Raw genomic sequence first — 141121 nt, forward strand, 5'->3', positions numbered from 1 at the left:
CGGGAGCACTGATTTTAATGACGATTAAAGTGAAAAAAAAAGTGAAATATTCCTTTAAATATCGTGCCTGGGGGGTGTCTGTAGTATGCCTGTGAAGTGCCACGTGTTTCCCGTGTTTAGAACAGTCCCTGCACAAAATGACATTTAACGGAAATAACGTCATTTAAAGCTGCTTGCGGTTTTAATGTTATATCTGGTTCCTGTAATATGGTTGAAAATCATTGAGAAAAATGGCATGGGGGGCGTGGCCTGAACCAGCATGGTGTAGGGAGTGTTTGAAGGGAGCTCCGCTTGCCTAAACTCCGTTCTAACTCATCCTGGGGACTACAACATTCCTATTTTGCCTCACCTTGTGTGCGATCTGCGGGGGAACATGTCACCGCCGAAGAGGGCGACTGATTCGGCTGCCAAGCTGGCCAAATACCGTCACAGTGAGGCGGGAGGCCTAGAAGAACATGGCGCCGGCGCGCCTCCCGCGGAAGGTTCGGCGGCTGCCGATACTGCCCGAGTACTGGAAGCCATCTCCGACTGTAAGAGCACCCTGACCTGCAAGATCGAAGAGGTGAAGGTCGACGTCTCCCTGATCCGCCAAGACATGCAGAAGCTTAGAGACCGCGTCGCGGAAACGGAGAAAAATGGCATGGGTAGCCCTCCCTGCCCATTACCAGCCCCTTTGGGTCTTGTACGCATATTAAGGGGAACCCCGTACCCACATTAAAAAAAGGAAATACGTGTGGCCCCTAGGCCCTATATACTCAGAACAGCAGTATACAGGCGGTGCAAACAAGACAGGGACTGTGTAGGTTTGTTGTGTTAAGTTGAATCTGTTTGTAATTTTCAACCGATACATTTTTAAAGTGTAGCTCCAGTCAAAAAAACTATTTTTAAGCTTTTTGGAAAACATAGGGAAGGGTTATCACCCCTGTATAATTTGTTTTGCCGTCCGTCTTTTTCAGAGCATGCAGACAGCACGCACAATCTCCTATCGCTGACTGCAAGCTCTATTTAAAACTAGCAAGATAGTTAGCTATATAGGTGGATATAGCGGTGTATACTGCGTTCAGAGCACGCAGACAGCACGCACAATCTCCTAACACTGACTGAAAGCTCTATTTAAAACGAGCAAGATATTTAGCTATATAGGTGGATATTTTTTTAATGGTTATCTGCTACCGAACATACACATTTTTCATTACAAATCAAATATCAGTTAACATACACTTTGCAATTTAACAGATAATAAACTATACAAACAAAAGGGAAAAAACAACTTACATGTCATCTTCCCCCTCCTCCTCCCCAGAAGAAAAATGTATAAGTAGAGCATCACCCCTACTGCTAGGCCCTTCTGGTGGCCCAGGATCCACCTCAGGTAACGGGGCCCTTTTTTTCTTCTTCTTCCCCTGCTTTTTCCTAATCGTGACCCAAGCCACTTCACCTTCCTCATCCGATACTTCTTTTGGGCGTTTCTGAGCCCCCTTAACCGAGACTTCCATCTCCTCCTCCCCAGACCTGTCATCCCCAGCCGAAGAATCGGATGAGGAGACAGTGACCAGACGTCTGCCCGGCCTACATCTCCGAGGAAGGGGAGTGGGAGCAGTAACCTGGGAAACAGAACCCTGTGCCCCCCCCCTTATCCAAAAAGGGAGGCCCAACTACCTCCACCTGACCAATATCTGGACCGGGCACCTGAACTTCAGTGACAGGGGCCTGGGCAACATCTGCATGCCGTACCCCCTTTTCTCTTTGAGGGACCCTACTTGCCTTTTGGGTTCGAGGTGCACCCTGTGGCTCCGCCGTAGGAGCGCTTCCCTGCCTTTCCCCTCCAGAACTCTGCCCAGCAGGAGGAGGTGCACTATCCCCTCCTGGCCCACCACCTGCTGCAGCTTCACCCCTGTAGGCTCTGGGGCATCTGCTAAAGGGATGCCCCATTTGACCGCAAAGGTTGCAGCAGATCAACCCACACGTGTCACCTGAGTGTCCAAACTTATTGCACTTAGTGCAGCGCACAACTGTGCAATCTGCACTCATGTGGGTTGGACACCCACACCTGAAACACCTACGGGGCTGGCCTGGGTAGAACACCAGGATTCTATCTCGTCCCAGGAAAGCACTTCCTGGGACATGTGCAACCGTGTTGCCAGATCTTCTCAAACGAATCCTGGTGTTCCATGCTCCAGTCCATACCCCACGCTCGTCTAAGCATTTATTTAGAGGACACTGCAACTGGCCGTGTCTCCCCAGCCAAGTTGCTATGTCCTCCGGGGGCAGGCTCTCGTTCCTTACTAACACCGTCAGGTTTTTAATCTCCTCCTGCCTACTCAAAGGAATCAGGCGGAACCCTTTCCAGGGATCAGCCCCTTTAACCAACCCAAAAGCGGTTATAAAACGCTCCATAGTCACAGCGTTGGTGAAACTGACATCAAAGTCAGGGGTGCCAGCTGGGTGGATCACAGCAAATAGCTCAGCCACCCTGAACCCCAACGCCAGGACCATGTCAACCACTTGGCCCCTCGTGGGGCACTGACCTTCACCCTCCCATCTCAGCTGGACCACATTCCTACGCTTGCGCTCCGGACCACCTGTCCCCCTAGACCAAGTACTGGCCCCAGGGGTCTGACCAGCCGGGGGTACCCGAAAGTTACTGGCCCCAAACTGGTGGTACAGGTGGTCCAGAGGCACACTGGACCCAGCCACATTGGCGTAGGAACGCCTTTCACCAAGTGCCGTCAGCAACTTTACCTCCGGTGTCCCCCTTAGTACGGGTCCCGGAGGAGGAGCCTCTGCCACAGACACTGGGGGTACAACATGAGAAGCAGCCCCCCCACTCACGGCATGGGAAGTCACACTCCCCACATCGTTTACCCCAGCCTGAACTTTAGGATAGGTCTCATCCTCAGAGCTATAAAGCAAAGCCTCCCAGGCTTCCTGCCACTCCACCTCCATATGGGCCCCGCAGGAATCCACTGACACTTGGCTCGGCCCTGATTGAGAACCCTCCAAGCCGCGAATGAACGTCATTGCAGGGTTCTCACCATCAAGCTCGCCCATTGGGCAGTCACCCCAGGCCGTAGCTTGTTCTGGCACTATACAATTAGACATTTCAACATTACTGTTACTGTTACTGTTTACACTCTCTTGACCAGAAAGCAGACCGGAAGTCCTTTGAAAACGACCCTCGGGGTCAACTTCCGGACCCGCCACCGTCACTTCAGGCCGCGGGCTATTCTCGCCATGAACCAGCTCGCGCACCGGAAGTGCGTCATCACCCCTTCCCGCGCTACTATTGGCCTCGCGGTCAGTAGCACCACCCCTCCTCCCGCGGGAAGACGGCGTTCTCTTATTCACGGCCGCCATTCCCGAACTGTCAGATGCCATGCCGCCGGCCGACACTGCACCGCTGCCCACAGCGGCAGCCAAGCTGGCTTGACTCTCATATACCCTAGTCCCCTTACCCTGAGACCGGCTTGCAGCAGTGGCAGCCGACAACGCAACTGACGGCGTGCCCTGCTTGCAACCACCGGCTGGGATCACTGGGGACTGTACAGGTAAGTCCATTTTTCCTTTGCTTACTATCCTAGCAAGCTGCACCACTGGTATCTTCTTAACAACACTCCTGTCTTTAATGTCCTTTTGCTGCCTCCTTCCCACTTCACCGGGGTCTAACCTGCCCTCTGGGGACACAGCCTCATTCATAGGCTGGCAACCCTTAGGCTTACCTGACCCCTCTGCAGGATTAGTGGAGTTAGCAGGGCTAGCAGTCTTTTCACCAGGAATGCTCTTCACATTTTCAGCCTTCACAGCACTCTCTCTCTCCAAAACTGTTTCTTTACACACCGCTGGCTTTCTTTCCACCACAGTCTTTCCCTCTGGTTTGTCACTGGCCACCTTTCTTTCCACCGCACTTTCCTTTTCTTCATGGCTGGCTTCCACAGAGGGACCCGCCATTTCCTCCTCCTGCGTTGTGTTCGGGGCTGGATACAGTCTACGGCGTCTCCCTGCCTGGGTCCCCTCGTCACACGCAATTCTCATCACTTTGTCCACGTTAGATAGAAAGTCTTTCTCACCAGAAGCACTGTCAATCAGGTTGGATAACAGCTCACCCAATATGTTGCACTGCTTCTTCAATCCGTCTATCACCGTTTTATACTCCTGTCTCTTTACAACGCCTGATCTGTCTCTCCGGTTCCTTAGCTCCGCCAGCACCTTCATTTTCTCGCAGTAGCTGCGGGAAGCCTTTACAATTAAGCTTTTAGCTTTCTTTCTTCTGTCTGCAGATTTCTCCACATCCTCTCCTGGCTGTCTCAGAGACCAATCTGCAAGATCCAGCTGGTTCTCCAAAAACAACCTCTCCTCCTTGACGAGCTCCAGGAGCTTAGGGGCTCCACGTCCTTCATTAGGCTGAGAAACAGGCACCTGGCCTGGGCTGACTGAAGTCATCAGCTCCCTCTCTTTCTCCACCACTCTGGAAGTCCTCAGAGATCAGAGCACGCAGCCAGCACGCACAATCTCCTAACACTGACTGAAAGCTCTATTTAAAACGAGCAAGATATTTAGCTATATAGGTGGATATAGCGGTGTATACTGCGTTCAGAGCACGCAGACAGCATGCACAATCTCCTAAAACGAGCAAGATATTTAGCTATATAGGTGGATATAGCGGTGTATACTGCGTTCAGAGCACACAGACAGCATGCACAATCTCCTAACACTGACTGAAAGCTCTATTTAAAACGAGCAAGATATTTAGCTATATAGGTGGATATAGCAGTGTATACTGCGTTCAGAGCACGCAGACAGCACGCACAATCTCCTAACACTGACTGAAAGCTCTATTTAAAACGAGCAAGATATTTAGCTATATAGGTGGATATAGCAGTGTATACTGCGTTCAGAGCACGCAGACAGCACGCACAATCTCCTAACACTGACTGACAGCTCTATTATAAAAGATAGATATATCGCTACATATATAGGTGAATATAGTGGTGTATACTGCGGTCAGGGCACGCAGACAACAACCACTGCAGAAGAGCAAGAACGAAAAATCGGCCGATAACGATCGGCGTATACTGTGTTGAAGGTACACAGAACACCCACTAACTGCTACAGATGCCAACACACTACACAAGGCCGCCGCGCTGGCGGCCTTATATAGTGTGGGGTGTGTACTACACAGCCTGAGCTATGATTGGCCACAGGCATCCTGCCTGTGGCCAATCATGGCTCTCCTCGCTGCCGGCGCTGTGATTGGCCAAGCATGTGGGGGTCACAGTGCATGCTTGACCAATCATGAGCCAGCAATGCACTGCGCCATCGCAGTGCATTGTGGGCCGTGAGCGCCACACGAATTTGGTGCGAACGGCCCATACGTTTGGAATTCGCCGAACGGGCAAACAGCCGATGTTCGAGTCGAACGTATGTTCGACTCGAACACGAAGCTCATCCCTAGTGATAGGTTACAAAGCCTCCAGCAGCACTGAAGGTGCGTTTCAAAAGAACGCTGGATGCAGGACAGGCCAGTAACTCAACTGCATACTGTGCAAGCTCTGGCCAGTGATCCATCCTCAAGACCCAGTAAGCCAGAGGATTTTCGGTGGGAAAGGTGTCCAAGTTTGACCTTGCCCCTAGGTATTCCGGCATCATGTAAATCAGCTGGCAATGGTTGCTGGAACCGATCATACCTTGGGGCTGCGGACTAAAAAATTGTCTGAACGCATCGGTCAGACAGCCACCTTCTCCACCGCTCCTTCTGTGACTGACCAAAGCCTCAGCAACACGTTGTCCAGGACCAGGAGTTTGTAACCTCCCAGTCCCTGGGAACGCGTTGCACAGACCTTTCTGCAAGGCCTCCCAGAGATGTCTCATCCTCTGCTCCCTATGCAATGGCAAGATAAGGTCTGCAACCTTACCCTTGTACCATGGATCAAGGAGAGTGGTCAGTCAGTAATGGTCCCTCTCCTTGATCTGAAGAATACGAGGATGCTTCCGCAGGCTTTGCAGGATCAGGGAGGCCATGCAGCATAGGTTAGCTGAGGCATTCAGTCCGGAGTCCTCTGAGTTACTAAGGACAACATGATTCACAGCCACCTCCTCCAAGCCACATACAAGTCCACGTGTTTCTTGGGACTGTAAATCATTTTATTTATGACACATTGCAATAAACCTATGAGTGTTTTTTGACCTGCACCATTTGGATCCCCTCTGTTCCTTTTTTATATCTCAACCTGAGCATTGGAGGACAAGTCCCCGAGCAGACGAAAAAGCCGTTTGTGAGCGGAAAATGAGGGCCCTTGCCTACGGCGTGGCTCCTTAACCTTCCTGGCCTGTGGGAGTAGGGTACTCTTACCACCTGTGGCATTTTTAATAATGTCATCTAATGAGGCTCCAAAGAGCCGGTTACCAAGGAAGGGAAGATCTGTCAGGGCTTTTTTAGATGCCTGGTCAGCAGACCAGCATTTTAGCCAAATCAGCGCCTCAGCACCACTGCTGACACTGAAGCCCTGGATAACAGAGGGAGAGTATCCAGGGCCACATCACAAATGTACTTCAGGCCTTGCACTAATTGATCTGCTAGATCCACGCAGACAGGAGAAGCCTGTTCTCCCAATTTGCGGTGCAAAAGTTTTGCCCACTCAGTTAGTGTCTGAGACACAAGTGCGGATGCCAGTACTGGTAGCATAGTTGACCCCACAACTGTGAACAAGTAACGAGCCACTGCCTCTGCATTCCTGTCCGTGGGATCCTTAAAGGCAGGAGTCCTCTCTACTGGGATCGTGGTTACTTTGTTTAACCTGGATACTGGGGATCCACGACTGGAGGAGCCGACCACTTTTTGAGAAGGCTCTCCTCAAAGGGGTAACGCACCGCCATGTATTTGGGGACCGAAAAGGCCCGTTGCGGTCAACCCCATTCCTTGTAAATTAACTTATCGAATTAAGTCAGATACGGGAACACCTTAGGTGTACGTGCTGGCTTACGGAACCCAAAAGGGACCGCTACATCAGCAGAGGGATCTGCTGGCTCCTGAATTTTCAGGGTATCACGCAAAGCTGTGATAAGTGCTCCAACAAGCGCTTTGTTGTGCACAGACCCACACAGGGACTCATCCTCACTGTACGTTCGGTCCTGGCGAGCGTCCTCTGAAACGACAGAGCAGGGGTCTCCAACCTCAGCAGGGCCTGAGTCTGCGTCAGAGCTCTCCCCGGAGGACGGGGGTGGGTGCCGTTTTTTACCACCTTTGCGCCCATGCACCGCCTCTATCTTGGCAATGAACGAATTGAGGACCGTCGACAAAGCGGCCAGAGGCACTGCACAGTCGAATCGGTTGCAATTTCCTGGATTTCGGGGGAAGAAACGCCAGTTTCTGAAGCCATGCTGACCCTACCCTGTCTGCCACCTGTTGGGGACTTAGGACAGTGATGGTCCCACCCTCCTAACTGCTGCTGGCTGAGGGGCTCTTTCCCGCAGGACTCACCACCCTGATGGGATTCTGCGCCGTCCAGCTGAGAGTGCCTGTGTCAGCTCCCCGATGCATAGGAGACCACACCGCGCTGTGCAGAGCTGCTCTGAATGGCGCTGAAACAGAAAAAACATGTTCAGGCTTCAAGAAAATGGCCACCGAGCACCCAGCATAAAGGGCATAATCACAGGGAAAATGGCAGCCGACCTACAGGAAAATGGACACAGAGCATGCTGCTCCCTTGTCACACCAAAAATGGCCGCTAAGCACTGTATACCATGAGAGACAGTGAAAAAAAAGGCAGAGAAATGGCAGTGAAACAGCGCTACAGCGATCAAAAGACACAGCCTCCAGGGAGAGACCTACACACATCCAGGGCACAGCCAGTCAGAGCAGACCCCCCCAGGTGAGAGCCCCCCTGGAGAGCCCCTGTCTATGGCACACATACACCGCTCAGCAACCCATGCAGAATCCCCCACAGGGAAGGGGGAGGGAAGATAGGGACAGGGAGAGAAGAGAGGGAGGTGAGGGACCCCCGAATCGACCTCCCAGGGAATGCCAAGCTGCTCAGCCCCACCAGGGCAGGGAGAGCTGTACTTATCCGTCCCGAAGAGCTGGGGGACATTCCATCACAGACCCACTCTCCAATCAGTATGGGGTGGCTGCTGGCCCGGCACACTGTGACCCAGACATCAGTAGCCCGGTCATATGTGTGCCCTGGAGCATTTACGCTCACCAACCGCCCCTGGAGCTGGGGCATGTCGTGGCCGACCCAGTGCGGAGCTCTGGTCTGCACATGCTCGCTGGCCAGGCTGGGGAGACTACAAGGATAAGAGTATCCAGCCTGTCACCCAGCCGGCTGTTGATAGCAGATCACATGATCTTTAATCTTGCGCAAAAAGCAAAGCTTCTGCAGAATAATCCACGGACTGATGGGCCCGCATGGTTCCTAGGTCCTTCTCCTTCACTAGGCAGAAACTGAAGCTGCAATAGCAGACTGAGGGGTTGTTACCTAAGGGACTGCCCCTTGGGCGGAACTAGAAAGTTCTAGTTTTATTATCAAATGTTAACATGTTATGCCTAGTCCTGTCATGAAGGTGGCGTAACAACCCAATGGTCTAAGAAAGGAGCTGTGTCAGTTGGTGAACGTAAGAGAATTTTTTTTTAGCATACACTATAGGATTGTAACAGACCTGGGAAACCTTTGGGCACTCCAAAGAGAATAGTAATGCAGCGCGCATAGTGCCCCCTTGCGCATATTGTGTCCGGGTTTCAGGCGGACTGAAACCCAGATACATGATTCAAAACCCAAACCTGGACAGGTGGTAACCCTAGTGTTAGGCCTAACCATTGAAAGGAATTGTACACCTTGAAGACAGACATCTCAAGGCTCCCGGAAGGTGCGGGAGACTCCTGAATTTCTGCAGCAGCTCCCGCACACCCGCAAGATTCTCCCAATCCCCCGGGAATGATTGAATCAGCTGTGATCATGATCTCCTTTGTATAGATTTTTAGCTGACAGCTGCTTCTCCTTCTCTCCCTCCCATGGCTGATGGCTTAAAAGCTATACAGGGAGATTGGTGATAGCAGCTGTCCCTCCAGCCGTACCTATCATCCCCAGCTGCTCTGTGTACTCTTCCTCGTCCCCCTCAGTGTCCTCCGCCCCCCTCGTCTCCTTTCCTCTCCCGCTAGCTGTGGGGGGGGAACTAGTAATAGTGAGATCGCTCCTGTGTCCTGTAATTACTGAGCAGAGTAAACTGTGTTTACTCTGCTCAGTCTATGAATGGACAGGAGCCTCTGTCTGGTGTTCATTCATTCATCTTTAGTGCTGAGAAAGGGACTGGGGAATCTGTGTCCTCAGTCCCCTTGTCTGTCTCAAAGTGGAGATGTCAGGGGTCTTTTTAGAACCGACATCTCACTAAAGCCCCCCAAAAAATCTAAAACATTTTAAAAAAAATTCTAAAAAATGAAAAAGTGTAAAAAGATAAAATAAACTACTGACACCTCTCCCCTGCCCTACCAACATTGACCACTGCCCCAACCCCCTCCCTCCAAAAAGCATTGTGAAAAAAAATTAAAAACAATGAAATTGTAAAAGAATCAATTATTAAAAATAAAAAAATTACTGACGTCGTCCACTGGCACCCACCCCCAACCACTTCAGAAGCACTGTGAAAAGATACCTCCCGAATGAGACGGGAGGCCAGTAGATCCACATTTGGTGTTCCCCACTTCAGGCACAGCAGCTTGACTGTCTCCGGATGCAATGCCCATTCTCCTGGGTCCAGCATCTGTCGACTCAGATAGTCCGCCTGACAGTTTCTTCACCCCCGGGATGTAAATGGCCGACAGGGCCGGTACGTGTCGCTCTGCCCACCGAAGTATGTGAGCGACCTCCTGAGCAGCGACTGAGCTTCTTGTTCCCCCTTGGTAATTTACGAACGCCACAGCCATGGCGTTGTCCGACTGTATCCTGATCGGACGCCCTTGAAGACTCACCGACCATGTTTGTCCCATTTTAACAAAATCTCCTTCTGCAGCACTCTGGTGTGGAACTAGGCGTAGGGTACTGCCTCGAAGGAGGCTACCATGAGTCCCAGTACTCGCATGCAAACCCGGAGCGACGACCACTTGCAGTTCATCAGTAGTTTGACCGCGGATCTGAGAGTCTGCAATTTGTCTGAAGGGAGAAAAACTAGGTACTCCAGACGCTGGGTCGGTACAATCACCGACTTCTTTAGGTTCAACAGCTACCCAAATTCTTGCAGGGTCTGCATGGTGATTGCCCTATCCTCTAATTCTGAGGCGAAAGGTGCTCTCAGGAGGAGATCGTCTAGGTAACCCACAATCGCGATCCCACGTTGTCTCAGCAACGCCAATACTGGAGCCAGAACATTGGTAAAGACTCGGGGGGCTGATGCCAGACCAAAAGGGAAGAGCAACAAATTGGTAATGGGCTTCCCCGACTGCAAAACGCAGAATCTTTTGATGCCGAAGGCATATGGGTATGTGCAGGTACGCATCCTGGATGTCTAAGGACGCCAGGGAGTCCCCTCCTTGATGGAGCACAGCGACTACCGAGCGAACTGATTCCATTCTGAACCTCTGCACTTTTACAAGGTGATTGAGGGCTTTCAAGTCCAAGATCAGACATACCCCTTCTTTCTTGGGAACCACAAACAGATTTGAGTAGAATCCCTGGAAGCGTTTCGATTCCGGAACTGGTACAATCACCCCGCAACTCAGCAAACGCCCCCAACAGGGCCTCCCGGCGAACCAGGGATACTGGTATGCTGGAGGGGAAGAATCTGTTTGGCGGCCAAGAGAGAAACTCTATCTTGTAGCCTGTGGAAATCAGATCGCAGACCCATTGGTCGGATAACCGGGAGGACCACCGGGCTGCAAACTCCCGAAGACGACCCCCCCACCGAGACATGGGTGGGGGCAAACCTTCATGCGGTAGCACTTTTATTTGCAGGTTTGTTAGGGTTGCGGTTCCAGGCACGTTTTTTGACCGTCCGTGGGCATCCTGTTGGGCTGGGGACGTTTCGTCGAAGCTCCAGGCGGACGAAAAAGCTGCTTGTGAGCGGAAAAAGAGGGCCCTTGCCTACGGCGTGGCTCCTTAGCTTTCCTGGATTCAAAAATCATCCAACGAGGCTCCAAACAATAATGTCATCCAACGAGGCTCCAAACAGCCGGTCGCCAAGGAAAGGAAGGTCCGCCAGGGCTTTTTTGGGTGCCTGGTCAGCAGACCAGCATTTTAGCCAAATCAGGCGCCTCAGCACCACAGCTGAAACTGAAGCCCTGGATAACAGAGGGAGAGTATCCATGGCCGCGTCACAGACATACTTAAGGCCTTGCACTAGTTGGTCTGCAAGTTCCATGCAGACAGGGGAGGCTGGTTGCTCTCCCAATTCACGGTGCAAAAATTTCGCCCACTCAGTCAGTGTCTGCGTTGTGCGGCACCAGTGCGGATGCCAGTACAGGTCGCACGGCTGACCCCACGACTGTGAACAAGGAACGAGCCTCCGCCTCGGCCTTCCTGTCCGTGGGATCCTTGAATACAGGAGTCCCCTCTACCGGGATCGTGGTTACTATATTTAACCTGGATACTGGGGGGATCCACGACCGGAGGAGCCGACCATTTCTCGAGAAGGCTTTCCTCAAAGGGGTAACGCACCGCCATGTATTTGGGGACCGAAAAGGTCCATTGTGGGCGACCCCATTCCTTGTCTATGAACTTGTCAAAATAAGTCAGATACGAGAATACCCTAGGTGAACATGCTGGCTTGCGGGACCCAAAAGGAACCGGTACATCATCAGATGGATCCGCTGGCTCCTGAATCTTCAGGGTATCATGCACAGCTGTGATAAGTGCTCCAACAAGCGATTTGTCACGCACGGACCTGGACGGGGACTCATCCTCACTGTCCGAACGGTCCTGGTTAGCTGCGTCATCTGAGAAGACAGAGCAGGGGCCACCGGCCTCAGCAGGACCCGAGTCTGCATCAGAGCTCTCCCCAGAGGACGAGGGGGGGGGACAAGGGCCGCTTTTTAGCACCTTTTTTCCCCACACACCGTCTCTATCTTGGCAATGAACAAATTGAGGACCACCGTCAGGAGTTCTGCGCTGTTTTACAGCAGTGCCTGTAGATCCCTAGCGCTCCCAGATGCAGAGGGACCAAAGCTGTGTCGGTGGCAGTCCCTCAGCAGTATCGGTGAACGATCGCTGAGCAATCTGAAACACGTGTCCAGATTACACAGAAAGCCTCCCAGCGCTCTGTGATGACAAAACAGGAAGCTGAGGGCATAGGAGCTGCTGCTAGAGCACAAAAAAACGTGGTCCACCTTCAAGAAAATGGCTGCCAGTGTTGTGAATAGGGAATCACTGGGAAAATGGCCGCCTGAAGCCCAGAAGCATGCTGTCCCTTGCCCACACTGAAAATGCCCACCAGCCAGCGCCATGAGAGGCAAAAAGAAAACATGTGGCAGACACAGCGCTGCACCAACACAGGGGCAAACCTCACAGGCACCCTCCGGGATTAAAGCACACAGGACCCAGGCACCCCCAGACAGCCAGAACCCAGGTGAGAGCCCAGGTCGCACACACACCGCTCAGTACATGTACAGCCCCCCCCGTGAGGGGGGAAAGGAGGGGAGTTAGGGACAGGGGAGAGAAGAGAGGGGGGTGAGGGGGCCCCTGAATTGACCTCCCAGGGAATGCCCAGCTGCCCCCCTACAGAAGCCCCCTTCACATCAGAGTCCCCTACAGAAGCCCCCTTCACATTAGTCCCAATCAGCAGCCCTCTTCACATCAGAGTGTCCTCCCTCTCCTCCCCCTCCCACATGTACTCACAGTTTTGAAAGAAGCTTCTCGTTCCTCTCTCCAGTCATGTGATAACAAGTGATATGGGAGAGAGGAAGGAAAGTCTGCTGCTATCTCCCCCTGCAGGCTGGAGGGAGCATAACGTCTAATGCTCTCTCCAGCAAGTGACGGAGCTGCTCCTCCTGACAGGAGTGAAATCGCGATTACGCACTGTCAGAGAGGACTGGCTCCAGGACTGCACCAGACTGGCCTACTGAGCCATTCAGGCCACGAGAATCTCCCGGGAGTCCTGATGGCCAGTCCATGCCTGGCCACCTCCGAACGGAGGGGGAGACGAGCGGGGCTTCGATCCCCCGCATTGCTGGACCCTGGGACAGGTAAGTGTCCGATTATTAAAAGTCAGCAGCTGCAGTATTTGTAGCTGTTGACTTTTCATTTTATTTTTTAAGATGGGAACACCACTTCCTAGTGTAAAATAATTTTTGTGCCCCCTAATATTTATATTTTAATGTACCCCACCCCCAGGAGTGCCACCTGTACACAGCAGTAGGGCCGATGTGCAATAGGACCTGCTGGCATTGTCCGCCAAGTGCATGCGCAGTAGGGGCTGCTCGCTGAGATCTAGCACTGTGCCTGGCCGGTACATGCGCAGGAGTCTTTGAAACTGTGCTCAACCAGTGCATGCACTGTTGCATAGTACAGTGCTTTGCAAGCCAAACACAGTAATATGCATGCATTGGCCAGGCACAGTGACAATAGCACCCTACTGCACATGCTCTGTCTGGAGACAGTGGCAGCATGCCTCACCGTACACAGCGCCAGAGCACTGAAAGGCAGCAGCCCCTACTAAGTATGCGCCATCCGGGCACAGTGCCAGAGCACCATAAGGCCGCTCATGTGTCCCACGGGCAAGGCACTGGGTGGTGAGAGTTCCCATGTTGGCGTGTCACTAGAAAGGCACTGGAGACGAAGGAAACACCCATTAAGCAAAAACTCAACAGGAATGAGAAAGCAGTCCTTGCGATAACACATTGGGGGTAATTTACCGAAAACTGGAAAGTACAAAATCTGGTGCAACTCTGCATAGAAACCAATCAGCTTCCAGGATTATTTGTCAAAGCTTAAAGAGGAGTTCGGCCGAAGAAAAAAAAAATTGAACGTCAGCAGCTACAAAAAGTGTAGCTGCTGACTTTTAATATTCAAACATTAACCTGTCCTAGGGACCAGCGATGCTGGCACACGAAGCCCCGCTCCTCTCCCCCTGCTGTCCATGGCAACGGGAGTCTTAGTGTGGGCATGTGAGAGCCGCGCTGTGAATGGCCGGGCAATCTTCTAAGATCTGTGACGTGTCCCAGAAGATTTCAGGGAGGGAGGGAGGAGAGGTGAACTTCCTTCCGGGGCCGTGGAGCCCCAGGAGATAGTGGGGGCTGGATGCCTCTAAGGAAAGAGGCTTACCAGACAGGTTGAACCCAGCTAGGCTTATGCCTGATGGGTCAATCAACCTTTTGGTGTAACACACCCAAGGAAAGGTACAGCAACCACGACTTCCAATATAGACCAATTTGGTAGGGATCCATTAAAGTAGTGACATCAATAGGTATCCACCATAGGTATAATGACCGAAATTCATAAGCAGTTCCTCTAAATATGACATATGGCAAAAGGAGAAAAATGGGGCCACATAGTGTGATTCCGTTTTAATTTGACCAATGCATTCGGGATATCACCACTCTCTGTATACCTTTATCCCTTGGCCTTACCTTTACCTCTTCACACCCCCTTTTTACCCCTGTTACCTTTCCCCCCCCCCCCCAATAAATAGGCCACACTGGAGTTTGGAGTATAAATGGCCATAGCAGCCTTTTATTAACAACTCTTCAACCAAGAACTTTAACTTTATTAAATATATATAAACACTATTTATCGACGGCAATTTTAAACTCCCAGTCATTTGGTCTTTGACGGTACCATGTTCCACCTTTAAACTTGACACTCTCCACCAGTACACTGCAGGACAACAACCTTTCCCGCAGTGCCACCAAATCCCGTATTCCAGCCTACCCTTCCACTGGGATACACCAAAAGGGGGCACATGCCACCTATGAGCCCCCCCACACTTCCATCATCTCAGTTTCCTTGCCCCATCAAAGACCAAAAGACGCCGCTGTTACAGCTGCTATGACGACCCGCATCACCGATCCCTAAAAGAAAAAGCAAAACACAGACAACAAGAAAGACAACACACACATAAATACAATTATGCCCAACTAAACCAAAAAAGGGGCAGGTGGGTGGGCAACTCCGCACTCGCTCTGCTCCACGCTTGCCGGTTAACCCCTCCCCTTACTTTTATAAGACTCCACCCCCTTCCATTCATTTCTTTACTCTGCTCCTCCCCTGTCTTTCCCTATCTCATTAACCCACTACGCTCCTTCACCCTAGCCTTAGTCATGCCCGGCCCCCCACCTAGCCTTCAGCTTGTTTTCCGGGCCTCCCTGAACAAGCTGAAGTTAGAAGCTGATTGGCTACCATGCACAGCTGCGCCAGATTCTGAGTGCACCAGTTTTAGTAAATCTACCCCATTGCACGCCATGTATGGGCAATGAGGGTTGGAGCTCTGTGTTGTTTTCTACACATAATGATGTTCACTTTTTTCTCTTATTTTATTGAAGTGCATTGCAAAAAAACAACATCCTGTGTATTATTGCCCGGGCCTCATGATTGGTCAGCTAGGTTCCAGAATTTTATCGTGGGATGCAGGCTGTGGTTTTCCAAAACTCCAACCTTTAGGAGATCCTGATGGGGCCGGCTTGTAATCTGGGGAGCCAATGGTGCCTGGTGTACTGTATTCCACACCTCCCAACTTTTTGAGATGGGAATGAGGGACACCTATCAGCAAAAGTATCTAGGCATAGGACACACCCACTGTCACACCCCCTTAAAGGAGAATAACACAAAAAAAGAGATTAGTTAAACACAACAGTAATTTTTTTTTTTTTTACCACTACTATTCCTTTATACTGGCTTTTGAAATTTACAAATGCAGAAATTAGGAAATTGGATGAAAGAGAAAAAGTATATTTTATATACAACTATATTGATCAGACCAAAATGAGGGACAAATGAGGAGGAAAAAAGGACAGAGAGACATTGTGACAAAGCAGGGACAGTCCCTCGAAATCAGGGGCAGTTGGGAGCTATGGTATTCTATTGTAACAGATGATTATTTAGGATGGTTACAGAGGCTTGTGTGATTGTATGGGGTCCATAGGGAGGCGAGTTCTAGATGGGGAATCCTGCTAGTCGCTGTTGGGCAGCACTTAGGCGTTCAATTCGGTCCTTTAACCACTTGCCGACCGCCTCACGCCGATGTACGTCGGCAGAATGGCACGGGCAGGCATAAGCACGTACATGTACGTGATTTGCCTCCCGCGGGTCGGGGGCCCGATCGGGCCCCCGCCCGGTGCCTGCGGCGGTCGGTTTTCGTTCGGGAGCGATCCCGGACGAGGGGACGGCCATTCATTCATGGCCACCCCCTCGCGATCGCTCCCGACGAATGGAAATCCCCGGTGACATCACTTCCTCTCCTGTAATGTAAACACAGGAGAGGAAGTGATGTATTCTCTCCTCCGTGTCGGTATTTTTCGTTCCGACACGGAGGAGAGCGGATCAGTGAGTTGCACCAACACATCCCACACACAGTAGAACATGCCAGGCACACTCACACCCCCCCTTTACCCCCCGATCACCCCCCCAATTACCCCTGCCCCCCCAGTCACAGTGACACCAATGTCATTTTTTTTTTTTTTTTTTTTTTTTTTGCATTGGTGTCATTTGTGACTGTAATAACTGTTAGGGCAGTTAGGGTTAGCCCCCTTTAGTTCTAATGTACCCCCCTAACCCCCCCAATAAAGGTTTAACCCCGTGATCACCCCCCGTCGCCAGTGTCACTAAGGCTGGGTTCACATTGCAGCGGTTTATGAGAACGAATGTGATTCGCACCGCACTGCAGTGCAAATCACATCCGATCTCTGTGCGATTCGAGTTCAGCCATTCGCCGCACCCGCCGCACCCGCCACACCCGCCGCACCCGCCGCAAATTCGCACGGGACCCTTTTTTTGGCCCGCAGCAGAATCGGATCGCATGGGTGTTCACACCATGCGATCCGAGTTTGCAGATCGCACTGCGATATGCGAACTGATCTGGGGGTGTCAGTAACATTTCACTGACACTCCCAGCAGTTCGCATAGGGCAGTGTGAACTGCCGCCGGGAGGCATGCGATGCGGGAACCCGCCGCGGATTCGCGGCGTTTCCGCATCGCTCCAGTGTGAACCCAGCCTAATAAGCGATCATTTTTCTGATCGCCGTATTAGTGTCACAGGTGACGCTAGTTAGGCAGGTAGGTATTTAGGTTCGCCGCAGCTTTTTATAGCGCTAGGGACCCCCATATACTACCGCATAAAGCCCCCTGATTGCCCCCTAGTTAACCCTTTCACCAGTGATCACCATATAACTGTTACAGGTGACGCTGGTTGGTTAGTTATTTTTTTATAGTTTCAGGGCACCCGCCATTTATTACCTAATAAAGGTTTAACCCCCTGATCACCCGGCAGGTGTCATTTGTGACTAATAACTGTTAGGGCAGTTAGGGTTAGCCCCCTTTAGTTCTAAGGTACCCCCCTAACCCCCCCAATAAAGGTTTAACCCCGTGATCACCCCCCGTCGCCAGTGTCACTAAGGCTGGGTTCACATTGCAGCGGTTTATGAGAACGGATGTGATTCGCACCGCACTGCAGTGCAAATCACATCCGATCTCTGTGCGATTCGAGTTCAGCTATACAGATAGTATGGCTGAATTCGTGTCGCACCCGCCGCACCCGCCGCAAACTCGCACGGGACCCTTTTTTTGGTCCGCAGCAGAATCGGATCGCATGGGTGTTCACACCATGCGATCCAAGTTTGCAGATCGCACTGCGATATGCGAACTGATCTGGGGGTGTCATTAACATTTCACTGACACTCCCAGCAGTTCGCATAGGGCAGTGTGAACTGCCGCCGGGAGGCATGCGATGCGGGAACCCGCCGCGCATTCGTGGCGTTCCCGCATCGCTCCAGTGTGAACCCAGCCTAATAAGCGATCGTTTTTCTGATCGCTGTATTAGTGTCACAGGTGACGCTAGTTAGGCAGGTAGGTATTTAGGTTCGCCGCAGCTTTTTATAGCGCCAGGGACCCCCATATACTACCGCATAAAGCCCCCTGATTGCCCCCTAGTTAACCCTTTCACCAGTGATCACCATATAACTGTTACAGGTGACGCTGGTTGGTTAGTTATTTTTTTATAGTTTCAGGGCACCCGCCATTTATTACCTAGTCTCACTAGTGTACCCCTAAATTTAGGGGTGTCTACTTTCTAAAATGGGGTCATTTGGGGGGGGGGGTTTGTGCCATCTTGGCATTTTATGGCCTTCAAAACTGTAACGCCCTTAGAAAGCCTGAAGGCGGTGCTTGGTTTTTGGGGCCCCGTACGCGGCTAGGCTCCCAAAAAGTCCCACATATGTGGTATCCCCGTACTCAGGAGAAGCAGCAGAATTTATTTTGGGGTGTCATTTCACATATGCCCATGGCATGCGTGAGCAATATATCATTTAGTGACAACTTTGTGAAAAAAAAAAAAAGTTTGTAATTTTCCCGCAACTTGTGGCAAAATATAAAATATTCCATGGACTCAACATGCCTCTCAGCAAATAGCTTGGGGTGTCTACTTTCTAAAATGGGGTCATTTGTGGGGGTTTTGTGCCATCTTGGCATTTTATGGCCTTCAAAACTGTAATAGGTAGTGAGAAGTGAACTCAAAAAATTACGCCCTTAGAAAGCCTGAAGGCGGTGCTTGGTTTTCGGGGCCCCGTACGCGGCTAGGCTCCCAAAAAGTCCCACATATGTGGTATCCCCGTACTCAGGAGAAGCAGCAGAATTTATTTTGGGGTGTCATTTCACATATGCCCATGGCATGCATGAGCAATATATCATTTAGTGACAACTTTGTGAAAAAAAAAAAAAAAAAAAAAAAGTTTGTAATTTTCCCGCAACTTGTGGCAAAATATAAAATATTCCATGGACTCAACATGCCTCTCAGCAAATAGCTTGGGGTGTCTACTTTCTAAAATGGGGTCATTTGTGGGGGTTTTGTGCCATCTTGGCATTTTATGGCCTTCAAAACTGTAATAGGTAGTGAGGCGTGAAATCAAAAATTTACGCCCTTAGAAAGCCTGAAGGCGGTGCTTGGTTTTCGGGGCCCTGTACGCGGCTAGGCTCCCAAAAAGTCCCACATATGTGGTATCCCCGTACTCAGGAGAAGCAGCAGAATTTATTTTGGGGTGTCATTTCACATACGCCCATAGCATGTGTGAGCAATATATCATTTAGTGACAACTTTGTGTAAAAAAAAAAAAAAAATTTTTTTTTTGTCATTATTCAATCGCTTGAGGCAAAAAAATAAAATATTCAATGGGCTCAACATGCCTCTTATCAATTTCCTTAGGGGGTCTACTTTCCAAAATGGGGTCATTTGGGGGGGTTTTGTACTGCCCTGTCATTTTAGCACCTCAAGAAATGAGATAGGCAGTCGTAAACTAAAAGCTGCGTAAATTCCAGAAAACGTACCTTAGTTTGTAGATGTGACAACTTTTGCGCAAACCAATAAATATACAATTATTGACTTTTTTTTACCAAAGACATGTGGCTGAATACATTTTGGCCTAAATGTATGACTAAAATTGAGTTTATTGGATTTTTCTAATAACAAAAAGTAGAAAATATCATTTTTTTTCAAAATTTGCGGTCTTTTTACGTTTATATCGCAAAAAATAAAAATCGCAGAGGCAATCAAATACCATCAAAAGAAAGCTCTATTTGTGGGAAGAAAAGGACGCAAATTTTGTTTGGGTACAACATTGCATGACCGCGCAATTACCAGTTAAAGCAGCGCAGTGCCAAAGTGTAAAAAGACCTCTGGTCATTTACCAGCAAAATGGTCCGGTCTGAAAGTGGTTAAGGTCTTCCTCTCTCTGCTCATATCCTGCTTCTCCTCTAGGAGCACAGCTAAATTCTCTTTATCCTGGATCAGCTCCATCATCTGAGACTCAAGCTGTCTAGCAAACTCGAACAAGACGTAGTACTGAATAATAAGAGGGATTTGATTGGCCAGGCGAGTCGTTGCATTCTAGGTGAAAGAAAATGATTGAGACGTTAGAGCATGGATGAAGAATTGGTACTTTAGGCAGATGTCAGCCCTCTTAAAGTGTGTCTTCACTTGGTAGTCCTTTCAATAACATACTTCCTGTCTTACGGTGACAACACTCTACTGAACCTATAGAGGAGGAAGGTTGTCACCCTAACACAGGACTACAGGACAATTATCCTTCTACCCATTTACATAACATAGGGTGGAGATGTTCTGTAGTTTAGAGGTGAAGTGAGTAGGGATGATAAAGCTGCTTGAAATAACATTGCAGAGAGCACAAGACCATACAAGATAAGTTGATTTCTGGCGGAATCAACAGATATTTTTTTTTTTTGCACATTGAACACATAAAGAGAATGCATTCAATGGTATATTTGAAGTCATTGTAAATAACCACGTTGTAAAACAACACATTCAGTTTAAAATAGAAATTAAGGCAAAACATTTGTGTATAGAAATAAACAAAAATTCTAAATATCCTTTTTTTATAAGTGATCAAGTTCCCTCTGTTCTCAGCTCCATAATAGCTGGGGGGGAGGAGAGGCAGCAGTACACTGAGCTTCCCAGTGAATAGCTGTGCAGGGGAGGTGTGTCAGGACAGGTCTGATCATTGGAGGAGAACATACTGAGTTCCCAGCATAGCTAGAGAACTGGCCATGGTGTTCTCCAGATTAGTGTGGTCAGTTTTTAAAAGGAAAGAAGAGGGAATGGCAGGAACACCAGAGACACAAAGGAAGCAATACAAAGAAAACAGGATACTTTTTCATACAAGTACATGGTACAGCAGACACATATCAGGAATATGAAATATTGGGTTTACATATTCTTTAAAGTAGACCTTCACCCATGTACAGTGCCTTGAAAAGGTATTCATACCCCTTGAAATGTTTCACATTTTCTCATTTACAACCAAAAATGTAAATATATTTTATTGGTATTTTATGTGATAGATCAACACAAAGTAACACATAAGGCCCCTTTCCGTGTGAAAGGGGCCTAATTGTGAAGTGGAGGGAAAACGATAAATGGTTTTCAAAATGTTTTACGAATTAACATCTGAAAAGTGTTTTGTGTATTTGTATTCAGCCACCTTTACTCTGATACCCCTAACTAAAATCTAGTGGATTCAATTGCCTTCAGAAATCACCCAATTAGTAAATAGAGTCCAGCTGTGTGTAATTTAATCTCTGTGTAGTACTAACCCCCAAAGGAGCTGCTTGTTTTGTTGTGTTTACCGTTACCTTATTCACCTCGATTTGTGTCTAGGGGTTTCCCGTGGTAGATGGCCCAGAAACCTTAGAGTCTGACAATAAATCCGCTTAAAGGGATTTTTATTTGCAAAAAACAGTTAATGAACAGTCTCTCAGTAAAGGATCAGAGGGTTAGGAGAAAAGTCCAGGTACTCTTATTGTCAATAATAAAGAGCTTTCTTACTTTGACTAAATCCAGAGAATAGCCATTCACAGCTGGATGTTCACTGTAGTTGGATAGTCCCTCTCACACAAGGCCTAGCAGCCAACAAGGTGCTTAAGTCAGGAACAAGTCTCTGCCACAGACTTTGTTATCGAACATGACCAAGGAAACTTGAATACTTGTAGAACACTTGTGTGGTACCAGTATCTTGCAGCCGATTCGGTGATACCGCATGAGATAGGATTCACTGAGGTCCTCCAGCTTTACCAGGCTCTTGCTAAGAAGACAACCCGTGCGTGGCCTTCTTCTGAAGAGTCCTCCCCAGGATAATTAAAAAGTTGCTGGGCCTCTCCACAACCTGAGACGGCACCGGACCACCTCCGAATCCTTTCCTTAGTTTCCTTGCCTCGGGCTAGCCAGCCCCGAGACATAAAGTTGGGTGGATCCGTACCCTAGGCCATAGCCTTCCTGGGGGCTGGTCAGGAGGACCAGGACCATGGAGTCAGAACATGCTTCTGGACCGGAACCGTGACATCCGCATCTTAAGTACCCTCTCCCAGAAAGCACAGCAGGAGTGACCACTCCCACTGGGCTGGCTCCGAGAGAAAGTAACCCTAAAGCACCATGCCTGCCAGAAGAGACAGTGCTCCCTATGGCCAGGCCGAACACCCTTTAGTCCAGTCAGACTGATGCTGAGGTAAAAATTTAGACTAATTATACCCAAACCAAACTGCAGTTCAGGTGAAACGTTAAATTTCAAAACACATTGCTCATGCTCTTTAGGATCCGGCACTACATCAGTATAAATACAGATGTTCTGGTTTGTTAGAGAACATTGGTGGACAAACAGCCTCACACCAGAAACACACCAGACAGGTCAGGGATAAAGTTGTGGAGAAGTATAAAGCAGGGTTAGATTATAAAAAAAAATATCCCAAGCTTTGAACATCTCATGGAGCTCTGTTCAATCCATCAACTGAAAATGGAAAGAGTATGGCACAACTACAAACATGGCTGTCCACCTAAACTGACAGGCCGGGCAAGGAGAGCAATCATCAGAGAAGCGACCAAGAGGTCCATGGCAACTCTGGAGGGGCTGCAGAGATCCACAGCTCAGGTGGGAGAATCTGTCCACAGGACAACTATTAGTCGTGCTCTCCACAAATCTGACCTTTACAGAAGAGAGGCAAGAAGAAAGCTTTTGTTGAAAGAAAGCCACAAGAAGTCCCGTTTGCAGTTTGCGAGAAGCCATGTGAGGGACACAGAAAACACATGTAGGAAGGTGCTCTGGTCAGATGAGACTTTTTGGCCTGAAAGCTAAATTCTATGTGTGGAGGAAAACTAAAACTGCACATCACTCTGAACACACAATCCCCACCGTGAAACATGGTGGTGGCAGCATCATGTTGTGGGGATGGTTTTCTTCAGAAGGGACAGGGAAGCTGGTCAGAGTTGATGGGAAGATGGATGGAGCCAAATACAGGACAATCTGAGAAGAAAACCTGTTAGAGTCTGCAAAAGACTTGAGACTGGGGTGGAGGTTCACCTTCCAGCAGGACACCGACCCTAAACATACAGCCATAGCTACAATGGAATGATTTAGATCAAAGCATATTCATGTGCTAGAATGGCCCAGGCAAAGTCCAGACCTAAATTCAATTGAGAATCTGTGGCAAGACTAGGAAATTGCTGTTTACAGACGTTCTCCATCCAATCTGATAGAGCTTGAGATATTTTGCAAAGAAGAATGTGCAAAAATTTCACTCTCTAGATGTGCAAAGCTGTTAGAGACATCCCCAAAAAGACTTGCAGATGTAATTGTAGTGAAAGTATTGATCAGGGGGGCTGAATACTAAGGTCCTCTAACAAACCTCTGAGGACTTCACAGAACAGCTGTATTCATACTGAGATTAAATTACACACAGGTGGACTAGGGGTATGAATACTTTTTCAAGGCAGTACATATGGCTTCCTTTCCTCTCCCTCCTCCCTGCAAAGTTTGATTATTTTAAACAATATATACCGCTTTTTATTTTTCCACTTTTCACTTTCCTGCATCTGCGTATATCTCACGCATGCACAATCATGCCACAGATCAATAGGAACTGGCAGAGCTATGTAGCACATCTGTGCAAACCCCCCCCCCCATATGCACAGAACACAGCAGGTCTATGCCAGTCTATAGGAGCAGCAAGTGTCTTTGCTTGTAGAGAGGTCCTGCAGTCCAGGCAGATATCAGCAGCGTGTCTGCACATGTATGGGGAATCAGTCCCAAATGACGGCATTGGATTAGATCAATCAAGAAGAATTAGAAAGGCTGCATTATTAATGCAGCTCTGTATTATTAGTACATGATTAAAGTGGAGCCCTACCCAAAAGGGGAAGCTCTGCTCCTCTACTTCCTTTACCCCCTCCACTGCCACAATTGCCACCTTTGGTGGGGTAGTGGGTGTCTGTTTTATACAGGTACCCGCTCCTACTTCCGGTTCACTTCACCGTCGCAAAGTGAGCCAGAAGTTTGGTTCCCTCCACCTTCTCCCAGCAGCCGGTCAATTCATAAGGCGCAGTGCGATTCGCACATGCGCATTAGGAAACCAGCTGTGAAGGGAATCAGCTCGGGTGAGGACACCGCTGGATGCTTGGACAGGTATGTGCCCTAATAGTGAAAGTCGGCAGCTACAGTGTTTGTAGCATGCTTACTTTTAATTTTTAGGGGTTGGGGGGCCAGAACTTCTCTTTAAAGTTTTAAACTCAAAAAAAGGTATCGGCGCTAATACAACCTCAATAAAAGTCCATAAATAAACGTGGTATATCCCACACCATGCAATAAAGTTGATTTACTAAAACTGGTGCAGATCTGCATGATAACCAATCAGCTTCCAGGTTTTAATGTCAAAGCTTAATTGAACAAACTGAAGTTAGAAGCTGATTGGTTTCTATGCACAGCTGTACTAGATTCTGTGTGCTCCAGTTTTAGTAAATCACTGCCTTTGTATTGGGGGGGGGGGGTTATTTACTAAACTACAAGTGCAGTCGCTGGAGATCCGAGGAGGACATGCAAGGAAATTAAAAAATAGCACTTTAGCTTGCACATGATTGGATGACAAAATCAGCAGAACTTCCCCTCATTTCAGAGCTTCCCCTCAGATTTAGAGCGACTGCACTTCTAAGTGCACTTGTAGTGCACAGTGGATTTGCCTTTAGTAAATCAACCCCATAGGCTATTATTGGAAGGTCTGATGGTGAGAGTGTGATCGATTTGGATGGGCCATCAAATTTCCCAAAGCGCTTATTGACCTTTATTCATTTAGAGGTCACTGGAGCGATGGTGAGTGGGCACTTCTCACAGTGGTGGTGGTATTTGGTTCTTTATTGGAAGATCACCCCTCAGAAATTAAGAGGATCACATTATATAGTGTGGGATATAACACATTTATGGGCTTTTTGAGTTGATTTCAATGTAAGGAGGTTATTTACTAAAGGCAAATTCACTCTGCACTACAAGTGCACTCGGAAGTGCAGTCATTGTAGATCTGAGGAGGACATGCAAGGAAAATAAAAAACAGCATTTTTGCTTGGACATGATTGGATAATAAAATCAGCAGAGCTTCCCCTCATTTCATATCTACCCCTCACATCTACAGCGACTGCACTTCCAAGTACACTTGCAGTGCAGAATGGATTTGCCTTTAGTAAATCAAACTCAAGGTGTTGAGGTTGTATTAGCACCAATTCCTTTTTTGGGTTTAAAGTTATACAGTGGAACCTTGGTTTATGAGTAACGCGGTTAACAAGCCTTTTGAAAGACTAGCAACTTTTTTTTTTAAATCCTGACTTGGTTTGAGAGTGTTGTCTCGCATAATGAGCAGGATTCAACCCAATGGGGTGCGCAGTACCGCATTTGGCCAGAGGTGCGGGGGAGCTGGTGACACTTGGATAGGTTTGGAGCCGTTCGGAAATACTCTGAATCACTCGGAAATACTCCATTCCCAAGCCTTTCTGAGGGGTTCCGAGTTCAGCCGAGCTGTCCCTGAGTATTTTCAAGGCTCTCCGGTACCCCCTCACCTCTGGCCACATGCGGTATTGCATGCAATAGAAGTCAACGTGGAACAAATTATCTTAGTTTCCATTGACTTCTATGGGGAAACTCACTTTGATATGCGAGTGCTTTGGATTACAAGTATTCTCCTGGAACAGATTATTCTTGTAATCCAAGGTTCCACTGTAATAGTATTTTAATATAAGGAAGGTTTACTTCACAAGGGAGCAGGTGCCTTTTTATGTTTCTTATCAAAAAAGTTATGTATTTTTTACTGCAAGCAGGGTAAATGATTGAATTTAATATGGTAGTAGCCGCTTGTAATCCCCTGTACAGCACAGCTCAGACTGTTCTTCTCTATGCAATGCAGGCAGATCATGGCTGATGGAGATGGACCAGCAGAGGGCTGTACATAGCTTCCTGAAAACATCACAGCACCTGACTTTAGTACTCCTCTCGCAAGCTCTCATCCCTGATGCAGATAGTGGGCTGGCACTTGGAAGGAGTTATGCAAATATTAAAATGCCTTTCTTGGTGGATGTGAGGCTGGAGGAATGCATTTCCATTTGCCCTAGATAACGCTGACATGTGATACTGAGCCTCCATGATTAAAAGAAGTGAAAGCCAATGGGGGGAAGAGGGCGGGCCAGAGACAATAAGGCTGGTAAGGAAAGGCCTAGATGATGCTGGAAAATGAGGCGGGCTCTATCTGAGATGCTGCAGCTCTACTTGACCTAATGAAACAGCATATAATCTTAAAGTCCATCAATATCTTCAGTGTCCTGCACGATCAAGTCCAGTAATCGAGTCCCAACCACAAGAAGACAATCAAAATGGCCCCAGGCTCTAAGGAAGAGGGGATCTCAAATTGCATTAGCCATTTTAAATGTCTTCTTGTGGTTGGGACTCGCACGGTGGGCTTGATCATGCAGGACACTGAAGATATTGATGGGCTTTAAGATTTTATGCTGTTTGTGAGTATAATACATCTATTTTATTACTTCAATAAATTGTATCACAAAGTTAATGCGCAAGGCTGGTGCAAGCTCTGTTCTTGTCTTATAATTGCAATTGTGGCTGGTTCAAAAGGACCTTTACCATGCACAAAAGACTCACCTTGAAATATGCCTGGATGTGGAAGGACATTTCATCAACTGATAACTCCAACATGTTGGGTTGTACAACCGGTTGCACCTGAGCTGGTTGGAGAGAAAAAAACTGTCTGGTCTGTGCTACAGATTGTACCTTTGCTAGTTGGAGAAAAGAAAACTGTCTGGGCTGTGCTTCAGGTTGCGCCTTAGCTGGTTGAAGTAAAGAAGACTGGCCGTGCTGTGCTTCAGGTTGAAATTTGGCTGGTTTGAGAAAAGAAAACTGGCCAAGCTGTGCTTCAGATTGCACCTTAGCTGGTTGAAGAAAAGAAAACTGACCGGGCCGTGCTTCAAGTTGGGACTTAGCTGGTTGACGTAAAGAAAACTGGCCGGTCTGTGCTGCAGGTTGCTCCTTAGCTGGTTGGAGAAAAGAAAACTGGTCGTGCTGTGCTTTAGGTTGAACTTTGGCTGGTTGGAGAAAAGAAAACGGGCTGGGCTGTGCTTCAGGTTGCGCCTTAGCTGGTTGGAGAAAAGAAAACTGGCAGGGCTGTGTTTTAGGCTGAACATTAGCTGGTTGAAGAAAAGAAAACGGGCTGGGCTGTGCTTCAGGTTGAATCTTTGCTGGTTGGAGAAAAGAAAACGGTCCGAGCTCTGCTTCAGGTTGCACCTTAGCTTGTTGGAGAGAAGAAAACTGTCCGGGCTGTGCTTCAGGTTGCACCTTAGCTTGTGGGAGAGAAGAAAACTGTCCGGGCTGTGCTTCAGGTTGCACCTTAGCTTGTGGGAGAGAAGAAAACTGTCCGGGCTGTGCTTCAGGTTGCACCTTAGCTTGTGGGAGAGAAGAAAACTGTCTGGGTTGTGCTTCAGGTTGCACCTTAGCTGGTTGGAGAGAAGAAAACTGTCCGGGCTGTGCTTCAGGTTGTACCTTAGCTTGTTGGAGAGAAGAAAACTGGCCGAGCTGTGCTTCAGATTGCACCTTAGCTGGTTGACGTAAAGAAAACTGGCCGGTCTGTGCTGCAGGTTGCTCCTTAGCTGGTTGGAGAAAAGAAAACTGGCCGGTCTGTGCTGCAGGTTGCTCCTTAGCTGGTTGGAGAAAAGAAAACTGGTCGTGCTGTGCTTCAGGTTGAACTTTGGCTGGTTGGAGAAAAGAAAACTGGCTGGGCTGTGCTTCAGGTTGCGCCTTAGCTGGTTGGAGAAAAGAAAACTGTCTGGGCTGTGTTTTAGGCTGAACCTTAGCTGGTTGAAGAAAAGCAAACTGGCTGGGCTGTGCTTCAGGTTGAACCTTTGCTGGTTGGAGAGAAGAAAACTGTCCGGGCTGTGCTTCAGATTGCACCTTAGCTGGTTGACGTAAAGAAAACTGGCCGGTCTGTGCTGCAGGTTGCTCCTTAGCTGGTTGGAGAAAAGAAAACTGGCCGGTCTGTGCTTTAGGTTGAACTTTGGCTGGTTGGAGAAAAGAAAACTGGCTGGGCTGTGCTTCAGGTTGCACCTTAGCTTGTTGGAGAGAAGAAAACTGGCCGGGCTGTGCTTCAGATTGCACCTTAGCTGGTTGACGTAAAGAAAACTGGCCGGTCTGTGCTGCAGGTTGCTCCTTAGCTGGTTGGAGAAAAGAAAACTGGCCGGTCTGTGCTTTAGGTTGAACTTTGGCTGGTTGGAGAAAAGAAAACTGGCTGGGCTGTGCTTCAGGTTGCACCTTAGCTTGTTGGAGAGAAGAAAACTGGCCGGGCCGTGCTTCAGGTTGGACCTTAGCTGGTTGACCAAAAGAAACCTGCCTGGGCTGCACTACAGGTTGCACCTGAACTGATAAAGAAAACTGGTTGGAAACTTTGGCCTGATTTACTACCAAACACGGCTTTGTGGCCTCTACTCGGGCCTCCTTCAAGGATTCACCATAAAGGCTATCCTGACAATAAATCATTTTCTCTAATGTGAACTGAGTCCGGATTCCTTTTTCTGCCTCCTTCTGCTGCATGTTACAGATATTCTCAATGTTAGCCTTGAGCAAGCAAAAAAAAGCAAAAAAAAAAAGATTAACCCGCAAAAAATAAACATATTCTAAAAGCAGTACAGTTAAAACGAAAAGTACAATATGGAAATACATACACAACACACAAGCTACCTACACTGGGCTTTTTTCATCCTGTTTGTTGCCCATATAAGTCTATATACTTTATAGTCACACAGTAAAAGTATGGGAATACAAAATATGTATTGAAGTTCTAAAAAAGTCTGGGACTGGGTATCTGTGGAGGCATGAAGGTTCTGCAGGGGGTGAGGGGACTCTGCAGCAGACTTGCTGGCCCTGTAGTGAATGCGGTTTCTGAAGGGAACTATGAGCAACTGTTGGGATGGGGTCTCTGGCAGAGGCTGGGGGTCTCTCCAGGAGTCTGGGGAAGCATTGGAGAATGGAGGGTACTGCGGGGGGCTGAGGCACTGTGGAAGGTTAGGTGATCTGCATATACCTGGTGGAGGCCAGGTAGAAGGGAGGCTGAATGATACACATGGTACTAGAATGTGTTATAATGAGATTGATGACTGATGTCTCAACTAACGCATGAAAAGAGACTTTGAATTTTTTTTTTTTTTACTAAAAAGAAAAAAAGGGACTTATTTAAAAGTTGCCTTATGAACAAGTATTATTAATCACAAGTAATTATATTAGCAATCGTTTCTATTGCATTATTATTACATTGTATGGGGCAATTATATACATACTTAATTGATTAATCTCACATATTTTGGTTTATGTACTTTTATAATATCCCACATATATTCATTATATATTGTTTGATTGTGCTCATTGAAACATATTCATAATATTTCAAACATGCTACTCTCATATTAATAGTATATATATATATTAATATGTTTCAATGAGCACAATCAAACAATATATATAATTTTACGTGTATTTTCACTCTTATTCATAATATTTCAAACATGCTACTCTCATATTAATAGTATATATATATATATATATATATATATATATATATATATATATATATATATATATATATATATATATATATATATATATTAATAAGAGTGAAAATACACTTAAAATAGTAATTGTATTGCGAAACCATTTACTTCACTACCAAGGAATTTGGAGGAAAAATAATTGCATTGGTCAAACCTACTTAAAAGCAATATATTCTACCTAGAAGTATAACATATACTGACAGATAACAGTCCATCCTATTATATTTATGGTTTTGTTTAAGGCTCAGATCAAAGGTTATTTGAAGTGATATCTTGACATTTTAAGGAACGTTCCAAAATCATTTTTAATCCAACACTGCTCCATTTAGGCAGCTGTGTAGATGGGTCCAATACTGCCCCCTAGGCAGTTATGCCATGGTTACATAGTAAATAATACGTTATTTGAAGGCATTGATTACATGGAAAACAAATCCATGCCAGTTTTTTTTGAGGGATAAGAGTGTGGAGTAATAATGAGCAGGAGGAATGGCAAAATCAAAGGAGGAAGAGAAGGGAATTTTAGATTTTTGGTAAAGTATACATTTCTTTTGGTCTGTAGACAATTAACTGAGACATACATATAGTTGAATTATTTACAGGCATACCCCACTTTTAAGTACACAATGGGATTTATTTACTAAAGCTGGAAAGTGCAAAATCAGGCTCACGTCTGCCTAGAAACCAATGAGCTTCCAGGTTTTATTACCAAAGCTTAATTGAACAAGCCAAGGTTAGACGCTCATTGGCTCCTATGCAGAAGTGAGCCTGATTTTGCACTTTCCAGCTTTAGTAAATAAACCACATTTTGGACTTAAAAGTGGGGTATGCCTGTAGTTTTGTAGTACAAGATATGAATTTGTGATAATTCTAACTGCAGTATGAATTGTTGCTTTTTCAATTCATCAAGAGGGACTCACAGAGGGACTCACATATGTGGATTAGAGGTCGACCGATATATCGGCCGATATTTGCCGTTTTTTAAATAATCGGCATCGGCCGATTTTGCTGATAAAAAGCCGATTTATAACTACAGCGGGACTTTGAAATGACTTCTGTAAGAAGTCAGTGTGAGTTGCTGAGTCGTCATAGCAACACTTTCCTCCTCTCTGGGCAGGCTGCCAAGAAAAGAACTAAATGATACAATGTTTACACTTGAATGAATGAAGTCATCTCTGTGTGTAGAAGTTCTCAGTTTAACCATTTAAAGACTAAATCTTTTCTGACACCTGTTGCTTACAAGTAAAAATCCTGTATTTTCTGCCAGAAAATCACTTAGACCCCCCAAAAATTATATATATTTTTTTAGCAGAGATCCTAGGGAATAAAATAGCGGTTGTTGCAATATTTTATGTCACACGGCATTTGCACAGAGGTCTTTCAAATGCATTTTTTTGGGAAAAAAATACACTATTTAAAAATAAAATAAAAACAGTAAAGTTAGCCCATTTTTTTTTTTTCGGCCAAAAGTTTTGACTACCTGTTTTTATTTAATACATAGTTTTTTTTTTTTATCTAAATCATACATACAAGTAAACTGATTGGAGGTTTGTTTTGTTTAATAAATGCTTAAATGTAAGAAATTTTCTGTATCACTTATGAAGGCTGCTTTCACACTGGAGCGTTGATGTTAAAACGCAAGTTTTAGCGGCTCTTTACCATCATTTTAGCTGTGCTATTTGGCTGCTAGTGGGGCACATATAACCCAGCTAGCGGCCAAGGAAGAGGTTAAATGCGCCCATGAAGCACTGCTGCCAAATCGCATTGCATGCGCTTCGGCAGTGGTGCCCATTCATATCAATGGGCAGGAGTGGTGGAGGAGCGGTATACACCACTCCAAACGTGCTGCTTGCAGGACTTTTTTTTAAGATCCTGCCAGCGCATCGCCTCAGTGTGAAAGCACTCTGTCTTTCACACAGACTGCAGGGGAGCCATTTTGCAGGCACTTTACAGGCGCTATTTTTAGCCCAAAAGCGCCTGAAAAACGCCCCAATGGGAAAGGTGTGTTAGATCAAGGGGGATTAAAAAAATAATAATATTAAATAAAAAAGGAAAAAAATAAATAAATAAATAAAATAAAATCGGCCTAACATATCGGCCCAAAAAAATCGGCATCATATATCGGCTATCGGCCGCCATGATTTCTAAATATCGGCATCGGCATTGGCCAGAGAAAAACCCATATCGGTCGACCTCTAATGTGGATCATCTCACTGAAGCCGAGTCCGTTTATAGTCAATGGTTTAGTAACAATGTTTTAGTTAAAACAATTTATTGGAAATTATCTTTACCTAAAATCTAAGTCTGGTTAAAATCACCAGATCCATATATGGTATAACAAATTTGTTCATGTGCCGTTAAAATAATCTGAGCTTGTAAATGTCTGTTGTTTGAGAAAGGTCACATGTCAAAATCAACACCTTGTTGTCACATTCTGCTGAGCCACTAAGAAGCCATTAATCACTCCTAAAGAAATTACTCAGTTTTGTTACATTGATATTTTTAAATAAGATCCTGTGGTTATTTCTCATCACCTGTACCATCCACATTATTGAAATGTTGATCCATATTTCTTGTTTGTCACCCATTATATTTTGATATTATTTGTGCACATTTGTGAGTTCTAGTAAAAAAAAAAAAAAAAAAAAACATATATATATATATATATATATATATATATATATATATAAATTAATGTATATGTGCACATACTTTTGTAATCCTTTCGTCTTCAGGTTAGCGAGAATAAACGAGTTTGAGCATTTGTTTATTTATGGAAATAAGTGGGAATCTCTGTAATTATATCATTATATCCTTGCTTATTTTCATAAATATAAAACTCTTTTATATTTCAGTATAAACATTCTGACAATCATCATCAGCCACCCAATGGGTACCCTCAGGTCACACCAGGTCTGAAAGAAGAGAAGAATGTGTCAGTGGTTGTTGTGGGGAGCTCACGCCTTTAATTGCTAAAAGCGAGCACACCCAAGGTAGGTGTGCCATAATGTGCAAGTATGCCCAATGTTCAGGGCAAAACTTTTAACTTTTTATATACCCCCAGGCCTATTTAGTCTAAAACAGGGTTTCTCAACCAGGGTCCCATGGAACTCTAGGGTTTTTCCAGAGGTTACTAGGGGTTACTTGAGCAGTAAAAGTTTTCTGCCTCTCAGATAGGTTCCCACTGACACCATTGATCTTTTTAGCTGTGTAAGGGGGGGGATTCTTCCCAATGACCACAAGTGTAAGGAGCATTCTTCCCACTGACCATCGTACTAATGTATCATAAGTTGTAGATTTAGTCACTTTTAGCATAGGTTTCCTGAGACCGGCAAGTTATTTCAAGGGCTGTGTTGAAAAGGTTGAGAAAGGCTGGTCTAGACAATCAACCAACGTAGTCTGCATTGTGTAAGTCAGATAATGCTCCCCATACAGAATTATTTAGTTTTCTCCAGCTCCAACACTGGATAGCTTATCTGCAGTGTTCCTCCTTTTATCCATTCGAAACAACCACTTTCAAACACATCTGTCTACATTCCCCGGGCTCTCCGGGCCTTATCCCCACTCTCTATGCATCTTTGAATGGCCGATCAACTTTCACGTTGCTTTCCTATGTGTCCCAGTGGAAATGAGATCTGGGTACTGAGATCAACCCAGTGTATTGGAGCAAGGCCTAGTCTTCTGTAGCTAAATGTTTCTTCAATACTGCCATCATGGAAGCAGCGTACAAAGTGCTGTTGCGGGGGTACTGGGTTCCAGCTCGTACTGCCCATGCCAACCCAGCCTCTAGTGATTGCTGTTTCCGGGGATGTGGCCATCGCGGGGATGTTATACATACTCGGCGGACCTGCCCGCAATTTGCGTGATTCAGGTCCTGAGTCTTTGGCTTTTTGTACTCTCTGTTCCATTTGAATGTGGGAAAAAAGGCTACGTTTGCACTGTTGCATTGACCTATCCCGGGTTTATTCGCTCGTCAGCAAAGATTTGCAATCTATTTCTTTATAGCAGCTAAAAGGACGATCGCTCAGGCAAGGAAGAAACCTATAACTCCTTTTCAGGAAATGAAAAACCATTTGACGGCCATGATGGGCAATGAACAAATGTCTAGTTTTCTTAACAACACTCATGCTAAGTACTTTAAAGTCTGGGAGCCATAGTTGACATATGTCTTCCCTGAACTCCCCCTGATTAGTGTGGGTGAAATGCTGACTGGTATCCTAAATTATCCCAGGTGCCCTTATCCTCCTTTCTCCTCTTTAATCCATCTCTACTTTCCTCTGTTGACTTTTCCCACTATTTTCTTCTCTCTCTTTCTGGGGCCCTTAGCCATCTTTAGTTATCAAAGAATGGGCAGTACTATTTCAATACTGAGCTATTACATATCTGTCCTGGTTACTCTTGCACGCTATGGGGTTAACCCCATATATACGTATGTTGCACTCAGGTTTCCCGTGAGTGTTTAGATAGGAGGTTTCCCTCCGCTGTTTATGTTGTACGTTCCATGTTTTCCATGTGCCAGTCCTAATCCCTGCATGGGCAGCCTAGATGCCTCTGACATTATTGTATGTTTCCAATTAAAGGTTTTTATTGCGTACAATGGACGAAGTAAGTCCAACAACATACATTTGTACATGTAAGAATAGGTTGAAGAACACACCAAAAAGAACGTGGCAGCATCTAATAAGGGCCTAGCAAATCGGTGGCTGTGAGCGTGGTTCCAACTCCTCTATGTTGGACTGTATATAGATACATCAATATATAACATTGTTATTGCCACAAGTCAGTGGCACCCAAACAATTTTTCAAACATGACGTAGAAAACACTTCATCTCGGACAGTAGAACACAGGAAAGGATAGGCAGATAATTATTGTATGTTTCAATGCTATATCTGCAATAAAAAATGACTGAACCAGAAAAAAGGCTGGTCTAAAGCATAACAAGCATAGCAGGAACAGTGCAGCAAACTAGCCATATTCTGTGGCGCAATGCCCACTTTTTTGGCCACATGTATTATATTTTTCTTCTCAAGGTATCCCTGCTACATATTTTGAACTGTTTTCTAGAGTGCAAGCTTTCTGGATTTTACCAATTCATGGCAAAGAGTCACTTATGTCACCCACCCCAGCAGCTTATTCTTAAATTTGAGTCACTCGCTGGATGCAGAAGAATATGCCTATTACTTCTCAGCAGTGGCGGTCCATCCATTAGGGGTGCCTGGGCGCCACCCCCTCTCTCACGCCACCCCCCTATATGCATAAAGGATAGATTCACGCATAGCAAGTAACTATCCATGGTCACTGTCGCCACCCCCTATTCATGCGTCCGACCCCTTTTGGGGCACCAGGCGCATGAATTACAGCGGCAGTATATTTTTTTGAAGCAGCTGATTAGAGCCAGAGGCTGGCCAAAAAGAGAAGACTCCTGATTGGCCACCGAGGAGTAGGGAGGAAACAGAAGCTGCCGCCGTGGAGAGGGAAGGGGAAGCCACTGGTGACGGAGAGCAGGATAATGGGAGGCCACCGCCAAGCAGGGTGAAGCCGCCGGTGATGGGGCAAGTACTACTGATTGACCAATGGGTTAGGGGTCGGTGGGGTGGCATACTGCTTGCCGCCCCCCCTCAAAACAATTTCCACCAGCCGTCACTACTTCCCATTATGGAGGAGCAGGTGACTCACTCCATGTGACCTACGTTAGCATTTATGCGTAAGCACGGGGCCTCTTTAACCACTTACCCACTGGGCACTTAAACCCCCTTCCTAACCAGACCAATTTTCAGCTTTCAGTGCTCTCACACTTTGAATGACAATTACTCAGCCATACAACACTGTACCCAAATGAAATGTTTGTTCTTTTTTTTTCACACAAATAGAGCTTTCTTATGGTGGTATTTAATCACCGCTGGGTTTTTTATTTTTTGCGCTATAAATCAAAAAACACTGAAAAATGCAGCAAAAAAATAAAAGATTTGTTTCTGTTAAAATTTATTGCAGAGTATTGGCGAGTATTGGCAGAGTATTGCATAGTGTTGGCAGAGTATTGCAGAGTATTGCTGCAGAGTACTGCAGAGTATGGCAGTACTGGTATGTTCCAGGGTGCACGCCGCAGGCGCCTGGGAGCACAATTCTGTGAGGACGTCCCACGGACGTCCACCCAGGATAAGCCGACCGCGCTGTAGCCATCTTTCAGCTATGGCTCGGTCAGCTGTGGTTAAAAAATAGTTTTTTGTTTCATTATTTATTTTATTTAAAAAAAAAACATTACACCGTATCTTTATTTTTTAAAATCTCTTTTATTGCTATCAGAAAGGATGAACAACATCCCTTGTGATGGGGGTGGGCCATGACAGGTCCTCTTTATGGAGAGATCTAGGGTCTCTAGTATACAATGAGGCATGATGCCAAACCTACTAAGTTGTGCTTTAACTTGTACATTTGTGCAGTGGAAAAATTTGTGCTGCAAGAAGGACAGAGACACAAGACCTACCTTGGCACTTCTGTAGAGATTGGGAAAGTGCAAAAAGTGCTTTGAAGCAATATTACTAAAGGATGATCGGATGAGCTCTAGAAAAAGTAAAACGCATAATTAGTGTTTGTAAGCATGGCAATTAGGCCACCAGCCATCCATTCATTACAAGTAGCTCTAAGTCTAATGCCGTGTACACACGACCAGACTTTTCGACGGACTAGGTCCTATGGTCTTCCCGACGGGCTTTCGGCTGAGTTCTGACAGACTTTCCGAATGAACGGACTTAGCCACACACAATCACATCAAAATCCGACGGATTTGAACGTGATGATGTACAACCGGACTAAAATAAGGAAGTTCATAGCCAGTAGCCAATAGGATTCGTTCTGTCGGACCTTTGTTGTCGAAAAGTCCCGTTGTGTGTACGCGGTATTAGTTTACACTTGCATCTAAACGGCCGCGCCTCCTAAAAGTGATCCGTCAATTCCAGGGTGTTTCTTGCACGTCCTCCTTTGCTTGAATGGATCGCGTTTGGCAGCAGTGATCATTTTTGCCCCAAGCATGAAGCAAAGTATGCAACCACGCCATGTGAACGCTGACATCTACTTGTGCAGGAGGAAGTGGGGTTGGAAGGTTCTAAAAACGAGGATATTTTCACCCCCTCCCCTCCAACTGCCTAATTAAGTCCTAAATGTTATTATGTAAATAATGTATCCTGGAGATGGCATTGCTAAACCCTGGTAGCTGGGGCCCAATCCCCTGCATCCTCTAAAGCAGGCATAGGCAAGCTGAGGCCCTCCAGCTGTTGCAGAACTACAAGTCCCATCATGCCTCTGGTAGTAATTGTAACTGCCAGCATTGCAATGCCTCATGGGAAATGTAGTTCCACAACAGCTGGAGGGCCTCAGGTTGCCTACCCCTGCTCTACAAAATACAAACCTGCCAACTTTTTGAGATGGGAATGAGGGACACCTATTAGCAAACATATGTAGGAATAGGACACACCCCCTACCACACCCCCTTAAAGGGGAATCATACAAAGATATTAGTTAAACCCACTTTTTTTTATACCACTGCTATTCCTTTATAGTGGGTTTTGAAATGTACAAATGCAGCAATTTAGAAATCAGATGAAAGGTTTAGCACTGGGAAACACTTTTTGAAAGATAAAAAGTGCATTTTATATACAACTATATAGATCAGACCAAAATGAGGGACAAATGAGGAGGAAAGAGGGACAGAGGGACATTGCTCCAAATCAGGGACAGTTGGGCTGTGCTCAGACCTGAAACCGCCAATTATATTTATCAGGCCTACCCAAAATGCAAGTCTTAGGGGTTGATTTACTAAAGGCAAATAGACTGTGTGCTTCACAAAGTGTAGTTGCTCTCTGCAAGGGCAGTTGCTCCAGAGTTTAGTAAATGAGCAGAAGCTTTGCTGACTTCCACCATCCAATCACATGTAAGCAAAAAATTCTGTTTTTTTATTCTCCTTGCATGTGATTGGGTAATATCTGCAAATTTAGGCTTCACTTAATTTACTAAGCTCTGGAACAACTGCACTTTTCAAAGTTCACAGCCTTTTTTTTAAATCAACCCCATAGTCTATGAACTGGAATCCATTCCATTGCTCTCAAATTCAGATCACAGCAGTGTGAACCTAGCATTATGGGTTTTTCCCTCCCCTAGCCTAAGACCGGGTAGTGAAAGGAGAAACAAGAGTTCATCTCTCTGTCACTCTGCTCTCTCCTTCGATCAGCATGTCGTTTGTAAGCACAACTGAGCACAACTGACTGGCTCTTTATGGTTGATTAATTAAAGGCAAATAAATTGTATACTTTACAAGTGCAGTTGTTCCGGAGCTTAGCAAATTAGCAGAAGCTCTGCTGACTTCCATCATCAAATCATGTGCAAGCAAAATTGCAGTTTTTTTCTTTTTTTTTGCATGTGATTGGATATTTTTTAAGTAAAGCTTTACCTCATTTACTTATTGCACTTTCAGAGTGCAACTGCACTTGCAAAGTGCACAGTCTATTTGACTTCAGTAAATCTACCCCTTGGTGTTGCTTTTCTCTCTCCTGATCTGCACTTTACTATATAGAGGATTGCAAGAAGCTGTCAGGACAAATTCAGGTACTGACACAAATGTTTAAAATAAAAAAAATTGAATGATGTGTAGTGCCGGCTCCTGAAGAGCACGCGCTATGTGTTTTTTTTATACTTAAAGTTCCTAAAACCACAGTTGGGTCAATTATGCCAAATTATGATTTCAGTACCAGTCTAGCTGGATTGCACTGTGTTCTGCTTGGCCACAGGTGGCGCTGTCACCATTAGCAAGTGTGAGAACGCAGTGTAGCTAGGCGCATTGAGTGCCATTCCTTCTCGGAAACCAGCCCAGAGTGTCATCTTGCTGTGCACTCTGGGAGAGGGTACTTAAGGTACTGACATCACGTGCTTCTGGGTTCCGGTCCAGAAGATCTTTCTGTCTGTTTGGTCCTGGTCCTCCTGACCAGCCCCCATGGCCCTCATGGCCTGGGGTGTGGATCCATCCAATTCCAAGTCTTGGGGCTGGCTAGCCCGAGGCAAAGTAAATGAAAGGAGGATTTAAGGGTTGTCCGGTGCCGTCTCATCTGTGGAGAGGCCCGGCAACTGGAGAAGCAACCAGGGGAGGACTCTTCGGGAGAAGGCCACGCATAAGGCTGGCTTCTCAGAAAGAGCCTGGAGGCTCAGTTGAAAGACACCAAGCGAATCTACACTCATACGGTATCGCCGGACCGGCTGCGAGATACTGGTACCGTATGTTAGCTCTCTAGGTTTATCTACATCCTTCAGTTACATCCAAGTCTGTGGCAGAGACTTCATTCACAAGTGTTCTACATCCAAGTCTGTGGCAGAGACTTTGTTCAAGTGTTCTATAGGCAAGTCTGTGGCAGAGACTTTGCTTTACTCAAACACTCTATCGGCTGCTAGGCCTAGTGAGAGGAGGTCTATCCGGTAGCTGTGAGAATCCAGTTGTGAACGGTAATTCTCTGGATTTCTATAGTGAGAGACTTCCTATCTTTATCAGTTCCAAGAGTGCCTGAACTTCCTACCTAACCCTCTACCCTTCATACAGAGACTTTTCTGTCTACTTGTTGTCCAATAAATATACTAAAAGTGGATCCAGTGTCAGTTTCTGCAGTGCTTTGGGCCATCTACCTCGGGAAAACCCCTAGAAGCATACGAGGTGGAGAAGGTAACGGTAAGCCCAACAAAACCAGCTGCTCCTTCGGGGGTCAGTGCTACAGATGTATTAGATGTAAGAGGAGTTCCAGTCTGTAAAAAATAAATAAATAAATAAAAGTCAGCAGCTACAAATACTGTAGCTGCTGACTTTTAATATAAGGGCACTTACCTGTCCAGGGATGTTGACACCCATAGTCGATTCGTCAATCAGTTTTGGTTCCAGCCGTTTTCTGGGACCTCTGTGTGTCCCAGAAGGCAGTGGGGGGGAAGGCACTGGAAATTATGTAGATCGCCTTGCGGTGATCCTACCAGGAAAAAAACAGGTACCCGCTAAACCCCCCCCCCCCCCAAAGTGCCAAATGTGGCAGTGGAGAGGAGGGTGCAAACAAGTAAAGCTTTCCCTTTTGGGTGGAGCTCTGTTTTGATGAGTACAGATGTAGCAAGGTCCCATGCCTCCTTCAGTGTAATCAGAACCTCCAGGGCCAGGGATAACTGACATCCTTCTATATATATAGTGGGTTGTGAGGCATGGTGGCTCCAAAGTAATTCAAGTTATTGGGCGCCAGACACTTCTTGAATGCAAAAGAGAGTTTATTTCTCTTAACAAACATTTTAAAGGAAGAGAGGGTTAGTGCCAGGACACCCTTAGGTAGTTGCAAGATTAATTGTCAGACTCTGAGACTTCAACAGGAGGACAGCCATGCAAGGAAAAGCATCCAGCAAGACGCTGCATCTACATGTGCAGGAATGCTGTCTTTAACAGTTCCTAACACAAAGCGTAACAGTTCTTTCACTTCCACTACAATCACTCCTTGTAGTTCTTTAGCTTACTGAGCTCCGGGCCTCTCACTAGACCCTCTGATTCACTGCCACTGAATCCCTTGAGCTCCTCCAATCTTTACAGTGGCATCTTACTCAAGCGTCACCCCTGCTTCTTTGCTGGGTCCTTAGCTTGGCACTCTAGATACCTCTCAAGCTTCACCCATGCTGGCCTGCTCATTCCCTGGCTTGACACACAAGGCTGCTCTGCAAGCATAACCTCTGCTGGCTGAGTCCCTGGCTTGATTCCCACTGAAGTTTCTCGATTCTTCACCGTCCCTGGTTGGTGAGAATACTGCTTTGGTACTTGCTTCAGTTACACACTGTGGTCCCTGGTAATAAGGCGGATAGTCCCTTACTGGCGGCATCTTCCCCTCTACCTCCGACCACGACAGGTTCTCCGGCCAGCAGAACCATCACTTCTGGTTGGACTGCAAGCCGCAATCCCAACCCTGCACTTGCTTCTGGATAGGCCTTCAGACAGCCTAGCAGCCAGATGTGCCCAGGATAGGCCTATTCTTTGGCCTAGCAGCCCAGGCAGTACAACACATCCATCTAGACAGCCACCCAGGTGGCACAGAACCCCCGATCACCTGACCCCACCCTCCACCCGAATATATAGGTTCTCCCAGCAGGCCAAGGGATTTAAGAAAACTCCTTGGCTATTGGCTGAGATACCATATATACCCACAATCTGACCTTGCATTGCCCTTCTCGTATCTAGTACCACCAAGTACCTGGCCACCTATTGGTAGAAAAGTGCAACAAGGCCAAACTTAGGGAGAATAGATCAATAGATCTCTAACAATCCACCAGGATAATTATTCCTGGCAAGAAAAATTTGTGAGGAGCAACCCTGCCTAAACTCCAGGGTGCTACACAGAGCTGGATTAATTTGTGTATTTTACATCTGCCTGGAGTTAAGTTTTAAAGGGCAATTCTTCAAAACCGGAGCATGCCCCTGGGTAATCAGGTTGGCAGATAATGAAATGAATACACAAAAGTTATGGTCTGCAGTCATCTGCATAGGACTTTGTACTCACCTGTGATTTCATTCAACTTTACGATTGCTGGATCTTCAAATTTCTGAATTTGCTTCCTTACGATATTTTCAAATGTTCTGAAGCTGATGATTCCAACCATCTCCCGGCCTCGATACTGATTCTCCCAGACATCAATGCCCTTCCTTATTTCCTTAGGGACTGAAATAACCAGGGACAGTTACTGAATTTTCAAGACCCAAGAAAGCTGAACTACAAAGCACACAGAGCCTTGTGCATGAGCAACGTGAATGGGGAAATGTCATCCACGGCAACCAATCAGGTTATTCCTATTATTTCCATAAGAATCTGGTCGCTTACTGATATAATATGGCAATTGGTTATATTGCTACTGCTTCAAAGTTGGCATAGTCTACAAAAATTTATAACCAGTTTGGGTTCAAAGATCCCAGGCTCACATTTATCAAGGGAGGAAAAGAGACAATGATATCCCAATAAAATAAATAAAATTGTTAGTGTAAATATTAAATATCCTTACCATTTTACCATCAGATGTAATCAATGGAATTCAGGTTAAATACATTTTATTAGAAAGAGCAATGATAGTTCTAACCTACTGCTGCCCAACCTATGGCTGAGCCCATTCAGCCCCTTGGCAATTACAGTGCAGCCCTCTGAAAGTGGTTGTAAACCCTTTACAACCACTTTAACCTACAGGAAGCCTAGATTAAGGTTTACCTGTAGGTGCTTGAAATATCTCCAAGACCTGTACGGTCTAGGAGATATTTGCAAATCGCCGTACGGCAATTTCTCCTGCGCATGCGCCGGAGTTAGAAAGGGCACGCTGTGCCATTTCTAGCTCGGGTCATGCCATTAAAGGCGACTCCCGTGAGCATGCGCGGGAGTGATGTCACGTGACTCCGGCCAGTCACAGAGCCAGAGTTTGTGGCCCCGGAAGGAAGAGGGGTGAAGAATGGACGCTTGCTACTAGCGAGGAAGACGGGGACATCACGGGCTTCTCCTGCAGGTAAGTGACACATAATGGGTTACTATGCGATGCATAGTAGTCCATTATGCTTTACCTTTGCAGGGAAACAAAGAGGAAGTAACACCCATCAGGGTTTACGTCCTCTTGAAGTGGAGTTTATTTACTAAAGGCAAAATCCAGAGCTTAGTAAATGAGCAGAATCTCTACTGTCTGCCATCATCCAATCATGTTCAAGAAAAAATGCCTTTAAAAAAAAAAAAAAAATTATATTCCTTGCATGTGATTGGGTATTCTTTGCAAAGCAAATCTTTTCCTTATTTACTAAGCTCTGGAGCAATTTTACTTTGTTACTTACAGTCTATTTGCCTTTAGTAAATCAACCTCAGTATCTCTGCTTTGTTGCTTATCCAAGTCCATTAAGGAGAAGTATTCTTTAGATTGGCTTCTAGTAGTTAAATGTCTTATTTTTTTTGCCCTCCATCCTTTTATTTATTTCTTCATTTTCGTTCCTATGATCATTTATAATGGACCATACTGATAGAAATATCAAATGTGCCTAATTCTTAAAGGGGAATCAAAAAATGTATTCTGGATTTGTAGAAAGCAGTTGTAATCGATGCTCTCCAGCAGTCTTATGTTACACTATGGAGGTAATTTACTAAAACTGGAGCGTGCAAAATCTGGGGCAGCTCTGCACAGAAACCAATCAGCTTCAAGATTTCATTGCAAAAGCTTAAATGAACAAGCTGAAGTTAGAAGCTGATTGGCCACCATGCACAGCTGAGCTAGACTCAGAGTGCTCCAGTTTTCGTAAATCTCCTCCCATGCTACCAAAAGTATTGGGACACCTGTCTTTACACACACACAAACTTTAATGGCATCCCAGTCTTAGTCTCTAGGGTTCATTATTGCGATGGCCCATCCTTTATGGCTATAACAGCTTCAAAATACTGTTTTCCGCCCCCCACAAAACAAATTCCACCGGCCGCCACTGATAATGCATATGGCAAAACGAAATTATTTACTTAAAGCGGCTGTATAGTCAATTGTATTACTTTTTATTACTTTTACCTACAGGTAAGCCTTATTATATTATAGAATAAAAAGATGATCTCCTAAACCTGTACGGTTTAGGAGATATTCCCCTCGAAATGAGCCGCCGACTTCAGCGGCGCATGCGCACCAGGGACTCTCAGCTGAAAGCCCGGCAGACTCCGGAGTTTGCCGGAAAGAAGCCTCCCGTGCGCACGTGCAGGAGTGACGACATCGCGGCTCCAGCCACTCACAGCGCTGGAGCCGCGATACCCGGAAGACACACCAAGGCAACATGTCAGCTCCCTCGGCGTGGACCAGGTGAGTTACCGACGCCTCGTTCTAAGGTAAGTATTTCATAATGAGCTAGTATGTGGTGCATACTAGCTCATTATGCCTTTTGCCTTACAGAAGTATAAAAAATTTTTTTTGGGGGGGGTATACAACTGCTTTAACAAATTAATCCGAAACGAAACATATTTTTTTCATCATGCACCTCTCTATTCCTGGTAGCCAAAGGGGGAAGCTAGGGTGCAAAAGGGAGATGAGTATGTGCATCTGTGCAGGACTACAGTTACGTAAAACTATTGCTTTGTTTTACATAGGCAAAGGCCTGGCTCGCTTTAAAGCATGATCTATATCTTGTTTCCCATCGTCCTGGTGCAGAACCTGTGTAAATCAGTGCGGCCACTTTTAGCATTACTCACATTGGTCGGCTGAACTGTTCAGATTTAGTTCCCAGAGATGAAAGCATTTTCGGATTTTGGTAAAAAGTTTCAGTTGTGCGTTGGCGACCTCCTCTTCCCCTCGAGTAGCTTTGCCAATTCCTTCAGCAAACTGCCTAATTTTCTGTTGGGGGCAACAGGAACAAATCACTTCAGACAAACTGCAATACATTGCTTTCTGTGGTTTTTATGATCTTCTGTATCAGAAACACAGTAATGGGTGAGACCAAGCTACGAGTTTTAAACGAAAACCTCAGTCTTAGGAAATGGAAACATTTTAAAAACAAAAAATGTTTGATCTGCATATTGATGAAATACAGTAAATACAATGTAATAGTAATGTTGTTACATTGTTTAGAACAGGGGTGCCCAACCAGTGGCCCGGGGACCACATATTGCCCACAGAGCCCTATGATGTGGCCTTCTGCTCTGGATAATCCGATGCTTTCTGTATAGACTCAGACGCGGAGTGATATGGACTGCGCTCTGAAAATGTAAGAGATGTGTCACCAGCGCAAAAAAATAAAATAAATTCTAATAAGTGACTTTATCTTACATTTAAATTTAACCTCCTCAATACAGGGCATTTTCACCCCCCTTCCTGCCCGAGTAATTTTTCTGCTTTCAACGCTGTCATACATTGAATGACAATTTTGCGCAGTCATGCTACACTGTACCCAGATGAAATTGTTATCATTTTGTCCCCACAAATAGAGCTTTCTTTTGGTGGTATTTGATCACCTCTGCGGTATTTATTTTTTGCGCTATAAGACAAAGAAGAGTGACAAGTTTGAAAAAAAAACAATATTTTTTACTTTTTGCTATAATAAATATCCAATTTTTTTTTTTTTTAAACAAATTTTTTCCACAGCTTAGGCCGATATGTATTCTACATATTTTTGGTAAATAAAAAAAATTGCAATAAGCGTATATTGATTGGTTTGCACAAAAGTTATAGCGCTTACAAAATAGAGGATAGTTTTATAGCACACGAGCTGTGGTGCCTCTCCAAGCCGAGAGCACACCCAGACACACTGAATCCTCCCTCAGTTACTGCGCCTCGGACCAGCAGGTTCCAAGACTCTGGAACAGACGGATCCCTACCCCAGACCAGGCGGGTCTATTAGGGGCATCTAACAGGAACATGTTGCGTGATGTCGAACACCCTGTGACCGGGACCCCTCACGGGGCTACCCCGGTCCTGGAAACAGAACAGACCACACGGGCCTTGCAAACTCCTCTCCCTCACCACGTGACCCACACCTCTTAAGTACCCCTTCCCAGAATCCCCAGCGGGCCCCGGCACTCCCACTGATTAGATCCGAGAAGGCTGATACCCAAAACATCCAACCAGGCCTGGTTCTGGCCTGTCATGTGCACCTCACTGTTCACATGACCAGGCAGAACTTCCAACACGGCCCAGCCAGACTGATGTTAAGGCCAACCTATGTAATTAACCCTCAGAACCCCTACTGTCCTGAGGCAAAAACTAAATTTACATGCGTATGACATTTTATCCAAAATGTCATTCGTTACACATCCCCCAGTCATTTAGATGATGTCCCCATAGTCTAGGTAACAACTGAGGCAAAAATCCTACACACAAAAAGTAAATGGTGCCTGAGTTCTTATATTGAGTACTGGGGGAAGGGAAAGAAAGGAAAACATGTTTGAACATTAACATTTATCACAATGACATTTTCAATGCTGTATGCATACCACCCAGCTAACTGTCTAAGCCCACCCAGACTCTGGTGAGCTTGACAGCTGATCTCGATGCATCCTGAAAGAAAAACATAATACCAAAGGCAACACTGTACACTATACACTCTGTTTTTGAAGGGCAAAATTCCATCATTGACACAACGGAATTTCCTCCTTCACAAGTATATGAAATATCTCTCTAACACGCTCTAATTGCTGGTGAAAGAAAAGTCTTTGCCTATTACCACTACTTTTCCGCCGACTCACGCCACCTAGTGGTCAGAGCCGCTGTAACTGCAAGTCCTTTAACAAATGAACACGGTGGGCTAAAAGCCTGAAGAACTTGACATACATCTTCTGGTAGACTACCTGTCTAACTACCCCAGAGTCTTTGCGGATTGCAGAAACATTGAAAAAAAATTAAAGACACGAGGAAACTCTTCTCTTCTTTCTGCAAAACTTCTCAAAAACTTGACTCAAGGAACAGTTCACCAATAGAACCTTGGGTCAGGTAGAGTTAGATCTTTCCCTTGAGCATCAACAGTAGTAATGAAATAAATGGCACTCTCTTTATCCGGTCTGCATATTATGACTTTGTCACTGTAGATGTGCCGACCGTAGCTCCAGTGTAACAAGTAGTGATGGCCGAACGGTTCGCCCGGCGGTCGTTTCGCGGCGAATTTCCGACATTCGCGGTCCGCACGTTCGAACGCCTTTTTCCGTCGTTCGCCGCGGCGGACTTACGTGTTTAATGTATACAAGAACTTTAACCTTTGGTGACACGTTTATCATGTGATACAGGACAGCCAATTGAGACATGACAGCACATGGACACTTGTACATTCCCCCTAACCTATAAATACACCCGATCCGGTGGCCATTTTACATTCTTTCTTCTGTTAAGATAGGGACAGGTTCCTGTGTGGAGTAGGGAGAGATAAACCACTAGCTATTTGGTACACAAAAGTTCTTTTCAGGACTGGTATAGGTGTTAGGTGTTGATAGGTTTGCTGTGCTGCTGATTCTTGCAGCAGCCTGAGTGTCTTTTGTTAGTTTAGAGAAAGGGAAAGGACGGTGTATGCTACAGGGACAGCCAGATTAGTCTTTCATCATCATCATCATCATCATCATCATTAGCTGTTACTATCAAGGTCCACAAAAGAGCTGTTCCAGTAACCACTAATCGTTCTCTTTTTTTGCCAATTTGTATAGGGACAGGAAGGAAGCAGTGTTGTCAGGCAGTGAGGGTAATTTTAAAGACTTGCTGTTATTATTAGTTCCACAAAGGTTCTTTTCAGGACTGGTATCAGTGGTACAGTAATAGGCTTGTACATGTATAATATTCTTTCTTCCAAATATAGAAAGGATATTATACTTGACTGCTGCCCTTCTGCTGCAGTCTGCTAAACATTCACAACTCACTTGTTCCACAAAAGTTCTTATAAGGACTGGTAACTTGGTATAGGGTGCTACGGTACATAGGCTTGAGTGCGGTACAGTCTGCTGTTCTGTAAGGACCGCTATCGGTCCACAATAGATAGGGTTGACGTGCACCACTGCTGACCGCTGCCCTATACTGCAGCAGTCCTTCAGCGGTATAGGGACTGACGTACAGTCTGCTAATCACTAACACACAACCTGCTTGTTCCACAAAAGTTCTTATAAGGACTGGTAACTTGGTATAGGGTGCTACGGTACATAGGCTTGAGTGCGGTACAGTCTGCTGTTCTGTAAGGACCGCTATCGGTCCACAATAGATAGGGTTGACGTGCACCACTGCTGACCGCTGCCCTATACTGCAGCAGTCCTTCAGCGGTATAGGGACTGACGTACAGTCTGCTAAACACTAATACACAACCTGCTTGGTCCACAAAAGTTCTTATAAGGACTGGTAACTTGGTATAGGGTGCTACGGTACATAGGCTTGAGTGCGGTACAGTCTGCTGTTCTGTAAGGACCGCTATCGGTCCACAATAGATAGGGTTGACGTGCACCACTGCTGACCGCTGCCCTATACTGCAGCAGTCCTTCAGCGGTATAGGGACTGACGTACAGTCTGCTAAACACTAATACACAACCTGCTTGGTCCACAAAAGTTCTTATAAGGACTGGTAACTTGGTATAGGGTGCTACGGTACATAGGCTTGAGTGCGGTACAGTCTGCTGTTCTGTAAGGACCGCTATCGGTCCACAATAGATAGGGTTGACGTGCACCACTGCTGACCGCTCACCTATACTGCAGCAGTCCTTCAGCGGTATAGGGACTGACGTACAGTCTGCTAATCACTAACACACAACCTGCTTGTTCCACAAAAGTTCTTATAAGGACTGGTAACTTGGTATAGGGTGCTACGGTACATAGGCTTGAGTGCGGTACAGTCTGCTGTTCTGTAAGGACCGCTATCGGTCCACAATAGATAGGGTTGACGTGCACCACTGCTGACCGCTGCCCTATACTGCAGCAGTCCTTCAGCGGTATAGGGACTGACGTACAGTCTGCTAATCACTAACACACAACCTGCTTGTTCCACAAAAGTTCTTATAAGGACTGGTAACTTGGTATAGGGTGCTACGGTACATAGGCTTGAGTGCGGTACAGTCTGCTGTTCTGTAAGGACCGCTATCGGTCCACAATAGATAGGGTTGACGTGCACCACTGCTGACCGCTGCCCTATACTGCAGCAGTCCTTCAGCGGTATAGGGACTGACGTACAGTCTGCTAAACACTAATACACAACCTGCTTGGTCCACAAAAGTTCTTATAAGGACTGGTAACTTGGTATAGGGTGCTACGGTACATAGGCTTGAGTGCGGTACAGTCTGCTGTTCTGTAAGGACCGCTATCGGTCCACAATAGATAGGGTTGACGTGCACCACTGCTGACCGCTCACCTATACTGCAGCAGTCCTTCAGCGGTATAGGGACTGACGTACAGTCTGCTAATCACTAACACACAACCTGCTTGTTCCACAAAAGTTCTTATAAGGACTGGTAACTTGGTATAGGGTGCTACGGTACATAGGCTTGAGTGCGGTACAGTCTGCTGTTCTGTAAGGACCGCTATCGGTCCACAATAGATAGGGTTGACGTGCACCACTGCTGACCGCTGCCCTATACTGCAGCAGTCCTTCAGCGGTATAGGGACTGACGTACAGTCTGCTAATCACTAACACACAACCTGCTTGTTCCACAAAAGTTCTTATAAGGACTGGTAACTTGGTATAGGGTGCTACGGTACATAGGCTTGAGTGCGGTACAGTCTGCTGTTCTGTAAGGACCGCTATCGGTCCACAATAGATAGGGTTGACGTGCACCACTGCTGACCGCTGCCCTATACTGCAGCAGTCCTTCAGCGGTATAGGGACTGACGTACAGTCTGCTAAACACTAATACACAACCTGCTTGGTCCACAAAAGTTCTTATAAGGACTGGTAACTTGGTATAGGGTGCTACGGTACATAGGCTTGAGTGCGGTACAGTCTGCTGTTCTGTAAGGACCGCTATCGGTCCACAATAGATAGGGTTGACGTGCACCACTGCTGACCGCTGCCCTATACTGCAGCAGTCCTTCAGCGGTATAGGGACTGACGTACAGTCTGCTAATCACTAACACACAACCTGCTTGTTCCACAAAAGTTCTTATAAGGACTGGTAACTTGGTATAGGGTGCTACGGTACATAGGCTTGAGTGCGGTACAGTCTGCTGTTCTGTAAGGACCGCTATCGGTCCACAATAGATAGGGTTGACGTGCACCACTGCTGACCGCTGCCCTATACTGCAGCAGTCCTTCAGCGGTATAGGGACTGACGTACAGTCTGCTAAACACTAATACACAACCTGCTTGGTCCACAAAAGTTCTTATAAGGACTGGTAACTTGGTATAGGGTGCTACGGTACATAGGCTTGAGTGCGGTACAGTCTGCTGTTCTGTAAGGACCGCTATCGGTCCACAATAGATAGGGTTGACGTGCACCACTGCTGACCGCTCACCTATACTGCAGCAGTCCTTCAGCGGTATAGGGACTGACGTACAGTCTGCTAATCACTAACACACAACCTGCTTGTTCCACAAAAGTTCTTATAAGGACTGGTAACTTGGTATAGGGTGCTACGGTACATAGGCTTGAGTGCGGTACAGTCTGCTGTTCTGTAAGGACCGCTATCGGTCCACAATAGATAGGGTTGACGTGCACCACTGCTGACCGCTCACCTATACTGCAGCAGTCCTTCAGCGGTATAGGGACTGACGTACAGTCTGCTAATCACTAACACACAACCTGCTTGTTCCACAAAAGTTCTTATAAGGACTGGTAACTTGGTATAGGGTGCTACGGTACATAGGCTTGAGTGCGGTACAGTCTGCTGTTCTGTAAGGACCGCTATCGGTCCACAATAGATAGGGTTGACGTGCACCACTGCTGACCGCTGCCCTATACTGCAGCAGTCCTTCAGCGGTATAGGGACTGACGTACAGTCTGCTAAACACTAATACACAACCTGCTTGGTCCACAAAAGTTCTTATAAGGACTGGTAACTTGGTATAGGGTGCTACGGTACATAGGCTTGAGTGCGGTACAGTCTGCTGTTCTGTAAGGACCGCTATCGGTCCACAATAGATAGGGTTGACGTGCACCACTGCTGACCGCTGCCCTATACTGCAGCAGTCCTTCAGCGGTATAGGGACTGACGTACAGTCTGCTAAACACTAATACACAACCTGCTTGGTCCACAAAAGTTCTTATAAGGACTGGTAACTTGGTATAGGGTGCTACGGTACATAGGCTTGAGTGCGGTACAGTCTGCTGTTCTGTAAGGACCGCTATAGGTCCACAATAGATAGGGTTGACGTGCACCACTGCTGACCGCTCACCTATACTGCAGCAGTCCTTCAGCGGTATAGGGACTAAGAGTTTTGTCACAGGGTCATTTAAAAAATGACATGCAGAGGAAGAGGCAGGCCCTTCCGCAGGGGTGGTAGGGGTAGGGCAGGAGCAACAGGCTTGAGCCAAAGTGGGAAGTTGCAGAAGGTGCGTTCAATTACTTTAAAGGATGCACCAGACTTGGTTGAGTGGCTCGCTCAGCCTTACTCTTCTGCACCCTCCTCATCCTCTCGATCTGCACCCTCTTCTTCACTCTCTGCTATGTGCACCCCCAAAGACACTACCACCAACAACACGACCACCACCACCACCACCACATACCTTCCGCTTGAGTCACTGGAATTATTTTCCGATCCATATCAAGAGGACATTTCTGATGCGCAGCCACTCTTGGTATTGGATCAGGAAGAGGAGGTAGCAACAAGCGCTACTCAGCAGTCTGACGCCAGTACCCAGATCAGCCCAAGGAGGAGGTTGGTCCCCGGTGTTGCTGCCTACTCCGAGATCTCTACTTATAGCGGTGGGGAAGGTGACGTTGATGATGACGTGTCTAGTGATGTCACGTGGGTGCCCACAAGAGAGGAAGAGGAGGGGAGTTCAGAGGGAGATATGGACCAGCAGATAGGGAGGAGAAGCAGCAATGACTTACATTGCACAGCAGGGACAAAGCAGACTGCAAATGTATCAGGAGCGAGTCATCGACCATGTACGGTCACATCTGGCGCTCCCAGGACACCGGCACATGGCTCCGCAGTGTGGGCTTTTTTTAACGTGTCCGCTGCTGACAATAGCGTTGCCATCTGCAATCTTTGCAGTCAACGCGTTAGTCGCGGTAAGCCCAATACTCACCTAGGGACGACCGCCTTAAGAAGGCACATGAGCAGCCATCACCGAGCCCAGTGGGAGCAACGGAACACACAAAGCCACACTGCAGGCTCTCACCGTCCAGCCTCGTCTTCTACTTCTCCTTCTCCTCTCTCCTCACAATTGTCCTCCACTCCACCTTCCATCACGCCAAGCTCACATTTTTCTGCAAAAAGGCAGGCTTCCGTGGGCCTAATGTTTGAGCGTAAAAAAATGATGACGCCGGATAACCCTCTTGCCCAACGGTTGGCGGCTGGCTTGTCAGAACTCATAGCCCGCCAACTACTGCCATATAAACTGGTGGACTCGGAGGCCTTTCGCAAATTTGTGGCCATTGGAACACCACAATGGAAGGTCCCAGGAAGGAAGTATTTCTCAGAGAAGGGCATCCCAGAGCTATATGGCCATGTTCAGCGGCAAGTGAATGTATCTCTGGCACACAGTGTCGGTGCCAAGATACATCTGACCACAGACACGTGGTCTAGCAAACACGGGCAGGGAAGGTATATCAGTTTTACTGCCCACTGGGTGAACCTTCTGACGGCCGTCAAGCATGTAACCCGTGGCACCCGTGTAGATTTGGTTTTACCGCCACGGATTGCATGCAGGCCTGACTCTTCTTCTCCTCCTCCTACTCCATCCTCCTCCCTCTCCTCCTCAGCTGCCTCCTCCTTTTCCGCTGCTAGCGTCTCTTCCACTGCACCGCCCAAGCTCCCCAGAACCTATTCCACATGCCAGGTGAGACGTTGCCATGCCGTGCTGCGTCTGTTGTGCCTGGAAGCAAAGAGCCACACTGGCCCGGCACTCCTTTCAGCTTTGCGTTCACAGGCAGATGAGTGGCTAACACCGCTCAATTTGACAGTTGGTAAAGTGGTGTGTGACAACGGTGCCAATCTGCTTAGCGCATTGAAACAGGGCAAAATCACGCACGTGCCGTGCATGGCACACGTCTTAAACTTGGTCGTGCAGCGATTCCTTGTCAAATACCCTGGGGTCCAGGACATCTTGCGGCAGGCAAGGAAAATCTCGGCCCATTTCAGAAGATCTTACACGGCCATGGCTCGCCTTGCTGACATTCAGCGGCGACACCATCTGCCGGTCAGACGTCTTATTTGCGATTGCCCGACGCGATGGAACTCAACCTTCTATATGCTTGATAGGCTGCTCCAGCAGAAACGTGCAGTTAACGTCTACCTGTATGAACTCTGCGAAAGAAACGGTTCTGGGGAGCTGGGTTTTTTTTCACCGCGCCAGTGGCTGCTCATGCGCGACACATGCAGACTTCTGCGGCCATTTGAGGAGATCACCAAACTGGTCAGTCGCAGCCATGGCGCCATCAGTGACATGGTACCTTATGCCTTCTTTCTGGAGCGTGCATTGCGTCGTGTCATTGATCAGGCTGTGGAGGAGCAGGAGCGGGAAGATGAGGAAGTCGCAATGCTGGATGAATTCCCAGGGGGGGCTACTCTATCTGAGACAAGTCAACAACAGGAGTCTGATGAGGAGTCAGAGGAGGATGGTGCCGGGGCGGATGAGCAGGAGCAAGAAGAGCATGCTTTAAACCTTTCTGGGATCCCTGTTGTGCGAGGATGGGGAGAGGAGAATGAAGAGGACGACATTATCCTGGATGATGAGCAGGAGCCAGGCCACCACACCGCTTCCACTTTAGTGCAAATGGGGGCCTTCATGCTCCAGTGTTTTAATAGGGACCCCCGTATAAAAAGCATGAGGGTCAAGGACCAGTACTGGGTGGCAACGTACTTAGACCCCCGGTACAAACACAAAATGGCGGAAATGTTACCGCCGTCGCAGAGGGCTGTCAGAATGCAGCACTTCCAGGCCTTGCTTCGAGAAATGCTGCATTCTGCTTTTGCGTGCGCTGGCAGAGGAGCAATTCCCACTCCCAGAGAAGGATTTGCGGGTACCAATCCAACAGCGCCTGCAAGAAGAGGCCGGTTTGAAGATGTGTTGGTGACTTCGGATATGAGGTCATTCTTTCAGCCGACCCATCGACAGGTGTCATCCGGATCCAGCATCAGGGAACGCCTAGACCGTCAGGTGTCCGACTACATTGGGTTAACGGCCGATGTGGACGCTCTGAGGAGTGATGAACCCCTAGACTACTGGGTGGGCAGGCTTGACCTCTGGCCAGAGCTTGCCCAATTTGCAATCGAACTGTTGGCTTGCCCCTCATCCAGTGTCCTGTCCGAAAGGACGTTCAGCGCAGCAGGGGGGATTGTGACCGATAAGCGTACTCGCCTAGCTCACCACAGTGTTAACTACCTCACATTTCTAAAAATGAATGAGGCATGGATCTCGGAGGAATTCAACACATGTGATCAGTAGACCATGTATATGTCTATAAACAATTTTTGGAATCAAGCACACAGACCTTCTTAATTCATTTGGCTCACTTCCCTGACCCAAAAAAGCACACCGTACTATATGCCCCTACCCTCCTCTTTGAAGAGGTTGAGCGGTGTCATATTTCTACTGGGGCTGCTTATTATGAGGGGTTCCCACCATCCCTGTGCTGTGCTGACTTCCTCCTGGGTGTTCTTATTATGAGGGGCTCCCACCATCCCTGTGCTGTGCTGACTTCCTCCTGGGGGTTCTTATTATGAGGGGATCACACCATCCCTGTGCTGTGCTGACTTCCTCCTGGGGCTGCTTACGGTGCTGCTGTCAGCGCTGTATGTCACGGAGCTGCTGTCAGCGCTGTATGTCACGGAGCTGCTGTCAGCGCTGTATGTCACGGAGCTGCTGTCAGCGCTGTATGTCACGGAGCTGCTGTCAGCGCTGTATGTCACGGAGCTGCTGTCAGCGCTGTATGTCACGGAGCTGCTGTCAGCGCTGTATGTCACGGAGCTGCTGTCAGCGCTGTATGTCACGGAGCTGCTGTCAGCGCTGTATGTCACGGAGCTGCTGTCAGCGCTGTATGTCACGGAGCTGCTGTCAGCGCTGTATGTCACGGAGCTGCTGTCAGCGCTGTATGTCACGGTGCTGCTGTCAGCGCTGTATGTCACGGAGCTGCTGTCAGCGCTGTATGTCACGGAGCTGCTGTCAGTGCTGTATGTCACGGAGCTGCTGTCAGCGCTGTATGTCACGGAGCTGCTGTCAGCGCTGTATGTCACGGAGCTGCTGTCAGCGCTGTATGTCACGGTGCTGCTGTCAGCGCTGTATGTCACGGAGCTGCTGTCAGCGCTGTATGTCACGGAGCTGCTGTCAGCGCTGTATGTCACGGAGCTGCTGTCAGCGCTGTATGTCACGGAGCTGCTGTCAGCGCTGTATGTCACGGAGCTGCTGTCAGCGCTGTATGTCACGGTGCTGATGTCAGTGCTCTGTATTACGGTGCTGCTGTCAGTGCTCTGTATCTCCTGCACCCTCTTGTTTGCCTACCCTGGTCCCTGACCTTCCCTCTCCTCCATTGCCTTCATTAGCTCCATAGTCCTGAATTGTCAGAACAATTTCCCAAATAAAAAAAAAATGCTTGTAGTTATCGATCCCAAATTCACCTCATACATGTATTATGCTATTGTCCAGGTGGTGGGACTACGTGCTACCCCCTAATAATTACCCCGTGGCCGCAAATTCGACCTAAAGGTTTGCGAAATTCGCCTCCCATTGAAGTCAATGGAGCCCGCGGCGAACGGTCGTTTTCGCGAACGTTTGTGTCCGTTCGCGTTTCGCGTTCGCGAAACGTCCCGTCGGAAGTTCGTCCATCACTAGTAACAAGCATCCTTGAAATCTGTCATAGAGCTCCGGTGAAAAGGCCTTTTTCCGGAGCGGCCTTGGTACCTTGAGGTAGTTCCAAACATCATCTTCGTACCAAGCCTCACGACTTTCCTCAATTACAGTCATGACATTCCTGGGGACATAGGGAAACTCCAACCCGTACTCGGCAGCCACCCTTTTGTGGAGAAGCCTCTGAGACCTTGCGAATTTTGCCAACACACAGAGAGCACACCCGGACACCTTGAATCCTCCCTCAGTTACTGTGACTTGGACCAGCCGGTTCCATGACTCAGGAACAGACGGATCCCTACCCCAGACCAGGCGGCTCTATTAGGGGCATCTAACAGGAACATGTTGCGGGATGTCGAACACCCCGTGACCGGGACCCCTCACGGGGCTACCCCGGTCCTGGAAACAGAATTGACCACACGGGCCTCACAAACTCCTCTCCCTCACCACGTGACCCACACTTCTTAAGTACCCCTTCCCAGACTCCCCAGCGGGCCCCGGCACTCACACTGATTGGTTTAGAGAAGGCTGATACCAAAAACATCCAACCCGGCCTGGTTCTGGCCTGTCATGTGCACCTCACTGTTCACATGACCAGGCAGAACTTTCAACACAGCCCAGCCAGACTGATGTTAAGGCCATCCTATGTAATTAGCACTCAGAACCCCTACTGTCCTGAGGCAAAAACTAAATTTACATGCGTATGACATTTTATCCAAAATGTCATCCGCTACATGTGGCAGGCGTCTTCAAACTTTTTAAACAAGGGGCCAATTTACTGTCCTTCAGACTTTAGGGGGGCCGTACTTTGACCATTGGTAGTAAAAAAGGTCCTGGCATTGGTGGGAGTCAACAAAGCCATAGGCTTGGTGGTCAGTGGGACTAAATATTTTTTATTGTTGGTGTCAATGGGAGGAATTGTGCCCCATTATTGGTATCAGTGGGAGGAATAGTGCCCCATCATTGGTATCAGTGGGAGGAATAGTGCCCCATCATTGGTGTCAGTGGAAGAAATAGTGCCTCATCATTGGTGTCAATGGGAGGAACAGTGCCCCATCATTGATATCAATGGGAGGAATAGTGCCCCATCATTGGTGTCAGTGGGAGGAATAGTTCCCCATCATTGATGTCAATGGGAGGAATAGTTCCCCATCGTTGGTATCAGTGGGAGGAATTGTGCCCCAAGGGCCACATTTTGGAGACCAATCATATATGGAATACACCCTGTGTACTTTGATGAAGTTTTTGGGCTGTATGTGGTACCACCAAAGTCTGGAACTTATTAAAGGAGAATTCCCAGGTATGGATATTTTTACATAGTTACATTGGTCCAGCTTGGAACAATGTAACTTTGCATATAACATTTTTTTATTCCCTCTAGAAGCTGGAAATCACTGTATTAGGCACCCATACTACAGTGATCTCTACTAGCTTCTGTGTTCCTTGCCCAGCGGTTGCCCTGCTACATTGTAAACATGGGAAGTTGGCTGCTGGGTATGGGCCACCTTCAGAGAATGCTTTGTATTTTCTCAATGAATGTAAAAGGTGGACAGTGTGATGTCAACGCCCCGCCTCTCCACCTCATCCAATCAGAGAACGCTTTGCATTAATTGAAAAAATGCACAGCGATCTCTGAATGGCGCCTGTGCTGGGTAGCCGACCTCCTGTATTCAGAAGGTAGCAGGGCAGCCACTCGGCTTCTGGAAGAATGGTCAAACATTCCCATAGACACACTCCTAAACAGGGCCGCTGATAAGCCAGTAAGACTGGCCCTGTTGTACCGGGCCTGGCCACCAGGGGGGGGCCCAGGCAATATAAACAGGGATGAAAGAATGCATAGTAACTAATTAAAAAAAAAAAAAGTGTAGCCCTCCCCTTCTTCAGCCCGCTCACCTTTAACTGTAAACAATGCTGGAGTGGGGCTGAATGGGGGAGAGCCAGGAGGGAGACACAAGGAGGTATGACTACAGCAATACAAGTTCTGCAGGAAACAGGATCGTCTGGAGCACAGTTACACGTAACTGGCTGGCTGCAGTGTCTTCCGTGTGATCAGCCAGTGTACAGGTTATCGTTCAGCCTCCCCTCCCTCTTGTCTTGCTGGTTACTTTTTTTTTTTATCTGCCTAACCTGACCTGCACATTGTCTGATCACACTGATAAGATTCCTGGAAGACTCTGTAGCAGCTTTTAACCATTTCAGCTTATAATCAACTATTTAGCCAGAGCTCTGTGTGCTGCACAGATTGTTTGATATTTTAATTCTTTTTTGGAGAAGGATTTACTTCTAAATCAGGCTAGAAGCTTCACAGACCCATTAACTGGTTACTGTCCTCAGTAATCCTGACCAGTTCACAGTTTGTAAGAAAATTAGTATTTTGGAAATTGTATGTGAAGCTGTCTTCTGTCACTTGGTTGTACTTTCAAAGGAAAATCACTGACTTGATCTTGCAGAGGTGGTTTAAATAGAGTGGATCAGCCCTGTGATACTATATACTTGTACACTGGGTTCAGCCATAAACGGAGTCTCTGACCATCTCCTGAATCAATCATGTCTGCGATCCCTAACCATCTCCTGTACTATGTCTGCAGTCTCTGATCATCTCCTGTACCATGTCTGCAGTCTCTGATCATCTCCTGTACCATGTCTGCAGTCTCTGATCATCTCCTGTACCATGTCTGCAGTCTCTGATCATCTCCTGTACCATGTCTGCAGTCTCTGATCATCTCCTGTACCATGTCTGCAGTCTCTGATCATCTCCTGTATTATGTATGCAGTCTCTGATCATCTCCTGTACTATGTCTGCAATCCCTAACTGTCTCCTGTACTATGTCTGCAGTCTCTGATCATCTCCTGTACTATGTCTGCAGTCTCTGATCATCTCCTGTACTATGTCTGCAGTCTCTGATCATCTCCTGTACCATGTCTGCAGTCTCTGATCATCTCCTGTACCATGTCTGCAGTCTCTGATCATCTCCTGTACCATGTCTGCAGTCTCTGATCATCTCCTGTACCATGTCTGCAGTCTCTGATCATCTTCTGTACCATGTCTGCAGTCTCTGATCATCTCCTGTACTATGTCTGCAGTCTCTGACCCTCTCCTGTACTATGTCTGCAGTCTCTGATCATCTCCTGTACCATGTCTGCAGTCTCTGATCATCTGCTGTACTATGTCTGCAGTCTCCGATCATCTCCTGTACTATGTCTGCAGTCTCTGATCATCTCCTATAGTATGTATGCAGTCTCTGACCATCTCCTGTACTATGTCTGCAGTCTCTGACCCTCTTCTGTACTATGTCTGCAGTCTCTGATCATCTCCTGTACTATGTATCCAGTCTCTGACCATCTCCTCTACTATGTCTACAGTCTCTGATCATCTCCTGTACTATGTCTGCAGTCTCTGACCATCTCCTGTGGTATGTCTGCAGTCTCTGACCATCTCCTGTGGTATGTCTGCAGTCTCTGATCATCTCCTGTGGAATGTCTGCAGTCTCTGATCATCTCCTGTAGTATGTCTGCAGTCTCTGATCATCTCCTGTACCATGTCTAAAGTCTCTGACCATCTCCTGTGGAATGTCTGCAGTCTCTGACCATCTCCTGTACTATATCTGCAGTCTCTGACCATCTGGGGAGGGGTGGGGCTGGAGGAGGGACCAGGGGAGAAAACAGGGTGGAGCTGAAGGGGGCCCCGTCAGATAGGCTGTACGGGGCCCCATGATTTCTATCAGCGGCCCTGCTCCTAAACCTTGTGGACGGCCTTCCCAGAAGAGGTGAAGCTGTTATAGCTACAAAGGGTGGGCCAACTCAATACTGAACCCTACAGACTTAAGCCTCGTACACACGATCAGATTTTCGTCCAGGAATTGTGTGATGACAGACTGTTTGCCTAAAATCCGGCCGTTAGTACGCTCCATCAGACAATTGTTGGCCAACTTTCGGCCAACAAATGTTGGATGGCAAGTTAGTAAATGTTGGGTGGCAGGTTAGTAAATGTTGGATGGCAGGTTAGTCAATTTTTGGCAGACACCAGTCTGTTGTCAGATATTCCTACCGTATGTACACAAGTCCATCACACAGAAGTCCAAAATACAAACACGCATGCTCAGAATCAATACTCACGAAGCACAACATTAGCAGAAGATGCCCAAAGGGTGGCGCTCAAGAGCTGAAATTCCACATAGTACATCACTTCATTCATGTTTGTTGGCCGACAACTGTGTACCGTTTGTATGCAAGACAAGTTCACGGCATGCCCTTCTGACAAAAGTCTGGTGCTTTGTCTACGGACAATCCGATCGTGTGGGCTTTAGACTGGGATGCCATTAAGGTTCATGTGTGTAAAGGCAAGTGTCCCAATACTTTTGACAATATAGTGTACTTACATTGGTTGAAGCTGGACCAATGTAACTATGTAAAAATATCCATAAAAATTGACTTGTCTTATTTGCTCCCTTTTGGTCTCTTAAAGCATTTTGTTATATCTGAGAAGCTGAAAAAAAATACCTGTTGATTTGGAAGAAGTCTAGTGGGTTATGACTACAGAACACTACTGGAGGCCCGGTGCAAGGATTTTTGACACCCAAGGCAAAACCAAATTTTGCCACCCCCTTGGCTCAACCCCTGACTCCATCCCCTTTGCCCTGCCTTTGCAACACATGTGACCTACCTGACCATTACACTGACCTACCTGACACATACAGTGACCCAACTACCTGACACATACATTGACCTACCTACCTGACCTCTACACTGACCTACCTAACACATACAGTGACCCAACTACCTGACACATACATTGACCTACCTACCTGACCATTACACTGACCTACCTGACACATACAGTGACCCAACTACCTGGCACATACATTGACCTACCTACCTGACCCCTACACTGACCTACCTGACACATGCAGTGACCCACCTGACACATACACTGACCTACCTACCTGACCACTACACTGACCTACCTAACCCACCTACCTGACACATACACTGATACACCTACTTGACACATATACTGACCTACTTACCTGGTACATACACTGACCCACCTACCTGACACATACAGTGACCTACCTGACCGCTACACTGACCTACCTGACCCATACACTGACCTACCTGACTGCTACACTGACCTACCTGACACACACAGTGACCCACCTGACACATACAGTGACCCACCTGACACATACAGTGACCCACCTGACACATACACTGACCTACCTGACACATACACTGACCTACCTGACACCTACCTGACCCCTACACTGACTCTACACTGACCTACCTGACACATACAGTGACCCACCTACCTGACACATACATTGACCTACCTGCCTGGCCCCTACACTGACCTACCTGACCCACCTGCTTGACCACTACACTGACCTACCTGACATATACAGTGACCCACCTGACACATACACTGACCTACCTACCTGACCCCTACACTGACCTACCTGACACATACACTGATACACCTACTTGACACATATACTGACCTACTTACCTGGTGCATACACTGACCCACCTACCTGACACATACAGTGACCCACCTCCCTGAGCACTACACTGACCTACCTGACACATACACTGATCCACCTACCTGACACATACACTGACCCACCTACCTGACACATATACTGACCCACCTACCTGGTATATACACTAACCCACCAACGTGACCCATACACTCACTCCTACTTCCTGCACCACTCACCCCCCCCCATATACAGTGACCCACCTGACACATACACTGACCTACCTACCTGACCCCTACACTGACCTACCTGACACATACACTGATACACCTACTTGACACATATACTGACCTACTTACCTGGTGCATACACTGACCCACCTACCTGACACATACAGTGACCCCCCTCCCTGAGCACTACACTGACCTACCTGACACATACACTGATCCACCTACCTGACACATACACTGACCCACCTACCTGACACATATACTGACCCACCTACCTGGTATATACACTAACCCACCAACGTGACCCATACACTCACTCCTACTTCCTGCACCACTCACCCCCCCCCACCCCCCACACACAGCTTGATGTAGATCGCGGAGGATCCGTCCTCCTCCTTACCTCTGTTCTTCATGGCTTTATTGACCATAACATCAGGGCTCTCCTCAGAAGCAGTCGGGTAGTATAGCTTAGGAGTGCCCGCCAGCACCACCATCCACCATCCACGCTGCACCTCTCTCAATGCTTCCATCTTCACCGAGCCCCACCCCTCTGCTGCACTCAGTGTTACACAGACACGCAGCACTGCACCAGAGGGACAGGCTGGAGTAAAGGAGTTCTGGAGTGGCGCTGTGAGATATTACTGTGTGAGGAGACAGCGGGGCGCTCAGCGGGACACATCAGAGGATTGCCAATACACACTAGATGTGTTCCCTGGGACCCCCAGCCCTGCACCGAGATCATACAAGCCTGGAGCTTCACCGGGACAGAGGCCATGGTGGCGCCCTAGGTGGTAGTGCACCCTAGGCGGCTGCCTACTCTGCCTAGTGGTAACACCGGCCCTGCACTACTGTTATAGCGAAGAGGAGAGAAGAGCTATTGCATAGTCACTTTGCAAAACTTAGAAAAGCAAGGTTGTCTGATATCTAAGAAATAACTGGATTACAGGTAACAACCCCCTCAAAGAAGAGGACCACTGCACTGAGCACAACTTTTCTGAAGTTTCTCTGTCTGTGTTGCATCTCTTACCTCTATTAGAAAAGTAAGCCTCTCTGTATCAGTGTCGGGGACACATGAACTAATTAGGTTTAGCTTGTCTTCTGCATCCCGTAATTTCCTTATGATCTGTTTCTCCATAGTGGGCAATGTTCTCTGAAAAAAAAAAAGAGAAAGTGATGAACAATAAACCTAAAAAAATAACCCAAAACCGCATGTCTTCCAGCACTCTCACATGCAATTAAATGCAAATCTATTGTTTTTTTTTCTTTGTTTTTTTTTTTTTTTTTTTATTCATTTAGATATGTTTTTGAAAAAATCTGGTGCCTTAACCAATTCAGCTCCAGAAGGTTTCACCCCCTTCATAACCAGGCCATTTTTTGATACTCTGCACTGCACTACTTTAACCACTTAAGCCATATACACACGACCGGACTTTCCGGCAGACTAGGTCAGACGGAATCAGTCCGTCAGACAATTCGATCGTGTGTGGGCTAATCCGATCGTTTAAAAAAAATCAGACGGACCTAGAAATACACCCCCTTGTATCCCCCAGTACCAAACACAAGAAACTGTTCAATGATTTGCAGCATTTGTGTGCAAAGTTATCCTTGCTATGGGGAGGATGTGACTGTGCCACAAAGTAGACATGAACAGAAGAGGATATCTCTGGTCCCGATTGTCACACTAAATTTTATGGTCAAAAAAGTGTTTTATTTATTTTAACAGATAAAAAAAAAAAAAAGTACAAAGAGCAAAGCCTTGTCTGAGTAAACTACATAAAGAAATGTAATTTCCAAGTGTACAGACTATGGGGGTTGATTTACTAAAGCCAAATAGACTGTGCAGTTGCATTCTGCAAGAGCAGTTGCTCCGGAGCTCAGTAAATGAGCAAAAGTTTTACTGCCTTCCATCATCCAATCATGTGCAAGCAAAAATGCATTTTTCTTTATTTTCCTTGCACGTGATTGGGTACTCCTTGTAAAGTGAAGCCTTACCCCATTTACTAAGCTCCGGAGCAACTGCACTTGCAGAGTGCAACTGCCCTTTGCAATGTGCACAGCCTATTTGCCTTTAGTAAATCAACCCCCAATATTCCATAACATAATAGTGCAGGTAAGACATAGCCAACCCCGTAGTGGGGGGGGGGGGAGGAGGTAAAGATTGTCATAGATAACCATGTGAAGGGGACAGAATACCTTCCAGTCTCTGTACTTAGAGTTGTACATTTCAGACTTGAGGTGGATTAGGAAAAAAAAGGAAAAGGTAAGCGAGAGGAACATAATATGAGACCTAAGACCAGAAAAAGTGGAGGGAGAACAGGAAAAGTATGTAGATGTGGGTTTGTCACACTAGACATTTTTCCCCTCATATAAGACATGTGCACTGACAAAAAATGTGTTTGTTGTTTCGTTTCATTCGTTTTTTTGCATTTTTTGGAAATTCAAAAATTCTGAATTTGGAAATTCAAAAATTCGGATTTTAGAATTTCAGAATTTTAGATTTTTAGAATTTTCAGATTTCCGAATTTTCACATTTCCAAATTCCTGAATTTTCACATTTCCGAATCTTTGAATTTCCAAATTTTGAATTTTCAAATTCCAAATTTCTGAATTTTCGAATTCTGAATTTTTGAATTTTCAGAATTCAAAAATCCGATAATTCGAAAATATGAAAATTAAAAAATCAGAAAAAAAAGAAAATCAGTAAAATTTGAAATAATAACTAACTAATAATAACAACTATTAAATTATAGGTGTTGGAATTTCCTTTCAAATTTGGCTGTTTGTGAACATAATGAACACAAAATTTATCTCAAGTTACAAATTATCCAAAATAACGAATGCCGCATCTAAACAAATGGAATGGAACAAATTAATAATAAATAATAATAATAATAAAGAGGTTTTATTATTATTATTGTTATTTATTATTAATAAATACGTTCCATTCTTTTAGATACGGCATTCATTATTTCAGATCATTCGTAACTTTGGATAAATTCGTACTTGTTATGCCGCGTACACACGATCAAACAATCGGGTGGAAAAGTCCAGCAAACTGAAGTCCGCCAGACAATCCCCCCGTGTGTAGCCTCCGGCATACTTTTTTGACCCGAAAGTACGGCGGACTTAGAATGTAGTTTTGCACTCCAATCTTCCCGCCAGACTCGCATTTCGGCGGACAATCCGGCTGTGAAATGAGCGGACTTTTCCCGCCCGAAGAAAAGTCCGCTCATTTCGAGCGGGTCTCCAGGTAGGCGGGGCCCGCGAAGGAGACGCCGCCGGCCCCGCCACCTGGTATGGACTTAAAGGGGAACCCCAACGCCGAAAAAAATCGGCGTGGGGGTCCCCCCAAAGTCCACAACAGACCCTTGTCCGAGCACGCTACCCGGCCGGCCAGGAAAGGAGGGGCGAGCGAGCGCCCCCCCCCCCCCCCTCCTGAGCCGTACCAGGCCGTGTGCCCTCAACATGGGGGGTGCCTTGGGGAAGGGGGGGCTGCGCAGCCCCCCCACCCCAAAGCATCTTGTCCCCATGTTGATGAGGACAAGGGCCTCTTCCCGACAACCCTGGCCGTTGGTTGTCAGGGTCTGCGGGCGGGGGGCTTATCTGAATCCGGGAGCCCCCTTTAATAAGGGGGCCCCGGATACCGGCCCCCCACCCTATGTGAATGAGTATGGGGTACAATGGACCCCTACCCATTCACCTGTAAAATAAAAGTACAAAAAAAACACAACACACGAGATAAAATAGTTTATTGCACAGCTCCGGGGGTCTTCCGTCTTCGGGGGTCTTCTTGCCGGACTCCTCCGCTATCTTCTTGTAGCTCTTTTGCTAGTGGAGGAGCCCGGCTTTCTTCCTCACCGCCGGCCTCTTCTTCTGACTTCGGGGGTCTTGTCCCCCTCTTCGGTTCTTCTGCCGGGCCACCGCGCCTTCTTCTAGCTCTTTTACAGGCGGTGGCCCGGTCTTCTGTCGCCGCCGCCTTCCGTTCTTCTGTTCTTCTTCTTCTTCAGATGTTGCCTCGCCGAGTCCTCCGCTCACAATGACGGGGACCGGGCACGCGGCGAAAAGTCCGCTCATTTCAAAAGTACGGCGGACTGGCATACACACGGCCGGATTGTCCGCCGAAATGCGAGTCCGGCGGGAAGATTGGAGTGCAAAACTACATTCTAAGTCCGCCGTACTTTCGGGTCAAAAAAGTATGCCGGAGGCTACACACGGGGGGGATTGTCTGGCGGACTTCAGTTTGCCGGACTTTTCCACCCGATTGTTTGATCGTGTGTACGCGGCATAACAGCCAAATTTAAAAGGAAATTCCAATACCTATAATTTAATAGTTATTATTAGTTAGTTATTTCAGATTTTTGGGTTTTCACATTTTCGGATTTTCATTCTTTTGAATTCTCAGATTTTCATTCTTATTTTTGGATTTTCACATTTCCAAATTTTAGAATTTTCTAATTTCCAAAATTCAGAGTTTTTGAATTTCCTAAATTTGAATTTTCTAATTTCTGAAATTTCGAACTTCCGACATTTTGAATTTCTGAAATTTTCCAATTTTTCAAATTTCCGTATTTCAGAACTTCTGAAAGTTCTAATTTTTCGAATTTCCGAAATTTAGAATTTCCAAATTTGGAATTTCTGAAAAATTGGGATTTCCAAAATTCCAAATTTTTTGAAATTTGGAAATGTAAAAACTCGGGAAATTCGTGAATTCGAAATTCGTAAATTTGGAAATTCGTAAATAGGGAAATTTACGAATTTGTCAAAAGGGTCCATCTTACAGTGTCACCATGGACCATACATCATTACATCCTACAGTGTCACCATGGACCATACATCATCCCATGAGATTTACTATTGCAAACAGACAACTTACATGAATATGCTTCACCAGTTCCACAGTCAGCTTTTCTGCCACTGTTGGGACTGTAGCACAACCTTCATGTAGAAGAACACTAGAGAGGAAAAAAACAAGAAAAAAAATACTATTGTTAATGGTAGATTCTTTTGTATCTAAAATCCCCATCAGACAATTGTCAGAAGTTGTGTGAAGCGCGCCTACTTCTTTGTCCCCTGCTCCATCTGTCACATGCAGCTTCAACATCTATTCCCATACCAAAGGGCAAATCCAAAATGTTGGGTTTGCCCTCACCTTCAGTCCTGGTAAAAGTGTTCTTCAGGACAAACAGATAACCCAAAACCACTTTATCAAAAAAAAATTCTGGCTTCACATGTCCTTTAGGGTGTTCTTTAGGCATTACTTTTTCAGAAAGTGGTCCTGTCAAACCGGGGACAACTGGGAGGTCAACAACAATACCTGAAATGTTCGTGGTCTTCAAAGAAAGCTCTTTCATTATCTATGGCATCTTCCAGGGAAAGATTGCTGTGGAGTTCGCTCTGCCCGTGACATTTCACCATCATGTAGCCTTTCTTGAGCGGGTAGGCCAGGTTTCTCACTACTCTCATAACCTCTTTTTCTGCTCCCTTGTCGACCAGATCTGGCTTAGTCAGGATTCCTGTGTAATAAGGTACAAGAAGCTATATTATCACACCAATCATAAGTGGGGATGATGATTGCCATTGTTTTGTTGTCAGATAGGGCCGAGATTTACTAAAACTGGAGCACTCAGAATCTGGTGCAGCTGTGCATGGTAGCCAATCAGCTTCTAACGTCAACTTGTTCATTTAACCACTTGCCGACCACTGTCAGCAAATATACGTTGGAATAATGGCACGGCTGGGCAAATTAACGAACCTGTACGTTACTTTGAATTTCCCGGCGCGCACGCATCTGCTGCGAGCTCCGTGACTGCGGGACCCGTGGACTCGTTCGCCGCGGGGATACCCGCGATCATTTCACGGAGCTGAAGAACGATGTAAACAGCATCTCGCCATTCTGCCTAGTGACAGGACACTGATCGTCTGCTCCCTGTCAGCAGGAGCAGACATCAATGTCCACAGCACACACAGTCCATCCCCCAGACAGTTATAAACACTCCCCTAGGACACACTTAACCCCTCCTCGCCCCCTAGTGGTTAACCCCTTCACTGCCAGTGACATTTTTACCGTAATCAATGCAATTTTATAGCATTGATTGCTGTATTAATGCCATTGGTCCCAAAAATGTGACAAAATTGTCTGATGTGTCCGCAATAATGTCACAGTCACGATAAAAATCGCTGATCGCCCCATTACTAGTAAAAAAAAAAAATATTATTAAAATTGCCATAAATCTATCCGCTATTTTGTAGACGCAATAAGTTTTGCGCAAACCAATCAATAAATGCTTATTGTGATTTTTTTTTACCAAAAATATGTAGAATAATACGTCTTGGCCTAAACTGAGGAAAAAAATATTTTTTTATATATTTTTGGGTGATATTTATTATAGCAACAAGTAAAAAATAAAGAGTTTTTTTCAAAATTGTCGCTCTTTTTTTGTTTACAGCGCAAAAAGGTGATCAAATACCACCAAAAGAAAGCTCTATTTGTGGGGGAAAAAGGACGTTGATTTTGTTTGGGAACCACGCCGCACGACCGTGCAATTGTCAGTTAAAGTGACGCAGTGCCGAATCACAAAAAGTGCTCTGGTCAGGAAGGGGGTAAATCCTTCCGGGGCTGAAGTGGTTAAAGAGTAACTCCGTTTTTAAGAAGAAAAAAAAAACATTCCCCTCTGTTTGATTTATGTACATTAACATCTGTTCCTCTGTGCTCCTGTGCGGAGTGAATCTAATGGGAGTGGTTTCATAATTATCAATCAGCTGCTGCACCTGCAGGGCTCTAATGAGGAAAATTGCAGGGTCAGCATCCCTTTAGACGCGATTTCCCTATTGAGAGTATCTTACCAAAAATGACATTTTTGTTGTAAGGTATGCCTGATACCTAATTTGTATGTTAGTGCAGAGCCAATCACACAAGCGGGAAATGACATATCTGGGGGGCGTTCTGTATACATTCTGAGTGGGGGCCATCTTTCCCTCACTCGGCATCCAACCTTACAGAGGACCAGACGCTGCAGTGGGGAGGAGTGTCTCTCTCCCACAACCAATAAAAGCGATCTTATGACGAATCCACTGCTGAGACCACTTTGATCTGAAAGCCAGCAGCCCGCCATTTTTAAAAATAGGCGTGTTCTTTCCATTCTTCGGCTGGTCACGTGGGATTGTTTGGAGCCCCCCACGGGTGTGCGACGCTGCCCGTGTTTAGGCGCCTTCCCCTGCTACCCTGTCGGCCTGACGTTGGTGGACACCTGCATGCACGTCACACGCGCGCGCACTTATACCCCTCACTGTCCCATTTTTCACACAACTGCCAGTCACTTGCCGATATAGGCGTTGCTCCTTACGCACGGATCTTCTTACGACACTTAGTTTAAGGTAATACTCCGGTTTATACCACTTTACCCTAATACTTCAGGGCATAGTGGGCTACCCACCACTCCCTCACTATTTATACTCATTATCACTTTTTGCAACCCCAGACTGTTTTTAATCGCTTTTAATATTTTTAATGGAGATTTACCTTCTTTTTTCAGGGGTTGACGCGTGCGCGCTCGGTTTGTATGTAGGATTAGCCACCTCAGTTCCTGTTTCATGCTCATTTAGCAGTTCCCATTCCATCATACTGCATATCCCTTCCCAACTGGATGTCACATAAGTGACTGTGATGGGTTACTCTTTTCTCCTGTTCCAACAAAAATGTTTTTACTATGTTGCTTTTATGCCATATACCTGACTTGCCATTATGTTCTTTTTAGACATGTAATAGGCACCCGCTCCTGAGTGATTTAAATCACGAAATGCGTCGAGCTATATGGGATGCCAACACACACATCATTATATGTTACCAGTGTTGGACAGGACACAAACATACTGATTGGCATTATAATTGCCCAACTAGGATGAGTCAATGGATTGGATTGTTTCAATGTTTATGTATGCATGTATACATGTATATGCAAATTACTCATGACAGGTGTGTATATATATATATATATATATATATATATATATATATATATATATATATATATATATATATATATATATATATATATATATGAAATTAGTTTTTACTAATATATTTATATTTCATGTAATGTGAATGTTTATAATTTGAATAAATCTATTCTGTATTTGATTGATTAAATCTACTCTGTATTTCAGTATCGATCATCTGCCTCATTTAAAGTCCCAAACGGTTTGTTTAATGTTTTTAAAAATACCGGGGTTATGGCAGCTAACTGCTGCCATAATAACGGTATTTAGTGTCAAAGTACCAATGTAAAACAACGGCGGCTGGTCCTTAAGTGGTTAAGGAAAGGTAATTTTTAATAATATTCAATCACAATATGACATTGTGTCACAATTGTATATACTATATTATTTAATTTTTTTTTTCCCCACGAAAGTGGAGTTGCCCTTCAAGCTTTGCCAATAAAACCTGGAAGCTAATTGGCTTCTCTGCAAAGCTGCACCAGATTTTGCACTCTCCATTTTTGGTCAAGTCCCCACTAATGTCAGGCAAGTCTGCGCTTTCTGGTAAATAACCACTAGATGGCACCAGGTCCTCTTTGTTTCATTTGCATCAGAGCAAAAATGATACAGCCCAGCAGGACAGTAACCTCTTGCTGCCCATATAAAGCATTTGTTTGGCAGCAAAGAGGGTGGGCTTTAATGCTCACACACCGTGCATATTTGTCCATGGGTGGCAAAACCTTCTGTGATCAAGTGACGAGCGAAGGTCCTCTTCAAAAAGCAGCTGACCCAAAAACATAATTGTAATATCTTGTAGCTTACAGGTCCTTTGATGTGGTGGTTGCATTAGCTTTCCCTTTCTCTGGCTTTCTTCCCTTTATTTTCACCCGGTAATCCAGCAAATAACACAATTCTTGGCCAATTGTGTCTGCGCTCATTTCTCCATGGTTGCCACACAGGCTGGACTTCAAACATGTCTGTCTGTCATTGTTCATCCCCATTATAGGGTGGTTATATGATGGAATTAGTCTGCTGGATCGCTTTCAGAAGCAGTGGGAGGCAACCATCATGATGTCACTTCTGGTCTTGGGCTTTTTTTTTTTGTTACGCCTCTGAAAGCAGCTCTAGGTTATATAATGTACACATGCACATATCTCCTAATATTTTGAGATGGGAATGAGGGACACCTACTAGCAAATGTATGTAGGCATAGGACACGACCCCTGCCACACCTCCTACAGGAGAATTAACAACAAGAAAAGGTTAAAGAGGAAGTAAACCCTGATGAGTTTACTTCCTCTTTGATTCCCTGCAAAGGTAAAGCATAATGGACTACTATGCATCGCATAGTAGCCCATTATGTGTCACTTACCTGACATAGGAGCCAGCGAAGTCACCGCTGTCCCCTGTAGTCCGGAGTATCCATCTTCTCGGTGGGTCTTGCTGCTCCGCCGCTGTCATTCGGCGAAGCCGCAATGACGTCACTCCCGCGCATGCGCACGGGAGCCGCCACTCGTGGCATATCGCCGTTGACCGTGGCGCGCTCAGTGCGCCTGCACGCCGCTGTCTACGGCGCATGCGCCATAGACATTGGTGCCTGTTTTTCGGCAAATATCTCCTAAACCGTGTAGGTTTAGGAGATATTTCTTGGACCGACAGGTAAGCCTCACAGTGGTTGTAAACCCTTACAACACACTTTGACCTACAGGTAAGCCTAGATTAAGGCTTGCCTGTAGGTCCAAGAAAAGACCTACACGGTTTAGGAGATATTTGCCGAAAGACAGGCACCGCTGTCTACGGCGCATGCGCACTGAGCGCAGCACCATCAACTGCGAATATGCCACGTGTGGCTGCTTCCGTGCGCATGCGCGGGAGTGACGTCATCGTGGCTTTGCCAAATGACAGCAGCGGAGCAGCAAGACCCACCGAGAAGATGGATGCGCCGGACTACAGGGGACAGCGGTGACATCGCTGGCTCCTGTGTCAGGTAAATGACACATAATGGACTACTATGCGATGCATAGTAGTCCATTATGCTTTACCTTTGCAGGGAATGAAAAAGGAAGTAAACTCATCAGGGTTTACTTCCTCTTTAATCTAGACTTACCTGTAGGTCAAAGTTGGTTGTAAGGGTTTACAACCACTTTAAGTCCATAAGGGACATTTTTACCACTACTATTATATTTGTTTCTACAATTTACAAATGCAGCAACTTATAATTTGGATGAAAGGTTTAGCACTGGGAAACACTTTTTGAAAGATAAAAAAATGCATTTTATATAAATCTATATAGATCAGACCAGAATGAGGGACTAATGAGGAGGAATGAGGGACAGAGGGACATTGCTCCAAATCAGGGACAGTCCCTCAAAATCAGGCACAGTTGGGAGCTATGCATTCACACTATGTAATTTACCACTGTATTGGGGTGCAGCATTCAGGTACATCAAAATAAAGCCCAAAGCCTTGCTTTTAAAGGTAGAGGAGAGATTTGGGGTCTTATTGACCCTATCTCTATCCATTCTATTACAAGGGATCTTTACATTCTTTGCAATAGAAATAAAAGTGATCAAAAGAAAAAATTAAAGGGACAGTGTAAAAAAAAAGTAAAATAAAATAAAAATAAAATAATTTTAAGCACCCCACCCCGCCAAGCTCACGCACATAAGCGAGCGCATATGTAAGTCGCGCACGACACATGTGAGGTATAGCCACGAACATTAGAGCGAGAACAATAATTCTAGCACTAGACCTCCCCTGTGACTCTAAACAGGTAACCTGTAAAAATATATATATATATATATATATATTTAATGTGTCGTCAATGGAGATTTTTAAGTATGGAAGTTTGTAGTCATTGCACAAGCGTGCACAATTTTAAAGCGTGACATATTTGGTAACTATTTACTCAACGTAACATCATCTTTTTTATTTTACAAAAAAATGTGGGTTTTTTTGCATTCAAATAAAAAAAGCGTATTTTTTCCAAATACCGTATGACATAAAAAATAGATTGCCATTTTATTCTCTGGGGTCTCTGCTAAAATAAATATATATATAATGTTTGGGGGTTCTAAGTCATTTTTTAAAGCAAAAAATAATGTTTTATTCTTTTAAACAAAAAGTGTCAGAAAAGGCCTGGTCAGGAAGTGGATATGCAACTATTGCACCCGTGCTTGGCCAGCTATTTAGAGTTTTATATACAATCAAAATTACAGGCTCATCAACCACGGGAATTCACAAAAAAAACACCCATTTCATCATCTGCCAGACTTTCCAGGCTGCCAGTCTGGGCATCCCTAGGATTATACTTTCCCAGCTCAGCATGTCCCCCTCTTTCTCTGATTTGCCATTCACACAATTACAGAGACTGTTAGCCCCTGTACACACGGTCGGAGATTCCGACAACCAAATCCGACAGATTCTGTCCGTCGGATTTTGTCCGACGGATCTTGTCCGAAACTGTTGCAAACACACGGTCGGACAAAGTTCTTGGAAAATCCGATCGTTCAGAACGTGATGACGTCATTTCGTTACGACGGGACTACGTTCAGGCTAGTAGCCAATACCTTTGGTCTAGGAATTTGATCTGAGCATGCGTGGCACTTCAATCAGAATTCTCTACACATGATTGGAGTATGTCCGATCGGACCAATTTGTCGGAAAATATTTCCAGCAAGTTGGAAAATTTGGTCCGACGGATATTCAGACAGAAACAGTCCAATGCAGACCACACACAGTCGGAATATCCGACAACACGGTCCGATAGGACACATTCCGACGGATTCTCCGACCGTGTGTACAAGGGCTAAGAGCTTGAGTGTTTTTTATGGTTCCTGAATGACTGCTAAGAAATGGAACATCTAGATTATGGGTCCTCCACCTGTGGCCCTCCAGCTGTTGCAGAACTACAAGTCCCATGAGACATTGCAAGGATGACAGTTACAAGCTAACTCCCAAAGACAGAGGCATGAAGGGACTTGTAGTTCCGCAACAGCTGGAGGACCATATTGAGCACCCATGGGCGACAATGATCAGGGGTCTCCAAACTATGGCCCTCCAGTTGTTCAGGAACTACAATTACCATTATGTCTAATCATGTCTGCGAATGTCAGAGTTTTACAATGCGTCATGGGAGGTGTAGTTCCGCAACAGCTGGAAGGCCGTAGTCTGGAGATCCCTGATCTACAGCATGAAGCACGGTAAGTATTTGTGCAGGAGCAACCTCTACACAGTTATCAGGGGGAAGGGGGAGGGGGTACAAACAGGAAATCGCATTGCCTGGAAGTATTTTAAAAATCCAATGAAAATTTATAAAATGTTGCACAAGTTTCTATATACCTAGTGTCCGATTTCCTTTGGGGTCCACTTGTTTTGCCAATTCCAGAGCTTCGGTGGTTGAGATATCCACATTACTGGGGACCACGGCCAGAATAATGGTCTTCTGTCTGCTAATGTACTTAATAATCATCTCCTTAATCTGTGAAAATTAGATTTGTTTTTCAGTTAAAATATAACCATATAAAAAAAATATAAAATATAACTCCAAATGTAGTGCTGTACACATTTTAAAGGAATAGGAACTTTCAGCTATTCAACGACTGCCTTAGAAATCCTCCAGACCCACTTAGGCCGCGTACACACGAGGGGACTGTCCGTCCAACTTAGTCCACTGAAACGTGTTTCAGCGGACAATCCGCTCGTGTGTGGGCTTCAGCGGACTTTTTCAGCGGACAGTCTGACGGACTAAGTCTTTCGGAATTTCCGTAATTTTGTCCGTCCAAACTTGGTTTCAGCGGACAGTCCGCTCGTGTGTAGGCAAGTTGGACGGACTAAGTATGGCGCATGCTCAGAAAGGATTTACACGCCGAAGGTTGCATTGCAGTGTATTGGACGTCGTTTTTCTAGTCCCGTCGTACGTGCTGTACACGTCATCGTGCAAGCTTTCAGCGGACTGTCTGTTCATCGTGTGTGGTCAAGTCCGTTCATTCAAATGTTGGACGGACTGTCTGTCGGATTGTCTGACGAACTTAGTTGGGCAGACAATCCGCCCGTGTGTACGCGGCCTAAGTTGGTGATTAATGTCCCAGGCACCTCGCTCTTTGGCTGAAGTTCTTGTTCTTAGGTTGGTAATAAAGTGCCAATCACTGCTTTGGGTTTTAAAAGTTTTATTTCACATGTGGATGAAGAAATGGATAAGGAGGATGAAGGGGAACCTGGATACCTGCAAATTTCTTCTCAAAACACAGTCTCTGGCCTACTTGCTTGTCTCTCTAACTATCTAGGTCCCTCACTCACCAGGTACTAACGTATTGGCCGAGCACTGAAACTTAAAAATGGCTTCTTGACTTCTTCTGTTCAACTGCTAACTCAGGTTTAAGGAAGAACATTCCTGTGTTTCTTCCCTACTCAAAAGTCTCTCACCACCACCATGTGGAGGACCTCTGCAGTCTGCTTCCCCTTCACCCATATTGCACTCCATTGCAGCCAATATCTTTATTGAGGCATCCTAGCCGGGGAGATCCCTGCAATATTCCAGACTAGACAGGACTGGTATCACAGCAGTCTCCTCTTAGGGTAAAAAAAACCCTGGACCATGTGTCAAGAAGTGCCTCAGATACAGGGCTGGTGCAAGGATCGTTGACACCCTAGGCGAAAACCTAATTTTGCCGCCCCCCCCCCCCGGCTGCGCCCATGACTCCACCTTACCCTGCCCTTGCTACACATGACCTATCTGACCCCTACACTGACCCCCTGACACATAAACTAATCCACCTGACTCCTACTTCCTGCACTACTCACATCACACTGACCCCTACACTGACCCACCTGATAATTACACCGACCCACCTGGCACCTACACCAACCCACCTGGCACCTACACCAACCCACCTGGCACCTACACTGCCAATTACACTGACCATCACGCTGACACCTACACTGACCATCACGCTGACACCTACACTAAAAACACATACCCTGAAAACACATACCCTGAAAACACATACCCTGACACATACAATGGCACTGACGCATACACTGACGCATACACTGACACGACACATACACTGACACATTACACTGACACGACACATACACTGACACGACACATCACACTGGCATGACACATACACTGACACATCACACTGGCATGACACATACACAGACACATCACACTGGCATGACACATACACAGACACATCACACTGGCATGACACATACACAGACACATCACACTGGCATGACACATACACAGACACATCACACTGACATGACACATACACAGACACATCACACTGACATGACACATACACAGACACATTACACTGACATGACACATACACAGACACATCACACTGGCATGACACATACACAGACACATCACACTGGCATGACACATACACAGACACATCACACTGACATGACACATACACAGACACATCACACTGACATGACACATACACAGACACATTACACTGACATGACACATACACAGACACATCACACTGACATGACACATACACAGACACATCGCACTGACATGACACATACACTGACACATTACACTGACATGACACATACACAGACACATCGCACTGACATGACACATACACTGACACATTACACTGACATGACACATACACAGACACATTGCACTGACATGACACATACACTGACACATTGCACTGACATGACACATACACTGACACATTACACTGACATGACACATACACAGACACATTGCACTGACATGACACATACACTGACACATTACACTGACATGACACATACACAGACACATTGCACTGACATGACACATACACTGACACATTACACTGACATGACACATACACTGACACATTACACTGACATGACACATACACAGACACATTGCACTGACATGACACATACACAGACACATCACACTGACATGACACATACACAGACACATTGCACTGACATGACACATACACTGACACATTACACTGACATGACACATACACTGACACGACACATACACTGACACATCACACTGGCATGACACATACACTGACACATTACACTGACATGACACATACACTGACACATTACACTGACATGACACATACACTGACACATTACACTGACATGACACATACACTGACACGACACATACACTGACACATTACACTGACATGACACATACACTGACACATTACACTGACATGACACATACACTGACACGACACATACACTGACACATCACACTGGCATGACACATACACAGACACATCACACTGACATGACACATACACAGACACATCACACTGACATGACACATACACAGACACATCACACTGACATGACACATACACAGACACATCACACTGACATGACACATACACAGACACATTACACTGACATGACACATACACTGACACATTACACTGACATGACACATACACTGACACGACACATACACTGACACATCACACTGGCATGACACATACACTGACACATTACACTGACATGACACATACACTGACACATTACACTGACATGACACATACACTGACACGACACATACACTGACACATCACACTGGCATGACACATACACTGACACATTACACTGACATGACACATACACTGACACATTACACTGACATGACACATACACAGACACATCACACTGACATGACACATACACAGACACATCACACTGACATGACACATACACAGACACATTACACTGACATGACACATACACAGACACATCACACTGGCATGACACATACACAGACACACCACACTGGCATGACACTGACACACATCACACTGACCTACCTGACTCCTACTTCCTGCATTACTCACACACAAACCCCCTCCATACAGCTCAATGGATCCATCCTCCTCCTTACCTCTGCTCTTTGATGCTGCCTTCAGCGACCATCATCCCACCGGGCCTCTCCGACTCCTCCGCACTGCCAGCGCCGTCCACCCGCTCCGCCGGGGCCACACCAGCGCCGTCCACCCGCTCCGCCGGGGCCACACCAGCGCCATCCATCCGCTCCTCCTCCATCATATCCCCGCCGGGACCAGGCCAGCGCCGTCAACCCCGCTCCATGATGTCCCCGCCGGGCAGGAGGTCAGCTGACCGACCTCTCGAAGCTCCCATCTCCGCCGAGCCCCGTCCCTCCGCTGCACTCACACAGACACACAGCGCCGCTCCAGAGGGACAGGCTGGAGCAAAGGAGTCCCGGAGCGGCGCTGTGAGATGAGTACGGTGGGGCGCTCAGCGGGAAACATGGGGGATTGGTGGCGCCGGAGGAACACCACAGGGGGGGCGAGAGAGCAGAAGAGGAGCTCACACTGGGCAGAGGCCGTAGTTGCGCCCTAGGTGGTAGTGCGCCCTAGGCGGCTGCCTACTTCGCCTAGTGGTAGCGCCGGCCCTGCTCAGATATATAATAAATAATTTCTCCCAGCATGCACAGCAGGTCCATCAAGCCTGCTAACTGGCCAAGTAATAGACACCCTTAACAAAAAGTTTCACAGAATATGAGGCATTATGTGAATGAACAAGAGCAGAGACATAATTAGATGGGTGCATTCTGCACCAAGTGCCAACACTCTGGGGGTGATGGGGCCACCTGATAAAGGATTTTGTTTTGTGTGCTGCACGATGCTGTGCTGCTTAGCAAAGCTAAGGCAAACCTTTTTTTTTTCCATTTTGGATAGGGTAAGGGAGAGTTATAACCCCTGTCAGATTTATTTTTCGCATTGCATTGCAGAGATTTCCCTTCACTTCCTGCCTCATAGCCAAAAAGGAAGGTAGTCCTGCTGGGAATGGGAAGCTATTTTTTTTACTTTCCATCTGGAAAGCATAACAGGAAGTGACAGGAGAGTTTATGTTATAGACAATCGTCACCAGAACTTTTTTCCCCATTGGAAGATTTCCCTTCACCTCTTGCTCTCATGGCAACTCTAAATCCTCATACAGACGATCGGTTTGTTAGCCAACAAAACCATGGAATTTCGTCCAAAGAGCGTTAGCCCAAACTTGTCTTGCATACAAACAACAAATACGAACGTAGTGATATACTACGTTGTTTTTCAGCTCTTTAGCGCCACCCTTTGGGCTCCTTCTGATAATTTTGTGTTTGTAGAAGTTTGGCCAGTGTCGATTTGCGCTTTTCATTTTGCTCTTTTCAGTTCGTTTCTGAATGCCCATTTGTCAACCAGACATGTTGTGGAATTGGAGGAGATAACGTGCTATTTATTATTGGCCTTGGAGTTATAGCTTTGACATAATTTTTTGGGTTGAATAATGATTTGATTTGGTAAATGTTCTATAGTTTCTATATTTAATTCATAGAATGCACTTTTTGGTTAAGTTCTATTGGCAGATAGCATGTCTAATTTTTTTGTTTTCTTTTTTAAATGCACAATAAAAAAATTGTGGAGAATAATGCCGTGTACACACGACCGGACTTTTCCATCTGAATTCCGTCTGACTTTTTCGACGGAGTCTCGACGGACTTCCATCGAATCAGACTTGTGTACACACAATCACATCAAAGTCCGACGGATTCGACTGTGATGAGGTACGACCGGACTGGAATAAGGAAGTTCATAGCCAGTAGCCAATAGCTGCCCTAGCATCGGTTTTCATCCGTCGGACTAGCATACACACGAACAGATTTTTCCACCGGACTCGAGTCCATTGGAAAGATTTGAAACATGTTCTAAATCTAAAGTCCGTCTGATTTTTCGACAGCAAAGGTCTGATGAACCCCACACACGATCGAAATAGTCAGACGGATTCGTTCCGTCTGACCTTTGCTCTGAGAAACTCTAGGCCGTTTGTACAGGGCATAATACTTGGCTATGTGTTTTACTTCAAATGACAGTTTGGGAGTAGGGAGTTACATTTAAAAATATACAATGTAAAATTAACAAGGGACACCAACTTGTATCTTTGGGATAATGGTGTTGTGGTAACTTGCCCCAAAAAAAAAAAAAAAACGCATAATAATATTATCCTTGATATCAGTAGAAAAAAAAGTCTTTGAAAATTTGTTTGCAATAACTCCATCAGTATCACCAGCAAAGCATCTTCATTATTATCCCATTAAAGAAGAAGAGAATGTGCGCTGCATTTCGATATTTCATAATTTGCCACGTCACGAATGTTAATTCTCCATTACGATCCCTAGTTTACTTCTGGCTCGTCCTTGCTTCCAAGCATGCGTGTATGTACTTTGGACATTTGTCCGAAGGACATGTGTACACACGCTCGGAAAATCCGACAACAGACAAGATCAGCACGATTTTTAACTGCGTGTAATGATGCACAATTCTCTCAAGTGACAATTGCGATATTTGCGGTGCGATCAGGAATAATGGCACCCAAACGCATGTTTTTTGAGTTTTGCAGTGCTTTGGAAGCGCAGGCAAAATTTCTGTGATTCTGCCAGAGATTATGCTAACGAGGCCTAAAACTATGGATTTCACATCACTTTCTGCTTCGGTGACAATGGGCATTAGGACATTTGGAAGATTGAATCTCTAAAGAAGGGTACAAACTTGAGAGGAGCTTTAACACCTGATTGATCCAAAACGTTTTTTGTTTTATTTTTGTGGAGAGACTTATGCCCTGTACACAGGACCAGTTTTCCCATCGGAATAAACTCTGAAGGTTTTTCCAACGGAGTTCCAAACGGAATTCCACTGAAACTGTCCTGCGTACACATGATCACACCAAAGTCAGATCGTCAAGAACGATGAAGTACAACACGTACGACGGGACTAGAAAAAGGTCAATAGCCAGTAGCCAATAGCTTCCGTCTCATACTTGCTTCAGAGCATGCGTCATCTTTGGTCTGTCGGAACAGTATACAGACGAGCGGTTTACCCGATAGGAATTGGTTCAGTCGGAAATATTTAAAAGATGTTCTATTTCTAGGTCTGTCAGAATTAAAAAAAAAAAAAAACAGTCAGATAAGGCCAACACACGATCGGAATATACGATGAAAAGCTTCCGTCTGACTTTTTCTGTCAGACGTTCTGCTCGTGTGTACGCGGCATAAGGGGGAAACTAAGAGAATTCTTGGTTGTCACCAGAACTAGGGTTCCCATTTCCGCTCTATTCCTGTTCCGGTGACAACCCAAAATGTGTTTTTTTTCACTTCATTCTCAGCGATAATGGAAAACAGGACAAAAGAGAGGGTGTATATCCTTAAGGCTCCGTTTTACGCCTGGGTGCTTTGTACCGTGGGCAAAATCTGCGTGATTCTGCCCGCAATTTCAAAAGGCTCTGTCAAATGACAAATCGCACAACACGGATTTTCAGATGGCATTCATTTCAATGGCACCTGAAAACGCAGCGTGATTCTACCACTGTAATTCGCACTGCAATTGTGCCAATCCACATCACGTGAAGATTTATAACAAAACAACCACTGCACAGACTTCCTTAGTGTAATATCCAGGGCTTTTTTTTTCTCAGAGAATAGGTGCAGAAACTCCCCCTTTATAAGTCACCCTTCGTCTCTGTCCCCCTACCCACCTCGAGTACTGTCTCTTGGCTCTACCCCCTACCTATATCCCAGTACCGCTCATTTTAGAGGGAACAGAAGCAAGTATCATTTGGTGCCACTAAATTGTATGGAATTTGATAGACCCCACCCAAGCAGCTATAGACCCCACCACAGCAACAATAGATCCCCTGACACTAAAGCTGCACGATACTGGCTAAAATGAGAATCACAATTTTTTTGCTTAGACGATAGATCACGATTCTCTCATGATTCTCGCGGCGTATCATCTTTCACATTAAAACAAAAAAAATTGTGCTATCTTTACTGTCTCGTTTTTTTTTTTTGTTTTTTTTTATTGAAGTGTATTTTTCCCCAAAAAACTGCTGGGCAAATACAGTGTGACTTAAAATATTGCAGCAATTGCCATTCTATTCCCTAGGGTCTCTGATATATATATATATATATATATATATATATATATATATATATATATATTTATATATATATATATATATATATATATATTTATATATATATATATATATATATATATATATGATATATATATATATATATATATATATATATATATATATATATATATATATATATATATATATATATATATATTTATATATAATATATATATATATATATATATATATAAATGTTTGGAGGTTCCAAGTAATTTTCTAGCAAAAAATATTGATTTTAACTTAAGAAAGAAGTGTCAAAAAACGATTTAAGTGGTTAAACTTCCTGCATTTCGCGGGTGAAAGCTTGGCAGACTGCCCAGATTATTTGTTTACACAAGAAGTTCTTTCCCTGTGATCTAAGAAGTAAGTTAGTTACAATGTTTCAAGTTCTACACTTGGCAGATTGCCCGGGATGCTTTCTTTTGACAGCTGAGTGAGCAGATAATCTCTCCACTTGTTTATATGAAAGAATCGCCTACTCTCAGCAGAAGAGATCGTAAGGGGGGGTGAATCGAGATCGCAGTTTTTTAACGATTAATCGTGCAGTTCTACCTCACACACAACAAAAGACCTCCCCCCAGCAACAATGGACTCCCTCCCGCAAAAAAAATACCACCCCAGCAAAAATAGACCCCAACAAAAAAAAAATAGATCCCCAGTGACAATAGATTCCCCAGCAGTCAGCATCAATTGACCCTCCAGCACACCTTGCCATCGAATACATTCAATGCTGGAGGTGCCGGAACTGCGTTTCCCCACGTTCCCGCTGAGAAAAAGCCCTGGTAATATCTAATGAGTAACTGCCAGTATAAACATGTGTCCCCATATCAAATGAATAAACAAAAAATACTACTCCAAACCAATAAAGTGACCATAAAGTGTTGTTGGTTTGGAGTAGCCCTACATTGCCTTTATTGTTTGTGAAGCTCGTCACCGAAAAAGGAGCAGGAGCTTCTTTTGGGCGACCAGCTGCACGTGACACGAACTTCCACAATTGCAGCTATCGCACAACAATTAAGGCAGAACCGCACCCGCATTTTAGGGTGCCATTGAAATGAACACACACACCAGGTTTCCCCTTACCACTGTTATCCTGTTACCACCTCCACACCCCCTGGATTCTCAACCCCAAATACCTCCCCACGACTATGGCCCCTCTACACCCCAGATATCCCCCCAGCACTCTGACCCTTCTACACCCCAGATACCCCCCAGCACTCTGACCCCTCTACACCCCAGATACCCCCCCAGCACTCTGACCCCTCTACACCCCAGATACCCCCCAGCACTCTGATTTGATGGGGGTGGCTCGGGGACAGTTGTTGTTAGGTGGGTGTGGGATAGGCTTCCCTAAATAAGTGAATTTTCAGGGATCTCCAAAAGGTGGACAGGTTACAGGCTGATTGAATATACAGGGGCAGGGAGTTCCAGAGGATGGGCGAGGCTCTGGAGAAGTCCTGAAGGCGAGCAAGGGAGGAGGTAACAAGAGAGCTAGAGAGCAGAAGGTCCTGGGAGGAGCGGAAAGGACGATTTGGGCAACATCTGCAGATGAGGTTGGTGATGTAGCTGGGGGAGATGTTGTGGATGGCCTTGTATGTTATGGTTAGTATTTTGAATTTTACACAGTGGGGTAGGGGAAGCCAGTGAAGGGATTGGCAGAGAGGAGCAGCAGTCACGGATCGATTAGTGAGGTGTGTTAGTCTAGCAGCAGCATTCATAATAGACTGAAGGGGGGATAGCCTTCTTAAGGGTAGGCCATTAAGGAGAAAGTTGAAGTAGTTAAGGCGGGACATAATCAAGGAGTGAATAAGTTGCTTTGTGGTGTCATTAGTTTGGAAGGGTCGAATTCTGGAGATGTTGCGGAGGTTAAGGCGGCAGGATTTAGCCAGTGATTGGATATGGGGGCTGAAGGAGAGGTCAGAGTCAATCATTACACCCAGGACTCCGGCATGTGTGGAGGGACCAATGGTTGTGTTGATATTAATGGTGAACTCACGTGGGGGGCTGTGAAGGAGGAAATATAACAAGCTCAGTTTTAGAAAGATTGAGTTTGAGGAAGTGGTGTGACATCCATATCGATATGTCATTTAGTAAGTTTGAGATCCGTGAGGAGATCAAGGAGGTGAGTTGAGGAGTGGAGAGATAGATCTGGGTGTCGTCGGCATAGAGGTGGTATTGGAAGCCATGGGAGGTTATCAACTGGCCCAGGGAAAAGGTATAGAGCGAGAATAGGAGAGGCCCAAGGACGGAGCCTTGGGGTACCCCAACAGAAAGAGGAAGGGGAGCGGACGTGATGGAGTTGTAAGTGGCACTGAAAGTGCGCCGAGATAAGTAGGAGGAGAACCAAGATAAAGCAGAATCACAGAGGCCAAGGAAGCGTAATTTGCTGAGGAGGAGCAGGTGGTCAACTGTGTCAAAGGCAGCAGAGAGGTCTAAAAGTATGAGTATGGAGTAGTGGCCATTGGTTTTAGCAGTTAGTAGGTCATTGGTGAGTTTTAGTAGGGCAGTTTCAGTAGAATGTTGTGGGCGGAAGCCAAACTGTAGGGGGTCGAGAAGGTTGTTGTCCATGAGGTAGCGACTCATTCGGTCATAGACAAGGCGTTCGATGAGCTTGGAGGCAAACGGGAGCAGGGAGATGGGTCTTAAGTTATTCAAACAGGTGGGGTCTAGTGAGGGTTTTTTGAGTATGGGGATAACCGGTGCATGTTTGAGCAGGGAAGGAAAGGTGCCGGAGGAGAGGGAGAGGTTGAAGATGTGGGTTAGGGAGTTTAGAATAGAGTGGGAAGGTGGTCGTAGTAATTGAGAGGGGACAGGGTCCAGGGGACAGGTAGTGAGGTGGGCCATGGAGAGGAGTTTATCAACTTCATCTGTGGTAACTGGGTGAAAGGAGTAGAGTATTTAGTGTGGTGTTGGACCTGTTGTGTTGGGTAGGGGAGGAATTTGAATGCTGGATATCTCCTTGCGAATTGTGTCGATTTTGCTATTGAAATGGTTGGCAATCTGTTGAGCGGTAAGCAAGTTTGTGGGTGGGGGCAGTGGGGGGTGAAGTAAGGAATTAAGGGTAGAAAAGAGTTGACAAGGTTTGGATGAGAGGGTTTTGATGAGAGTGTTGTAATAGGTTTGTTTAGCAGTGTGGAGGCAGGAGTTGTAATTTAGAAGGGCAGATTTGTAGAAGGTAAAGTCTTGCAGGGATTTAGATTTAGATAGGGATTTTATGTTATTATATAAAACAACAACAAATGATGGGTTCAATAAAAACTATTGGCAAAGCATAATACGGGTCATATTAACAATCACTGGTATCCATATATAAGAAGTGATCAATACTTGATGTTGTATCCCAACATGTTTCGCCAACATTGGCTTTTTCAGGGGATTTCTACGGACGACCAATTTTCATATAGCTCAAAGAGACATCAGAGGAAATCACCAGGTAGATCCACAGAAACATGGAGGAGAGGCTCTGTGCGACCACAGGGAATATACGTTCAACATGGCACCTCGTGGATGGGGAGCAGGTACGACCATTGTGATTCTATGCCATTAAGAGTGGTCAATATGTGATAATATTACATATTATGGTGTCCGTTTATGAAGGAGTGATCAGTGGAGATCCAGAGGATCGCCGCTGATCACAGCCCATAAACAGTATATAAACCAGAGATAATCAGGGGAGAAGTGTTTGAATTTGTTCTCCCGCCAATTATCTCCACACACTGAGAATCCTCATAGACTGACACAGTAACGGTCACTTTATGAAGCTGCGATCTCAGCGCTTCACTGGTGATCTGTGTCAGAATTCACATTCCCCGATTCACCAACTCAGAGGTGGAGAACCGGGGAGTGAAGAGAGAATGTGGGGGGATCTGAGGAGGAAAGAGGAAGATAATTAACTTCCTTATGCCTCGTTCAGACCCCCCAACACTGTAACCATGTCCCCCTGTCATATGTATGTGTATACATATATATACATATATATATATAATGTGTATATGTATATATATATATAATGTGTGTGTATATACATGTATATATAATGTCTGTGTGTGTATACATGTATATATTATGTAGGGGGACGCTTTATTTCACTAACATTAATCACACCGCGTGTCAGTGTATTGAGCTGTGATAATTTATCACTGCTTGATAAATTGACATCTGTGTGTATCTGTGAATTTCTAGTACTGTAATCTCGTAAAGTCTCACGAGATTCCAGTATTAGGGGCCGTTCTCCAGTGTTAGAAGCGTTTGTAGATCGCTTCACACCTCCAAGGGTGAAGCGATCTACTCCGCTTCATAAAGTGGCACACAGAGGAGAAAGATCTCCTATGTGAATGCCGGAGAATGAAGCAGTGAATAGATTTCACTGCTTCATAAAAGGACACCTATGTGATCACAGTTATATGCTGGCGCCTCTGCATTAGTTCTTGTTTATGGCAGAGTCTTCCTGGTCCCTGTATATTCTCAGTGATTGCACAGAGCCTTCCCTCCATATTCCTGTGGATCTACCTGGAGATTTCCTCTGATGTCTATTTGAGCTATATGAAAACTGGTGGTCCGTAGAATTCCCCTGAAGAAGCCAATGTTGACGAAACATGTTGGGATACGACATCAAGTATTGATGAGTTCTTTTATATGGATACCAGTGAATGTTAATACAACCTGTATTATGCTTTGCCGATAGTTTTTATTGAACCCATCATTTGTTGTTGTTTTATGTATTAAAATAATTTTTTTTATATAAACTGTATATTCCTCTGTTGTGGGCACCGTTATAATCCCATTCATCCTACTGCTGCCTACATGAATAAAAGTTAACGGTTTAACTGGGCTTATTGCTTTTTCATGTATATGGGATCAGCTAAGAGCCTGCTAGTCTGAAATGTGTCAGTATACAACCTGCTTTAATTGTATCTCTAATGCAATCATAGGGTTCAACAAAGCTCTGGGTATGAGTTGTGCTATGGCTCTTCCTGCGGTTCGCTGTATTTACGTTTTTATAGTACTTTCGAAGATATTACACATATCAGGTCATTCAACAAACCTGCTGCCCAATATTTAGGGGCTGATTAGGTAGAGCGACTCGCGTGATTCCTGGCAGATCGATCAGAGTTAGGTTTGGAACATTCGGGGACATGACTTCCAGGGTGATCAGCTGATCACTGACACCATTCCCTGTCCCAGCCATGCAGTTTTGAGCTACAAAACAAGATAAAGAAAACAAAATTGTCATGATGCAGCCATACACATTTGTTTTTTTTTGTGAATTTATATAAGGAAAATGAAAGGACTGACCTGCCTTCAGAAGATGTACAGCATTATCAAAATACAATTACCAGGCATCCAATTGTCTGCAAAGGACGCTTGCTGTCACTAGGAATGCTGTCTGTATGATTTTGAGGCATATTTATAAAGCTATGAATCTGGAATTCTCCAAACATCCACTGCAGGTGAATCTAAAGCCCCATACACACGATTGGACTTAGTACAAACTTTCCCGTGGGCTTTTGTACAAAGGGCGTAAATTTGTATTGCATACACACGATCAGACTTTTTAGCCAACAAACACGAACGTAGTGATGTTTCAATGTAATGAAGGACGTAAAGAGGACGTTCAATCACTCCGTCGCCACCCTTTGGTCAACTTCTGTATTGTTTCCTGATCTTTTGGTTCTGAGCATGCATGTTTGTACTTTGTACTTTGCATGTTTGTACACACGATTGGACTTTGCTCCATTGGACTTATGTTGTCAAAATGTTTGTCCGTTCGCACAGCCAACAAAAGTCCGATAGAAACCAAAAAAGTTATAAATAAGCAAAAAAAGACCAACAATAAAAAAATAAAAATTATCTCATCAGTACATGTACACAGGGTCGTTTATAGTCGTTTCTAGGCAGTTGAGTTTAGAAGCGTTTTTTGGAAAGCAAAAAAAAAAAAAGTGCGTTCAGGACGGATGTTCAGAGGCATTTGAAATGCCAAATGCCTGTAACAGCTTGTAAACTTGCATTTAGCTGCGTTTCGTTTACAGGCATTTTTAATGGCGATACATTTTTGACAATTTGAAAAAAAACTAAAAATGTAAAAACGCTCTAAACTTGGTATGTAAACATGGTAAAACTGAGTTTTTAAGCGTCTTTTACTATCTGTCAAATTAAATCATTCAGGGGAGGTTTTAAAACAGCCGTGTACATGAAGCCTTACAATACATTTCAAGACAAGAGTGATAGAGAGTTACAAGCTAAACAGAAGACCATATTGTTACAAATGGTAATAACTGTGAGGGATGAGTTGAAAGAGAAAGTAAAATGCAGTAGTTAGGTAAGGGTGGGATAGGCTTCCCTGAAGAGATGAGTTATCAGGGGTCACCTAAAGACAGACAGAGTAGAAGATAGCTGTACAAGTTGGGGTAGGGAGTTCCAAAGGAAGGCAGAGGCTCTGGAGAAGCCCGCGATGTCGGCACCCGAAGCCGATCTCTAGATCGTCTCTCGGGTGCTGCCGTCGCCATCTTGGGTATGGGAATCAGGAAATGGAGCCTTTCGGCTTCATTTCCCGGTTCCCTACTGCGCATGCGCGAGTCGCGCTGCGCAATAAGGACGGTCCCCGCTGCCTCTGGGATCTGTGTGTTTCCCAGCAGGCAGCGGGGCACTTGCGGAAAGGGGCGGGCACTTGCGGAAAGGGGCGTAATCTACGCCCCTTTCCGCAGAGAGCTATCCCGGAAGTGGGTGCAGATACCTGTACTGTACAGGTATCTGCACCCCCCTCCCCCCTGAAAGGTGCCAATTGTGGCGCCGGAGGGGGGGAGGGTTCCGATGAGCGGAAGGTCCACTTTAGGGTGGACCTCCGCTTTAAAGCTGAAAAACGTCCATGTGTGCATGGACACATAGGCTAACATAGAGTGGAGTTTATGGGCTTTTAAAAAAAACGCCCAAACTCCAATAAACTGCAGTTTATGAGCTCCAGTGTGCATGGAGCCTTAACATTGAAAGGAATGTTGAAGTTCACAAGAATGATAGTGGATATTTCAAAGGGGAGAAAATAGGGTAGCCAAGCAGAGAAGTCATCAAGCATGCAAGATACTGGTCCAGGAGGCTGATATAAACCACAGCATACCTAAGAGATACTGGGGAAAAAAAATGAATACAAAGAGCTTCAAAAGAGGAGAGGGAGAGGTCGGAGGAGTTGAGAGGTGCATTGTAAGGATGGAAAGATAACAACTTCACCTCCTTTTCATCCACTGGGTCTGGGTCAGGGAGTCCAGTAGAGGCCACCATGGGAGAGAGCAGCTAGAGAGGCAGAAGCCAGGTTTCAGTAACAGCAAGTAGGTTAAGAGGGTTTGAGATAAAAAAAGGTGATGGACAGAGGGGCATTCCAGAGGGCACATGACAAGGGGCACTGGTTCTTGAAAGCAGGGGAATATAAATTAGAAAGTGTGTATTGCAGCTGCTTCCAGAGGAAAAAGGGTGGGGGTGAAAGTTATTTAGCAGAGGGCCAGGATTGGGTAAAATATCCCCAGTGCACATGTTGCAGTGTTCTTAAAGTGGGGTTCCCCCTAGAAAATTTTTTTTTTAAGTCAGCAGCTACAAATACTGTAGCTGCTGACTTTTAATAATCGGACATTTACCTGTTCCAGGGTCCAGCGATGCGGGGGAACAAAGCCCCCCCCTCATTCCCTGCTCCGTTTGCGGCGCCGTCATTCTTACTGTGGGCACCCGGCTGTGGCTTCACAGCCGAGCACCCACTGCGCATGCGTGAGTGGCGCAGGGCACCGTGATACGCCGCACAGTTATCTGGGACACGTGACAGGTCCCAGATGACTGTGCGGCGCGAGGGGAATTGATGTCACCAGCCCAGGCAATGAAGAAGGCAGACTACGAGGGACCCCCTAGCAACAGGCATTTAGAGGTGAGTAAATTTTTTATTTTCCAATTATTATTTTTTTTATTTTTTTTTAAGAATTTTAAACTATTTTTTTTTTGGTGGCAACACCACTTTAAGGTTACATCAGAATGTGGGCTGATAATTAACAGGAGATGATGAGTCAGTAATATGGAAAGGGCAGGGGTAAAGGTGATATACATGATCTATAGGGTGAAGAGATGGTTACCTCTCAAGGAGCAGATAAGAAAAAAGTTATAAGAAGACGAATACACATCTGATGCCTAGCCTAAGGCAAGACATTGCTTAAAATTGACATTGCAAGAGGGAATGCTTGGTGAAAGTCACATTCACTGCTTCACCTCCCTGGCGGTATGATTATTTCAGATTTTAGGTGCTGAAAGCGGTACCATTATTTTGCATGGAAATTTGGCATTTTATATTGTAGGCCTGTAATTCTTATAATATATATATATATATATATATAACTATAAATAATTATAACAAATAATATAATAAAAATAAAAAAAATGATTCAATAATGTAATCAAATCAAAAACACTGAAATGTGCTGACTTGCAGAATTGTCGCTGTCATTACTTTTAGGGAACGGAGCTCGGCACTGTGACAGATCGAGCGAGACACGGCGGCTCGCTGATCACAGCGGGGAGACATCTCTGGATCCAGGGGACAAGGTAAGTAAGCCCCTACATGGATCCTGCGATGGGATCCCGAGTCTGGCTCGGGAATACCGCTTATGGTTCTGAAATCTCACCCCGAGCCAGACTCGGGAATACTGCCAGGGAGGCTACTAAACTCCCTTTAGCTATGTGAAGATGTGCGCTTACCATTGGCTTCTCTGTGTGGTCTGTGTCTCACACAGCTCTTCTTGGGGGCATATTAAAGAATACCTGCCAACTTGCTTCCACCCACAGGTACCCACCTTTGCTGTACTTCCCCTATGCAGTCACATAACACAACAGGCTCCGGGGTGGTAGGAAGTGCATGTGAATTATTTTACAAATCTTTTGGCAGCTAAAACTGTTCTGCAAAATGTGTTTTGCAGAACAGCCAATAGCTGTCTTGCCGGAGTCACCTTTTAACCTGTACAGACAGACTTTATTACTTCTCCTCTAAAACTATATAGAAAGCTTACCCTTCCTGACTTCATTCTCCACCTGAGCCGGACTTGTAAGGGCTATGTTATGAAAGCGATAGGTTATTTTTCCACACCATGTTGAACCCTTTGTCGACTTTTTTAGCTGGAGTTCCAAGGGGCAACGTGTGGCAATACCTGTAGAATAGAAAATTTGTATCACAGAGTTATTTATGAACATATAGCTATTGGGTCATAAAGGATAAGTGCCCTTTGTGCTTTCCTTCTAATGCCACATACACACGATCGGAATTTCGGCCAGCAAAAGACCGATGAAAGCTTTTCATCGGAAAATCGTGTATGCTTCATCAGAAATTTGCTGGCCGAGTTTCCACCAGCAAAAATTTGAGAGCAGGTTCTCAATTTTTCTGAGTGTATGCAATTCCGATGCTCAAAAACTCACACATGCTCATTATGGTTTCTCTCAAGGGGCCGTTTGTATCTGGAAGACTGGCGCTGGCACAGCTACACCAGATTTGCACACTCCAGTTTTTGGTGCACTGGCGGCATCCCCTCTATCCTCGCCACCCCCTCTATGAATAATGGATAGATTCATGCATAGCGTGTAGTGACACAGAGAGTGGGACTTGATTGACAGCAGTGGGAGCCAATGGCTGCACAGTTATCAATCTATCCAATCAAGAGCCGAGACAATGGGCAGAGAGGAAGAACGTGTTTCCGCAGAGGAAAAAAACTGGCTCTGGTGAGTAAAACGGGGGGTTGTGGCGTGCTGGGGTTCCGGTCAGTGTCAGAAGTTTTTTCACTTTGATGCACGAGGATTTACAACCCCTTTAAAGACAGAGCTGTAGTTGGAAACATTAAAACAGACATCATGTTGGTTTGCATGGACAACTCAGACTCTCTTGCTACCCTTCTCCACTTCTTATTTATTCAGTTTGACAAATCTGACAGCACTTTAAAGGGAAAATCTATAATGTTTGGTCAGTTTTATTGTAAAAGAATGGTTTGTATGGCTCTGTTTATAGTAGGTAAATTATTGGAGGGGATTATAAGGGACTATATGCATTAATTTGAAGGGTCGTTCCTGACCAACATTCTACTAGGAAGGGAGCTACCATCTAGATGGAGGGAAACTGATATAGATATAACAAAATTTATACCAAAAGACAGAAATTCTTACCGTTACCTCTGGGGAGACATACTCCGGACAGAGCCTCCAATACAGAACTTTTCCCAGAACTCTGATCACCAATGACTGCGATCGCTGGTAGGGTCAGATCCTTCTCCACCCCCAGCGCCCTCAGCGAGTTAATGAGCTCAATACAGGGGCGGATCTGATTTTCATACTGTTGATTCAAAACATTATCTGGTTGTCCCTTGATTAGAAAAAAAAGAATAAAATGGGATTTTCATTTACAGCTACTAGTAGATAATAATATTCAAGTGAATGTTAGAAGCATCTTGTATGTTTCTGCCCTGCCAGATCACTCCCATTGGTCGGTGATGGTGTTGTGTTTGGGTTTGTGATCGTTCTGCCCACGCTGTCTCTGTACAATAATACTCTGAACCCAGTGGCGGCTGGTGCTCAATATTTTGGGGGAGGCAGCAAACCAACGCAACCCCCTGTGGGAGATGGTCAAGAAGGTGCCATTCCCCTCCCCCCATGGGAGACGGATGGCAAGGCTGCGATCACCACCCCGGGGGAGACGGGTGGGAAGGGGTTCCTTCCCCCCCTGAGCCCACTCTTTTTTGGAGCCAATTAGAACCTTAGGCTCTAACCATGTGCTTCAAAAAAATTAAAAATAAAACCCGTTTGAAATCCATGCGCCCGGCAACCCAGCATGTAGATTGGGGGGAGGCGCCCCTGCACCCCATATGGATGGGCCGCCAGTGTCTGAACCTCTATTGTGACCCTAGAGAGTAGGCTTGTGCAATTCGTTTCGTAACGGATTGAAATTTGGCCGAATTTTGCATCTTTCAATACGAATTTCAACTAATATGAAAGAAATTATAGTGGATATAATGAATGAATTCAACATGATTCGGTAATTAGTTAAAGATCTAATGAAACAAAAGGTGAACTCAAAGTAAATCTTACAGTCCAATCAGTTGATTAATTTTGTTCTGGAGGTTGGATTACTAGCAAAGTGAATTCCTGAGAACTGAGTGAGAAAGGCGTTGTATTGTATTTGAGCCGAGGAGAAGAGATATTGTCATTGTGTGTTAAAAGATTCAATAAACAAAACTACGAATCATTATCATGAATATATATACATACATAGATATCGAAATTCAATGAATACGAATGAAATTATAGTGCATATAACGAATGAATTCGACATGATTCGAGATTCAGTATAACGAATATTGACACTCTACAGAAGTAACAAATTATCCAAAAACTTATTAACGTAACATAATGAATATAACAGAACGAAATTATGTATTTTACGAATGACAACGAATCTAAACTAAATGAAATTTTCCATTGTGCACAAGTCTACTAGAGCAGTGTTCATCAACCGTGTCCTCAGGGTCCACTAACAGGCCAGGTTTTATGTATTACATTGGGGAGATGCAGACTAGAATACTGCAATCACTGATCAGCAAACTATATTACCTGTGATGTATTTCAGTTATCTTGCAAACCTGGCCTGTTAGCGGGCCCTGAGGGCAGGGTTGATGACCACTGTACTAGAGAGCCTGCCTGACATCAGCCTGTTCCTGGATTACTCCTTACTCTTCTAATACACCTGTAAATGCCTATGTGTGCATAGACACAAGGGCTAACATAGAGTGCTTTTACAGGCTAAAGAAAAACAAACACCTGCAAAAGAGGTGTTTAAGCCCTGTGTGCATGACCCCCTAGTCTGCTGCCTGTCCTGATTTGATTTTTGCCTGTCTCTGAATTATGCTTACTGCCTGTCCCAGGATTACGCTACAGTATAGGCCAGGAACCATAGTGAAACGTAGGTGGAGGGCCTGCATGATGGGGGTTTGGACAGACAGGCAGCAAGAGAAGGGTTAATCAAGAGAATAAGAACAGTGGGAGGTCAGTAAGGTGGTGTGGTCTTAAGTGAAAGGTCATTGGTGGAGGATAGGGTGTGGTAGGGTGGGGCAGGGTGGTCCCTAGGGGGTTACTATGTGGGGTGTGGGGAGCCTGAGAGCAATTGCAGTAAGGACAGCCATCCAGGGACATTCTCCCGCCCGCCCACCCCACAAATTTAGGGCAGTTGGTATGACAGGTATTTGTCAGGTTTTGTGTTGTCTTTCTTAAAGTCGTAGCAGCTGGCGGTGGTCGGAGGGTTTTTGAAGGCGGGGATGGTAAAAGGTATTCGGAGGAAGATGGGCTAGGCCCATCACTGAAACAAGTGGATCTGCCCTAAGGAGGGCAGAAGTGAGAGGTGGCTGTACCGGCTGGGTGAATTTTGCCAATTATTGTCTCTGTGCTGGCGTAAGTTACGGCTAGAGGCCGGGTAAGATGCAAAAGGGTGTGCCGGATACAGAAAAATTAATGTCATTGGTGCCTTCAAAAACCCTCGGCAATATATATATTTATGGTTTCTGGTAATTTTGAGTTTAATGTTTTTGAAGTGTTATGTTATGTTTGGTTAATAAAAGGCTGCTATGGCCATTTAAACCCAAAATACAGTTGTCTGGTATTGTTTATTTCAGGGGTTGGGGGTAATGGGGTTTGGTTAGGCCTAAAATTGGACAATACCCCATACATGTCTGCTGTCAGCCTTGACCTCTGCCTGCTGTTAGATTTGCTACCGGATACTCAGCTGCTGAAACAGTCGTTTAGCATTTGCCTTGGGTGGCATTTGGGGGGGGGGGGCAGGCATAAGGAACACTATGAGCAGTGGTGTCACTATGGGGGTGGTGTACCACACTCGGGTGACGCTCGCCAGAGGGGTGACACCAGGGGTGGCCGCAGACTGCTGACCGGGGGGAGCAAAGCGGAAGCAGGAGGTGGTGGTGGCTACAGTCTCCGATGCCAGAAGTAGCTTATTTAACAGAGCAGGTCGGACTCCCGGGCTATGATCGTGCCTCAGCAGCCTTGCTACACACAGCTGGTAAAAAAGAGGCAACGGGCTACGGAAAGGTGAGAGTCTGGTGTCATTTTTTTTGGGGGGGTGGGAAAACCTCCCTCTCTCACCCCCTCTCTCTCCCACCCCACCCGCTCTCTTTCCCTCCACCCACTCTCTCTCTCATGCCACCTCTCTCCCACCCACTCTCTTTCCCCTCTCCCTCTCACCCTCCCTTCTCTCCCCCTTTATCGCTCTCACACCCCTCTTTCTCTCTCCCCTGAAGAGGTGGAACACTAATAGGAAGAGGTGGAGCCTAAAGAGGAAGGCATGGATTTTACAGATGAAGGGGTGGATCTTAAACAGGAAGGAGTGGGACACATATAAATCAGAGGGGCGCCCACTTTTAGAATTGCCAAGGCAACACAAAACCAAAATACACCACTGTTCAAGACTAGACTCTTCCAAGGACCACCGGTACTCTTTTATGAATCTTTGCTCTGCCTCACTTGGCCAACAACTATAGCATTGGGTATTTAACGAACAAACAAAAAATTCCCAGCACACTTACCAGCTAGCCTGCAAACAATCCATGTTAAAAACAGAGCGTTTAGTTGCACATATTTGCAAATAAATGTAGAAGCCGCAGGCAGTACCCAGGCCAAGGCTTCTCTGTATACTATAGTCCTAACTCTAGCATAGTATTGTGTATTTAGTAAAGGGGGCAACCAAGTACTGGTTGGCCCGCTTACTTTAAAGGTTTGGGGTTTGCTATAGGTGAAGCTACATTAGCCAGCTATAGGGGTTAATTTACTAAACCCGAAGGGGGCAAAATCTGGTGCAGCTCTGCATAGAAACCAAATTAGCTTCCAGGTTTTTTTTGTTGCCAAAGCTTAATTGAACGAGCTGAAGTTAGAAGCTGATTGGCTACCATGCACAGCTACACCAGATTTGCACACTCCAGTTTTAGTAAATCAACCCCATAGTCCTTGACCACTTTTATTTGGGTCAGCATTACACTAAACTTGTGCTACAGATTCCCAGAAGTAGTTCCCTTACTACTTTTGGCAACTTTGTGGGCAATTTGAATAGACATCTGTGCAGGAACCCGCACAGATGTCTGTCAAATCACCCCCAAAGTCGGACTTCATTGCCGGTTTGAAATCACCCTCAATGTGAACCTGGGCTTAGGCTCGGTTTACACTGGTTCTTTTTGCAGAAACACACTACAGTTCATTTAACATGAGCTTTATGTGATTTACTAGGAAACACATTCACATCTATGCTTTTTACAGCCACTGCGTTTTTGGAAGGGTCAGGGACTTTTTTAAATGCAAAACTGTGCTTTTTTTTAGTTCAACAGACTTCAACGGAGAAGCTGCAGAAAAGCATGTAGTGCATTTTTGCTGCAATTTTACCATGATTTGCATCTTTTAATCTGCCCAACGACAACAAAAAAAACATAAAACTGCAAATTGGGAAAAACGCACAGCAAAAAGCACTACAGAAATGACCAAAAACAAATTGCATAGGTGTGAACTGAGCCTAACAACAGAAAGACAAGCTGAGAATAACTATGTCAGTAAAATAGCACAGAACAGCTATTCAAAACATCATCTCTCATGCTGAATTCCAAGGTGAGCTCTGGTAACACAGGTGTACAGCTGGAGGGATTCAAGGCCCAAGGACGAAGTGCCACCCCACTGGAACTGGAGGACTCTTGTAGCAATTGGGGATGGGCTCCTCGCAGTAGCTTGATCTTTTGGAGAAGCTACATGCTATTAGGCTGCGGTTCGGTTGCACTCATGCTGGTTCTGACAGTGAAGAGCCTCTTACCTGGCTGCAGGCCACTTTCCCAGCTATCCTTGCCTCATCAACTGTGACCTCTATAAGCTGAGGGGGGGAACTAGAGAAACATATCTTCCCTGGGTGTATCCAAGAAGCCAGCGATTTGTGGAAAAAGGGGTTTGCACCTACATCTGAGCATTGTGAGTAAATGGGAACTCTGCTACACTACTAGCTATACCAAGGTCTGGATAATGAAAACCCTCACAGTGATGTAACTCATTTATCAAAACCCATCATTTGAATTGAAGCCCAATTTTGCTGGTCTCAAGTGCAAGTTCGAATAAGATTAGTCACCGATTTTACATATGGCAGCTCCATACAACAAAAGTAATCTTTAATTTAACAATTATCCATTACACTCAGAGTTAATTAGAAGTTGTATGTCTACTTACCAATGGGGCTTGACTCAGCGGTGATGCCACTCCAAAGCAGAAATCTGAAATTGCAAGCAAAAATCTTGACGGCTTGGTATTTTACAAAAATATTATATGATAAACCTCTTGGATTTTATTCTGAAACATGTGGCTAGAGCTTAAAGAGGAGCTCCAGGCTCACCCCAAAAAAAACAAAAGTCAGCAGCTACAAATACTGTAGCTACTGAATTTAAGATAAGGACACTTACCTGTCCAGGGATCCAGCGATGTCCTCGTGCCAATTCTTCAGTCGGCTTCGGGTGCAGGCGTCGGCATGTCAAGTAAGGCAAACAGGCAGTGAAGCCTTGCAGTTTCACAGCCGGTTTCCTATGAGCTGGAATGCTCCTTTAGTCTTCTGGGACCTGTGATGTCGCCCATGAGCCGTGGGACATCTGACCGGAAGTGTCAAAACCAGGTACCCGCTCCCCCCTAAAAAGTGCCAGCCTAGATATACACTCCAAAATATATAATAGAAAGATAGTGCTGCCCTAAAGATTCAATAAGTTAATGTTCATACACAGTGAATTTAATCTTAAAACATATATGTGCTATAAAAGACGATTATGCATCAGTGTGAACCCAGCCTTATAGAGGGATATGCTTTATTCATATTTCATGCCTGAGGTTTACAACCACTTTAGCCACTTACGGACCAGCCGCCGTCGTTATACGTCGCTATTTGATGTAGAATACCAGGGTTACGGCAGCAGATAGCTGCCATAACCCCAGTATTTTGTTCAATGGCGGGCGGTCCTGTTTCAGATAAACGATCCGATCCTATCCCCTCAGTAGCATGGAGCCAAGAGAGGGAAAGATGGCCCCCAGTGAGCTCCATAACATTGGATGGCGGAAGCGACGTTACTTCCGCCCAATGGTCTAAAAGGGGATTATTATTTTTTTATTCCGTTTAAGTGTAAATGTGAGATCTGAGGTCTTTTTGACCCCAGATCTCACATTTAAGAGGTCCTGTCATGCTTTTTTTTCTATTGCAAGGGATGTTTACATTTCTTGTAATAAGAATAAAAGTGACCCAATTTTTTTTTTTAAAAGGACAGTGTAAAAATAAAAAATAAAACGTAAAATAAATAAGAAAAAGAAAAAAAACGGTTTAAAGCTCCCCGTCCCACCGGGCTCACACGCAGAAGCGAACACATACGTGAGTTGCGCCCGCATATGAAAACCGTGTTCAAACCACATGTGAGGTATCGCCGCGATTATTAGAGCAAGGGCAATAATTCTATCACTAGATCTCCTCTGTAACTAAAAACTGGTAACCTCCAAAATGTTTTATTTTTAAGTGCCAAAGTTTGTCGCCATTCCATGAGCGGGCGCAATTTTGAAGCATGACGTGTTGGGTATCAATTTACTCGGCATAACATTATATTTCACAATATAGAAAAAAATTGGGCTAACTACTGTTTTATTTTTTTATTAAAAAAAGGGTATTTTAAAAAGAAAATGTGCTTGTAAGACGAAAATACGGTGAGACATAAAGTGTTGCAACCACTGCCATTTTATTCTCTAGGGTGTCTGAAAAAAAATACATAATGATTTTAACTTGTAAAGCAAATCTCAAAAAGAGGATCGGTCCTTAAGTGGTTAACAGCCACTGTTAAACATATTCATTTAATTCAAATATATTACTGATGCTTAAATCAGGGTTTCTCTACCCGTGGTAGGCGTACCCCTGGAGGTACGTGCACCATGGGCAGGGGGTACGCCCAGTGCTGTTTTTCCCACACACTTCTCATCTCTGGCGGCTTGCTGCAGCGCGGCACTGTGGCCCACCCTGCACACATGGATGGTCCCCTAGTTCACAGCCGGGAATGATCGGTGCAGCTGGAGGAACAGCTGTGAGCACCAATCTCCCTGTATAGCTTTTTAGCCGCTGTTCCTCCAGCGGCACCAATCTCTGACTGTTCCGTGTCCTCCTCTGTCCTCCTCTGCCCCCCGTGTGCTCCAGTTGCTCCTCTGTCTTCCTCCTCCGCCCCTGTGTGCTCCGGCCACTCCACCGGTCCCCTGTCTTCCTCCTCCACCCCGTGTGCTCTGGCCGCTCCTCCGGTCTCCTGTCTTCCTCCTCCGCCCCTCGTGTGCTCCTGCCACTCCTCGGGTCCCCCGTCTTCCTCCTCCACCCCTGTGTGCTCCGGACGCTCCTCCGGTCCCCTGTTTTCCTCCTCTGCCCCTCATGTGCTCCAGCTACTCCTGCTCTGACACTGTCCATTGCCCTACTGACACCATCCACTGGCCCCCAAAAAGCATTTTTAAAAAATGAAAAATTTGTAAAATAATAATAAAATAAAATAATAAAAATAAAGAACTACTGACAACGTCCACTGCCCTACTGACACCATCCTGCACATACTACCCACCTACATACACGCCGTGCTCCTCACCTGCACATTATACCCACCTACATACACTCCGCACGCCTCTCCTGCACAAACTACGCACCTCCATACACTTCTCTTCTGCACATACTACCCACCGTAATACTCTTCATCAAGGATGTGCAGTCATGGGATGAACATAAAAAACAAAACAAAAAATTAACGATCAGCTTCGAGGGTCGTAGCTCGGTGACCTGGAGTCACATAGACCCCAAATGTGGGGGCAAGTAGCTGAAGTCATATCCCATCTATAGTTCCAGAGTTACGAGGCTCCTTGTGCAGCTTGTCAGAAGTACATACAGAGTGGCCAGTTTATATACAAGTTGGCACACTGTTTGCAGCAGACACTGAGCTAAATGGACAGCTTTGAGTCTTGGACCAATGGTAAAGTACCATTGGCCCAAGCTGTCCAATAAAAACACTGCAGTGTCATAGAAGGGGGCGTGTGTCTAAAAGACAAATACTCCCTGCAAAGCCCAGCCCTCTTAACTACAAGGAAAAAGTATGGGTTTATGTGTATAAGATTTACCCACAATCCCATGTTTTTCTCACACAGTTAAGAGGGAGAATGAGAATCTGCTGCTGCTGAAAAGGTACAAGCTAAATCATATATTATTATACTATATTTTATAAGATAATAATTTATTATTTATCTATTTACAGTGAAACTACTGTTTTGAAGCTATAACTTCAAACTTCAGTAATTTGTCCGTTAAGCCACCTGCTTGAGTCCAGTTTTTTTAAATATGGTAAATTACCTTAAAAACAATATATAATAATTATTTGTATATTACTTACTTATGGTAATTAATCACTTGCCCTCTAGGCCAATTCTGACACTTCTCTCTTACATGTAATAATCATCATTTTTTTGCTAGAAAATTACTCAGAACTACCAAACATTATATATATATATATTGTTTTAGAAAACACCCTAGGGAATTAAATGGTGGTCATTGCAACTTTTTATTTTACACAGTTTTTCAAAAATGTTCTTTTATATTATGAAAGATGGTGTTACGCCAAGTAAATAGATACCTAACATGTCAGGCTTTAAAATTGCGCGCACTTCTGGAATGGTGCCAAGCTTCAGTACTTAAAAATCTCCATAGGCGACATTTTTTACAGATTACATGTTTGGAGTTACAGAGGAGGTCTATTGATAGAATTATTGCTCTCGCTCTCGTTTGTGACGTATGTAACCTGTGTGTATCTGGCTCTGATACTAGCCAGTGCCTTACCAGCCATTGACCTTACCCCACATCCCTGCACTCCATACTCCTCTCCTGCACATTATACTCACCTCCATACACTCCGCACTCCTCTTCTGCACATTATACTCACCTCCATACACTCCGCACTCCTCTCCTGCACATTATAACCACCGCCATACACTCCACACTGTACATTCCCTATTTAACATTACTGCATTCTGCACTATGTAAGTCATCTCAGACTCGATTAAACCACACCCCTTTAAGCCATGCTCAATATTTAGCACAATTTAAGCTACTTTGACATTTTGCCACAACACGTTATGCGTGCCAAATTTGTGCCAAGTCAGTCCCTAGGGCCCACTTTTTATCTTGCACGCGAGCCCACTCATTTCATGATATGCCTCTGTCTCCTGCCATGTGTGAAGAACCCATCCGGATGGTGCCTGCTATGGCTCCCTGATCTCCTCTACACTCTGCAATCCTACACACAGCCAGCACACTGCAGACAGGAAAAAAAAGTGAGTCCTGCCTGTCACTTTTCCATCTCCCTGTGTCTATTCAGGGACTACACATCCCAGCATGCTCACCTATCAGTGCAGCCTCATTAGTGCTGCTTTACAGTGCTGCCTATCAGTGTTGCCTATCAGTGCAGCTTATCAGTGTCCCCTATCAGTGCAGCTTCATCAGTGGCCATCAGTGCCTCCTATTGGTGCAGCCTATCAGTGCCGACTATCAGTGCCACCTATCAGTACAGCTTAATCAGTGCCTTTCTCGAGACAGGGGTACTTAGGAATTTTTTTAGACCTGCAGGGGTACTTTACCCTGGCTTATGTAGCACACTCTACCTTAGGTAGGTGCTAGAGAGTTAGGTTTTTGGCCAGTGCAGGTAAATTTAGGCTTTAAGCTAGACCTGTTTGTTTTGATCTGTGGAGCTGGGAATGGTTTAGAGTAGGCTGGTGACTTACAGGCAGTGTCACTTCTTGGTTACCTTCCAATTCTAGAAGCAGAGGAGGGGAAGAGAGGTGGAGTTGCCTGAGGTGTTTGGGGAGCCCTGACTTATCCCCAACTAGGATTGGCATGGGGTAGGTCTCCTTAAAGCGGAGCTCCACGCTAAAGTGGAACTGCAGCTCAGCGGCACCTTTCAGGGGGGAGGGGGTGCAGATACCTGTAGCTGCAGATGACCGCCTGCCCCCCCCCCCCTGTTGTGTTCTGGGAAACACACAGTTTCCAGAACACAACGGAGACCATTGAAGACACGCAGCGCGACTCACACATGCCCAGTAGGGAACCGGGTAGTGATGCCAGAACGCTTCACTTCCTGATTTCCTGACAGAGGATGGCGGCGGGGGCAGCCAAGAGACAATCGATTGCTCATCATCTTCTGCCGACATCGTGGGCACCCTGGACAGGTAAGTGTCCATTGATTTAAAGTCAGCAGCTGCAGTAATTGTAGCTGCTGGCTTTTAATAATTTTTTTACAGTGAATCTTCGCTTTCAATACCTTGGGTGTTAGGCTGTCTGGGCCTTGGAGGGAGCCCCCCCCCCCCCCCCAGTCTGGGTGGGTGACTTGATTAGAGTTGGGCCTACCAGGTGCTAGCTGTGACAGGAACCAAGTATTGCACAAGAGAGGAAAAAACAGTCTACACATAAGCATTGTGCTGCAGGAGGCTGGAGCTTTAGAGAATGTGAATAGAGGTTCCAATTGATCATCTCATCGAATAATATTATTGATTCTGGGCATTCCATAATTTCTTTACCCCATCCAAGTTTAATCCCTCATCAAATCTCATAAAATAACAAAAACAATGCTGCTGGACTGTTCATTGTCTAGAGAGTGATTGGAGGTGAATGCTAGGCTGGGTAGGGTGACAGGTGGAGCTACTACACTCAGCGGCCCCATGGGGGTACCGCTACACTTAGATAACGTATTATATTTTATTTTGCACATGAAAAAGCCTCTTTACAATAAGAACCATTAAAATGTCATAGACTTTCACAGGATCTAGTTCTAGCCAACTTTGCAGTGTACTTAAAAAAAGGTGGATGTGTTTCTAAATATATAAAATATAACTGCCTATTAGTATTTATAAGAAATAACACTGTGCATAAGCCTTTTCAACCTTTTTTTACCCCAGAAGAACACTTGAAATTATTTTCAGGTCTCAGGAAACCCCTGATCAGTACAGGAGAACTACTGGAAACATGCTCCTTATGGTGGTGGTCAATGGGAAGAATGCCTCCCTTACAGGCAGCTTTTAATTCTTGTCTTGCACTGGCTCTGCCAAGTGGATCTGGATTTGTCACTATGCAGACACCATCAAATGGGAGGTCAATTAGCCACAACTCAAGAACCCTCTGGCTACCTCTGGAGGAATCCTGGAGTTTTATGGAACCCTGCTTGAAAAAGATTCTAGTATGTTGCTTATCTAGTAAATATCTGATTTCCTTAGAGTAGGGGTCTCCTAACTGTGGCTCACGGGCCGGATGTGGACCTTTGCTTGCCTTTATCCAGACCATGGGGCACAATTCCTTCCACTGAAATAATTTTCCCACTGACACCAAATATGGAGCACTATTCTTTCTGCTAACACCAATTATGTTGCACTATTCCTCCCACTGCAATCAATGTTGTAATTTATTTTACTTCTACTGACCACCAAGCCTATGGCATCCCACTGATGCCAGGGCATTTTCTACTCCCACTGACTTCAGTCCGGCCCCCCTAAAGTTTAAAGGACAGTAAAATGGCCCTTTGTTTTGGAAGTCTGGAGACCCCTGCCTTAGAGGATCAGGGGAGATTTTTTTGTACCTGTTGGAGCTACTTTGACCATGCTTTCTAAGGATCTTTTGCTTTTCTGAGGTTCATCTGTGGGTTTCGAGTTCTGAGGATGCAAGGTTTGATTGTTTATTGGTCAAACATTATTCTGAATCTTCTGCCTTATTGTCTGTTTAATGGAACTGGTCCATCTATTTATGGCATCATAGGAGCTGTATGGTCTGCAGTGGCTATAGAACTCTGGCTTTGGTTGGCCCCTGGGCTAATCACACATACTCGCTGTACTGAGTCTCCTTACCTTTGGGAATAAATGATGGGTCGAAGGAGAAGCCACAAGATTGCATTTTGGAGTCTGCAGACTTGAAGATAAAAAAGAGAAAAAAGAAAAAAAGTGTAGAATGAGAACAGAGAAAATAATGAGTAAAAGTTACTGTATATAAGTTAATAAAAGTTAAAAACGTATTTATATATCCAAGAGTTTTGGCATTTTGCCATATATAAAGAGGTCCTGTTACCCACGCCAAACAATAAAGGTTTAACTAGTTATGGACATTGGGCTTGCTACACATGCCCAAAAACTTCAAGAGACATTAAATAATGGAAAGACTTTACATTAAACAGGAGAAAGTAAATTAAGGTGCTAACACAACCACCCTCAGGAAGAAAGACACATGTACTGTTTAAAAAATCACATAATAAATCACCATGATAAAAACATTGCTATATGCAATAAAACACTATAGCAAAACCAAACAATTTCCCTTTTATAATTGATTGTACAGTACATAATGGTATGTTACGTTTCATGAGGCGATCTCCAAGGCACAGAAACCTTAAACTCTCAAATTACCTACTAATGGCTAAAACCGACACTACTCTATACTACTTCCCCTGGACCTCTCTGCTGCCTTTGACACAGTGGACCACCCCTCCTCAATAAACTCCACTCCTTTGGTCTCTGAGGCTGTACTCTTCGCTGGTTCTTATCCTACCTATCCCACCGCTCCTTCAGTGACACTTAGAAGTCTACTTCCTCATCTCCTCTTCTTTTCTCCGTTGGGGTCCCCCAAGGTTCTGTTCTTGGACCTCTCCTTTTCTCAATCTACACCACATCCCTGGGTCAGTTGATTGCCTCCCATGGCTTTCATTATCATCTCTACGCTGATGACATCCAAATCTATATTTCCACCCCCCAGCTCTCTCCATCTGTCTCCTCACGCATCACCAACTTACTAGCAGACATATCAGCCTGGATGTCACATCACTTCCTCAAACCCAACCCATCCAAAACCGAGCTCATGAAATTTCCTCCCCCAGGTGCCACTTCCCCTGATTTCTCTGTCAATGTCAACGGCTCAACTCTCAATTTGTCTCCCCCCCCCCCCCCCCCCCCCACACACACACACCAAGGCCCTAGGTGTAATCATGGACTCCAAACTAACCTTTCGGCCCCACATCGCTATCCAAAATTTGCCACCTCAACCTCCGCAACATCTCCAAGATATGCCCCTTCCTAACCAATGTCTCCACAAAGCTTCTAATCCACTCTCTGGTCTTCTCTCACCTTGACTACTGCAACTCCCTCCTCATTGGCTTACCTCTAAATAGGCTATCCCCACTTTAGTCCATCATGAACGCTACTGCCAGGCTTATCCACCTCACAAACCTCTCAGCGTCTGCTATACTCCTCTGTCAATCCCTCCATTGGCTGCCACTCAGCCAACAAATTAAATTCAAGATACTAACTATAACTTACAAAGCCATCCACAACCTGGCCCCCAGCTACATCACTTACCTAGTCTCAAAATACCAACCTAATCGTTCTCTTCGCTCATCCCAAGACCTGTTGCTCATCCCATGCTTGCCTTCAGGACTTCTCCAAAGCCTCTTCCATCCTTTAGAATGCTCTACCCAAATCTGTCTGACTTTTTCCGACCTTGTCCACTTTCAGATGATCCCTGAAAACTCATCTCTTCAGAGAAGCCTATCTGGCCCCCACCTAATAACTGTACATTTATTTTCTCCATCAGTACATCCCCCCACAGTCATTACCTCTTGTATCTCTTGACTTTCCCTCTTAGATTGTAAGCTCTAAGGAGCAGGGCATGGTCGTCCGCAGTTAAGGGCAAGGGGGGGGTCAAGTGCCCCCCCCCCCCGAATCAAGGATCAGATCTTAAATTCAACACAGTTCCATCACTATCGGGGTGACACCATCAAGGTTCTGTCAAGCCCCCCTATCAGTGTAGTGTGACTGTGGGCTCTTTTCCCTGCTCAGTCCAGAAGAGTGCCAGGAGAAAGGCGAGCTGCGGGCTATTAGGTTTCCCCCGGTCACCCCCCCCCCCCCATTCTCCTGTCAGGGAGAAGAGACGAGGGCTCTCACCAGATTCCCCGCCCAGCTTCCTGGCCGCTCCGTTCTTTCCCTATTGGCCATAATTGAGGGCCAATAAAAGGAGACTAGGAGAGGAGAGCATCATGGAACATGTAGTCCCAAAGATTGGCGGCCCCATTTTCCACAGGGAGGAGGCTACAGCTTGATCAAGAGATCAAGAGAGATTGAAAGACTGCGGCCTGGAAAAAAGCTGAGGGAGAGAGTGCTACAGGAAAAAAAACGAGGAGTGTGCTGGGCAGAAGCCACGCTGCCCAGCGCCACCAGAGACAGAGCTACACTGCCCCACGCCACCAGAGAGAGCCATGCTGTCCAGCGACACCAGAGAGAGCCACGTTGCTCAGCACCACCAGAGAGAGAAAGACTGAGCCACTGCCAGGGTACAGACATGCTACACACTACTGACCAGAGTCGCCCCTGGGGAACCCAGAGTGAGCGATCGTCTAGCCGGCGAGATCACTGCTGTAGTTTTACTGGGTCTGGTAAGAGGGCCTGTTGGCCATTATCCATTACTCATCCTAGAGACTGTACTACATCTGCAGTCTCTGACCATGATAACATGATAATGACTGTCAAAAAGGGGCTGCGCATGGGTGACCCTAAAATGATGCCCCCCCCCCCGAAAAAAGTTCTGTGGACACCCATGGAGCAGGGCCCTCTGATTCCTACTGTATTAAAGCTTATTGTATTTGTACTGTCTACCCTCAAGTTGTAAAGTGCTGTGTAAACTGTTGGCGCTATATAAATCCTGTATTTTATTAATAATAATAATAATGTTGCAATTGATTATATGAATAGAAGGTATAAGGAGGTGCTTAATCCTAATGTGTTTCACAGAGTTTGCTTCTTTAGGTTCGGTTCACACAGGGGCGCCGCGACCTGCACACGATCAGCGGCGACTTGCAAAACGACTTCTGTATAGAAGTCAATGCAAGTCGCCTGAAGTCCCAAAAATAGTACAGGAACACCTTTTTCTAAGTCAGAGCGACTTGAGTCGCTTCTATTAGAACGGTTCCATAGTACAGAGCGGAGCGCGACTTATCAGGCTGTGTGAACCGAGCCTTAGGGTTTCAGGAGGGGGCAGCTTATAAAAGCAAACAGTACTGAATAGCAAATATAAAAACACAAAATGTACACAACATTTCAACAGCAGTACCTAACAGTGTACCAAATTACTCACACAAAAAATATTAGAGAATGACCTCCAATGGAGGGAGTACTTTGATGCACTAATGGGAAACCCAGAGGTAGATATGTGCAGATTGGAAAAATTATTTTCATCTCATTTCAGATAGATTTGTTATATTACTTATAAAACAAAAATTTTTTACAGCCGCGCTCTCCCATATACCAAACCCCAGTGAAAATCAACTATCATCTAATAAAATTAAAAGCAAAAAAAAGGAATAGTAGTAATAATGGGGTTTGGTATATGGGAGAGCGTGGTTGTAAAAAATTTTGTTTTATATGTTTTATGGGTGTGTATCACACCAGACTAATCGCTGCTTTTAGGTATTTAGATTAGATTTTGTATTTATATTAGCGCAATATTTTCCCCTCTTTCTGATTTGTTATATTACTAATTTCGTTTTGTTGATTCATTACCACGTTATGAGAGAATTACCACAAAACGAAGCCCTCCAGCACTGCGCTGTCACCGCTGAGAGAACTTCCATCCTTCCTTGGTTTTCCTTCTGGGTTTTGCCCCCTCCAGCTATATGAGTGGCCTGGGGGCGCAATGACATCATTCGCACCCAGGTGTGCGGAAGCCGGCGTTTACAGCATGGGCACTCTGAATATCTCCTAAACAGTGCACGTTTAGGAGATATTCATAGTACTGATAGGTAAGCCTTATTATACCTGTAGGTAAAAGTGGTATACCAGAGTTTAAGGAGCAAGCACTTTAAGGAGCAGGCCAGGAAACCAGCCGCCACAATGTAAAAATGTAGAATGTAAAAATAACATCAGTAATGTATCATTTCTTAAGATGAAGATTGAGTCAGGTGTGTGTGTGTGTGTGTGTGTGTGTGTGTGTGTGTGTGTGTGTGTGTGTGTGTGTGTGTGTGTGTGTGTGTGTGTGTGTGTGTGTGTGAAAGTGAGGCAGCTTCCTACAATGTCTCATGGTGTGTCTGAAGTAAATCTCTTGTTCAAAAGCTTTACTCCACAAATCAAACCCATGAAAATAGCCTCCACCTTCCTAAAAAGGGTTGGTTTGTCTTAGCCCTTGTACACACGGTCGGAGATTCTGACAACCAAATCCAATGGATCTTGTCCGAAACTGTTGCATACACGGTCGGACAAAGTTGTCGGAAAATCCGATCTTTCAGAACGTGATGACGTAATTTCGTTACGATGGGACTACATTCAGGCTAGTAGCCAATAGCTTTGATGTAGGAATTTGATCTGAGCATGCGTGGCACTTTGTCTGATCGGAATTCTCTACACATGATCGGAGTATGTCCGATCGGAGCAGTTTGTCGGAAAATATTTCCAGCAAGTTGGAAAATTTGGTCCGACGGATATTCCGACAGAAACAGTCCGATGCATACCACACACAGTCGAAATATCCGACAAACCGCTCCGATCGGACACATTCCGACGGAATCTCCGACCGTGTGTACAAGGGCTTATAGTTCCACAGACTCTAGTGGCAAATGTTTTTTTAACTTTCCGTCTTATGCTGCTTACACACAATCGGAAATTCGGCTAGCAAAAGACCGATGAGAGCTTTTGGTCGGAAAATGCGATCGTGTGTATGCTCCACCAGACTTTGGATGGCCGAATTTCGGCCAGCAAAAGATTGAGAGCGTGTTCTCAATTTTTTTGATCGGAAAAAGTTCCTATCCGAAAATGCGTTTGTGTGTATGCAATTCCGACGTGCATTCTCAGATTCAACTACGTGAAGGAAGCTATTGGCTACTGGCTATTAAACGTCCTTTTTCTAGCCGTGTCGTATGTGTTGTACGTCATCGCGTTCTTGATGGTCGGAATTTGGTGTGACTGTGTGTATGCAAGACAGCTTGAGCAAAATCCCGTCGGAATTCTGACGGGAAAACCATCAGAGCTTTTTCCGACCAAAATTCAGATCGTGTGTACATGGCATAACGCCAGATGTTGAAATACAACACCATCTCTATTCACAACATTCCATGGGGATGGGCAAGAAGAGTATGTGAAACTATTTTAAATATAGGATATAACTTCTTATATTCTTATCAATCTAACAGCATCATTGAGGATCTGAGATAAAAGCCCAACCACTTAAATTTCCTTTTCTTGCATATCTATTAGTAACTCCAGGGTTATTGTCTTTCTTCACTTTATTAAAAAGACTGCATGCCAGTCTGAGGCCTTGTTCACATTTAGTGATTTGGTATCACAGACAGAATCAGTGCTGCCTGCATTATCAAATGCCACTAAAATTGTGGCAAAATGCCTGATGTGAGTTTGGGAGCAATTCTTTCTTAATGGCATTCCAAACGTGGTGCGATTTTTCCATAATTATTAAGCGTCAAAATGCACAAAAATTTATGCAAAACATGCGTGAACTTCTTTGGTGCGAGCAATGTGCAAAGCGCAGCCTATTCCCCCTTCAATCCATAATGAATGCCGCTGCAAGACTCATCCCCCTTAACAACCAGTCAGTGTCCTCCACCCCTCTCTGCCAATCCCTCCACTGGCTTCCCCTCACCCAACAAATAAAATTCAAAGTACTAACAAGAATTTATAAAGCCATCCATAACTCTGCCCCCAGCTACATCCCTAACCTAGTCCCAAAATACCAACCAAGCCGCTCTCTTCGGTCCTCCCAAGACCTCCTTCTCTCTAGATCCCTTGTTACCTCCTCCCATGCTCGCCTCCAGGATTTCTCCAGAGCTTCTCCCATCCTTTGGAACTCCCTACCCCAATCTGTCCGACTGTCCTCCATCTATCCATCTTTAGACGATCCCTGAAAATTCTACTCTTTAACCACTTGACGCCCGCCATATAGCAAAGTGACTACGGTGAAGTGGTTGTGTTATCCTGATCGGAGGTCATATGATGTGATCAGGATAACAGAGCCGGCGTGTGCCTGCGGGGGCTCGCAGTGCGGCAATCGGAGGTGCTGTGTGTCAGTCTGACACACTGAAACACCGATCGTGGTATGAAGCCTCTGACCTCTGACAAGGGGAGCTGATTGGCGGCTCTCCCTGTCAGAGGGGGGGTCTGTACTGATAATCAGCACATTGATTATCAGCACAGACCCCACAAAAAAATGCTCATCAGCTGTCAATCAGTGCCGATCACCTGCCACACTGTCCCCCTCTATACACGCCTGTCAGTGCCCACAACAGTGCCAAATAGTGCCCAAAAAAGTGCCAATCGGTGCCCCATGACTCAGTAATGCCTGTCAGTCCCCCATCAAAATGACACTCAGTAATGCCTGTCAGTAGCTCCTCATCAGTGCTGCCTATCCAGTGCTGCCTATCAGTGCCCATCAGTTTTTTGCTTTTTTTCAAAATTTTTGGTATTTTTTCGTTTGTAGCACAAAAATGAAAAACCACAGAGGTGATCAAATACAACCAAAAGAAAGCTCAATTTGTGGGAAGAAAATGATAAAAAATTTATTTGGGTACAGTGTTGCATGACCGCGCAATTGTCATTCAAAGAGTGTGACAGTGCTGAAAGCTGAAAATTGTCCCGGGCAGGAAGGGGCAAAAGTGCCCGGTGTTGACGTGGTTAAAGAAGCCTATCCTGCATCTAATACACTGTTTATTTTCTCCATCAGCTCATCCCCCACAGCTATTACCTTTTGTATCACCCTCCCTTTTTAGATTGTAAGCTCTAATGAGCAGGGCCCTCTGATTCCTCTTGTACCAAATTTCAATGTTGCTGTAATGTCTGCCTTCATATTGTTAAGCGATGCGCAAACTGTTGGCGCTATATAAATGCTATATAAATCCTGTATAATAATAATAATAATTTAAGTGAACTGGCTGCCCTATGCATGCCACGCGGAAACCTATGTGAATCACACAAAAAAATTGCAAGTGGGAACAGGGCCTATGGTGCAATAGGAAAATAATGTGAAAGCAGAGAAGCTGGAGATGGAACTAAAGGGAAGCTTACGGTATATTCCAATAGACCTACCGGATGAATCTTCTGAGAACGCCTGGTCGTACGACATTTACGGTCCCGAACGAACATGATGCTAGCTGTATGGTCACCGGGCTTCCTATGCTCACAAAGTTGTCCTGTCACGAGAAGTCAATAGGTTACATTTTAGAATTAGAACACAATAATTTTTTTTTTCAATTGTAGAGGAAAAAATTGGATTGAGGCACTTATTACATTTGTGGTATGGTATGAACTACACAATACTTTTTAAAAAAAATATACAAATATTTATTGCATCGATTAATATTAAAAAGTCACCTATAGACAGAGAGAGATAGAAGAGGGAGACAAAGACAAGTTATTTGTCCATTAGAGGACACCACACAATTCTAGAAAAGCATAAATTCCTCAAATACAGATTGGGCAATAGATGAGGTATCCTCCATCACATGAGGGACCTCAATCAACATAGTTCCAATCACACACTCTACATGTTTCGCGGAATGCCTGCTTTTTCAGGAGTTATCTCCTGAAGAAGCCCAACCCTGTCTACAGGACTTTTTAACGGTGGTTGGGAACTTTCTAGGTCTGTCTATTGTTGTCTATTGAATAGTATATTTATGTGTGTGTCTAGCACTTATACACAGTTCTAAAGATGTCTTTGTCTTTATTTGCTTTTTTTATTTTCTGTATATTATTGTGTTTTTTGTATATTTCTTTATAGATTATACTCCTCATGAATACAACTCCTGAAGAAGCGGTGCCTTTACAAATCACTTTAAGGTCAGGGTCAAAGGTCAGGGCTGGGGGGGTCAAAGGTCAAGGTCAGCATATTTTAGATAGGATAAAAAAAATAAAATTAGTGGGGGGCGTGGCTAGCCGCGGAGCAAGATGGACGCTTGAGCACCAAGCTCCGCTCCACAGCAGGCTTCATCAGCTACACCGGCGCAACTGACTGACCCTCTCTCGCACAACAGAGCGGGGAAGTCGTGGGACACTCGGCGGTATGCCAGGACGCCGCCATCCTCCGCCGCAACCGCGCCGAATGACCGAGTATTTCGGCCGCATGGAGAACGGAGGGAACCAAGATGGCGCTGACCAGGCCGCCCTGCACACAGGCTCCGCGCCGCACAACTCGCAGCCGCCCGATCTACCCTGCGATCAGCCCAGATCAGACAGGGATAGCGGAGGAGACCATGAGGAAATGGACAGTCTGCCCCATACACCGCTCTATGCAGGGGACATACCGCAAGAGAGAGGTAAGAGACTGGCCTCTTCTCCCTGTAACTCTCCTCACAAAGTGCCCACTGCTAAAAAGCACCATGGCCCTGACCCTGGCCCCATTCATGCTACTTCAGCCCCCTTGTCTACCCTGGCTACTATACCGGTAACTGACAACCCTGTGTCTGAAAGCATGTTAAAATCTATGCTGCTCACTCTACAGAAAGACCTCCATAGGGAGCTGCAACTCTCCCTATCCCAGGCACATGACAGGCTGGACTGCCTGGAGGATAGAGCAGACATGACAGAGGATCATCTCTCAGATATGAGCAGGGCCCACAATGAACTCCTGAACGCACACGACCACCATACGGATGAGATTCAGAAGATAAAGCTGAAACTTGCAGACCTCGAGGACAGGTCCAGACGTAATAATATAAAATTTAGAGGTGTCCCTGAAACCGTGTTGCCTAATGAGCTACCGAAGTACCTACACCATCTCTTCCTCACTCTCCTTCCTGACCTTACACCTCATGACATGACCATCGACCGAGCGCATAGAATTGCGAAACCGGACCATCTCCCGGATGACACACCCCGAGATGTTCTAGCAAGGATCCACTTTTATCAGGTCAAGGAGCAACTCCTTCGCGCAGCCAGGAACTTGAAGCCCCTTCCAGCTCCTTACAGCAAAGTGTCACTTTTTGCGGACCTGTCCCCCGCTACCATGGAGTTCCGCAGAGCATTCTCACCGGTCACATCCCTACTTCAAGAACACAATATTGTTTATCGCTGGGGATTCCCCACCAAACTCCTAGTCACTTACCAACAAAAAGTGGTTCCAATCTTGTCACCCAAGGACGGCTACAAGAAGCTAACCAACTGGGGCCTGCTCCCTCTCCGACCGAAGTCACACAACTCTGCAAAACACCCTAGGGATTCTCCGCCTTCTCCCCGGCGACCATCGAACAAGTCCAACAAAACCTGATGCCCTCCTTGACAAGCACTGTCCCAGGTATGTGAAGCCTGCCTGGGATGTCTTCCTCAGTTTCACACCCCCGTTGAATTACAGTGTGCCAAGCACACCACATTAGGTACATTCCGGTACCTCTGTTTCCACGAAGGTAATCTGCTTGTACATTACTTTTGGGTATTTTTGATTTTCCAGTTTCTCGCTTTTTTTTTTTTTTATTATTATTTTGGTTCTCATTTTCCTCCCTTCCCTTGTTCCACCACCTTGTTAGCCACTGGTGCCCAACAACTTTTGAAAGATCTGCCAGTCCCTGAAGCCGGACGCTTCCTCAACGTACCAACATCTCTAAACTCACCTGAGCTTTATATCTTATTGTATTCATAGTGACCACAGATTTTATACAATGTAAATCGCATTTGTCAACGGATATTGCTGTACTATATAAAGATTGTAATACACTGTCTTGTACTGACTGTGGTCGCGCTCAACATCTGTGCAACTCTATACCATATTTGACCACCATGCCAATTAAAATAGTCTCCCTAAACGCCAAGGGCCTTAACTCACCCTTCAAAAGAAACCTCCTCTGGAAGGAAGCGTGTAAGCAAAAAGCCGACATAATATGTGTGCAAGAAACGCATTTTACACAACATAAACCACCTAAATGTACACATAAAAATTATTCACACTATTTTTTCTCTAATCACACTAAAAAGAAATGTGGGGTAATGATCGCTGTCAGCTCCGATTTGTCCTTTAACCCACAACAAATTGACACGGATGAGGAGGGACGGTTTATCATACTAACTGCTACGATTGATAACCAAATCTTAACACTAGTGAATGTCTACACCCCCAACACTTCTCAAAAGAAGTTTTTTAAACGCCTCAGGACCAAATTACAAATGGTTCAACATGACTCCCTAATCATATGTGGAGACTTTAATGATATCCCTGATCCCTTGCTAGACACAACCAATCCCAGTAGGAAGGACTCCTCCGCCCTCTCCACGTTTATGACCAATGAAAACCTATACGACCCGTGGAGGTGCACACACGATGTTGAGCGCGATTACACTTTTTACTCCTACCCTGGTAACTCCTACTCACCGATCGACCTCTTTCTCACAAACAAAAAAGCTCTATTGTCCACTTCAGAAACCCATATTGGCACGATTACATGGTCGGACCATGCACCAATCTCCCTGACCCTATTCCCTTCTCAATGCTCCACTAATCACTCTGTGTGGCGAATGAATGCATCTCTACTATCCAATACTACTTACGAAAAAGAAATAGAATCTGAGATTAGGAGTTTCTTTGAGCACAATTGTACATCGGTAGACAACCAAGCCACGGTGTGGTTAGCACACAAAGCCTCACTGCGAGGGCTTTTTATGAAATTGGGGGCTAGAGAACGCAAAAGACGAGACGCAGAGGTAGACCAGTTGTTACAACGTATTAAATCCCTGGAACTGGCCCATAAATCCAATCCCACTACTATACTGCTAGACTCCCTTCGTGACTATAGAAGACAACTTACTGAAATATTGAACTACAAATTCGATTACTACATCAAACGACTAAAACTGAACTCATACGCCTTCAGCAACAAATCTGGAGCCTTTTTGGCTAAACAAATTAAAAAGCAATAACGCAAGACAAAAATCCCATTCCTCCTAAACTCTAAAGGTACACGTATGACCAGTCCTCTAGATATAGCCAACACATTTGCAGCTTTCTACTCGGACCTATATAATCTCCAAACGACGATGTCAGACCCCCCGATAACCACCGATGCTATTGACGCTTTCCTATCTTCAGTTCAATTACCAGCACTGACACCGACTCAACTACAAGACCTATCCACCCCCTTTTCGCATGCCGAAGTCCAATCAGCTATCAAATCACTCCCACTACACAAAACAAATGGATTTGTTAACGAATATTATAAGCACTACAATGACATCCTTTCCCCCCATCTCTGCAATGCCTTTAATCAATATGCCTCCTCTGGCGTAATGCCAAAGGAATGTCTGAATGCCCTCATAGTAACCTTACCCAAACCGGGTAAACCCTCGGATACCCCAGGAAACTTTAGACCTATTTCATTATTAAACACGGACACCAAACTATACGCTAAATTGCTGGCTCTTAGACTCTCCACGGTGATGACTCAACTGATCCACATAGACCAGGTGGGCTTCATCCCTGGTAGACAAACTTCGGACGGCACCCGTCGCTTTATTGACATTATTCAGTGGACAGAACACACCAAAACGCCTTCTCTGCTCCTCTCCCTGGATGCAGAGAAGGCGTTTGACAGAGTTCATTGGCTATATCTGGAGGCTGTCCTACGTAAGTTTGGCATATCCGACAAACTACTACAAGCCATCCTGTGCCTCTACTCATCCCCCAGTGCAAGAGTATGGACATCGGGAGTCCTCTCGGATCCCTTTTCTATCACTAATGGCACACGCCAGGGGTGTCCCCTTTCCCCTCTAATTTTTGCTATGGTCATGGAACCATTAGCCCAACAAATTCGCTCCAACCCCGACGTTAAAGGTATCACAATAGGCCAAGTAGAACATAAAATAGGACTATACGCGAACGATGTAATAATCTCGCTCTCCAATCCACGACAGTCCCTGGGAGTAGTTCAACAAATCTTAGGTCAATTTAGTGCTGTCTACCTTTATAAGGTAAACCACAGCAAATCTCTGATGCTAGCTCTAGGCCTTGACAAATTGACGGTCCAACATATATCCACAGTCTCGCCCTTTTCCTGGTCTACTTCTGCGTTTCTGACTTATTTAGGAATTCAATTAACTTCCTCCAGTACACAACTCCTGCGATCTAATTACTCGGCCCTCGTAGCGAGGCTCCATCAATTATCCCATGGGATGAATCACCCGTTTGTCTCATGGGCTGGCAGGATTGCACTAGTTAAGATGTTTCTGCTTCACCACATCTTATACATTTTCCGCACTCTCCCGATCCCATTTCTACCGGTGCATTTGAGATCTCTTCAAGCCATTCTCCATGCCTTTATCTGGCAAGGTAAAAAACCCAGGATTAATAGGAAGACCCTAACAACCCCAATATGTAGAGGAGGTATGGGGGTTCCCAACGTCACTCTATACTACAAAGCAGTTCTCCTAGAACAACTTAAGGTTTGGTGGAATCCAAAAATCCCATCTAATTGGGCACAGATAGAAACGGAAATACTGCCTACCAAGCCCAAGCTACTTTTGTCTGCATATATTCTCACACCTGGAACTCGGCACTACGCGTTGGACACTGTATCTGCCTCCATTAGAATATGGACATCCCTCTCACAAATGTCGAAAGGCATACCACATTCTATACTGCCCTTTATTCCTACTCAATCACTGTCTCTCATCCTACCTGACCTCCCCATACAATCCTGGGTTGAAGCAGGCATCTCGGATCTAGGAAAATTATTTTCCGCCACACGTCTGAAATCCTTTGCGGAGCTCCAATCCGCTTACCTAATCTCTCACAAATCCTTCTATATATACTTAAGGGTTAGATCCTTACTCAGCAAACTCGAATGGACTCACCAACGCGGGATACTGCATTCCACAGTAGCATACTTCACCGCAACCGATATGGCATGCAAAGGCATATCGTACTTTTACAAAGAACTTTCCCGAACTTCAGATGATCCGCTCCAAACCCATATCTTAAAATGGTCCAAACACATTCCAACCAGCCCACCTAATAATGTATGGCTCCAAGCTCTCTCTCTTCCTGCCAAGCTTTCACGATGTACAACACACTGGGAAGCACTACAAAAACTATTCCATCATTGGTATTATACACCCGACAGACTTGCACAGATCTTTCCAGAGGTATCTCCTCTCTGCTGGAGGGGATGCGGATCCATAGGAACGCCTTTCCATATCTGGTGGGAATGCCCATCACTAAAGGACTTTTGGTCCCATATTCGAAACACTCTCCAAATGATCAACTGCTCTGCTTCAAATCTGACACCCTTGGATATTCTTCTAGGACTAGCAATTCCATCCTGGCCCAAAAAGCTACAAACGATAGCCACCCACATATTAATAGCCGCAAGACTGGCTATCGCTCGTAAGTGGAAATCCTCGCAACCTCCGGACTTCCGAGAAGTGATATCCATTTTAAACTCTAACTTCGAGCTGGAACACAACTTCTCCAAAGCTCACCTCTCAAAGAATAAATTCCTCAGGGACTGGGACCCTTGGATCATTGATCCGAGGAGCACACGGCTGACATGATCTCTGGCAACAAATTCATTCTACGTAAAATTCTACTATGTACTATACTCCTACTGTCTTCCCATACGTTAATGTTAGCTATGCACATTCCTTATAATTGCCTTAAGTAACGTATGTATCTTGTGTTATACCCATGTGAGTTGGCCACTCGGCCTTTCAAGTGCATCCGTACCTATGTTACTTCATGTTTGCCTGGTATATTAGTACTATATTAGTACTGTTGCTGTTAGACCTGCTACCAATCGCTGTTATCGAACATGGTTATGTATCCAAACTCTTCTCCTCTGTTTTTTTTTACATGAACAAATGCAACTACATCCTTTTTCCTGTAACGCATGTATACGCTTATGTACTATGAAAACTATTAATAAAAATCTAAGTTTGAAAAAAAATAAAATTAGTATCAGTGTCACTTAATGTTGGTGTGTTTTTAGGTAGGATAACAAAAAAAAAAAGCAAAATGCACACCAGTGTTTCTGGGCCACTACGGTAAAAAAAAACAACAAATAATATACACATATTGGGTATTGCTGCAATTATCAGGAGCAGGAGAATGTATTTTGGGTTGTTCTTTGGTGGTAGGTTATTGTAAGGCCGCGTACACACGCGGGGACTGTTCGCTCAACTTTGTCCGCTGAACAGTGTTTCGGCGGACAGTCCGCTCGTGTGTGGGCTTTCAGCGGACAGTTTCAGCGGACAGTCTGCTGAACAAAGTTTTTCGGAAAATCCATAAAACTGTCCGCTGAAACTTTGTTTCAGCGAACAGTCCCCTCGTGTGTAGGCTTGTTCGTCAAACTAAGTTCCGCGCATGCTCAGAAAGGATTTACACGCCGAAGTTTGCATTGCAGTGTATAGGACGTCATTTTCTAGTCCCGTCGTACGTGCCGTTCACGTCATCGCGCACGGTTTCAGCGGACTGTTTGTTCGTCGTGTGTGGCCAAGTCCGTCCATGCTAATTTTGAGCGGACTGTCCGCTGAAACTGTTTGACGGACAAAGTTGAGCGAACAGTCCCCGCGTGTGTACGCGGCCTTAGAGTAATGCCGCGTACACACGATCGGATTATCCGGCGGACAAACCACCGGACTTTGCAGCTGAGGTCTGCCGCACTTTCCGAATGAACGGACCTGCCCACACACGACTGGACTTTTCCGGCGGGCTAGGTCTGGCGGACAACCCGCCCGATTTTTGAAATGAATGGACTTGCCCACACACAGAGAAAAGTCTGTCCATTTTGAACGTGGCTCCAGATAGACGGATAACTAGCGAAGGAGGTCAATGTCGCCGCCTCCATCGGCGAGATTGACACCTCGTTGGCCCCTTCAACAACTGGTATGGATTTAAAGGGGAAGCCCTACGCTGAAAAAACGGCGTGGGGGTCCCCCCCAAAGTCCATAGAAGACACTTATCCGAGCACACAGCCCAGCCAGTCAGTAAAGGGGGTGGGGACGAGCGAGCGCCCCCCTCCTGAGCCGTACCCTTAACATGGGGGGGGTGCTTTGGGGGGGGCACCTTGTCCCCATGTTGCCCATGTTGATGAGGACAAGGGCCTCTTCCCGACAACCCTGGCCTGGATTGTCGGGGTCTGCGGGTGGGGGGCTTATCGGAATCCAGGAGCCCCCTTTAATAAGGGGGCCCCCAGATACCGGCCCCCCACCCTATGTGAATGAGTACGGGGTACGATCTACCCCTACCCATTCCCCTGGGGAAAAAAGTGTAACTAAAAAAACAACACAAGTTTTTAAAATAATTTATTAGACAGCTCCGGTGGTCTTCTCTTCTTCCGTCTTGGGGGGTCTTCTCACCGGACTCCTCCGCTATCTTCTGCTCTTTTACTAGCTCTTTTATTAGCGGAGGAGCCTGGCTTTCTTCTTTGTCGTCGCCTGCCGCCGTCCGGGGGTCTTCTTCCGACTTCGGGGACTTGTCCCGCTCTTCTGGGGTCTTGTCCCGCTCTTCGGTTCTTCTGCCAGGCCTCTGTTATCTTCTTATAGCTCTTCTTCTTTTTATTCTTCTTCTTTTTCCTTGCGATGTTGACATGACGCTCTCTCTGGTCGCAATGGCAGGGACGTGTTGTGCGGCGACTTATATAGGGACAAGGGGCGGGGTCACCGGGTGATGTCACATGGTGACCCCACCCTTTATGATGTCACAGTCCCTGCATCCTCCGGGGCTGTGACATCATAAGGGGCAGGTCAACCAACCAACGGCCATCAACATGGGGACAAGGTGCTTTGGGGTGAGGTGCTGCAGGCCTCCCCTTTGCCCAAAGCACCCCCCATGTTGAGGGCACATGGCCTGGCACGGCTCAGGAAGGGGGGCGCTCGGTTGTCCCCACCCCCTTTCCTGATCGGCCAGGCTGTGTGCTCGGATAAGGGTCTGCCATGGACTTTGGGGGGGACCCCCACGCCGTTTTTTGTAGGGCTTCTCCTTTAAATCCATACCAGGTGATGGGGCCAATGAGGTGTCAATCTTGCCGATGGAGGTGGTGACATTGAACTCCTTCGCTAGTTCCTTCTACCTGGAGCCACGCTCAAAATGAATGGACTTTACTCCGTGTGTGGGCAAGTCCGTTCATTTCAAAAGTCCGGCGGACTAGCACACAGACGGGCGGATTGTCCGCCGGACTCGGCAGTCAGACAATTTTGAGTCAAAACTTCTTTCTAAGTCCGCCGGACTTTTGGAAAGAAAAAGTCCGCCGGAGCCCACACACGCCGCGGATAGTCCGATCGTGTGTATGCAGCATAAGAAATATATAGCTACTTTTTTTACTTTTTTATTTTTTTTATATTTTAAGACCGTTTTTTTTTTGACAATATAATAAAAAATATATAACAGGAGATATCCATTACCATTTACCACCAAATGAAAGCCCGATTTGTCCTGAAACTAACACGATATAATCCACCTGGATGCACAAAGTATTTGCAATGATATGTTCCAATTTGCTAGTACATCAAAGTTGCACAATTGTGTTGAGGAGTTAAGAATATTTTTGTGAAGGGGTTAACTACACAATAATAATAATAATAATTGGGTTCTGTAATTCTGTATACGTCTATAGGAATGCAAAACCCATATGAAGTAGGTCAAAAGCTGGTCGGAAGGTCAACTGGGGATCAAATGTAACTGTCAATGAATTGTGAATGATCTCAGAATAATCTCAAATACCATCAACAAGCCCAAAGCCTGTCTTCACCATCCCTTAACCGCTTGCTGACCAGCTCACGCAAATATACGTCGGCAGAATGGCTCTGCTGGGGGAAACAACATACTGGTACATTGTGCACTTTAAGAGCCGCCGGAGGCATGCGCATGTGCCCGCTGCACAGTGGGAGACCCGATGCACGTGGCCGGCGGGCGGGATCGCACAAGAGCCAGCACGGGGATTTGTGTGTGTAAATACACAAATCCCTGTTGTGTCAGGGGAGAGGCGACATATTGTTTGTTCCTAGTAAGTAGGAACAGCAATATGTCTCCTCCCCCCATCAGTCCTATCCCATACAGTTAGAACACACCCAGGGAACACACATTTAACCCCTTCCCTACCAATGACATTTACACAGTAATCAGTGCATTTTTATAGCACTGATTGCTGTATAAATGTCAGTGGTCCCAAAAATGTGTCAAAAGGGTCCGATCTGTCCGCTGTAATATCTCAGTACTGCTAAAAATTGCAAATCACCACCATTACTAGTAAAAAAAAAAATGCCATAAATCTTTCCCATTGTTTGTAGACGCTATAAATTTTTGCACAAACCAATCAATATATGCTTATTGCAATTTTTTTACCAAAAATATGTAGAAGAATTTATATTGGCCTAAACTGATGAAGAAATTTGTTTTTTAAAAACATTTTTGGGGATATTTATTAGGGCCGGTTCACACTGCAGGCGAGGCGAGGCGAGGCGACTCCGACTTGCCTCGCCGCGACCTGCAGCGGCCTCGGCGGCGACTTGCAAATGACTTCTGTATAGAAGTCAATGCAAGTCGCCCCGAGGTCGCCCGAAAGTAGTACAGGAACCTTTTTTCTGAGTCGGAGCGACTCGAGTCGCTCCTCTCAGAACGGTTCCATTGTACAGAACGGGGGCGACTTGCGGGAGCGAGGCGAGGCGAGTCGTGTCGCCTCGCATCGCCCGCTGTGTGAACCGGCCCTTATAGCAAAAAGTAAAAAATATTGTTGTTTTTTTCAAAATTGACACTTTTTTGGTTTATAGCACAAAAAATAAAAACCGCAGAGGTAATCAAATACCACCAAAAGAAAGCTTTATTTTTGGCAAAAAAGGACGCAAATTTGGGTACAGCATTGCATGACGGCGCAATTGTCAGTTAAAGCGACGCAGTGCCAAATTGTAAAAAGTGGCTAAAGTGGTTGTAAACCTCAGACATGAAATATGTATAAAGCATATCCCTCTATAGTGTGTACTTGTCTCAATCCAGAGCACTAACTGTAGTTTCTGTCCGCTGCTTTCTTCTTCTATCAGCATGAATCACTGGCAACTTTTCCTGACACCAAGAGAAAATTGGTGACAGAGGAGGGATCTTCAGCTGATTGACAGCCTCAGCTCTGTTCCTGTGATATTTGGTTAAACCACAGGTGTGGCTGAGGTCCTAGATTCATAACAGTTAGGGTAGCAAAGTGTTACCTTCAAACACCCCTTCCCATGTTTAATGATGTCGTTACACATGCCAGCCTCCCGTCTGAAAAAAATCCTAATGTAGAATTCCATTCAAAACATTTTTCTTTTTTTAGGGGGAGTGAGAAAAGGCTAAATCTCTATTCATAGGTGTGCACCCCAAAACTCAAACACATATGCATGTGTGTGCATGTTTATACATACTGACAGTGTCAGTAGGGCAGAGATTGGTGTCAGTAGGGCAGTAGGTAGTGGCAGTAGTTTTTTTTTATGATTTTATTTACATTTTTTTTTTTTTTTTTAAGATCCCCGTTAAGGGGCTTTAGTGAAATATCAGGGATCCAAACAGGGGGTGTCTGCGCCACAGGGGGTGATTAGAGTGTGCCCAGGCACATCTGCCACACCCTGTCTCTATCATGATTTCTTTTTGACTACACTATACAAACCATCATTGTTCTCTGCACTTTCCTAACACCTGTCTGTATGTCAGTATTCACAGGTTATAGTGCCAACCACTAATCAGAGAAGTGTTTATAGTGGACCACCAGTGCCAGTCCGGTGCTCTCCAGTGCCAGTCTGGGGATCACCAGTGCCAGTCCGGTGCTCAGCAGTGCCAGTCCGATGCTCACCAGTGCTAGTCCGGGGCCCACCAGTGCCAGTCGGGTGTTTGCCAGTGCCAGCCCAGTGCTCACCAATGCCAGTCCAGTACTCACCAGCAGTGATGTAAGTTAAAATAAACGGAGTTACGTAACGCAGTTACTTAAGAGGGTAACGAGTAATCTAACTGATTACTCTTCCCCTCATGGTAACGCCATTCCCATTACTTGGGCAGAGTTACCTCAATTACATCTACCGCCCAGGATGCAGTGCAGAGTCGCTCTCTCTGGGGGTGCAGTGCAGCGTCGATCTCTCTCTGGTGGTGCGGTGCAGCGTCGCTCTCTCTGGTGGTGCGGTGCAGCGTCACTCTCTCTGGTGGTGCGGTGCAGCGTCGCTCTCTCTGGTGGTGCGGTGCAGCGTCGCTCTCTCTCTCTGGTTGTGCTGGGGCTATTAGTTCCCCCAGCACAGTCCTCTGTTTCATTTGCCATGTCTCCTGTAGTAGCTGCTACAAGCACTCCTCAGGTGGTTTCTGGGTTTTCTCTTTCACCCCAGCAGAGTGCATGCTGGGGACTGTAGTCTGCTACCTGCTGAGACCAATGGTACCATGTATCTCTGGGACTACATTTCCCATGATTCCCCTCTAGTTTCTTCTGATTGGCCCTCTGTTTTGGCCAATGGGGAGGGAAAACGACCATACAGGAACGCCTTCTCTTCCCCTGCTGCCAACATGAGAAGGGGAGGGGGAGCGAGGGGGGGAATAGTGACAGCAGCAGCTTTCTCCACCGTGCAGACACCCATGGCTGGAGGAGGAGAGCGGAACTGTCAGCGCGTCACTGAGGCTGAGCTGTGTGTGAGAGAGACACACAGCTTAGCCCATGCGGCCGCCAGTTCTGCATGACACAGGCACGGCCGTATGGCGGTAGGCGAGCGGCGGCCGTGGCCTGTGTTACCCACGACCAGGCCACGGCCGCCGCTTACCTCCCGCTGTGCTCATCAACAGGCCACGGGCGGCCCCGGCCCACCGGGCAAATGCCCGGTCTGCCCTATGGCCAGTCCGGGCCTGACAGAGACTGTCTGGACTGCCCCATTCTGCCCCTCCTATCCAGAAAGAGAATGTAGGGAGGCGGGGTAGACACTGAAAAATTAAGTCAGCTGACCATCTGACACCAATCATGTGAAGGGGAGGGTCTCTCTCTCTCTCCCCATGAGGAAAGGCATCCCTGGAGGCATTCAAGTAAGTGACTGATGATTCGAATTGCAGTGCAATTGATCCATACCAAGTTCTCCACCACCTCTGCTTCTTACTGACCCCATCCCTATCCACCCACCATCACTTATACAACAGAGGTGATGGGGGGGATAGGGTAGGGGTGAGTTCAGTGGTGGCGGGGGATGGGATCACTAAGAGGCAGAGGTAGTGGTGGTGGTGGTGGGAGAGGATGGCAGCACCACCGCTGCCACCCCCCAAGTACCACGCTGCCTGCCACCCCCAGTACACCACCGCTGCCACACCCCAAAGTACCACCGCTGCCACACCCCCCAAGTCCCAAGTACACCACCACCGCTGCCACCCCCCAAGAACCACTGCTTCCACCCCCTCAAGTACCACCGCTGCCACCCCTCAAGTACCACCACTGCCACCCCCCTCAACATTTGGGTTCAAATAAATACCAAATGTTCTAAAATACTGTATATAGTGTTTTTATTCTTCAATCAGTTAATATAAACATCTTTGATAATAAAGATATTATAGAACGTAATTGCATTACAGAATATTTAAAAAAAAAAAGTCACAGTTACTTTGCTGAGTAACTAATTACTTTTCCAATGTAGTAATAATTGAGTTACTAACACAATTACTTTTTGGGAGAAGTAATTTGTAACTTAACTAATTACTTTTTTAAAGTAAGATGACCAACACTGCTCACCAGTGCCAGTCCAGTACTCACCAATGCCAGTCCAGTACCCAGTATGGATGGTGTGTCAGTCCCCCTGCAGAATGAGATTTGTTTTCTCATCTCATCTGCTTAGAGTGTTTTTTTTTCCTCCTCTTCCTGATCCCTTCTTCTTCTGCAAGAAACGAAACTGAAACATTGTTCCCCTCTGTATACCTTCACTATACAGTGCCTGCTTGTAACCCCTTCACTGCCACAGGTGTATGCAGGTTGTGTGTAACCCCTTCACTGCCACAGGTGTATGCAGGTTGTGTGTAACCCCTTCACTGCCACAGGTGTATGCAGGTTCCGTGTAACCCCTTCACTGCCACAGGTGTATACAGGTTCTGTGTAACCCCTTCACTGTCGCAGGTGTATGCAGGTTCCGTGTAACTCCTTCACTGTCACAGGTGTATACAGGTTCTGTGTAACCCCTTCACTGCCACAGGTGTATACAGGTTCTGTGTAACCCCTTCACTGCCACAGGTGTATGCAGATTCTGTGTAACCCCTTCAATGTCGCAGGTGTATGCAGGTTCCGTGTAACCCCTTCACTGGCGCAGGTGCATGCAGGTTCTGTTTAACCCCTTCACTGCTGCAGGTTCCGTGTAACCCCTTCACTGTCGCAGGTGTATGCAGGTTGTGTGTAACCCCTTCACTGCCACAGGTGTATACAGGTTCTGTGTAACCCCTTCACTGCCACAGGTGAATGCAGGTTCCGTGTAACCCCTTCACTGGCGCAGGTGCATGCAGGTTCTGTGTAACCCCTTCACTGCCACAGGTGTATACAGGTTCTGTGTAACCCCTTCACTGCCAGAGGTGTATGCAGATTATGTGTAACCCCTTCACTGCCACAGGTGTATGCAGGTTCTTTGTAACCCCTTCACTGCCACAGGTGTATGCAGGTTCTGTGTAACCCCTTCACTGCCACAGGTGTATGCAGATTATGTGTAACCCCTTCACTGCCACAGGTGTATGCAGATTATGTGTAACCCCTTCACTGCCACAGGTGTATGCAGGTTCTGTGTAACCCCTTCACTGCCACAGATGTATACAGATTCTGTGTAACCCTTTACTGCCACAGGTGTATGCAGGTTCTTTGTAACCCCTTCACTGGTGCATGCAGGTTCTGTGTAACCCCTTCACTGCTGCAGGTTCTGTGTAATCCCTTCACTGTCGCAGGTGTATACAGGTTCTGTGTAACCCCTTCACTGCCACAGGTGTATACAGGTTCTGTGTAACCCCTTCACTGCCACAGGTGCATGCAGGTTCTGTGTAACCCCTTCACTGCTGCAGGTTCTGTTTAACCCCTTGGTGGCTGAGTGGCCTGCCATTTGATGACACCTGCATAGCTCCGGGACCAACACCACTTGGCACAGACAGCACCATGACATCAATCATCCTTTTAGCCAGCTATAAGGGGGGCATTCTTCCCACTGCTGACCAATGTAATAGACATTTTCCCACTGATTCCCCAGTGAATTGTTTTTTTCAGGAACTCCCCAAGACCTGAAAAATATTTCAAGGGTTCCTCAGGAGTAAAAGGTTAAGAATCGTTGCTCTATAGGTTCTGTGTAACCCCCTTCAGTGCCACAAGTGCATGCGGGTTCAGTGCCACCAGTGTCTGTATGTTTTATGTAACCCCTTCACAGTCACTGCCACAAGTATTTAAAGGTTCTGGTAACTAAGGATGGGTGAACGGTCATAAGTTCAGGCCAAACTTTCATTGTTCGAACAGCCGAACAAATGTGCGACACCCTGAACTGACCACAATGCATTGCGGCGCTAAAAAGTGCATTGCAAGCCCTGATTGGCTGAAGCCGTGAAAGCTTCAGCCAATCAGGGCACAGAGCACTGTCAGAGTCATGATTGGACACTGTCATCATGACTTTATCTGATTATGGCTCATTCCCATCCCACAGTATAAAAGTATTCTTTCAATGGCAGCCATTTTCAGTGTCATTTTAGTATGTAGAGAGAAAGAACAGGGCTCTGTTCAGTGTTCAGTGCTATTAGTTAGTGTGCTATACTGTGCTATTTTAATTCAATTGTCCGTGTATAATATTAGTTTAGTGTCAGTCTAGACAGTGGAGGCCCGTCCATAGGAGGCTCACGGCCGCCCCACCCCCAAGCTGTTCTTAAAAAAAATTAAAATAAATAAAAAATAAAAAAAAAGGTCACTTTAAGAGTGACTAGGCGCCGGTCACACAGCGGACTATGGGAGGCTTCCCAGGTTGCAATCAGCTGATTGCAAGCTGGGAAGCTGATTTGCCCATGTTTAGGGTGTGTTTGGGGCACAAGCGATGCGCCCACAAAAACTCCTACTCTTCACTTATTTGTCTAATACTCCAGTAACTCGTTTTGTATTGGCGGGGACCTGGAGGACAGTTGGCGGTACTTTTTCCGGCACTGTTGCATCACTTTGTTTCCCAGCCATCACTCACTGCTGTGAGACGAGTGGAGTAGACTAGTGTTTGTGCGGCGGACTGGATTGAGCAGCGCCGGCACCTGTGGGTAAAGGTAGGTGCTGACAACGTTGGCCTCAGCCTCAGATAAGACTGTACACCCTGAGATCTTGCCGCCCGCCCCTCTGTTCCCACACAATGACACTTCCTTGCACAGTGCTGTCTGACTGAATTCAGTCTCCGCTCTGACACTGTCACTGGTCAGGACGGATGATCGCAATGCGGGGCTGGACTGGAGCCATCAGGGTGACATGCCTGCATTTGATGGGCACAGTGGCTGCATTTGATGGGTACAGTGGCTGCATTTGATGGGCACAATGGCTGCAATTGGGCACAGTGGCTGCAATCAATGTTTTTTTTCCATAATTTTTCAGTTTGTTTGTGCCCCCCAAAAATTTTGAGCACCAGCCGCCACTGAGTCTAGAGTTAGTGTGAGTGTAGTGAGGAGGACCATTCAGATTTGCATAGTATGCAGCTAGAGTAGGAAAAGCTCAGATAGTTTCACTGTAGTGTAGTGAGACCATGTCATTCATACATACAATAGTGTAGAGTAGGGACAGCTCATACAGTTTGTGTAGTGTAGTGAGACTGTGTCAGTAATCTTTACATTAGTGTATAGCTAGAGTAGGGACAGTTGAGATAGCATCAGTGTAGTGACGGTTGAACACCGTCTATTTGATTGCGTTTCTGCTAGTTTAACTCCATTACTTCTGTCTGTATTACTGCCAATTTAACGCCACATCGTTTTGTGTGGGTTACTGCCAGTTTAATGCCATATATTTCTTTGCGTCACTGTACATTTGGCACATTATATTGCAGTATATTATAGTGTATCCGTAGAGTGTGTCTGTGTGGTGTGAGTACTCAAATTAAATGCCGAGAAGGTGGTGGACTGGCTTACTAAACCTTCCTCATCCTCCTCATCCTCTGTTATGCAAGCAGAGACAAGTGTGCAGTCCCCTGCAGTTGCCAGAGTGGATAACATAAAATTGGGAAAGAAACTGCGCTACGGTACACCAGTATATTGAAGAACCCTATATGAAAGGTTTATAGTCTCTATGAAAACCTATTAGAAGCTGCAACTTAACTGTATTACATAACTACAGAAAAACCAAAGAAAAAATATAAATCATACACATTGAGTCATACCGGCCACGTCAAAATTACACAGCGACTCACGAGCACAAATAACTGGTCTGTGACAAACAAATTGTATGAATTAAGCAAAAATCTGACCTTGACTGCCCACTCTAAGTAAATATGCAATAATAATAATGAATAATAAGTTGCAAAAGTGAATACAATAATAAATGCAACATCTGCGTGCAATGAAAATAAATAAAAAAATGTCTTTGACTTAGAATGCAATTACAAGTGATATAAACTATATATCCAGACACCCGTGCATAACTAACAATAGCTAGAAAACATAAACGTCCATCCATAAAAAACAGCAGCTTCTTCAATTTGTGAACTGTGTGCGATCCACCACCAATGTGAGAAGATTCACTTCTTACCAGAAGTCTATGACCCCCCCGTTACAGAGGGTCACAGCAAGCATATGTTAATAATAATAATAATAATGTGTTTCCCGAGCCCTCGGATGGTCCTGCTGGTGTCCTTGTCACACAGTCTCCATCACATAAACAGCAGGCCCGGAATTCTTCAACTTATCTCATGTAACTTTAAGGCTCGTGGTGTATGAGAAACATGAAAGAGATAAGGGCTTCGATAGTGTAAAACCTTCAATTTTTATTAAAGAGTTAAATACAACAATGCACTTACAATATCAGAAGAAACTGGAAGCCTTAAGCCCGGTGCGCCGGCTGGCACACACACGGACAAACCCGTCCTTCCTGGATCCTCTCGCTCCAAGCATGAGGTGACGTCAGCGCGTCGCTCCTCGTGCTTGGAGTGAGAGGATCCAGGAAAGACGGGTTTGTCCGTGTGTGTGCCGGCCGGCGCACCAGACTTAAGACTTCCAATTTCTTCTGATATTTTAAGTGCATTGTTGTATTTAACTTTTTAATAAAAATCAAAGGTTTTACACTATCGAAGCCCTTATCTCTTTCATGTTGCTCATACACCACGAGCCTTAAAGAGGAAGTAAACCCTGATGGGTTTACTTCCTCTTTGTCTTCCTGCAAAGGTAAAGCATAATGGGCTACTGTGCATCGCATAGTAGCCCATTATGTGTTACTTACCTGACACAGGAGCCAGCAATGTCATAGCTGTCCCCTGTAGTCCAGAGCGTCCATCTTCTTCCGGGTATTGCTGCTCCGGCCACTCACAGTGCCGAAACAGCGATGACGTCACTCCCGCGCATGCGCACGGGACCTGCCACTAACGGCATATTGCCGTTAGCAGCAGCATGCCGCTAACGACGATAGTGCGCCTGCACGCCGCTGTCTAGGGCGCATGCGCCATAGACAGCTGTGACTGTCTTTTATTAAATATCTCCTAAATCGTGTAGGTTTAGGAGATATTTCTTGGACCTACAGGTAAGCCTTAATCTAGGCTTACCTGTAGGTCAAAGTGGTTTGTAAGGGTTTACAACCACTTTAAAGTTACATGAGATAAGTTGAAGAATTCCGGGCATGCTGTTTATGTGATGGAGTGACAAGGACACCAGTAGGACCATCCGAGGGCTCGGGAAACACATTATTAACATATGCTTGCTGTGACCCTCTGTAACGGGGGGTCATAGACTTCTGGTAAGAAGTGAATCTTCTCACATTGGTGGTGGATCGCACACAGTTCACAAATTGAAGAAGCTGCTGTTTTTTTATGTATGGACGTTTGTTTTCTAGCTATTGTTAGTTATGCACGGGTGTCTGGATATATAGTTTATATCACTATAATTGCATTCTAAGTCAAAGACATTTTCTTATTCATTTTCATAGTATGCAGATTTTGCATTTATTTTTGTATTCACTTTTGAAATGTATTATTCATTATTATTATTGCACATTTACTCACAGTAGGCAGTCAAGGTCAGATTTTTGCTTAATTCATACAATTTGTTTGTCACAGACCAGTTCTTTGTGCTCGTGAGTCACTCTGTCATTTTGACGTGGCTGGTGCGACTCAATGTGTATGCAATTTTCTAGCACTTATTTATTTAGTTTGTGTGCCAGAGTGGATAAACCTGCCTCCTTGTCCACAACTATTCCTACCATAGCCCCAACATCAACCATTGAGGAGTCAGCTGAGTTATTTGACCACAGCCACTTGTCCTTGATGATGCCCAGCCATTACTGGATTCAGATGTTGGTTCTGAGGTTGAGGATGACAGGAACATGAGCCTAGAAAGAGGGAAAGAGGGAGGAACACTGGTAGACAAATTGGCATTCATGTTCCCCAAGCCACAGCGTATTGCCAAGTTGTCTCCAGTGGTAATGCTGAAGATGGAGGAGATGGAGATGATGATGATGATGAGGTCACTGATGTGACTTAAGTGCCAGATAGAGCAGAGGAGGAAACTGAAGGTGAGGCGGCACAACCCCAAGGAGGCCGACATCAAGAAAGAGTTGAGAGCAGCCACCCTATTCCATCACATTCTGCAGCTGTTATCTCCCAGCCCACTCCCAAAAGCTCAGCTGTCTGGGCCTTTTTCAGCATATCTGCAGCAGATGACACTGTTGCTATCTGCAAACTGTGTCTTAGGCACATCAAACGTGGCAAAAACACCAACCATTTGGTTATCGCATGCTTAACAAGGCTTTTAACGTCCAACACACTCAGCCCATTGGCAAGGGCACCTAAAAGCCACACAAAAGGGGCACAAATCTATCCCTCCTTCTCCTTATCCACCTCAGTCTGCCCCTGCTATACCGAGTCATTACCTCTCAGCAGCCTCCACTGACAGGGTGATGTATAGCACAGGGTGTGCCAGGTCCTAGCAGCACATCTGCCAGCAGCACACCACCAGCTGTAGACTGTAGCTGGCAAATTTCTCTGTCCCATCTGCGGAAATAAATACAGTCCCTGCCACCCACATGCCCAGCATCTAAATGCAAGCTTGTCAAAGCTGTTGCCTCTCCAACTTCTGCCTTTCAGCCTGGTAGATTCTGCCCCCTTCTGTGAATTTGCACAACGTGCTGTACCACAATAGCAGGTTCCCAGTCGCTACTACTTTTCACGTAAGGCCATTCCATCTCTCCACCATCACGTGGAAGGGAATGTCCTGGCATCATTGGGCAAGGCAGCCATAAAATCCACCTTACTGCTGACATGTGGTCCAGAAAGCATGGGCAGGGAAAATATATTTCATTTACAGCACACTGGATAACGCTGCTTGCAACTCAAAAGGATGCAGGACAGGGCTCGATGCTGCAGCTTGTTGTGCCCCCACGTCTCCATACAGCTGGTGATGATGATACCAGACCTATGAGCTCTACCCCCTCCTCCTCCTCCACTGCCACCTCCATGCCCTCCTCTGCAGAATTGTCCTATGAACATCAGGTACACCCTAAGTATTCAAAGGGCTATTCCCAGAGTCAGGCTAAAAGGTGCCATGCAGTTCTTCAGCTGGTGTGTTTAGGGGACAGGAACCACACTGGAGCAGAGAATTGTGCAGCTCTGCAGGGACAGGCCCAGAGGTGGTTCACACCACACCAGCTGGAGCAAGGAATGATAGTGTCCAATTGTAGCGGCCATAACCCTTTGTAGGGCGGCCTTGACTTATTGTGCTTATCGGTTACCTCCGCTTGGCTTGTTCTTCCACGTCTAGGGATACCCAACAACTTGGTTGCTGACACCAATAAAGTCCTTTTGAAAGGTTTTATTTTGCAAGGTTAACATCCAACAACACAGTCTCGTATAGGAACAGAGGGCAAGGGTGAAGAACTCAGGCACCTTGAACTGCAGACATAACAAAGTCTCTAATACCACCCAGAGAGTAGCCACTAGCAGCTGGGCACTTCAAGGCTGAACAGATCTCTAGCCAGAGATCATGGCAATCAGCACGTTGATGCAGAACTCAGTGGCGGCCCGTCCATAGGGGGCGCACGGGCGCCGCCCCCCCCCTATGGACAGTCAAGAAAAAAACAAAAAAAAAAAAAATTTTTTTTTTAAAACTGGCCCTTTAAATTTTTTTTTTAAAGGTCCATAAGTTCACTGTGTTGTGGCGCCATACACAGTGCAGTACGAGAAGCGCCACGTCTATGCAATCACGAGATTGCAGACGTGGCGCTTCATTTGCGGGCTTTAAACCCGCCTTGTGGCGCGCTCCATCACGCCGGTAGCTTCCGCTTTAGTATGCATATAAATTTGCATTGCTATTGCCGGGTGCTTTGAGTGACACTCAGTTATGATGTCACTTCCTCTTTTATCTCCCAGTGCGCCCGAGCACAGGAAGCATGTCGAGTGGATTTAAAGAGGAAGTAAACCCTGATGGGTTTACTTCCTCTTTTTTTCCCTGCAAAGGTAAAGCATAATGGACTACTATGCATCGCATAGTAGCCCATTATGTGTCACTTACCTGACACAGGAGCCAGCGAAGTCGCCGCTGATCCCTGTAGTCCGCCGCGTCCATCTTGCTGGTGGCGTCTCGCAGCTCCGACCAATGACAGCGGCGCAACCGCGATGACGTCACTCCCGCGCATGCGCACGGGAGTCGCGCCTCGCAGCTCCGTTGCTGTCATACGGCGAAGCCGCGATGACGTCACTCCCGCGCATGCCGCATTTAGTGCGCCTGCGCGCCGCTGTCTACGGCGCATGCGCCGTAGACAGCGGTGCCCATTTTCGGGCAAATATCTCCTAAACCATATAGGTTTAGGAGATATTGCTTGGACCTACAGGTAAGCCTTAATCTAGGCTTACCTATAGGTCCAAGTTGTTTGGAAGGGTTTACTTCCTCTTTAACTACTGCTGTGTGACTACACAGTCACACCGAGAGAAGACATCCTTCTCAGCCTGGCTGGTATTCAAGGAAGTAGGCAGAGGAGGTGCCAGGACGGCTGTCTGTCACTAGCCACGGTATGCAGTCTGCTCAGGAGGGAGCTTCATTATGGGAAATGTAAGTCATCATCATCAACTGTCTGTCTATCTCCCACCCAGTGACACACACTGACACACACACACTGACACACACACACTGACACACACACACTGACACACACACACACACACACACACACACACACACACCATCTATCTATCTCACCCACCCAGTATCTATCTATCTCACACAGTATCTATCTATCTATCTATCTCACACAGTATCTATCTATCTATCTATCTCACACAGTATCTATCTATCTATCTATCTATCTCACGCAGTATCTATCTATCTATCTATCTCACGCAGTATCTATCTATCTATCTATCTCACGCAGTATCTATCTATCTATCTATCTCACGCAGTATCTATCTATCTATCTATCTATCTCACGCAGTATCTATCTATCTATCTATCTATCTATCTATCTATCTATCTATCTATCTATCTATCTATCTATCTATCTCACACAGTATCTATCTATCTATCTATCTCACGCAGTATCTATCTATCTATCTATCTATCTATCTATCTATCTATCTATCTATCTATCTATCTATCTCACCCAGTATCTATCTATCTATCTATCTCACACAGTATCTATCTATCTATCTATCTATCTTACGCAGTATCTATCTATCTATCTATCTCACGCAGTATCTATCTATCTATCTATCTATCTCACGCAGTATCTATCTATCTATCTATCTATCTATCTATCTATCTATCTATCTATCTCACGCAGTATCTATCTATCTATCTATCTATCTATCTATCTATCTATCTATCTATCTATCTATCTATCTATCTATCTATCTCACACAGTATCTATCTATCTATCTATCTCACGCAGTATCTATCTATCTATCTATCTATCTCACGCAGTATCTATCTATCTATCTATCTATCTATCTATCTATCTATCTATCTATCTATCTATCTATCTATCTATCTATCTATCTATCTATCTATCTCACCCAGTATCTATCTATCTATCTATCTATCTCACACAGTATCTATCTATCTATCTATCTATCTATCTATCTATCTATCTATCTATCTATCTATCTATCTATCTATCTATCTCACGCAGTATCTATCTATCTATCTATCTATCTATCTATCTATCTATCTATCTATCTATCTATCTATCTATCTATCTATCTATCTCACCCAGTATCTATCTATCTATCTATCTCACACAGTATCTATCTATCTATCTATCTATCTCACGCAGTATCTATCTATCTATCTATCTATCTCACCCAGTATCTATCTATCTATCTATCTCACGCAGTATCTATCTATCTATCTATCTATCTATCTCACACAGTATCTATCTATCTATCTATCTCACGCAGTATCTATCTATCTATCTATCTATCTCACGCAGTATCTATCTATCTATCTATCTATCTATCTATCTATCTATCTATCTATCTATCTATCTATCTATCTATCTATCTATCTATCTATCTATCTATCTCACCCAGTATCTATCTATCTATCTATCTCACACAGTATCTATCTATCTCACGCAGTATCTATCTATCTCACGCAGTATCTATCTATCTATCTATCTATCTATCTATCTATCTCACGCAGTATCTATCTATCTATCTATCTCACGCAGTATCTATCTATCTATCTATCTATCTCACGCAGTATCTATCTATCTATCTATCTCATGCAGTATCTATCTATCTATCTATCTATCTCACGCAGTATCTATCTATCTATCTATCTATCTCACGCAGTATCTATCTATCTATCTATCTCACGCAGTATCTATCTATCTATCTATCTATCTATCTATCTATCTATCTATCTATCTATCTATCTATCTCACGCAGTATCTATCTATCTATCTATCTATCTCACGCAGTATCTATCTATCTATCTATCTATCTCACACAGTATCTATCTATCTATCTATCTATCTATCTCACGCAGTATCTATCTATCTATCTATCTATCTATCTATCTATCTATCTATCTATCTATCTATCTATCTATCTATCTATCTATCTCACGCAGTATCTATCTATCTATCTATCTCACGCAGTATCTATCTATCTATCTATCTATCTCACCCAGTATCTATCTATCTATCTCACGCAGTATCTATCTATCTATCTATCTATCTATCTATCTATCTATCTATCTATCTATCTATCTATCTATCTCACGCAGTATCTATCTATCTATCTATCTATCTATCTATCTATCTATCTATCTCACGCAGTATCTATCTATCTATCTATCTATCTATCTATCTATCTATCTATCTATCTATCTATCTATCTATCTATCTATCTATCTATCTATCTATCTCACGCAGTATCTATCTATCTCACGCAGTATCTATCTATCTATCTATCTATCTCACGCAGTATCTATCTATCTATCTATCTATCTATCTATCTATCTATCTATCTATCTATCTATCTATCTCACGCAGTATCTATCTATCTATCTATCTATCTCACGCAGTATCTATCTATCTATCTATCTATCTATCTATCTATCTATCTATCTATCTATCTATCTCACGCAGTATCTATCTATCTATCTATCTATCTATCTATCTATCTATCTATCTATCTATCTATCTCACGCAGTATCTATCTATCTCACGCAGTATCTATCTATCTATCTATCTATCTCACGCAGTATCTATCTATCTATCTATCTATCTATCTATCTATCTATCTATCTATCTATCTCACGCAGTATCTATCTATCTATCTATCTATCTATCTATCTATCTCACGCAGTATCTATCTATCTATCTATCTATCTATCTATCTCACGCAGTATCTATCTATCTCACGCAGTATCTATCTATCTATCTATCTATCTATCTATCTCACGCAGTATCTATCTATCTATCTATCTATCTATCTATCTATCTATCTATCTATCTATCTATCTATCTATCTATCTATCTCACCCAGTATATATCTATCTATCTATCTATCTCACCCAGTATCTATCTATCTATCTATCTATCTATCTATCTATCTATCTATCTATCTCACGCAGTATCTATCTATCTATCTATCTATCTCACGCAGTATCTATCTATCTCACGCAGTATCTATCTATCTCACGCAGTATCTATCTATCTATCTATCTATCTATCTATCTATCTCACGCAGTATCTATCTATCTCACGCAGTATCTATCTATCTATCTATCTATCTATCTATCTATCTATCTATCTCACGCAGTATCTATCTATCTATCTATCTATCTATCTATCTATCTATCTATCTATCTATCTATCTATCTATCTATCTATCTATCTATCTCACCCAGTATCTATCTATCTATCTATCTATCTCACCCAGTATCTATCTATCTATCTATCTATCTATCTATCTATCTATCTATCTATCTATCTATCTATCTCACGCAGTATCTATCTATCTATCTATCTATCTATCTATCTATCTATCTCACGCAGTATCTATCTATCTATCTATCTATCTATCTATCTATCTATCTATCTATCTATCTATCTATCTATCTATCTATCTATCTCACACAGTATCTATCTATCTATCTATCTATCTATCTATCTATCTATCTATCTATCTATCTATCTCACACAGTATCTATCTATCTATCTATCTATCTCACGCAGTATCTATCTATCTATCTATCTATCTATCTATCTATCTATCTATCTATCTATCTATCTATCTATCTATCTATCTCACCCAGTATCTATCTATCTATCTATCTCACACAGTATCTATCTATCTATCTATCTATCTCACGCAGTATCTATCTATCTATCTATCTCACGCAGTATCTATCTATCTATCTATCTCACGCAGTATCTATCTATCTATCTATCTCACGCAGTATCTATCTATCTATCTATCTATCTATCTCACGCAGTATCTATCTATCTATCTATCTATCTATCTATGTATCTATCTATCTATCTATCTATCTATCTATCTATCTATCTATCTATCTATCTATCTATCTATCTATCTATCTCACGCAGTATCTATCTATCTATCTATCTCACGCAGTATCTATCTATCTATCTATCTCACGCAGTATCTATCTATCTATCTATCTCACGCAGTATCTATCTATCTATCTATCTATCTCACGCAGTATCTATCTATCTATCTATCTATCTATCTATCTATCTATCTATCTATCTATCTATCTATCTATCTATCTATCTATCTATCTCACACAGTATCTATCTATCTATCTATCTCACGCAGTATCTATCTATCTATCTATCTATCTATCTATCTATCTATCTATCTATCTATCTCACCCAGTATCTATCTATCTATCTATCTCACACAGTATCTATCTATCTATCTATCTATCTCACGCAGTATCTATCTATCTATCTATCTCACACAGTATCTATCTATCTATCTATCTATCTCACGCAGTATCTATCTATCTATCTATCTCACGCAGTATCTATCTATCTATCTATCTCACGCAGTATCTATCTATCTATCTATCTATCTCACGCAGTATCTATCTATCTATCTATCTATCTATCTATCTATCTCACGCAGTATCTATCTATCTATCTATCTATCTATCTATCTATCTATCTATCTATCTATCTATCTATCTATCTCACACAGTATCTATCTATCTATCTATCTCACGCAGTATCTATCTATCTATCTATCTATCTCACGCAGTATCTATCTATCTATCTATCTATCTATCTATCTATCTATCTATCTATCTATCTATCTATCTCACCCAGTATCTATCTATCTATCTATCTATCTCACACAGTATCTATCTATCTATCTATCTATCTATCTATCTATCTATCTATCTATCTATCTATCTATCTATCTCACGCAGTATCTATCTATCTATCTATCTATCTATCTATCTATCTATCTATCTATCTATCTCACGCAGTATCTATCTATCTATCTATCTATCTATCTATCTATCTATCTATCTATCTATCTCACGCAGTATCTATCTATCTCACGCAGTATCTATCTATCTATCTATCTATCTCACGCAGTATCTATCTATCTATCTATCTATCTATCTATCTATCTATCTATCTATCTATCTATCTATCTATCTATCTATCTATCTCACGCAGTATCTATCTATCTATCTATCTATCTCACGCAGTATCTATCTATCTATCTATCTATCTATCTATCTATCTATCTATCTATCTATCTATCTATCTATCTCACGCAGTATCTATCTATCTATCTATCTATCTATCTATCTATCTCACGCAGTATCTATCTATCTCACGCAGTATCTATCTATCTATCTATCTATCTCACGCAGTATCTATCTATCTATCTATCTATCTATCTATCTATCTATCTCACGCAGTATCTATCTATCTATCTATCTATCTATCTCACGCAGTATCTATCTATCTATCTATCTATCTATCTATCTATCTCACGCAGTATCTATCTATCTCACGCAGTATCTATCTATCTATCTATCTATCTATCTATCTATCTATCTCACGCAGTATCTATCTATCTATCTATCTATCTATCTATCTATCTATCTATCTATCTATCTATCTATCTATCTATCTATCTATCTATCTATCTCACCCAGTATCTATCTATCTATCTATCTATCTCACCCAGTATCTATCTATCTATCTATCTATCTATCTATCTATCTATCTATCTATCTATCTATCTCACGCAGTATCTATCTATCTATCTATCTATCTCACGCAGTATCTATCTATCTCACGCAGTATCTATCTATCTCACGCAGTATCTATCTATCTATCTATCTATCTATCTCACGCAGTATCTATCTATCTCACGCAGTATCTATCTATCTATCTATCTATCTATCTATCTATCTATCTATCTATCTATCTATCTCACGCAGTATCTATCTATCTATCTATCTATCTATCTATCTATCTATCTATCTATCTCACCCAGTATCTATCTATCTATCTATCTATCTCACCCAGTATCTATCTATCTATCTATCTATCTATCTATCTATCTATCTATCTATCTATCTATCTATCTATCTCACGCAGTATCTATCTATCTATCTATCTATCTATCTATCTATCTATCTATCTATCTATCTATCTATCTATCTCACGCAGTATCTATCTATCTATCTATCTATCTATCTATCTATCTATCTATCTATCTATCTATCTATCTATCTATCTCACACAGTATCTATCTATCTATCTATCTATCTATCTATCTATCTATCTATCTATCTATCTCACACAGTATCTATCTATCTATCTATCTATCTCACGCAGTATCTATCTATCTATCTATCTATCTATCTATCTATCTATCTATCTATCTATCTATCTATCTATCTATCTATCTATCTATCTATCTATCTCACCCAGTATCTATCTATCTATCTATCTCACACAGTATCTATCTATCTATCTATCTATCTCACGCAGTATCTATCTATCTATCTATCTCACGCAGTATCTATCTATCTATCTATCTCACGCAGTATCTATCTATCTATCTATCTCACGCAGTATCTATCTATCTATCTATCTATCTATCTATCTCACGCAGTATCTATCTATCTATCTATCTATCTATCTATGTATCTATCTATCTATCTATCTATCTATCTATCTATCTATCTATCTATCTATCTATCTATCTATCTATCTATCTCACGCAGTATCTATCTATCTATCTATCTCACGCAGTATCTATCTATCTATCTATCTCACGCAGTATCTATCTATCTATCTATCTCACGCAGTATCTATCTATCTATCTATCTATCTCACGCAGTATCTATCTATCTATCTATCTATCTATCTATCTATCTATCTATCTATCTATCTATCTATCTATCTATCTCACACAGTATCTATCTATCTATCTATCTCACGCAGTATCTATCTATCTATCTATCTATCTATCTATCTATCTATCTATCTATCTATCTATCTATCTATCTATCTATCTATCTCACCCAGTATCTATCTATCTATCTATCTCACACAGTATCTATCTATCTATCTATCTATCTCACGCAGTATCTATCTATCTATCTATCTCACACAGTATCTATCTATCTATCTATCTATCTCACGCAGTATCTATCTATCTATCTATCTCACGCAGTATCTATCTATCTATCTATCTATCTCACGCAGTATCTATCTATCTATCTATCTATCTATCTATCTATCTCACGCAGTATCTATCTATCTATCTATCTATCTATCTATCTATCTATCTATCTATCTATCTATCTATCTCACACAGTATCTATCTATCTATCTATCTCACGCAGTATCTATCTATCTATCTATCTATCTATCTCACGCAGTATCTATCTATCTATCTATCTATCTATCTATCTATCTATCTATCTATCTATCTATCTATCTCACCCAGTATCTATCTATCTATCTATCTATCTCACACAGTATCTATCTATCTATCTATCTATCTATCTATCTATCTATCTATCTATCTATCTATCTATCTATCTATCTCACGCAGTATCTATCTATCTATCTATCTATCTATCTATCTATCTATCTATCTATCTATCTATCTATCTATCTATCTATCTATCTCACCCAGTATCTATCTATCTATCTATCTCACACAGTATCTATCTATCTATCTATCTATCTCACGCAGTATCTATCTATCTATCTATCTATCTCACCCAGTATCTATCTATCTATCTATCTCACGCAGTATCTATCTATCTATCTATCTATCTCACACAGTATCTATCTATCTATCTATCTATCTCACGCAGTATCTATCTATCTATCTATCTATCTCACGCAGTATCTATCTATCTATCTATCTATCTATCTATCTATCTATCTATCTATCTATCTCACCCAGTATCTATCTATCTATCTATCTCACACAGTATCTATCTATCTCACGCAGTATCTATCTATCTCACGCAGTATCTATCTATCTATCTATCTATCTATCTATCTATCTCACGCAGTATCTATCTATCTATCTATCTCACGCAGTATCTATCTATCTATCTATCTATCTCACGCAGTATCTATCTATCTATCTATCTCATGCAGTATCTATCTATCTATCTATCTATCTCACGCAGTATCTATCTATCTATCTATCTATCTCACGCAGTATCTATCTATCTATCTATCTCACGCAGTATCTATCTATCTATCTATCTATCTATCTATCTATCTATCTATCTATCTATCTATCTATCTCACGCAGTATCTATCTATCTATCTATCTATCTCACGCAGTATCTATCTATCTATCTATCTATCTATCTCACACAGTATCTATCTATCTATCTATCTATCTATCTCACGCAGTATCTATCTATCTATCTATCTATCTATCTATCTATCTATCTATCTATCTATCTATCTATCTCACGCAGTATCTATCTATCTATCTATCTCACGCAGTATCTATCTATCTATCTATCTATCTATCTATCTCACGCAGTATCTATCTATCTCACGCAGTATCTATCTATCTATCTATCTATCTATCTATCTATCTATCTATCTATCTCACGCAGTATCTATCTATCTATCTATCTATCTATCTATCTATCTATCTATCTATCTCACCCAGTATCTATCTATCTATCTATCTATCTCACCCAGTATCTATCTATCTATCTATCTATCTATCTATCTATCTATCTATCTATCTATCTATCTATCTATCTATCTATCTATCTCACGCAGTATCTATCTATCTATCTATCTATCTATCTATCTATCTATCTATCTATCTATCTATCTATCTATCTATCTATCTATCTATCTCACGCAGTATCTATCTATCTATCTATCTATCTATCTATCTATCTATCTATCTATCTATCTATCTCACACAGTATCTATCTATCTATCTATCTATCTATCTATCTATCTATCTATCTATCTATCTATCTATCTCACACAGTATCTATCTATCTATCTATCTATCTCACGCAGTATCTATCTATCTATCTATCTATCTATCTATCTATCTATCTATCTATCTATCTATCTATCTATCTATCTATCTCACCCAGTATCTATCTATCTATCTATCTCACACAGTATCTATCTATCTATCTATCTATCTCACGCAGTATCTATCTATCTATCTATCTCACGCAGTATCTATCTATCTATCTATCTATCTCACACAGTATCTATCTAT

At 45.0% G+C, this 141121-nt stretch overlaps 1 protein-coding gene across 1 annotated transcript; it reads right to left on the minus strand.

Moving 5' to 3' along the window:
* Positions 1 to 14915: 14915 nt before the first annotated feature.
* On the minus strand, positions 14916 to 121628 carry LOC143984100 (uncharacterized). Its single transcript, XM_077484416.1, has 17 exons — positions 121618 to 121628; positions 109850 to 109953; positions 102632 to 102692; positions 95933 to 95976; positions 90845 to 91040; positions 89704 to 89841; positions 85716 to 85870; positions 73019 to 73157; positions 66018 to 66216; positions 65577 to 65655; positions 61731 to 61853; positions 43786 to 43927; positions 41101 to 41259; positions 36033 to 36109; positions 26600 to 28561; positions 19812 to 20010; positions 14916 to 14989 (listed from the first exon to the last, which is right to left on the minus strand). The coding sequence occupies exons 2-17, from the start codon at positions 109904 to 109906 to the stop codon at positions 14916 to 14918; spliced, it is 3804 nt and encodes a 1267-aa protein (XP_077340542.1). The 5' UTR covers positions 109907 to 109953; positions 121618 to 121628.
* Between the last annotated feature and the right edge of the window lie 19493 nt (positions 121629 to 141121).

The sequence above is a fragment of the Lithobates pipiens genome, unplaced genomic scaffold (assembly GCF_037356315.1).
Source record: "Lithobates pipiens isolate NorthernLeopardFrog02 unplaced genomic scaffold, aLitPip1_a1.2 Scaffold_16, whole genome shotgun sequence".
NCBI classification, from domain to species: domain Eukaryota; kingdom Metazoa; phylum Chordata; class Amphibia; order Anura; family Ranidae; genus Lithobates; species Lithobates pipiens.

Coding starts and splice junctions, on each gene's coding strand:
- LOC143984100 (XM_077484416.1), bottom strand. CDS start 109,906: ATGTTCGTTCGGGACCGTAAATGTCGTACGACCAGGCGTTCTCAGAAG. Junction 102,693..109,849: donor GTTCTCAGAAGATTCATCCG/GTAGGTCTATTG, acceptor TTTATCTTCAAG/TCTGCAGACTCCAAAATGCA. Junction 41,260..43,785: donor GAACAGTTCAGCCGACCAAT/GTGAGTAATGCT, acceptor TGGTTATTTCAG/TCCCTAAGGAAATAAGGAAG.